Source organism: Haemaphysalis longicornis, unplaced genomic scaffold (assembly GCF_048455015.1).
Source record: "Haemaphysalis longicornis isolate Haplotype H1 unplaced genomic scaffold, Haemaphysalis longicornis Haplotype H1 scaffold_9, whole genome shotgun sequence".
Taxonomy (NCBI): Eukaryota; Metazoa; Arthropoda; class Arachnida; order Ixodida; family Ixodidae; genus Haemaphysalis; species Haemaphysalis longicornis.
The window spans coordinates 127,742,624-127,886,802 of record NW_027526460.1 but is presented as its reverse complement, the minus strand read 5'-3'; the positions used below and the strand labels follow the sequence as shown (position 1 = coordinate 127,886,802).

Sequence of the window (144,179 nt, the reverse complement as noted above, 5' to 3'; positions counted from 1 at the left end):
ACTTTGCCGAGGTATGCTCCAATGTGCCTCCACATCTACGTGCCAATGCGCCGCGGGCAGCAACTGGAGCGAAACAAAGGAAAGATCGAGAGGACTTGATGTTTTGCCGCGATAGAAAGTATGGTCACCGGTGTTAATTACCGCCAGTCCATTCTGATTACAAAGGTCAAAAAGGCGCCTTCCTCTCACTGATATTTTAAAGCTTCCCCAAGATGGATGGTGCGCGTTGAAATCCCCAGTCAGGATATGGGGAGGGGGGGCGGAGTAGCCTGGACCATGTCGTGGAGGCGGTAAGTGTCGAAGCCTGCTCGAGGGGGAACGTATGCAGCAATTACGGTGAATGAAAGGCAAGCGGTGTTCACAGTCACTGCCACGTACTCATTTGAGGCATCTGGAGGCAGATTATGCTGTAAGAAGGTCAGGTCGTTTCTTACAGCGAGTAGAACTCTTGTGAGTGCCGCACCAGTTGATGATCGAAATACCGTGTAGCCGGAAAGCCGAATGTCGTCAAGCAGCCGTGATTCAGAAATTGCAATCACTGGGAAGCGGTGCTTATATACAAAGTGACGGAAGTCTGGAAGGCGCTGGCGGAGTCCGCAAGCGTTCCACTGGAGAATGGTGGCCTTGTTTCGTATATCTTGCATTCTACCGCCACTGGGACATAAGTGGAGCGGCAAAGTCCAGGATTCTCAAGATGGCCTGAGCGATAGGGAAGAACGAAAAGGGGGTTAGAAAGGCACGCAGTGTGTCCACAAGTGAGGATAGAACTGAACAGAGATTTCCGGAGTTTGTTGCTGGCGGCCGTTCACGCTGTCGTTTCGCTGATGCCTGGGAACGTGAGGTGGCGGCTGCAGGTGTGGTTGCAGACAGAGGAACAGGTGTCGACGCTGATTCTTGCGTATGTACTGCCGTTACCAGCGGTGGGAATTCCTTGTCCGTATTCACACCGGGAGAAGACTTGATAGGTGTTTTGTCCTGTCCGCTAGGAGGCTCTTTTTTACGATCAGGTGCCCTAGCAGCAATGGACTTGTTCTCGCGCTGTTCTTCAAAAGCAGCTTTCGCAGATTTGTAATCGGTGTTATTCATGCTCTTCATCTTGTAAATAGCCTTTTCCTTCTGAAGAACCTTACAGTGCGTGAACGTGGACTCGTGCTTCTTGCCGCAATTGGGACATTGGAGGTTTTCTGCTGTACAAGCTGAACGGTCATGACGACCACCACAACGAGGGCACCGCTCGGGTAGGTTACATGTGCTGGCCACATGTCCATATCGCTGGCACCTTGTGCACTGTCGCGGTTTTTCAACGTATGGAAAGACGCGGTATCTCAACCCACAGTGACGTGCTCAGGTGCCGTTTCCGTGGCGAAAACAACTCTCACATTTTCAGATTTTTCCCCTAGCCGCCGGGCAGATTTCACAGGTATTCTCTGGAGTAGGGCATCCGAAATATCGGCATCAGTGATACCGACCGCTATTCCTTTTATGACGCCCACACCACAATTGACAGGACGAGGCTCGTACGCCTTCACCGGGATGCCGGCAATGCTGGTCACTTTCAGCAGACACTTGGTGGAGCCAATATTCCGCGTGTCCACGGCTAAGAGGTTGAGACGATGATTCGGGCGTACCTGGAGAACTCCTTCGGGGGCCATGGACTCCAGACCATCTTTCATTGCAAGCAGATTGAATTTAGTTATTATTTGAGCTTCTTTGATTGGCTTGAAGATAACTGTAAGACCGTGCTCCGGAGGTTGTATCGCGGAGTGGCCATATCCAGTCAACTGTAGCTTCTTAGATTCACGGCGGCGCTTGCGCGGAAGCACGAGCTGGTAGCCCGAGGAGGCCTCCGCAGTACCGTGGGCTTCTTCAGTAGACATGACTGTGGCAGCAGACGTATCCGATATGTCAGAGAATGCATCGTCGCCATCCGGCAGATGGAGGCTAGCTGGGGAATCGGCGGATACATGAGACGCCTGTCCAGCAGGTATCGGCACTGACGCCGAGAAATGCACTAATTTAACGAACTTCGCTTCGCCAACACCGCAAATTACGCGCATTTCCTGTGTCAGTGCGGTGTCCGTTAGGTGCTAGGCCTGCCTGTCGGCGTGTAGTCGCGAGCCTTCACTGATACCTGTGGTGTCGGTTCATCTCTGATAAGTTCTGTTGCGAGAAAACGAAAAGTTTAGTCATTTCAAGGCAAGCCCGCAATTTTTATTATTACTATTATTTGTACAATACTGCGGACCTTGAGAGGTCCAAGCAGGCGAGGGATGTACACATCCAGAAGACATGCGTACGGATACAAGATCAATACATGAACACGGGGATACATAATCAACAGGTAAATATGCAATCATTATACATTGGATGACAGCAAGGGTGAACACTCTGGCAAAACCAGTACTGGGAAAAAATGAATTTTTGTATTGGTCTGTACGGGCAAAGAACGGTTTAATACTTCGGCCATGTTTGTGACGAGACGCTCGACTAGGGTTGTTAGCTTTGTAATCTTGTGACTGGATTCCCAGTTTATTAAAATACAGCTGGTGTAGAAAGTTTAGACGGGCACTTTTACGTCGGTTGGCCAATGCCTCTAGGTGTGCGAGCTACAACATAGCTGAAGGAGAGTCGCGACGTCTAAAACGTTTATAAATAAAACGAGCTGCCAATCTCTGAATTTTTTTCAATTTAAATGCCGTCTCCGCCCGCGAGAAAGAAGAACGTCGCCGTAGGGTACATTAACCTAGCTGGCCCCCTCTCAACAATTTTAAGTGTGGAAAAGAGTATCAAGTTCGCTAAAAGGCGCCCTTTTAACGTAAGCGTATTCCGTGCAACGGGTAAAGGTAGGAAGAAAGTGTCAAAAGGCATAAGTGATACTTAAGTTACGCTTGTGAACACGGGGAAGTTACCTTGCTTATTTGGAATGCCGGGAAAGCAGTAGGCTTAAATCGCGCAGTTTTCTACCGTGAAATCAACCCTTTAGGGTAAGTTCACCATCACTGATGGATAGCATTCTGGCTTCGTTTCTCATTCATTCACGCGAGCTTTTTTTTTAACTCGAAACCTACATGTAACGGAAACCTCGATGTAACGAAAAATTGCCAGTTTTTGTCAACTTCGCTATATCCAGGTTTGACTGTATTTGGCTGTCCAGAACTTACGCTGCAGACCAACTGAAAAAGAATTCCACGCATTACTGGACAATTCCCTGAATTTCTGCAGTTTCTTTTTCGTTTCAGCTTCGTTAAAGTGGTGGCTGGGTTCCTCCGGTGAGGCGAAAATCCAGGAAATAGTATTTCGCGACTTACACATGTGGTCAACGCTGTCCGCGTCTTTTTGACTTTTCTTCGCAAAGCTTTAGTTTGGTGAAATAAGACTAAAGTGATACATGTTGCGCTGCTGAATGCTTCTCCGTCAAGAGGCAAAGCTTCATTTCCAACCCGACTATCAACGCCTTCGAAGACGAATGTCAGGTCCCTCGTAAGTGAAAACAAGTGGCAGTTGACACGTCCACAAGAAGGTCGCCGATTGCCCTAATGCACAACAAAGCATTTCGATGGACCTGTCCAGCAAGACAATCCTTTAAACTAGCAAGGGGCTGCCTAGGGGCGCGTACCACTGGCATGGTACCCAGGTGACAAGTCACGAAGAGGTCAAATAGCAAGCACGTAGACGGGGGAGCATACACTAAAACACTAGGTTTGGTCGAGAGCATGTGTCGTGTGAAATGTCACATTATTCAAACAAATTGACCCTTTAGTTAAGCATTTCTGGGCTGCTGTTCGAGTTGTTGCTAGTTAAATGCTTTGCAGCCGCGATGAAGCTTGATCGAAGACGTGTGGCATATCGGAGTATGTGGGTATGAGTCCACGGAGATGTTGCAAAATTAGGGAATTCCTTCTTCGATCAATATTTCATGCCGATATGTCCAATGTGTGGGCATGGGTCTGGTGCAACAGCAATCACCTTCGAGCATTTAGGACGGTGGTCCCAATTCACTGTCAATATTTTAAGGCGAAACCATTCAATGGCCCATTTAGCGGGAAAACGGCACCTGGCGTCGTCATCTGTATACGAGAAATGGCTGCTAGAATGACCGACAGCCTAAAAGTATTAACAGTAAAGAAATCGAGTCGAAAATAAAATTAGTTACACTGGCGTCTGGGTGGGAATCCAACCCAGGCTTCCCGAATGCCTCACAACAGTTCTACGGTACTGCTGCAGCTCGCAGAAATGTACCTAATGCATGCGTTGTTGAACTCGACTTAGAAGTCGTTAGCTGGTACCCGGAGTCGGACGTAAAACGAGTTTGACGCTGTCTGTCACATCGCTCGGCTAGACATTTGGGTAACCACGGCTCAAAAGGTGAATGCAGGCATAACAACATACCCGCTCACGTGGATTGGCCAGTGACGGTGACTGCGCGGTCTGAAGCTAACGGTCGTTCGATCAATTTTAGGCTGCAATACGAAAAGCTTTTCGCCGGTTCATCAACTCCCATTTCGCTGCGACATCAACATAACCAAACGGAAATGACACATACCTAAACAATCCATAACCTTCCAGGCGTAGCACATGACTGCAGAGGGCTAGGAGGACGAAGCCCTTCGACATCCCGTAGCCGAAGCGACGCTTCTCAAATGGCAAGAGAAAGGATCCATCCGCTGTGCACCGCTAAGCTCCAACGTGAACTCGCCGGTGTAGTATTGAGCGTAATGATTTCGCCTAAATGTCCTCAAGGTCTTTAATTTCCCACATATGCTAGCGCATGTACTAATGGCCACAGCGACGTGGAAGCGTGTGTAGAAATGCATGCAAGGTTCACATATGTCACATCCAACACTGTGTTAGTGTAAAACGAACCGGTGTGGTATTCTTAGTAAGGCATTCGCTTTGCAAGCGAAATGACCCACGTTCGACATCGGCCTCGGCATTTTCTTATTTTCACCTACTCCGCAGAGGCATCATACAAAGCGAAAATTTAGTTTGCTGGGGTATCATTACTTTAACACTGAAAAGTGACTTCTGCAGGCGAGCACATCAAGAATTGCTGGTCATAACTGTCTTTAGCAGTGCACTAACACACAGCTTCCACCATCATCTCTGCAGGACGTATTGGATTCCTATGGTGCGAAAAGGCGACTTTGGTCGACGTGTGGGGCCCAACACTCATGTATTTGGTGAGTCAAAAGGAAGCGCAGACACCTTTCATGCCCACGAGCCCAGATCCGGTGGTGCTTTGAATGTCATTGCCTTCCTTTCCGCTGATAAATAATCCCGCTCGCACATCGGTCAATCACATCCTACTCTTGAGACATCTTGCTGCGAATAGCCTCATCTAGCCTGCAAGCAGTGTTGTAGGCATTACCGAAAAAAAGTAACTAAATACGTTACTCGTTACTTGCAAATAAAAGTAACGCGTTACCGACCTACGTTACCTCAAAATAAAAGGAACCCCCTACCGTTACCGTTACAGATAAAAAGTAACGCACGTTACTGTTGCGTTACTTTTCATTCACGAACTAAAACATTTGCCGTTTCCTGTTTCGACGTTTTCTATGTGCGTAAGCGCCATAGCTAAAATATGTCCATGCGGAAACTTAATTACCCTCTCTTTTTTAGGGTTTCATCCGAATAGTTACAAGAAAAAACGCGGAAGTACATATGAAGCTGATTTATAACTTGTTGGCATGGAACTTAACAGAAGAACCGGCCTCCCTCATTAGCACAGAAATTAAGATCAGCCGAGATTGAAACTTTTAATATATTTTATTCACAACATGTCGAAGTACAGATAGTTGCTGTGAACAAGTTCCTTCGTTACCCGAAGCACACTCCGCTGTTGTACTTCAGCAACAGCTGAATTTCGAAGTTGGCATCTGACATTCTACCTCGCTTCTTGGTAAACACGTCCGCGCCTACGCTAAATAGGCGTTCAACGGATGCGCTCGATGGTACTGCCGTGTTTATTTTGAGAAACAGCTTGTGCACCAGAGGGAAGCTGTTTTTTAGCTCCGTCAGTGCAAATCTGTGCGGCACCAGAAAGTACCGCGAAAGCTCATCATCCCCGGACACGGAGGTGCATTCATTTCCAAACGGGTTTGCAAAGAAATCTTCTGCTGCGTTCGTTTTTGGGGAAGAGGGGCTCTCGACAAGCCGCGAAGAGACTGTCAGCTCGCTCTTGACGGCCGCGAGGGCCGCATTTCGCTTGACTTCATCCGAAATCCTTCCGGACTCGCTCTGCTTCCGGCCGTATTGTTTTTTCTTTTTTTGCCGGGGGAAAGTTCTCCTCGTCAAATCTCGCCCGTGCCTTCCACGGCGGCCTTGATCTGCGCATCACGTGGTTCCGGAGCACTTAAAAACTCACAAAAAAATAAAATCTATTTTTGTTAAGCTCTAGGAAATAAAATAACGTAACGGAACTTCGTTACAAGTTACTCAAAATAAGTAACGTAAGTACGTTACCCGTTATTTGTTTGGAAAAGTAACGAGTACGTTACCATGTTACCAAAAAAACTAACGCGTTACCGGTAACGCCGTTACTCGTAACGCGTTACCGCCAACACTGCTTGCAAGCCAGACACTTTCCCTCGGCTGACATCGCCAGTGCCATAAAAGATCATCACTCAATACGCTTCCTTCGGCCTCAGGCGCTGCGGTACTGTGTACACGCGAAGAGAACGCGTGGACAGCGCCCCATACAGATTAAGTTGTTGCGTTTGCAGCAATTTCTAGGAAACAAGAACACCAATAAAATTGCGTCTGTTTATTTATGTACCCAAGAAAACATCGATCGTCTTCACGTGACTCCTATTCAAACCAGCCATAATGCAGTGGCAGTGCCTCTGACAACCCTCCGAAAGAAAGAGTGCCCACGACACGAGGCTTAGTTGAATGCACTGTTTGAGCACGTGGCGAAGCAAGCTTTTCGGCTGCTGAACCGATTGGCGCCGGTCAGGCACCGATGGTCGCGAAGCAAATCTGTCGATGTCTCCAGGCACCGCATGCGACCGTCCTCCGACGAGAAATGGGCGAAGAAGGGGTACTTGAGGTGCCGGCGCGTGCAAGACACGGCGATGGGGCGCTGGCATGGGGGCTCCCGACTGCCGCGTTCAGCGCAGCGCCTCGTGCACTCGTGTCGCGTGCGGAAGACGGCGCTGCCATTGGCCGGACATCCGCCCGCAGGGAAGTTCCAGGGAACGCACGCGTGGCCTTCGAAGAACCACCAGCTGGACAAGACGTCTTGCCTGCGTGGGGAAGAGCGGAGCACGCCTGACGAACTGCCGTGATACGCGAACTACTGGGAACTACAAGGGCACCTGGTTTGATTAAAAAATTCATGGTTGGTTCCTCGTTTGAATGTAGACTGTTGTATAATGACAGGTGATTGGTTGGTGTAGGAACCGAAAAACACCTGAACATGCACACACGCGCGCGCGCACAAACACGCACACACACACACACACACACACACACACACACACACACACACACACACACACACACACACACACACACACACACACACACACACACACACACGCACACACACGCGCGCGCGCGCGCGCGCGCACGCGCACATACATGCATACCAAATATTTATGTAGAGAGGGAAATTAACACAGACATCCAGAACTCCCAGGAACGCGTGCAAGAGGTGTTTTGCATCTTTCTCCAGTAAAAATGGGTTCTTTGACACGTTACAACGGAATCGGAACACGCTTGTAACACTTCGTGTGTCCTTGTTCCGCCCTGTCGTCTGCTACTGTCATCTGTGGGTGTGAATACTGTCTTCTAGCTGACGGTGCGTTGTGCCCAGTCCGTGACGACACCGTACCGGACCCCGAAACATGTGACTGTGATATCGGGACTCGGTGCTAACGGATACATCTTCACGGCAGGTACATTGCATCCCCGAATATCTCGTGGAATGCGGTCCCTTCGTATACCTTGCACAGCTGGTGAACAGCGGTTTGTCGAAGCAGGCGTCGTCTGGGCGCTCTACGCCAATGCAGCTCTCGTGGCAGTGCCTCAGCGAGGCAAACCGATTGGCGCCCCGGTTGCAGGTGTGCACGGCGTCCACTGCCGTCTCGACGCAGGCGTTAAATGTGCGCCGATAGTGGAACTCCCGTACCGCAGCGCGACAGAAGGTGTAGAACACGGCACCACAGACCGGCCGCGTCTGTGTATAGGACAACAGAAAGGCATGAATTAAGAGGAGGTGTATACGGCCATAAAATAGAGAAGAAGCGAAGGAACTCGATCCACTGATAAAATTAGCATTGACTATAAAGTGACAATAAAGGTGCGATGGAAACAGGATGCCTCATCTTTTATGGTGGGGTGTGATACTATACATGCCGTGGTATGACCCGAGACAAGATTGGTGCTAATGGACAGATTTTACTAGGCTTGCTGTGAGTGCTCCACCTGATTTCTCGAGCAAAGGGTTCCAGGGATGCCAAGCTAGGATTAAAGAGGGACAGCTAAACCGGTAAATATACGTTACACAGAATGTTTAAAATGTGGCACACGACACTAGTGTTGTTGCGTTTCTGAAACTTCACCCGTAATATTGATGTTTAAGACACAAAGTGGATTAGACTCACTGGGCGTCGAAATGGGAACAGCGGGCGGTCTTCCACGGCCTCCCCCACGTCCAAGTCCTCCTGGTCAGCTACCTTTGCCCGCGAAGTGGTCAGCTGATCATGTCGCTTGGTCAGTCCCGGGTCCCTCGGCAAGTTAACGATGCCCGCAAGCGACGTTGTGTTTGTGACCACTTTCCTCGCGACGGAAGGCGTGCCAACAGTGCGGAAAGTCATAAGGCTATTACCGCTCATTCTGCCTGAGGACGAGTTATTGGACTCCACCGGGGCTTGGCTAACCAGTTTGGCAGCAGGAGGAGGTCCCCTCCGCTGGATGTTCTCACCGACGCCGCCGGCGCTCAGCCTCTCGCGGTTCCGTTGCACCATCGACGTGAAAGTGGATACGAGGAACGCTGCCCCAACGACAGCTATGAAACAGATTGACGCACAGGTCGCCCATGAAGCTCGGTGCTGCGGTCCTATCGTCGATGACTTGAGACCGCGAGGCTGCCTCCGCGGAACGAGGGTGGATTCGCTGCGGACACTGTAAGTGGCGGTAGTTGCGGTCGGGCTCTTCGTCAAGTCGCGGGTCAAGGCTTCGTCTTCCGCGTAGAAGCGGCTCTCCCGGCTTGGCGAGGAAGAGGGCGGGCTCCACTGGGACTCGCTTGGCCGCCACCACTTATACCGCGCCTGACAAGGCACCAAGGGTTTCCGGTCGTCGCCAAGGTGTTGCGGAGTCGACCGGATGCCCTGTAGTTGAGTTGGGACTTGACCGAAGAACCCTTGGGGTGTTGGTTGGGGAATGTGACCTGCATCGAACGGCTGGTATCCTTGGTAGTCGTGGTAATATGGCCATCGATCAACATACTCGTCCCCATCCTGTAAGTACATGGGATTCTCGAAGACTTCTGGCTGCCGCAAGACGCCTCGATTGGCCAGATTCATGATACCTGCTTTCGGGATCCTATGCAGGTACGCAGAGCGGTGTTCTGCCGACACCTCGCTACAGCCCCGTAGAATCACGAGAGAAAAAAGGGTTATGGCGATGATGATGATGACCACCACGACGATGATGAGGAGAAAGCGGTTACAGTCTTTACAATGAGCGGGTGGCAGTTATCTACCCTAATCGCAATAAAATAAAGAGATGCATACAAAAAGATGCATACAAACCTTAGAACGATATAGTTCAAGAAACCTGGCCGCGAAAATTACGTTACAAAAAGGAACACAAGAAAAAATTATTTAATGCCTTCCGCCAGAAACAAGGATGTACGCGAAGCTTGGCCTCCCTGAAAACGAAAACGACCAAAATCGGGACGCAATGACCCAAGTGAAAGCGCTCACGATGGATCGCCCAAAAGGAAACCCTTTCATTTCGCTGTGCTTTTCCAGAACGCAAATCTGTGGTAGGCGTAATTGTAGATAATCCTCATCGAATAATGGCTAACGTTTCGTTGTTTCATGGCTGCCCGCTCTCCCGCTGAGCGAACCCCGCGCGGCCTTGCTATCCCACACAAGCATCTTCGTGAACTCCCTGAGGAGAGTGACCTACCGCACCTGCCATGTAGCGCCATCCGAGCGACAACGACGACGTCGACGAGCGAGCCTTGGGCGCGTGCATCTGGACGAGCTGGGAACGCCGAGCGGGAGCTCTTGTCATTAGATGCAGAGCATCTGATTCACTCGCATTGTCCCTCCGGCGTCGTCATCGTCGGCGTTGTCCGCCCCTCCCCCATTCTCCTTGCCGCGCCAGCTGCGCTCTCCGCCGCTCACCCCCTCTCCTCTCCGATAGCGGACACTCTCTCGCGAGGGGCATTGGATTGAATTCGATTGGATTGGCTTGGATTGGATTGGCTTGGATTGGATTGGCTTGGCTTGGATTGGATTTGGATTGGGTTAGATTAAAGTGGATTGTGTTGGATTGTGTTGCGTCATAGTCGTGGCTCTCCTCTCCGATAGCGAACACTCTCTCGCGAGGGGCATTGGATTGGATTCGATTGGATTGGCTTGGATTGGATTGGATTGGATTTTGATTGGATTGGATTAAAGTGGATTGTGTTGGATTGTGTTGCGTCATAGCCGCGGCACGTTGCGTCATAGCCGCGGCAGGGGGTTCACGGCACGTTTTACGCGATGGGAGAATCAACCTAACGGAAACAACAACGGAACCCCCTATGCGTCGCATTTACACAGGGGTTCCCGCGAGGGGAGGTGGGCGTTTTTTGAATCTACAAGCAAGCCTCCTTTCAGTCCTGGTGATGCTGCGTTCAAATGCTTCCCTTGGGTTCTATTGTACATACATTTGTGGACTCGGGTGATGAATGCCGATGGCATCGAGCCGCCACAAAGCGGACGCGTCTAAGTCGACGTGCCCCGTCAGATGCATAACAGAAACATGGCACTTGGGGAAGTGCATGCCGGAGGCGCCACCATTCCTTCCAACCTACTACTGTTTCTACAGCAGTGAGCTTCGTGTTGATCATTTGCACCTTGCCTATTTCCACCTTCAAGTTGGCGTCGGATCCATCAGTAAACTGCTTCATCCGCTTGCCAGGTATCTGGCTGGGAAGGCATCGGTGAGGTCCTACAGCCTTTCACCCAGGACACATATTGACGTACTGTCTATTAGACAACAGTCTTTCTTGGGCTTGAACGTGAAAATGCAAACTTTTGGTCGGTCTGTTCCTCGATTCAGTCATTCGGACAAAAGATTTAAAAAATCTGAAGAAAAAAAGTATACGGTGATTTATTTATTTATTTTATTATTATTTATTGTGCCCTCCGGTCCAGAAGATAGAAAGCGCTGAACCCCTAAACTTTTCCAGAAGACTTAACCTGGTTCCACATGTCCTAGTTGTCAACATTGTGGAGCAAAAATAGGCATATTACCAATAAAGTAAGTGCTATACCAATACTGGCATTCCACGGCTGTACAATGGGGCACGTCAACGCCTCCCTTTCCAAATGCAAACTTCTGCCTACCGCAATGGCGTTCTACTCCGGTCAGGTTCGCATACGCACGTGTGAATCATCATCTCCATCGGAGTGGTGATAGCGAATCAGCCGAGCAGCTGAAACAGTACCGCGGAAAGGTATTGTAGCGAAGACTATGTGGTTACACTACCGCAACTGCTTACGGGTCACGCCATCGCGAACACGCTATTTTTTCACGGCCACGTGAAAGCGAGACCGTTCATGGTTGAAGATTTCAGGGATGAGGCCGCACTGACTGATTTGCTGTCTGAGGTTGTCACCGTGGGAGCCTAACAAATAAACCCCGTGTGGCCGATAACTTTTCACAGTGACGAAGCGACGAAGAGAATTTTAGCATTCAATGAGCCACAATTGAAGGGCCGGTGGTGCGTTATCATGAACCCAAGACTACCAGGTACGGCTTACCCTGCATTAGCTCTTGCACGGCGTCACCGGCGATGACATCCGTGCCGCCTTCGCGCCGTACGTAAAAGTGGTCGAAGTGAACCGCGAGCGCTGGAGTGTCCAATGCGTTGTGCACAAGGGGTAAACAACGAAAGCGGTGCTGTTGAAACTGGAAAGAAGACTCAAGGTGGACGACCTGCCACATCAGATGAGAGAAAGAGAGAGAGAAGAGGGATAGAGACGTTTCACTGAACTGAAAAAACAAAGAAAGAAAGGTAGGCCTGATGGTATTGGTTCTGGCAGGCTATTCGGTGTGCGGGAAGGGGAAGAAGTATTCAAAGCGGTGCTGACATTTCTGCGCAGCAGCGGCCTGGCAGCGATATTGTAGTTGAGGCCCGTCTGGATGAACTTCCACACGTGCACTGTATAAGGACAGGCATCCTTTCTACATAGCCATTTTTCATTTTCCCACCACCGTTCTCCCTGTCTTCCTCTATCCACGCTCTTTCTTCCGCTTCCCACATCAGATAAGAATTGCGGGATAGAGATCGGCCTCGTGGTGGTGCCGTCCTATGGTGTGCCTGCGCTACAAAGGGCGAGGGCACGTGCACCTGTAACGCAAGGTGCCTCACTGTTCCCAGTGCCAATGATTTCTACTCCTAACTGCGCAGTGCATGCCCTCGTATGCATCGGTGACTTCCCGAAGACAACGAGGAAACGTCGGAATGATACACCCTCCATTGATTACCGTGTGTTAACAACAGGCAGTAATTATGCAACGGTTACAACTTCTCAGTGAGCTAGCTAATTACGACAAATAAATGAAATTCGGCGTAATGGTAGAGTCGTATTAGCGGCTAATTGTCACATAGTTTGTTTTGGAATATCTTGAGGAACGCAAGAGCTACAGCCATTTTCTCAAATCGTACTCCCAGCGTATATATATCCAGGCTTCACTGCTGAATAGGTGATGTGGAAAAACCAGCTTACAAAAGCCAAGCTTACGACGATCTTCTGAAAGTCGGCTGCACATCAAAACGTAAATGCATTCTGGGAAGGCATCTCTGCAGGGGCATTATAAGCCGTCTTACATCAAAATGTAGGGCCACCGTGGCCTTTTAAGTGCGAATGCACTTTATAAGCGACCCCGAACCTTCCGCAGTCCGCATAGCAACAGCTGCGGGTGCGCGCGCTTTTCGTCTTCCTTAGCAACGGGGGGAGATGGGCGCGCGCTGCCTGGCCGCTGACATGGCACATACCCACGTGGGAGATTGGCCAGGAATAAGTGCGAATGCACTTCTTAAGCGAGCCTGAATCGTCGCGCTCGCATAGCGCCTCCTCTCCCCCCTCGCCTACTCTCCTAAAGCCCCTTTACTACTCTCCAGCTCGCAACACCCTCTCTCGGCGCGCCAGCCAGGCCACTACACTATATTTATTTATTTATTTATTTTTTATTTAAGAACATACTGCAGGCCATGTAGGCCCAAGCAGGAGGGGCATAATGTGGTAACAGTATCAACCAAATACAAACAGTAAACAGCAAATAGCAGAAACAAGAACTGAAGTAGAAAACAGTGAACGCTAGAGGCAACTACAAATACACAACTAAACATTTGCCTCAAATGAACCAAGAGAATTTAGACAATTTTCGGGTGTATTGTTCCAATCATTAATTGTGCGGGGAAAAAAGGAAAATTTAAACAGATTGGTGGAGGCGAACATTGGGGTTAAGGACAGAGAATGGGAATTGAGTACGGCGAGTGGCAAGGGGTTTCAAGAAAGAACTACAGTCTAAAGCAAGTTTGCGGTGATAAAGTGAATACAATAATTTAAGGCGGAAAAACTGTCTTCTGGACTGCAAGGTTGGAATTCCGTTGTCACGCATGAGCTCGGAAACAGAATCTGTGCGACGAAATTTTGAATAAACAAACCGAATAGCTCTCCTTTGGATCTTTTCTAATAAGTCAATATTCTTTGATGTATGAGGGTCCCAAACAGCGCAAGCATACTCTAGTTTAGGTCTAATTAGCGTTGTGTATGCAAGTAGTTTAACATTAGTTGGAGCTTCTCGAAGCTTATGCCGAAGTAAACATAATTTACGAAAGGAAGAGGAAGAGACGTTAGTAACATGCGAGTTCCAGCTTAAATTATTTGTTAAAGTTATGCCCAAATACTTGTATTCCTGAACTTGGTTTAAAGGATTTCCTGCAAGAGAGTACGAAAATTGGTGAGGAATCCGTTTATTGGTGATGCGGAGGAAGACGGTTTTATCCGGGTTTAGTACCATGCCACATTCAAGGCTCCAGGAGAGGATTGCAGCAAGAGAGGAGTTTAGAGCTTCCTGGTCACTAATAGAAAGAATATTATTAAAGATAACGCAATCGTCGGCGAAAAGTCGAATATGAACGGGTTCTTTGATTACTGAGACAATATCATTACAGTAAATTAGGAAAAGTAAGGGGCCAAGAACGCTACCCTGTGGGACTCCGGAGGTGACTGGAAGAGTACTAGAAACAGAACCATCAATGTCTACATACTGACTTCGATTAGATAAATAATCCGAAACCCATGCTACAAGAAAAGAAGGAAGCCCGATGAGATGCAGTTTGTGAATTAATTTATGATGCGGTACTAAATCAAACGCTTTGGTGAAGTCTAAAAAAATTACATCTACCTGCCCACCATCATCAAGACTTGAAGCAAAAGAATGAACAATTGAGCATAATTGGGTTGTGGTTGAAAAGCCCTTCCTAAAACCATGTTGCAGTGGAGATAGAATCTGGTGTTCGTCAAGAAAATTTAAGATAACAGTTGCTACTATATGCTCTAGAAGTTTCCATGAGGAAGACAGAATAGAAATTGGACGATAGTTAGCGAAAGAAAGAGGGTCACCTTTTTTAAAAAAAAACAGCATCCGGCGCCAGGTTTCGATCTGCGGACTTTGCGGCCGCAGCGCGACGCTCTACCGACTAAGCCACGGACGCTTTTTTTTTCTTTATTGCCTGCTTGGCGACAACACAACACGCACTGTTCAGTACACAAATTACTAGCTCCAGCCACCAATCAGCTGAAGGGAGTGGCTTAAAACATTTTGAATTGCGCTAGAACATCCAGAATGGGTAACCACTCAGGCTCTTCCGGCATCACTCGATAAACTTCTCTTATATAAGCAACGCTTTCAATGAAGTACTCTCGCACTGTGCGAGCATCCTCTTCGGCATTTTGAACCGCCATGCGAGTTTTCCACATAGAATGCAGACTAAGTGCCATGAACATATCATAGGGCACGCCTCCATCGTTGTTTACGGGCAAAAAGCGAATGCCATAAGGCGTTAATGGTAAGTCTTTTTTCAGGGTTCGTTGGAGGATGTCCCAGTGAAACACCGCATCCCAACAGTCCAGAAAGATGTGCTCAATTGTTTCCAGCTTTTGGCATAGTCTACAGTTAAGTGTCCATGGGTGTACATATAGTCCTTTTTCCTGCAGCCAGGGTTTTACTGGAAGCGTGCCGCTATGAAGTTTAAAGAAGAAAGATTTAACAGATGAACGTACTGGCATTCGTTTCACTCTTTTTAGAACATCTTTTCCTGAACCCACTGCATATAATTGACGATAAACCGGAACAGGCAGACACACATCAATCATATCTTTGTACAAACGTTTTCGCGGTACACTACTCAAATACTCCGAGGAAAACCTAACCCTTAAAATCCTAAAAGCATCCACAACTTCCCGCAAGAACCCACGCACACGTACACATCGCATTTCAGAAGTTGAAACTACATAGTCTGGAATGACATCACGTAGTCGGGCTTGTACCACAGTACGTAGAAAGCAATCTCTCTGATCTCTCAGAAACATAAACCTAGAAACTATTTGTCGGATAAACAAATGTGCCAGTCCCAATCCACCACTTTTCACTGAGCGAAACAAATTATTTCGACTCATGCGCTCCCAACTTGAGCCCCACAAAAACACCGCAAACACTCTGTGCAGCTTTTGTATGTTCCTTCTTGACATACAAATCGCCTGTAGGACGTACCATACCTTGGCAACAGCAAACACATTACATACTGATGCACGGGCAAACATTGACAGATCCCTTCCCCCCCATTGTGTTAATTTCTCTCTAACTCTATCAGTTTCTCCGTCCCAGTACTCTCTAGCATCCTGGTAGTTTTCAAGGGGGATGCCCAGATACCTGGCCGGAGTTGTCGTCCAAGGCATGTTCTCGAAAAACACTGGCTTACTTTGCCAGTCACCATGCCAAAATCCTATGCACTTGTTCCAGTTAACTGCACTGGCAGACAACTCGCAAAATCGCTTTAGATCGTTCACCACCTCCCTCACACTTTTCCTATCACTACAAAAACAGCGATGTCATCGGCATATGACAAAATTTTAACTTCACTGCAGTGCAAACGGAATCCGTGTATATTTTCATTTTGAAGAATCTTTAAACAAAAGGGTTCAAGATAAATCGCAAACAACAAGGGACTCAAGGGGCACCCCTGCTTCACCGACGACAGTATATCAAAACTTCGTCCCACTTTTTTGTTTACAATAACACGAGCTGAGCACTGAGTGTACGACATCTTTACACCTTCGACGATGACGGATCCTACGTTAACGTGTGCTAACACTGAGAAAAGAATGTTATGCGCAACACGGTCAAAGGCCTTCTGCAAATCAATTTGGATCATCGCCACGTGGCCCCCTAGAGCGTCGCAACACTCTAATACACTTCTTGCGACATGAATATTGGTAAAAATAGATCGTCCCTGAATTCCACATGTTTGATGGGTTCCAACAATTGTTTTTATTACTCCTTGCAATCTTCTAGCCAAAACCTTCATGAAAATGTTGTAATCAACATTCGTTAAGCTGATTGGCCGATACGACTCTACCGCCAACAGCTTTGCAGGATCATCAGTTTTAGGAATTAACACAATATGACTATTCCGGAACGAAGGCGGTGTTCTCTTGGATTCATACGCTTCCGTTATGACCCTGTACAAAATTAATGCTATATCTTCTTTGAAGAACTTGTAAAACTCAGTTCCCAATCCATCTGGCCCCGGTGACTTCCCTATGGATAATTCGTCGATGGCGTTATTTATCTCCTGCAAACTGATCGGCGCCTCCATGCTTGCTCTGTCATCATCACTTAACTTTGGCATTGACGGCAAGAAAGTTAGCTCGTAATCTTTACTGCCTTGCTTTTCAGTTCCCAGCAGTTCCTTATAATGTTCAAAAAACGCGCGCTCCACGACTTCAGGGTCCCTAGAAACCACATTATTGTATTGAATAGCTTTAATCTCATTCTTTAGCGCATAACCCTTTTCGTCACTCAGGGAACGTTTGGTTGGCGTTTCGCCCAACCAGAGTCGCTCTGCGCGTGCGCGCACTATGGCACCCCTGTACTTCTCGATGTCAATGACCTCCAACTTATTTTTAACTTCTCTTATTTCTTTTGTAAAAGTTCCAGGCTGTTGAGCCTCAATGCCTAGCAAGAAGTGCAATTGGCTTTGTAGTTGTGTTTCCTCCTCCTTTTCTTTATGGCGTATGACGGACGATCTTTCTATTGCACTTATCTTAACGTCACTTTTTAGCTGTTCCCAGACGGTGATAAGTGACCCACTTTCTGTTCCGATTGCCTCCTCTAATCTTTTCTTTACACCAGTTGTGAATGGTTCATCATTCAGTAGTTTTACATTGAATTTCCAGGTATCCCAGCTAAAGCGAGTTTTCCTTTGCTTCTGACCTATTGTAAACGTCACCATGCTGTGGTCGCTGAAGGACAGCGGTTTCACGTTGTAGGCCTCGCACAGAGGCACAAGACCCAGTGATACGTAAACTCTGTCCAATCTTGCGTGACTTTCACGTTGAAAATGTGTGTACTGTGGTGCATTCATGTTCGACAGAACACATGCGACGTCCTCCAGGCCAAACTCATGCACTAGGCTATTTAAAACCATCGCACTCAAATCATGTGTCGGCGGTTTTTTTGCTCTATCAGCGCTCGAACAGACGCAGTTGAAATCGCCAAGAAATATTACGTGCCTATCGCAGTTTAAATACACTTTCAAACTTTCAAAAAAAAGGCGGCGATCCACTTCCTTATTTGGCGCATATACACAAATCACTCTCCATGCCATGTCCGAGTACAAAAAATCGCACACAATAAAGCGACCGCGTTCGCCAACACTGACACTTTCTTCAAAAATTCCCACAGAATTACGCAGAAAAAGCGCACAATCCAGCTGACGCGCCTACCGAGTGGGACACGCAAACGTTATATCGTGCTCTGAAAGTTTGCACCATCCGGTCCGTTTGCTCCTGACTTTCAATTTTCGTCTCTTGAACGGCGATTATGTCGATATCGTCTTCCAGAAAAAGGCGGTTAAGCTGGTACTGTCTCCTTTTTGACGACAGGCCCCTGACGTTGATTGTTGCCACCTTAAGTGCTGAAAGGAGATTCGTTGCCATTCACATTAATGAGCGTGTGGACAGGATGGTGCTTTCATTAATGCCAGGAAGAGGAGTGAACCGCTGTAGTCAGCCAAATGCGCCGTCGAAATGACATAGAAGCTGTCATGTGCCCCATACCAATTTATGGCACCTGTTCCGACCTCGACAATATCTTTACGTTGTCCTGCCCCCCCCCATACACTACAGACAGCACCACGGGTACGGGGCGTGGATTCAAAAGCAGCGCAGAATACACTACTCAATTACGGGCCAGGAGTCTCAGACACAAGGATGACCGACGCTGGCTCACTCGCCCACCGGCGCACACCACTCGCGCGACTACGTCGGCGTCTTCGCCGGCGTAGACGCTGTCTCCCTCCTGTCCGGGGGGACGCTACGCTTGGGCTTCTGTGTGGAACGCCGCCCCAGCACCGCCTTCCAAGGCGGCTCGTCGGAAGCCGCGTTGTCGCCTTCTGTCATTTCGGCGTTGCTCTCGCGTCCACGCTTTCCGCAGGTGCTGCTAGCGAGGTCCTTGCTCGTGTCCATATCGATGGTGTCATCGTCAGACTCCTTCCCACCGTCCGCTTGGTCGGTTTCCAGGATAGCTCCTCCTTGGGCAGCTTGGTTCACTGATGGCAGTGATAAGTCGTCTGTGTTGAGGCCCGGCCGGTCATTATCTTTTCCCTGGCCCATGCCAGCTTGTACGGCGGGTGACTTGCACGTCGGTAGGTCCTTGAGCTCATGCGTCGGCGCTGGCGCGTCTCCCCCTCCTCCAGCGGGCGACTTCTTCCGCTTCAGCTTCATCCATGAGGTGCTCAGATTTGTCGTCACACCCCACTGGCCCGGCGACAGTGGCGTAAGTTTGCACGCACTGTGAGGCCTCGTGGCCAAAACGACGACAACGAGTGCAGCGCGGAACACGACACTCCCGTCGAACGTGCCCAGAACGCTGACACCGCCGACAAAGCGGCAGACGCCCCGGAACGACTACGAGTGCGTTGTCCCCGGCGATTCGGAGGTGGTGGGGCACGTCGTCGGGGGAGACGCCTGCTTTGAGTTTCAGCGACACAAGGCGCGTTGTCGAGCCCTTGTCGCCGCACCCAGACACACGCCATCCGTCTCTTGCGACGTCAGTCACTACGCCGTACGGCGCAAACGCGGCTCGCACCATGTCGTCGGGCACGCCATAAAGAACCCAGTGCACTTTCACTCGCAGCACCTGGTTGTTCGGGTCGATGACCATACAGCGAAGATCTTTTACTTTTACGTCGCGAAAATCAACCAACTTTTTGGCACTTTCGGCGTCCTTGAATGTTACTGCCCACACGTGATTCATTTGGAACGCTCCCAACGCTATCACGTCGGGGAGCAGTTCCAAGCGTGCGAGCGCGTCTCGAAAATCTTCCACTCGATAAGGCCTCGCTTTGACGTCAGCGTGCAAGAATACTGTGTTCAAAACGAACCGACCTGATGGCAGTTGAGGCAGAATTATCTGGTAGTCCTGTGCTTCGTTTTCCGTTGTCCTGTTTCCGCGGCCCGAAGCCGCAACGACCGCTCCAACTGAGGAGCTCGACATCTTGCGTCCGCTCGCTAAGCCACGGACGCGACGTTGATATCAGTGTTAGTAACGCGCCTTATATCTTTAACGCATTCAAACTACGTCGTCAGGGGCGTGCGTTGGCGACTCAGCGGCGTTATAGCGGCTTAATAACTGCGTGGTGTACACGTGATACTACAAACCCGCTAGTTCTGCATTCTCTCACGTGACTGCGCCTCCTCTCCCTTCACTCCGGTCGGCGCTTCGCAGCTGCGGTGCGCTGCGGTGCGGTGCGCTCCTCCTCTCGAACATACACGTTAATTCACCAAGATTTCCGCAGAGGGACAAACGAGGCGTGTTAAGCCGAACGTGATCACGAGGGGGTGTTAATGTAACTAACGGGCAAAATGCCACCAAACTTCAACAAATTCCCACTCATAGCATCACCCCGTGCTTCGCACTTCCTCATACTCCCCTTCGGGGAAATGCGGGGGAATTTTTGTTTTTAAATGGTAGTGATTTTAACGCAACGTACAGACCTGCTCAAGCGAAAGGGTTATACGATATCGGCAGAGGCTGTCGTCAAGGCCAGCGATGTTGCCGCGGACCCATGCCTTGGGTTTGTTTATTTATGATTTATTTTTAATGCCACCCGGCGCAAACTTGATGATCACGGTCTACTGTGAAGATGCTGCTCCGGACGTAGACGCTATCGTAGAGAGTGAGCAAAGGTTGCTTCTCGACCGCGGTGTCGCCGTCGGAAGAGGCATTGCACGCTTTAAGCATCGTCAATCCCACGTTTTGGTCACTAATTTCACCGATGAGTACTAGCATTTTAACAAGGGATCTCAAATTGCGTTCCTCGGAGAAACGCAAGAAGCAAGTGACGTGATCCCGGTGGCCGACTTTCAACTCGCATCCGAAGATACCTTCCAGCTTCCGCATCTCTTCGAGGTGAACCCGGCGGTATCCCAAGAAAAACGGAACAAATTATTGACTTTGATACGTCGCTATACCGAGTGTTTTTCGTCGAACTCAAAATTGCGTCAGAAATAATTAGCGAAGCATCGAATAATAACCGAAGATGGAGCCCGAGCTACCCGAAGACATCCGGACACAAGTGGAAGACATGCTCAGCGACGACATTATACAGCCATCGAAAAGCCCGTGGGCTGCGGTGGTCGTACTGGTGAAGAAAAAAGACCGCACATTAAGGTTTTGCGTGGACTACCGGTGACTGAACAAAATCACAAAAAAAAAAAATTACGCCCACCACCACTCGCGGGAACCGTGGTGTGATGCGACGCTGAGGGGGGTTCAGGCGCAAGCGGAGAGCAACCGTCGACCGAAGGCCGCCGGAGAGCGGTGTGTAGCCCCTGCCCCGTATCGACGACGCCCTATACCACCTCTGCCACGCGAGGTACTTCTCATCGATGAATCTAAAGACAGGCTACTGGCAAATACAAGTGGATGAGAGAGACCGAGAGAAGATTGCCGTCATAACCGCGGACGGCCTTTACGAGTTCAAGGTGATATCGCTCGGCCTGTGCACGGCACCAGCAACCTTTCAAAGAGTCATGGACCTTCTGGTTCCGTTCCCTACGTCACGATCCCAGAACAAGTGGATTGTAGTAGCGATAGACTACATGACGCGCTACGCAGAGACGGCCGCTCTTCCGAGGGGGACTGCACAAGAAGTCGTGAAGTTCTTCATAAACCAAGTTGTGCTGCGACATGGAGCCCCTGTAGTCCTAATCAGGGACTGCGGAACGGCCTTCACTGCCGAGCTGATGCAAGGAATCTTACGCTACAGCAACAGGGATCCGCGAAGAACGACAGCGTACCACCCCCATACGAACGGACTTACGGAACGTCCGAACAAGACGATCGCAGATATGCTGTCTATGTACGTCGACGTCGATTGGGACGAAGTTTTCCCGCATGTCACGTTTGCGTACAACACAGCGACCCAGGAAACTACACAGATGACACCGTTCAAGCTTGTCTACGGAAGGCGGCCGACTACGATGCTCGACGCCATGCTTCCGCACGTAGAAGACGACGACCTCAACGCCGACGTCCAAGGATACCTTCAACGGGCGGAGGAGGCCCACCAGTTCGCTCGAGATCGTATAACAGACCACCAGCTGGTGGATGACGGACGCTACAACCGCCGACGCCGAGACGCCGAGTACCACCCTGGAGATCGTTTGTGGGTTTGGACTCCCATCCGACGACGCGGACTGAGTGAGAAGCTTCTTCGACGGTATTTCGGACCCTGCCGGATTGTACGACATGTTGGCCATCTTACCTACGAGGTAGTCCCCGATGGTGATTCCGGCACATCACTACGACGCACGCGGCCCGGAGTCGTCCGCGTGGTGCGCCTCTAACGTTACAGCGCAAGGTGATGGAAGTTTTTGTTGTTGTTGTTGTTTGTTCGGACTGTCATTTTATTTTAGCATGGGGTCGATGCACTCTTAGAGGGTAAGTAATGGTGCGAACCATGCCTTGGTTTTGTTTATTTATGGTTTGTTTTTAATGCCCGGCGGCGACCGCCTGTGTTATCTGCGTCCCAAGGGAAGCGAATGTTCAATTTTTTTATTTTTATGCCACACGCGTTATCTCATTCAGATAAGGAGAGCGTTTCGCCCTAACGTCACTGGCCTGGGATAATCTTTTTTTTATCTACAATGTTCGGGATGTAAATCGATGGTTCGAGAAACACTCGCGCCGAAAGATAAGAGCCTGCAGAGCAGACCCCGCGGTGTTCTATTTGCCGAGACTCGCCCACGCAGGTCACTGAGTTGAGTGCTGCTTCGACGCCTGTGTATTCTTTGAGTTGTTAGGGCAGCACAAGTTCGCTCCAACAAACTTGTTTTCCTTGAAGACAACTGCGCCGTCTTTGGCTACGTGACAGTATAACAGCCCCGCTGTTGAAATACCTGCGTCATCCAGTGGCATTCGAACCCGGGTCTGCAGAGTAGCAGTGCAGTGCTCTACCAACAGGGATATCTGTGCATGTTGCCAGCGCAAAACACCAAGGCTGTTCTCGGTGTGGTTGTTCCTTTTAAATGCATAGCATTTCGGTAACTCACAATGTCACGCGGCGTTGGCGCGCCTTGTCGCAGTCCGCAGCCAGGCCCTTGTCGTAGTCCGCAGGCGCGCCTTGTCGTAGTCCGCAGCCAGGCCACTACACTATAAAAGAAATAACAGTTTCCAGTGCCCGGTTTCGAACCCATGACGCCGCGGGCGGAACGCAAGGTGCCCGGCGCACTACCGACTGAGCCACGAAACCGACGCAGGTGTCGATGCACCGAACGCGCCTTATATCCTTCACTCATTTCTGGTTTGTTTCGAAAGCGCCACAAGTTGTCCCGCGCCTCCGAAAGATGGCGACACGGGTCCCGCGATCGAGAGATACGACTTGCCGGCGCACCCCCTCGGAAATGCTGTGCATTTGATCGTGCCCCTCGCGAGGGGGATGTCTTTTTAATTGCAATAACTGTGTGAAAGGAGATTGATTATTTTATTGGCGAGCAACAATGCTTATGCCGTCGGTCGCAGTGATGACTAGTGGCGTTCGTGGCACATTTCATTTTCGTAGCAGTGAAACATTAGGAAGCGGCTTAGCTGTGAAAACAAAAAAATTGGCCGCGTATCTGCTCCTTTCGTTGCAAATGTCCTCAAAAGACGATAGTCTTTATCGGCTATTGCGAAGTAAATGCCTCCCTTCGCTTTGCCGCTCACCTCTCATGTTGTTCCTCTTGCGTCGCGCTCCTCCCAAGGTAAAGACGCCAAAGGTTGGCTTAAATCATTTTAAATTTCCCGCGTTCCACTGCTCCAAACCGGGTGTCTCGATGCGAACGCTGCGAACGCTCCAAACCGCTGTGTCTCGATGCGAACGAGCCCTACTTCAACGTTTATAGAACCGCGTTTCCCTACTCCACGTGCGTTGCAAGCAGAACGTGGAACCTATCTAGTGGAACCTTGCGTAACTGTTGCCGGTTGATTTCTTAAAATGGCGCAAGAAGCTATAGTGGCGCGGGCGACAGTAGGCGACGGCGAAGTGAATTCTTTTTCTGCAGTTGATGAAGTATTTAATTTCGCAAAAGCAAGCATGTTTGATTTTTTAATAAAGGAACACTGCAAATATCACTTCTGTATTGATTTGCTGTCTCATATTTGCGTAATGTCTTGTTGTTCTTCAACAATGTTGACAAGTATGAACCTTACACCGGACATAGACGGGTAGATTTAGCTGTGACTATATAAGACTAATGGGCAGGCATTGTTTTGCTTTGGCCGGGTGGCTGAATCGAGTCACAGACAGACAGACGGACAGACATACAGACATACAGACAGACCAAAATTTCTGGGTTTAAGGAGCCCAAGAAAGACTATCGTCTTTAATAAAATGGCATTCTAGACGTCTGGGAGCGGCGGGAGAGGGACGTGAAAACTATTGCGGCTGGTCAGCAATGTGGTGCAGGAGCTGTCGTGTTATTTTCATGGCACATACACAATGGGGAGCTGACCTGGAATAGGGATCGTTGTGGGGGAATGCGACGACCGCTTCAAGAAATTGCCAAAACAATGGATTTGAAGCATAAACGTTGCTAAAAGTGTGTGTCGCGTGACAGCTGAACGTGATTGCACGTAAGTAGAACAGGTTAAAAGAAGCCGCACAAAACGCTGATTCTTGGGAGTCTGTGACGTTTGTTAGTCTGCTTGCTTACGTAATCTGGGCTGTAAGACGGAGAAACGAAACTAATGAAGGAGACGCATACACGGTATAGCAGAAAAGAAGGTCGATGAAGTAACTCGCTCCAAAATGCGAAGAAACAAGAACGAAGAAAGCGATGCAAATAGGACCACTGATGTTTGGGCAGTCCCCTGAGAGGGAATCTGCCATATTCTAAGGAACAAAACAAAAACAATGCGATGTTGAAGCAAAGAGGTTGCCAATAAGTGTCGCCAGGGTTTCGCCTTCAAAGCGCGTTAGAGACTTTGGTGCACAGAAATTTTTGGTCGGTGACTCCGTCCTTCTTTTAATGGCCGTTGGTGTTGTACGTCAATTACGTTATCGATTACTTTTATTAGGTAAATATACTGCGCTAGATCTTGGCGAGACAAGGAACCAAGCTTTATCATTGGGTAATCCCAAAACTGTACATGCCACCTCCATAAACGGCACCATTAGATTTCCTGTAGTAATCACCACCGAATTTTCATATCACGGTCTCGTTTTTTTTTCCTCGAAATGAATTAGCCGTTCAGGGTCCTATCGCAGTTCTATCAGTGAATCAGCCCTGCTAATCCCCCCCCCCCCCCCCCCGTGGATACTTGCGAGAAGGATTCAGGGTATCATCATCAGCATCATCCAATTCCCAAATTCGCCCACCACGAACACAGCTCAAGCCTCGTCCTCGGTTCCTACCTGCCCGAAAAGAAGTCAATCCATGACGCGAAGTAATTCGGTGCCCCTATTTATCGCCCCTGCGACAGCTGTGGAGGGAGCCTTCGCGATGGCCCTTTTCTGGTTCCGCAAGCGGCTGGCCGGGGAAGTCCTCCTGGCCGACCCGGCCGCTGTGTACACCGTCTCACTCAAGCGCCGCGAAGCAATTCACCACAGCGTCTGACTGCTCAGTTTCGCGTTGCCGGATTCTAATCACGAAAGCTTTTCGGTGACAGCAGACAGAGGTGTGAAGAAGCAGTCTTGAGAAGCCGTAGTGTGTCCGCACGCATAGTGTCCAAGGCGGCTGACCTTGAGTCGTCGAACGGGGCGATGCAGCGTGGATGCAGGGGAAATTACCACGTGATTAGGTTCTTGTGCTCATTTCCATCTTCGATCATACACCATCCCCACTTTGAGCTTATGGCTCTCACTATATGAAGAATTGATCAGCAACTCATTCAGCTGTGCGGCAGCGTACACATGGTGTGATGAGGTAGAGGACGGGGGTTTTGTGTGCGTTGGAGAAGGCGCCGATGACGAGGAAGTTAAGATCAGATAGCAGACCGTGGACAATCGGCACCTGTGGGCATAGCTTGGCAAAACTGGACGCCACTCACTCACACTCACTAAAAGAATATTTATCCTAACGCACTCACTCGCACTCGCCACTCCGCCCTCACCATTCGCACTTACTCGCACTCATGATCGCCACTCCGCCTTTACTACTCACTCGCGCTCACGCTCACCACTCGTACCCACCACTCGACTCACTCAAGTTCACGCTCCCCACTCCGCTCTCACCACTCGCACTCGGTCTCACGCTCACCACTCCGCCCTCACCACTCGCACTCGCCCTCACGCTCGCCACTCGGGCCTCACCACTCGCACCAACTCGCGCTCATGCTCGCCAATCGTCCGCAACACTCGCACTCACTCGCGGTAACGCTCACCACACGTTGTCACAACTCGCACTCAACCGTGCTCACGCTCACCACTCGCATTCACCGCTTACACTCCCTCGCACTCGCACTGACCACTTGCAATGGCCATTCACACTAGCAATCACCACTCGCTTCCTACACCTACAAGCACTCGCCACCGCCATCCCTCGCTCACACTCACTCACAACCACCGCTAATTCTCATTCCAACTGACTGTTTTAACTTCGCCTTTTTTTGTAAACCACATAAATCGTTCCTTTTTGTGGAGACATTCAATGCGGCCCTAATGACACCAACACCGCTATGTTACGTAACGAGAGAAAAAAATTTGGGTGTTTTAAGAGATAAGTTTCACATTGGCTGTGAGGAATGCCCCAAAACAATAATCAACTCCTAACAACTTGATCCAATTGAAAAAAAAAACCTGTATTACGAGAATTAAAACGCTAAGCTTTCGCCCGTGCAACCTGAGTCAAAGTCGCAGTTTAAAATCGCAACTAATTCAACAGTGTCGGAATGGCACAATCGGATAGACGTCGACTTGATATCGCGGGAAACCCAGTTGCAATTCTGACCACGGGAGGGTTTTTAGATGCAGAGCATCTGATTCACTCGCCTTGTCCCTCCGGCGTCGTCGTCGTCGTTGTCGTCGGCGTTGTCCACCCCTCCCCCATTCTCCTCGCCGCGCCAGCTGCGCTCTCCGCCGCTCACCCCCTCTCCTCTCCGATAGCGAACACTCTCTCGCGAGGGGCATTGGATTGGATTCGATTGGCTTGGCTTGGATTGAATTGGCTTGGCTTGGCTTGGATTAGATTGGATTAAAGTGGATTGTGCTGGATTGTGTTGCGTCATAGCCGCGTCACGTTGCGTCATAGCCGCGGCAGACGCGCTGGGGCCGGCGCTTGTGCAGTACTCTCTCTTCCGTGATTTCCTCTCCTTCGGGCGCGCTGCGCATATAACCGGTGTGCCGTTCTCCGGCGAAGCAACATCCACGCTTGGCTCAAACACCTAGAGTCCACGCCGCTTTACAAGTACGCCAACGTCGTCATCGATTGGGACCGGCTTACGCAGTCCCCTCAGCGTTATGCGCGCTATAAAACGCGGTCCCTTTGGCGCTCCGTCTATGCGTCGCATCTACACAGGGGTTCCCGCGAGGGGAGGTGGGAGTTTTTTTTTTTCTTAAGGAGTTTGGTGTGCCTTCGCTTATCATCATCATCGCTTTTTGAAACCCACTGTGTAAAATTGGCTTTCCTACAGTGCTTTTTACTCAGGCGCCGAAGCCATCAATGAGAAATAGAAAGCGTGACAATTCCTATGAGGCGGATTTGTATTGAAACGCGATAATGGACGCTGTTTAGCGTTCTGAATGTCATGCATACGCCATTGCGCTTTTTTCGATGCAATTTTTTTCTTTTGGGAAAACTTTAGTGCTATTGTCATGAAGTGAAATTGTGAGAGTGTAGTTTTGTGGTATATTGCCTGGGAGTTCGAGACAGTTTCGGTTTCGGTTCCGCCGTGCAACACGACCATGGTTTCTGACGTTATCTATAATCGCGAATTCTTCATACTTCAGAAAGCTACATGATCTGCTATTCATGTGTTGTTGACTGCAGAAATGGGCCGCATAAACCTCCTTGCACCGCTTTAAGCTAACAAGTATCGTTTCATGCAGTAAGGAAGGCCGAGCCGAGTTGGATGCCGTGGATGAACTCGGTGCTCCAGTTCATCGGAGGTGGTGAACCGCGGCACGTCTCTCCCGCACCTACGGATCTCACCTACATGTATTTTCTCCGTATTATCCGCCGCGTCGTGGGCGAATCGGCCAAGTAAACACATTCGGAACATAAAAATGGCCTCTACCCCTAGATATGAACCCACACAGTGGATACCAACGCATTGTGCTTCATCAAATTAGGTTTCCGTGACATGCAACGAAGCTTAAAAAAAAACAAGTACGTATGTTGAGGCCCACCACCGTCAGTTCGGGCATTTGCGACATAGTTCTAACTCTAAAAATAGACGACCACAAGAAAGAGCACAGAACAGGCGCTTCCAACATTGCATCGGACATTGCTGCTTGTATGTTGGATTGGAGTACTTTGAGCTGCTAAGCTGAGCATTGCTTGAATAACGTTTGTGCAGTAGGTTCCACCCTAGCCCCCGCAAATATCTGATGAGCAGCTACTACGTTTCTTATAGCAGTATTATCGAAGGGAAATGTGGGGTCGTGCTGAAGACCGGTCTGCTATTCCACCCTGCGAAATGGTTTTACGGTTCACAATAAAAAAATCGGTTGGTTTCATTTCCTTATTACGTCGATTACTACGCTTTTATTTACTCTAGATTTTCTACAGGTGTACTTTTCGTACAGGCATGTGTAGCTTACGGCAAAACGTTGAACGTCAATTATATGAAACACAGGCTTTTATCTTTCGGCGCGAGTGTTTCTCGAACCGTCAATTTACATCCAGAAAAAATGAAGATGGTTCTAGGCTGTTCACGTTAGTTCGGAATGCTCTCCCTATCAGAAGAGATAACACAGGCGGCATAGAAAGAAAGAATGGAACACGCGCTTCCCTTGGCACACAGAAAACACAGATAACACAGACCGGCGCAGCCGGGCGGTAAAAGCAAAGCATAAATAAACAAACCAAATGCATGGTTTGCGGCAAGCTTCTCGCTAGAAACAGTCATCATCATCATCATCATCATCATCATCATAAACCCACTCAGCTCCACTTCAGGACGAAGGCCTCTCCCACTGACCTACAACTGTTCCTGTCCTGAGCTGCTCGAGTCCACAGTTTACCCCAGAATTTCTTTATTTCATCCGGTTTATCCGGTTCGTCTCTGAAGTCAAAAACATGTGAAAATGGGGTCATGGTGACTTCTGAAGTATGGCTAATGCACGATCACAGATATCGTTGGAAACTATGGGAGTATAGCACGGCGAAACCAAAACCCAAACTAGTTCGAACTTTCCGAAAATAAACCACAATATCTTTATTCCGACACATACTTGTTGCGAATTGCACTAAAGTATTTCCTAAAACCATCCTTTAAACAAATGCAGGTGCGCGCCATGCATGCGCGCGCATGCATGAACTCTAAAAGCTTGGTCATCGTCCATTACATCGCAAGATGAGTTTGCGTCATTTCGCGTTACTGCTGCAGTTGTTGCGGCCGCCGCAGACCTGTCATGGCATTTGTTCTTCATTCGGGTTTTAAAACCTAAATACGGTATTAGCGACTGCATGAACAAAGAAACCCATGTTTATTTGCGTCCGTCTATGCAATGCGAACACCAACACAAGTTAGAGAGAAATAGAGAGAGAAATAAACGTTTATTGGCTGAAAAGGCTACCTAGGACGTGATCCTTGCCTGTCCGAGGAGGTAGGTCTCCTCACTTAAGGAAACCTCTGGCGGTGGCTGCCGTCTCCGCCCGGTTAACCAGATTCTTTTAATTCTCCGGATCCTCGGAGACGAGCAGTGCTTCCCAATTTTAAGCGATGTTGTGGTCACCGGTTGTATGGGCGCTTGCAATGTCTTGTGGTGCGGAAGTCAGTGTTGCTGATCCTCAGCAACACTGGCTATCCACAGGTGGTCTGGACGGCTGTCTTCGCAAGGCCACTCCAGGATGATGTGTGCCAAGGTGTCGAGAATGTCGCAGTAAGGGGAGAGATATGAAAATTGCGTGGGGCATATGCGGTTCATGATTATTCCGTGTTTATACGTGTTAATTTGGAGCCGACGAAAGATTACGTTCTCTTCCTTGGTGAAGTAGGGGTGTGGTGGGGGGTATCTTCTCCGCTCAAGTCGGTAGTGTTGAAGTATGGCCCTGTAGGTGATGGGTACGTATGCTGTGCCCGTTGCAGCACGGATGTTGGGTGGCAGAAAGGCCCGGCTGGTGTGCTCTGGGACTACAGCGTGCGCCACTTCGTTTCCCGCCATCCCCTTATGCCCCGGGATCCATTTGACGTAGGTGTCAGGAAGTTGGTGACGCGTGTGTAAGATTTTGAGTGTCGTCGCGGACACGCGTCCTTCTTGAAGTTCCGACATGCCGCTTAGGAGTCGGTGAATATTAGTGCTCGGTCGCTGAAGGTCGTCATTGCCAAGGCGATGGCTGCTTCATCTGCAGTTTCGGGGTTACGAGCCGGTATTGTTGCCTACGTCAATACCCTCCCTCGTTGCTCTGTGACGCTTATTGCGAAAGCAGTGTCGTCTGAGTATCGAACAGCGTCTGTGTATCTGGTGTTAGGATCTTTTTTCATATTTCCGGAGGAGTGCCTTCGAACTTGTCTGTCTTCTTTCTCTGTGTTAAGTGGGGTGCAGGTTACGTGGTATGCTTGCTATACAGATTGAACAAATAAAAAAGGTGGTTAGTTGCGACTTATAAACCGGTTGACTAAGGTGTGTAGTATTCTTAAAATTCCAACTCCATTTTTTTTCTTGGAGTGTGCAATGTTCACAGTACTCTTCGTGGGCTACACTTTCACAAAGAAGCTTAATGATTGGCAAAAAATGGCGAAAGTCACAGATTGGTATGACGATTCCGCGAGGAGCTCAGAATAGTGCAACGGTATTGCTGCCTTTGCAAACATTGATAACAAAAATGCATTTATATAACCATCTCATGTTAAACCATTTTATCTCTAGAGTATGGCAGCTCAGTGCATGAATAATATCCACGGCTGTCCGCAAAGCCTCACGGTATCTTTTGCTTAGACATTTTCAGTTTAAAATGAATATTAACACGTCGAAAATGTTCGTCATCTTCGGATTAATTTTCGCCCTCCGCCGATGTAATGAACTACAGCTGCGAAATAATGAATGGCTTTTTTTGAAACAACGTAGAGAAAGAGTGAAAGGGCTGGTTACCGATGCAGCACCGATTCAATTATGTATTCCGCTATTTCTCCAGCTGCTTTTTCCTGCTCTTTGATTACCGTCAAGCTGAACTTCAACGAAGTGTTAGCAGTGCAGCGGCCTACTCACTAGGACAGATCATAGGTAGATTTCAAGGAAAAAAGCAAGTGCAAGAAGTTTGTTTCCCTAGCCTACGGGTAATTATCGAAATTTGATTTTCTGACGACAATCTTCACGTGTATTTAATGTTGCGATCACACTGTGTGTGAGGAACCCAACGGATTAGACACTGACGAATTGCACTACTAAAAACTAAGCTTTATTGTTCCTTTTATTGACTGACGATATTGCTGAAATTGACCAGAACATCGCGAGACAATACGCTCACGTCTGTGCTGCTGAGCCCAAGGTCGCAGGTTCGATTCCCGGCCGGGGCATCCGCTGTTCAAATGGCGGTGAAAAACGAAAATGTCCGTGTGTGCGAGATTTTTGCGCACTTTAAAGATCACCGGGTGGTCAGAGCGACACACAAGTTTTGCTGACATTGCCTCATTCCTTACTGTAATACTAAGCTGTATAGAATGCCCGCGATGCCGCGTCTGCCTCAAGGTGAAATAACGGGGCAGAAGATCGGTCATTCTGTGCCCCTTCTCCTCTGCACTGTCCCCCCCACCCCCCCAATTCTCCCTTTCTGGGACCTTGTTACAATTCCTAGGCGACGGCACAAGATAGTTTGCCGAGGTTGAGTGTAGCTCCGGTCCCTGTGACAGTACACGGCGAGGGCTTTTCGATGCGTGGGAAAATATATATGCCCTTAAATGAACTTAAAACTAGAGATAATCTCACCGAAAACGCAACACTCACGGAGAATTCAAGCACGAAAGCAGAAACTGAATGCGATGCTCCGCCATGCTACACGGCGCAACAAGATGTTGCCATGGCGCCACACGGCGCCATTCTACACGGCGCCCCTCGGTGGAACATGTTGAGGAATTCTACGCACTGCGGCTCAATGTGCTGCCGAGAGGTTGAATGCCGACGTCCCGAATATAGGTCCACAGATTATAGGTCCACAGATTATAGGTCCACAGAATATAGGTCCACAGTAATAAATTCGCGTGGTGCTGAGACGCGGCAATAAATCTCGAGGAGAAAAAAGAAACAACGACTTTATTTTTCTTCCTTCTTCAGACCAAGTACTTCATGACAACTCTGTAAACTAACGTCAGAACTCTTCTTCAGTCTTGTTTGGTTTTGTTATGTCATTCCGATTAAGTACAGGTACATTCACGTCTCACGTTCAGGGCTGCAAACTAGCTGCTTGCAGTGCTATATCCAGGTGCCCCTGGGCGCACCCAGCTGGGAAAAACAATAGCGTAGTAGTGAGCAGGTCAGTTCGTTATGTTCTTAGCAGCTATGACAAGGCTGCGCCTTTGTCCATTTTTCTGTACGATTAGTCCTCCGTCAACGTGGCGAGTATGAAGTGGTGGGGGAGAGCAGCATGTCGTCCGAGGCATTGATGCGTCGCTTATTCTGCAGGTGTACTCCTCGCATGCCAGCTCACGAGCGGACGAGTCGACTTGCATCTTGCTGTGCTGCCCTGCGAGCTGCTCGCTGTCCTGGCGGCGGGCGGGCGACCGCTGAGCGCCTCCACGCTCGGGGTTTGCGGGCGGCTCCAGGAGGCCTCCAATCGAATGGGACTGGGGCTCCAATGAGACTCAGGCTCCAATGGGCCAACGGGAGTTGAATGCTGAGGCCCATCGCTAGCCGGGGCACTCTCCATGGTGGCGTTCGACGGGAGGCTGCACTCTATCTTGCTCCTCTCGGGGGTCTGCACCCTCTCCACGGCGACGTTGCTGCCGACGAGCTGGCCCGATGCGGAAAGACGCCAAGCGCTTGGAGCGGCAGCGGTCGCCTGCTTGCCATGGGCCACGCTGGACGCGTTGTACTTCAGGAGTACAAGGAACGAATCGCTATCCGGAGGCGCAAATATTGAAGTTTGGGTGCCCAGGGTGGCAGTTGGGGTGTGTCCCGGACCACCGTTGTTACCGCCTGCTGCCAGGAAACTCGACTCAACTGACCCCTGTGGAGACGGCACGATCTCGTTCCGGGAAAAGAACACGTCGACGGCCTCCTCGCGCCGCTGTTCGTACAACGTGTCACTCCCGTCCGCTTGCTGGTGGCTCAGTTCGTGTTCGTCGATGTCGACTGACCAAAGAGGAGACATATATTCGATGGACCAACCTAACGACCGGTCCAACTCAGGCGTCCCTGGGCTTCTTGACAGGAACATCGATGGCGAAGAGCACGTTTGCGTTAGATCCCCGGGGTCCACTTCAAACGGGTTTGCCGTATCGCCGCTCACGGCGCTGCTGTCGCTGGCTGTAACAGGTAACGCCTCTGCACTACTACGTTCGCTCACTGGGGAGCCCTGGTCACCCTTCTCGCCGAAGTACTCGCTGGAATCCGCCATCGGAACAATTCAGTGTCGGAGGGACACGCGCAGGCAATGACGGTGGTGCTATCCAGTGGGTTCCAGGGACCAAACGTTGCAGCAACTGAGGTTTGCGAAGCACGTAGCTCACAAGGGGTCACAATGTCACAGCCACCGAAGCAGGCACGTCCGCAGATACTTGCACTAGGTTAGGTTAGTGTTGCGTCTGCACAGCCGTGGATGGCTGCCTACAATTTATGAAAACCCAAGAAATAGAAACTTGTGCAGTAGCTTGGGCGTCGGAGAGAGCAGTGGCCAGCGTTCGACGCGTGACGTGCGCTCGTGCCCCAGAATCCAGTGCCTTTCTCACGCGCACATCGTCGTCGTCTTCTGGCCACACATCAATTAGACAAGCCATTTATAAATCCGGCCAAAATTACCTCGTAAATAATCACGACCGTTCAAACAATAGCAGCTAACGTTAAAAGCGTCCGATCTCAGCTGGTTCTGCATTCAGCATAACACTCGCCACTTTTGCATCAGGACTTAAACCTGACAGAGCAGTTCAGTTCCGAACACTGGCGCGTGGGCAGTGCGAGTGGCACGGGCGGAAATGGTGCATACCCGCTGGAGATAATTGGACAGGACCCTAGCCCTTCGTGACAAAATTCAATTTAATTAAGTTTATTTCTGACAGTTTTTACCTGTCATAGTACATTCAAAATACAACACGAAAATGCACACTGGTTCCAAGCTAAGCAAAAATGCATCGTTTTTTTTTAATTGCGATAGTATATGCTTTAAGGCATGAAGCCTACATTACGGGTATACGCTGGAACAATATGTTGGCTTCCGTTTCGCGGAAAAACGAAAGAAGGAAGCGATGGTGCAGTTCCCGTAGTCACCGACGGAAGTGAGGTGGTCGGCCAGGTTGGAGGCCCGTACCTCGAGGTGCCGAGTTCTCGCCTCATTCAATGAGGCGTCCCCAAATGGTCTTCTGGCTCAGCCTCCTCGGCAGGAGCCGTCGAGAAGGGGCAGTTGTTGGTAAACGGGACATGGTATCGTTGTGACCACGCCCGGTCCACAGCCCGAGAGAGGGCCCCTCCATCGCGAAATCTCCGCAGAAAGACCTCCTCCCAGCAAGCCAGTCTGGTAGGAGGTCTCAAGTCTTAATCTTACAAAAATTTCGCAATGAATAATTACCGCTTTTTAAACGATATACAAGCGCCGGAGCTTAACTGGCTCTGTATTCAGCGCAACGCCAACTGTTGTGCGATGAATTAAACATGAGAGAACAGTTCTGCACACTGGCACGCGGGTAGGGCATGTGAGACAGAACGGAAACGGTGCATGCCCACTCAATTGATTTAGCCAGTATCCTAGCCCTTCGTGACAAAATGCATTTTTTATGAACGTTTATTTTGCCACAGGGCATCTATATTGGGGTATGAGTTGATGGGGATTAGATGAAAATGAAAATGTCCGCTTCGCGGTTGAAGTGAAGGAGTGAACGACGATGGCGCCCATGTATCCATGCCGCGTATGCGGAGGCGTCGTCTACGCGGAGGCCCGTCGCCGCAAGGTGCTGCAGTCTCGTCGGCCCCAAAATGCATTCGTTCTCCTTTTTTTGCGTGGCGCGTACCAGTGTTGGGGGACTGGTGAAGGCTTCAGAGCTGCCACTTTTCAAGGTGTAATGTTAAAGTATATATTACATAAATAAAAGAAAACGGGAGTATAATCTCTACGTGCGGGCCTGCGGCTGCGAAATGTGGCCTACTATATCTCCACAAAGAAGTTTTTCAATCGTGTGCACAAAACAACGTCAGCACACCTAGCCTTGTGTGTTTATGAAACAAGGGCTATTGGCGCCAAACCAAAAAGGATAGAACAGGAGTCGTACGGTCGAAACCGAGGCGAGGTCGAATGGGATCGGCAGTAGAGGCTTTACTGGCCGCAATAAAACTAGAGGGCAGAAAGAAAGTTATGGGATAATTTATACCCAAGGAATGCTTATAAGTACAGAACTTGCGAGAGTTGATGTGCGTGTGTGAATGAGAGAGAGAGAGAGAGAGAGAGAGAGAGAGAGAGAGAGAGAGAGAGAGAGAGAGAGAGAGAGAGAGAGAGAGAGAGAGAAGGCGTATTGTGCCCTATACCCTAACGGCAGCTATTAACGCGCATTTTAGTGTACATACAGGGTGTTGCGACGATAATTGGAACACTTTAAAAAAATTTCCTGAGCGAACTGCCGCACTGATCGCGCTCAAACTTTCCACGAAGGTCGCAATTTGTGGTGTATTTTGTGCGATACCGGGAGCAACGATGGTACTTACCTGTGTATTCTGAAAATAAATAAAAACGATTTTCGCCTGTGGGAAAATGGCGGCTGATTTGGACGTGCGAGCCAGAGCAAGTTGATGTTTGAACGACGGAACCACCTGCAGAGTGAAACGCATGTTTGGGATTCCCGTACGGAGCCAAATGGTGCAGCAGCCGATCAGAAAATGCACCTAGAAATGAGCTAACAGACGATCAGTGAACCCGGTTTTCGGGCTCGCACGTCCAAATTGCCGCCATTTTCCCATAGGCGAAAATCGTTTTTATGTATGTTATAGATAAACAGGTAAGTACCGTCGTTGTTACCGGTTTCAAACAAAATAGACCACAAAATGCGACCTTCGTGTAAAGTTTGAACGCGAACAGAGCGGCGGTGCGCTCAGGAAAATTTTTTAAAGTGTTCCAATTACCGTCGCAGCACACTGTATGGTATGGGAGAAAAGAAACAAAATATTGCGTGACCTTCCATGCCTTTGTCAATGTAATAAAGCTGACCTAAATATCCACAGCATCATATTTAGACCAGCTCGACGCGCTGCAATTTAGACCAGCTTGATGCGCTGGTCTAAATGTTATGCGCATCCTATTTAGATTAGCTTGATTAGGCTGACAAAGGCAGGGAAGCAGGTAGTGTGTTGACCAATGCTAACCATTCCTGAAGGCGTTAAGATTGGTGGCGTAATTAACAAAAAAAAATTCCCTCGCACTTCCCCGAGGGGGAGAGTGTGTAAGTGCGAATGCACGGTTGTTGATTGCGCGATTACGGTGGATATCGTGATCTTGGAGTGGAGAGGAGGCGCCCAACACCCGCAGTCACTGAGCGGAGAGGGGAGGAGGAGAGTAGCGCCCGCCGTTACGGCGAGGGCTACACGAGCGCCCTCACGCGTCGGAATGCGGAGCGCCCGCTACGCGAGCGAGAGCTCTCCCGCCCGAAGTGGAGAGGATGCGCCCAACACCCGCTGTCACTGAGCGGAGAGAGGAGGAGGAGAGTAGCGCGCGCCCATCTCCCCCGTTGCTAGGGAAGACGAGGAGGAAGACGAGGAGCGCGCGCACCCGCAGCTGTTGCTATGCGGACGACGGCGGCGGACGATTCAGGCTCGCTTAAGCAGTGCATTCGCACTTAAAAAACAGCGCAGCTGAGACGTGGGCACGGGTAAGGCGTGAATTCTACTAGCGATCGTGTGTTACTTCTGTCCGCGTCTCAGCTACGCTGTTTCTTTGTGATATGCCATAGCAACGCAGCCACACAGCCACTCCAGTACCATCTGTCGCGTAGTCATTTGCCATACGACCGTTGGTCACTTTTCCCCGCGGGATACCAGCTGTGCGGCTCGTCAGAGGCGCGACGAAGCCCCTCTTGGTTTTCGTTTCACTTTCACGTTATTTTAGGGGCCTTAGGTGGGCCACGCTAGCAGCGCCACTCCTGCCTGCGCCATTCATTTATTCGCCTCTTTTCTACGCATGCAGAGTTCACCTCGAAAGTGCCACTAAACTCGGTTGGGGGTTCAAAAAAGCCGTTTCCGGAAGTCTCTTTGGCTGCGGCGCCTTCCCTAGCACCTGCATTAGGGGGAAGAGGAACAGACTTTATTGAAGCCATAAGATGACTTCGGTTGGTCATCCCAGGCTGGTCCCAACGTCTGGGGTCACGCTGGCCATACACGCCTCTCCCGGTAACGGTGTCATCAGCTGGCGTGGACCCTTCTTGTCCGAGGCCTTGATGGCTGTATCCCAGGATTGGGGTGCCCTCGAAGTCGTGCAGGGTCTTGAGATCCTGCATGCTTGGGACTGACCAGGACCATGTGGTCGATTGTGCCGCGGAGCCTGTTGGCAGTTGCGCGTGTGGGTGAGGGGCGGAGCAGGTGCAGTCTGGATGGTGCTGGGTAGGAGTTGCTCTGGTGCAGGCCCCACATGGCTTGTTCCCCCTTGTCAAGCAAATGGTGAGGCGGTGGTAGAGTGCACCGTTGCTCACAAAAGCATCTGGAAATGCTCTTGAAGGTGGAGAGCTGGGTGGCTGGGTCCACTCGTTCTTATGGACCATCATCCCTCGAAACCAAGGCATGGGCGTCAGCTTCTTCGCCTGCGAAATGATAGGCTCACGAATGACACTCCAATTTGGAATCAGTATGGGACGGAGTCCAGATGATGCTAATGGTCTGCTCGGTCCCTGATAGTGTAGCTGGGTGTCGATGATGGGATGGCTGAGCCTCCCAGCAAATACGACCGGCAGGTGCCTTGGCCGGGAGGCGTATTTCCAAACGCTTCGCTGGACAGAGCACCCACGTGACATGTCTGTTCGCGCGATAAAGAACGGTAATTCAACGGGGTCATTGGCTGCGCCCCAAACCTAAAGCGACATAAACCATACCAAATTACCATTATTAACACAAACAATCCGTATACTTGAGTTTTAAAAAATAAATTCCAGAAGCAAATTGGGCCATGAAAAAAACCGAGAGAAACCTGGTGGGACTCGAACCCAATCTGTCAGTGCGACTACTCAATACTCTCTATACAGGCTACAGAGCCCGAAAGTTGGGCGTTGTTTTAGCAGGAGCAGAAAAGAATAGCGCGCGCACTGACATCACAAATGTCACATGGGTGCCCTGTGCAGCGAAGCGTCTGGAAGAAAGCGGCCGGGATTCGGTGTATATATGCAACGAGGGTGCCGGATAATGGCCAGGGCAGTGGCCCCCTGCTCCCCAATCAGGGTTTCTTTTTTTGTAGTGGTGCTGAAGAGAAGCGCCTTTAGAGTTGTCGCCTTCAGTACATGCCACGGCTACAACTTCACGTGTAGGGACTAGGGCTGCGTCCGTGTAGGTTACTCTGTTAGGGATGATGTACTGAACTTATGTATTGAGTGCTTTTGCACGTGTTCTTCGCCTGCTCTTGACCTTCGCGGGGTGAATGTTTTGGGTATTGGGCGGACGTGGGTAAAGGGAACTCCAGGCAGGTGGTGTTTTCCTGGGTGCTTCTCCAACCTGGATGGGGGTGAGCTTGAATTGAGCTATGGGGTGGTCATTCTTGCTCGTGTTTTTACCGCTTCCAACCGGTAGGTTGATGCGGTAGGCCTCAACCGATGCAATAGAAATAAAGAACAACACATGGCCACGGACGTAGTGTCCCGATTGCGGTCTTCAGCTTGTGTGGAGGCAGTGCCGCAACAGCATGGATAGTCCCTGTGCGGCAAGTAGCTGCGGCGAGTTCGATGTCAAGGTTTCAGGATTACCGTCGACATAGGAAGAGGACTCGTTCACGAACCTTGCCGAAAAAAAAGCTTTCGCGTTCTCTTGTCGCAAGAATCTGTACAGGGACCCCCTGCAAGATTTTTGGCGTAGATGAGGTGTTTTATTTGTTTGCATAGCAACCAATACAATCTCTATTTTCAATTAAAAGAACACTGTTGGCATAGGTTATGTATTTGTGTTTAGCTTCCTTCCTTTTTAAACCGTGCCATTAGTGCCAGTGATAAAGATACTTCAGTAAAATGTGCTGTTGGGCTAGTTGGTGCATTATGAATTACGAAAATTGCGCTGAATAGACAAACAGAGGATGCATTGTCTGTCTTTCTTCCTCTGTTTGTATATTCAGCGCAATTTTCGTAATTTGTGGTAAAGATGTTTGCCTATACACACGTGTGTTTCTTATTTCAACGAGTTCGGAAATATCATTGCTCTCGTTTTTAGAGGCACCGGTCACAGTCCAGAGGGCGACACGAAGCCTGCGATACCGAGCGCCGCCGTCAGCAGGTATACGCCTCGAGCTTCGCGATCGCTGCGCCGCCTGACGCCGCTTCTCCGCGGCCTTGACGGGACTTGCGCTGCGTGGCTGGTTGGGGCTCGTGCAGTGTTTTGGTTCTGTTTTGCTTCTGTTCGCCTTTCCGCGCCCTAAAAAAAACATGTTATGGTGACGTCTATAGCAAAGACTACGTTTAGGTCACTTAAAAAGCAGCTGCGTCTTCGTAGAGTACGCGAGCGCCTGCAAGAGCTACCCGAGGACGCGGTTCTGCGCGCTTCGTCGCCGCTCTTCTCGGCGTCGGCGACGGCAGCAACATATCACCCATGTCACCTCCAAAACATCAGGCACAAATGAGTTCTACTGTCGCCTCGTTTAGACCTGATACTGGCACAGTGAGAGGTTGGCTTCATTTTGCAGCGTGGACAACGAATGCGGCTTCGTTTTGAATATATACGTCGCAGAAAAATATGTTTCGGGGGTGTGATTACCCAATCCCGGACAATAACTTGTGCCTTTTAGAAGAATATAAAACATGCGAAATTTTTAAGTATATTCCAAGCCTGTGCGTCGTTAAATATGTGCCCACACACGCCTTATAGCACGAACCAAGGCAAGTTAATGAAACCACGGGAAAATAAATGCCGTGCAAGTGCGCAAGAAACATAATAGCTCTAACAGAAATAAAAAAAAAAACAGTGCAGCTTCTGACATGCTAAAGACGTTCGTCGAAAATTAAAGGGGCCATGAAGACAAAATACAAGTTTGGTTCATAAGAAAGACTGCTCTGTCGTGATAACAATGATACCGATTTCATCGCAAACTTCGGAAAAATAACGGAGATATTAAAGAAAACGCGTGGAAGAGTGGCGACTCGCTAGGCAGTTCTCGGCAACTTTTCTATGACGTCACAGAATCTTGTTTGGGCGATTGACGGCGGCCGAACTGATCAATCGCCAGGACACATGACTGTACGATTGTAGTGGGCCACTAGTTCCGTTTGATCTAATCACATGAGTGCTAACCTGCAGTTAAGACACTGAAAATTATGTTTTTAGTGATGGCCCATATGACGTCACTCGTGCCGATAACACGTCACTGTGGCGCAAAATTTGAAAGTTCTTAAGTATTTCTTGCGTTTTTATCGGTTAAAAAACGTCTTTCGTGGCCGGAATGGAGCTGAGTGAGGTACTGAAGCCTAACTCTTTAAAGTTAAACAAAGTTGTGTTTTGTCTTCATGGACCCTTTAAGCCAGGTAGGGTTCACCAGACCAACTATACGCGAAATGCACTGCCATTTCGCGAGACATCGAGGAGGGAGGGGGGGGAGGAGGGGGGGGGGGGAACGTGTGTACAAATGCGGAGCGTAATCAAGCAATTAATGTTTTAGTAATCACACACACAAATCTCGCGTTCACTTTCCATTTGTTATTCGACTTCAGCGAACAGCTGACCGTACGGCGGACGCAGAGTGTGGCATGTGATAGGCCCTCTGATTTCAGTTTCTGCTTTATTCTGCAGGCTCCCTGTGCCATATGACGATATTTCGAAGAAGCATTTATCGCGGACGCGGATTATATTCGAAGCCCGTCTCCGCGCTGCTCGCAGAGGATATATGTAGCAGATGAATGTTTGCGGGCGCTCACCGCACGACAAGACGACTCTGCGTGTGCTGATCCCCGAGTATAATTATGCATTGTCCATCGTACTTTTGTTGAATATTCCCCAAATTAACACAGACTGGCTTGTAAATGGTGGTGATCAACATCTGAGGTATAATATTGGGAAACGTAACCGGCGTGCTGTCAGGTATGAGTGCTCCGCTGATTGTGTAAGCGCACAAAACTGATATACATCGTAGTGTATAGCCGTAGCATGAACATCTGAGGAAGCGGTGGTTACGGAGACACTACTAGTAAATTCAGGGCAGTGTAACTACAATCGGCTCCATGATACTCCGGTTCCGCGACGCTGGCCTGTCACACATACTTGGCGCTTATACAGACCAAATATACCACACTACGATCGCGTCAGAAACATTTGCACTCACGTAAACACACCCCATTTGCGAACAGAGTGTCTTCTCCACATAAACATGGATTTCAAACGCCCGCAAACGGTAAATCTCGGTCGTGAACGTGCCGCAAAAGCAGCGGTGACAGTGGGGAGGGGGACGCGGACTCCCGCGGCTGCTTTCGAAACGGGCCGCTAGGGGGATTTCAGTGGCGCCCCTACAGGCCGCGCTCGAGGCGTATACGTGCAACATTGGGTCGGTCACCACGTTCCAACACGTTCGTGACTGGGGCCCGCGCTCCTTTTCATCCACACCAGGTGAAAAGGAGTAGCCCCTTTTTTGTATAAAATAAATTGCACTAGTCTACATTAACTCTGCCTCACAGTGCAGGGGGGTTTGCTGCAAAAGAAACAGTACTTTGTTGTTTTAGAGTCTCCCAAATAGGATGTTTCGTTTGCAAATACGGTGTCAGACTATCCGCGATGTTTCCCCGCGTTATCCCATCCTTGTGAATACACTCGTCGAAGTACGTTTCTGACTGTCCAGCTACCAACTGAGCAACATGGGCGTTACAGGGGGAAAGGGAATTTTGCTTTTTCAGGTAATTCGTTTGCCTTTTCGCAACCCCCGAAGACAACTGCTTCCGTGATGCTGTGTGTTCATTATGATGTTTACTTCTGTAACATCTCCCTTGTAATTTTTTTCGGTTGTCTGATATAAACATTCATTTGAATTCACTTAACACAGTGGTCTGATCTGAATGGTACTTGGCGTATGCAACAGTATGAAATCCACACTTGTTTGTGTGTATAGCAGGTGTTTACGGTAATGACTGAAACGCACCATGTAATACGGCGCCTCGATAGCTAAAAATGTAATGCTGATTTTGAATTCATGACTTCAACTATTGCAATCGAAATATTACAAAGGTACGTATCAGGCACACCATGTCATCTTCTCTCCATGTCTTTGTTCGCTTTGCCCGGAGCACCGCCCGGCCGATATAACGCTCTCCAGCCCTACGGATCGACAAAAATACATTACTTCGTGTCTGTGTTGGCCTCTCCATCAATAAACTTTGGGGGTGTCTAAGTGCAACCAAGCACGCCAGCTGTATAAAAACCCGCTGCGAAAAAAAGAACGTCTTTGCGATGGGGCTCTCAAAGAACTTTCATTTGGATGACGAGGTCGCAAAGGGGAGCGAGGAGAGGTGAGCGGGAGACGCAATAGGCATACTGGAATTATTTTAGAATATTCTTATTTGGCGATATTTTTTGCTCTACACTAACCGCTTTGGCGTGAGAGCTGTATTAAACAGTATTTGTATCGCTTTTATTACCTTAAATTTGCAGCAAAAAATTTAATCTGAACAAAACAGAAAGTTGGAACGCAAAGATTTGGTCCTGCGTTTTGCATATTTCCAATTTTATTGATGCCAATGTTATCTGTATCGCTTTTACCCGTTCAGTGGATTAGACAAGTCTTGCATAGTTTGTATTGCAAGAAAAGCCAATGATATGTTATGATATCCAATAGTTGAAGAAGCATTAACGTCAACGCCTAAAGAGTCTGCACAACATATGGTTGTCTGTATTAAATACGGCGATAGCCACGTGAAATAATAGATGCACCGTAGAGTGAAACCACTGGGTGGTAACCTACGCTGTTATAAATGCGGTTGAGCGTACTCATTGACAATAAATGTACTGCGCACTTATGAGTACTTACAGCCTGCTAACCAACCTTACAACCGCCTGCACATATTTCACACGAGTTCATAATTCGCTCACGCACTCTGTTTTTAAAATGCAGTAACCAATGCGGTAACCATGGCTGCGTACCCGCGAAAAAGGAAAAGAGTATGCGGGAAATGTAAAGCATTGAAAGCAACATTCAAAGTGTGTCGGCCTACGGCTCGGCAGGAATGCGATATTATTCCGTCAGCGCCGTCTTATTTGGGGCTTCATTGTATACAACATTTCTTTCTGCCATTGTTGCAGTATTTGGTAGTTATACGAGGCGAGGAAGCAAGGAGGCGAGGAATGTCGAGGCGAGGAAGGAAGGAGGAAATAGCCTGCACCGTAGGCTTAGCAGTGCTATAAAGAAGGTCGGGCTGCTGGGAGGATGCTATTTTAGCCTGCTCTTTGTCACGATAGGCAGATCGAAAATAAAGCTCAGCATGGTACTGGCGAATAACTGCAGGCTGGGGGAAGGAAGGGGGAAGGATTAGTTCGGTGGTTACCATCGAGCATGTCGAGGTGAGGAAGGAAGGGGGGGGGGTGGCCGGAACCGTAGGCTTAGCAGTGATATAAAGCCGGTCGGTCTTCTGGGAGGATGCTGATATTTTGGTCTGCTCTTTGTCACGAGAAGCAGATAGAAAATAAAGCTCAGCATGGTAGTGGGGAATCACTGCAGGCTCTGCGCACGTGTATGAATGACAGGGCCAGGTCTTCTGCCAACCCTTATTTTCTGTCTAACGCGACGCCGTGTACAAAGGGAGGCGTAGGCGGGGAAGGGGACGCCTCAAATGGGCTCCCCCATTGGCTTTTGTGGGACCCTCCAAAGTCGCGGAGGCTGCCTGCGCTTCAGATACAGTAATGGGCCCCGCTTGCATTCTTGACCATGCCGCTGAAGACGGTCGGTAGTTAATCATTGTTACCGGTGACGCGCATGTAAACTCACTGCTCGTGGCGGCGTGTGCTTTGTAGTTTTTCCCTCTCGGAGACACCGGATGTTTTTGGGCCTTTCGCCACCCGTGAATTCGTCGCATTTCCTGTTATCCCCATACTCGCGTTCATGGAGTGTGTTCCTCCTTGCCTCTTTCTTGCCTCCTCCTTGCCACCTTGTTCCTCCCTCTTCCTTTCCTCCTTTTTTTTTCAGGCTCTTTTTTTGCCTGCCTATGGCAGAATAAGCTCTGTATTGTGTGTGTGGTCGTTTGTGTGTTTGTTTCCCATGTGGCTTGTGTTTCGGGGCGCCGCCCCCACTCTGAGTCCGTACGATTTTACCCAAAGCTTTCATTCCTGAGGAAGACCTGTCTCAGGTCGAAACGTTGGAAATAAAGTCTCCGAAGAGCGTACTTCTACTTTGTGCGTATATATATATATATATATATATATATATATATATATATATATATATATATATATATATATATATATATATATATATATATATATATATATATATATATATATATCTATATATATATGTATATATAGATATATAGATATATAACTCTCCCTGAAACGTCAGTAAACTTATTTTTATTTTCTAAGTCTTTCTCGTTTGTCTCTGCCTCTACTAACCTTATATTTTTTTCGCGCTCTGTGTGAGTTTTTATCTTTTCAGTCTATATATATATATATATATATATATATATATATATATATATATATATTTATATATATATATATATATATATATATATATATATATATATATATATATATATATATATATATATATATATATATATATATATATATATATAGCGAATCAGAATAGGAAATGAGGGGCTCGTTGAAAATAAGACATAAATAAGAATTGGCAGTCAAGAAGACCTCGGAAAGCAAAGGGGAGGATGTAGTAGCTCAAGATAAAGAATTTGGAAACTAAGAAAGTGGAGAAAAAATGCCCGCCAGGTGGGATCCGAACCCACGACCTCCAGAATACCGGTCTAGTGCGATAACCACTACGCTACCGGCGGGGCTATTTTAGCCTCCACTTTATGGGGTATTTATGTTCAGGTGTTTTTGTTTCCTGCGCTTGGAGGTGGTAGCCAGCGCCACTCGGATTGGCACCACTTGACTGCCAATTCTTATTTATATATATATATATATAAATATATAAATATATATATATATATATATATATATATATATATATATATATATATATATATATATATATATATATATATATATATTGTCGCGTCCTGTCAAACAGGGTTGCAGAGAAGTTGTCTTGGCGAAGACGCAGGGGCAAAGTATTTATTAGGCGAGGTGCCTAACTTGCCAGAGGAAACACACAAAGAGCACCGGTTGGTGGCTAGCAAAATGGCGACCAAGAACCGTGCACACGAGCCGCTAGCTAACGCGCTCCTTCGTCGTCCTCTGCTGTGCCCATCACACGGCACGTACCCACGCGGGGGATTAGCATGTCTGTCCTGCTTAATGCTCTCATCCCACAGACTGGCACGTGACAATATATATATATATGTGTGTGTGTGTGTGTGTGTGTGTGTATACATATTCCTTTACCACCAACATCAGTGAGTGACATCACTTGATTATTGATTGATTTTTTGGGGTCCAGTGCGCCGAAGCTTACTTGGGCTATGAGGCACGCCGTAGTGGAGGGCTCCGGCTTAATTGTGACTGCCTGGGGATCTGGAACTTTCGGCGAAACCTGGCGACACACGGGCGTTTTCGCTTTTCGCCTTCGTCTGGAAAGCGGACACCAAGGCCGATATCGAACCTGCATCGTTGGCTCAACAGCGCGACGCCATACCCACTGAGGCAGCACGGTGGGTAACACTTGATCAAAAATGCTTAATCATGCTGGGCAAGTTTCGCTGGATTATGTCTGTCTGCGTAGAGCTGAGTCGCTTCGAGATATTGCACCGGAAGCATGCGGGTACGCCCAGCGTCCACAGGACCAAAGCCACGCGTAAGCAGGACTGCTGAGCGTGCTCCTTTACAGGTGAGGTCTAACAGGAATTATATTATTCGTTTTTTCACTCGATAAAACTTGCACCCCATGGGATTGATTTCGTCAATATGCACATTTGCTGTCATAACGTACATGTCACCCTGTTTTTTTTTCTTTTTGATCGCTAAATAAGCAACCTTGCGTAGTTTATTTCGCCCACACGACCCTCAACCATAGTTGTGGATAGGCTAAACACCAAGACGAAGGAAATGTTGCTACATATGGCCCATTGTTTTTTCTTGCAGCCAGATCGCTTGCTTCCTCCGGCACTGCATCTTCGGTCAACTTTCTTAGTTGCTGCAGCTCGCGGTACGTAGCGTGTATTGTGCCGTGGCTGACAGAGATGCTTGAGCTGGCCTGTTTGAGAGAGAGGAGGAGGGAGACGCAGAACAAGCAATTTACAATCTTATATTAACGGCGACATAAACTCATGGCGTCCCAAACAGCTCGATCAGATACGTGCCTGAAACCAGGCAGTGACGGGAAACGTTTGTTTCCGTACGACTCGCGGTAGCCGAAAATCGGCACTGCGAGACAGCTCAGGACCAACACTACTTGTGCGCACGCGCCATGCACCAGATCATTTCCAGAGCGCTGTCTTGGTTTTGTTGATTGATTGTAGGGTTTAACGCGCTGACACAATGCAGGCGACGAGGCGCCCCGTAGTGGAGGGCTCCGGATTAATTTTGACCACCTCGGGATGTTTAACGTGCGCCGGAATCACGTATACGCGGGCGTTTTTGCTTTTTGCCTCCATCAGAAAAGCGGCCGCCGCAGCCGGGTCTTGGTTTTAAAGCAAAGCTTTTTACCTATACCCCCCAAGGGCTCTTTCGCGACCGCTGGTGTCAACAGAAAACTCCTGCGAACAAATAAAATAATTTACTGGCGCCGCCAGGAATCGAACCTGGAACCAACAGAGCAACTAAGCGAGAGCCCGTTGTCTTACGGACTTAGTAGCTAAGGCAGGTGGTGCACTCTCCAAGCACACCAACTGGTCTGGTTTACCCCCTGCATTCTTGCTGAATGCCACGTGATAGCGTCACGTGACCTCTCGCGCCACCGCGCGCTCCGCCCACGGCACGTCTTACGGCCCTGTGCACGCCTTGAGCATGAGCTAGGAGTTCGAAAAATTAAAGGACGCTCACACCAACGCATGAAATCTCACTTCCAGCACGCCATTGTGCTAAACCCTGAGGCCTCCAGTGTTCACGCAAAAAATCACGGCTCCTTGTCGTCTGCCCTCACGCCAAATGGCACATCAAGTAACACATTCAAATACTCCCTGATGGCCAGGCCATCACTCCGAGCCCCAGAATCAAGATCATGGGCCTTCAGCTACAGGCCAACACCAAGTGCGACTTATCGATGCAGTGCCTCAAACACAGCATCAATCAAATCATACACATGATCAGGTGAGTTGCCACCAAGAATCGAGGCCTCAATAAATCCGGCACCTTTCGATTAATTCAAGTTTTTGTCCACACGAGAATCACTTATGTCAACCCCCCGGTCTTCCGAGAAAGGAGAACATAAAGATGCATTATATAATGATTAGAAAGGCGGTTCAGGAGGCCATTGTTCTTCCGATGAGTGCGTCCACAGAGAGGCTGCTTAGCACGGGGCTTCACAACACGGTGGAAGAGCTGATAGAGGGAAATATTTCTAACCAGAATTTCTGATTGAGCAGAACTACGACGGGTCGCCGCATCCTTCACCAAAGTGGCTGGGCAGCACAGAATTTCACTCCGCTTGATGTACTCCCTGGACTCTTGGGGACAAGAACTAAAGATGCTCCCTTTGCTTAGAAATATGAACCCCATGTACGACGAGGGTCACCGACAAGCGCGGGCTCACGCACTCAACACCACCCTCGGTGGGTCATCATCATCATCATCATCATCACCAGCCTATCTACGCCCACTGCAGGGCAAAGGCCTCTCCCATTATTCTCCAATTACCTCGATCCTGTGCCAACTGTGACCAATTTATCGCCGCAAACTTCTTGATCTCATCTGTCCATCTAAGTTTCTGCCGCCCCCTGCTGCGCTTGCCTTCTCTAGGGATCCACTCTGTTGCCCTTAATGACCAGCGCTTATCTTGCCTTCGCATTACATGCCCTGCCCACGTCCATTTCTTCTTCTTAAAGGAGCCATGAAGAGAAAACAAAAGTTTGTTTTATTCGAAAGATTAGGTGTTTCATAGTACCCCAAGCGCTTTCCCAGAAGCAAATGATGCTTTATTCACTGAGAAAGAAGGCAATTTAAGCCAAAATTTTAAATCTCCCGCTAAAATTGCACATTTCGTCACGTGAACAATGGCGTCATACGAGCCGGTCCATGAAACAGATACTTAGTATGTCGACTCCATATAGCACCCACACGCGGGAGTCGACCGAGACAGCGGCCATTTTAACACCCAGTGCACCCGCAGCCCTAGTCATGGAATCGCCTGAACCGGAGAACAAAACTCTCGCCGAGGAACTCGGGCTTGCATTTAACAACCTCACACCGCTTGAACGCTCAATGCTTCTAAGTGCACGAGCGGCAAGAGTTGTGGGATACGCGGTGGACGGGAAAGCGACCATTCCGCGATAGCCACAACAGACGAACGCCCAGCCCGGCCAGCCGTCGGCACCGCTGCCTCGCCAGCCCCGTCGCGACGGACGAATACAGACTGGTACGTATGTGCCGTATTTTCAATTTCAGTAGCAGTATCGCTTATGCCAGTTGGCCGGTGTCGTGTATGGAAAGCCGTTCGCTCGAGCTCTCTGCTCCGACCAGAAAGATTCGAGCGTCAATGCGCGGTGTGTACGGCAATTTTTTTTCCCAAGGTCAGAGCGCTTTTACGGCGATTTGACGAAGTCGGCGACGAGCGCCAGCATGTCCGGGTCCCTGCCGTAATCACTTCCTCAGAAATGAAGCGAGCACACTCGTACTTCCTTTAGCTCTCTGTCTCCTCCGTTTGCAAAGTTCACAAAACGTAGCCACTTGCTTCGCCGAGGTTCGTCGTTGGGCACCACATGAAAGGAGATCTCACCGGCGGGGATGTCGCACTCCCTCGACGATTTGCCCGTACTACATGGGCATTTCCAAACACAGCAACGAAATTTCATTGTAAAGTACTCGAACAAACTGAAGTTTTCAGTGGTTGTAAACTGGAAACGAGCTGCTAACAATAGCAGCAAGCCAACACCATTCCGAAACTGCGACGACTGTCACTATCTCGTCGCTGCTTGCTGTTCCTTACTCCCCCGTTTCTATTTTTACCTTTGCTGGTTGGCGATATGACGACCAACCTCCTGTGAAGGGATTACGATACCAAGCAAGGTCGCGGCTGTGCGTGCTGGGACGGTTCGTTGGCCCCTAACAGCCTCGAACCCGAAAATTCGTCTGCGCGACGGCGAGATGTCGAGCTCGGCCGGCAGTAGTTTCGTACGCATTGGCGCACACGCTTGCGTGTTCGTTCGAAACTTCAACCGTTTACTCCACCGTTCTTTGTCATAAAAAGAATGTGCAGGATGTTTCACGGGCATTTAGCTCGCTATGCAAACTGTAAGCCCTGCCTAACATGCGTTTGCTTTTGCCGGCCTCCGTCAATCGCAGAGCATTCTCGAGTGACATCATAGGTTCTGTTGCGGAAAATGAGCTGGTGGGTCGCATGGTCATTTCCTTTTTTCCTAATTATGTGGCTTATTTGAGCGAAGTTTGCGTTATAAGTGGTGTTGTTATGGTTCTAACGAGGCAATCTTTCGAATAAACCAAACTTGTGTTTTCTCTTCATGGCTCCTTTAATTTCTACTAATATGTCTTTAACACCAGTTTGCTCCCTGACCCACTCCGCTCTCTTCTTGTCCCTTAATGTTACACCTATCATTTTCCGCTCCATTGCCCTCTGAGTCGTTCTCAATTTAAGTTGAACCCTCTTAGTGAGCCTCCAAGTTTCTGCCCCGTAGGTGAGTACCGGTAAGATGCAGCTGTCATACACTTTCTTCTTCAGCGACAATGGTAGGCTGCTATTCGTTATCTGAGAATGTCTGCCATATGCACCCCACCCCATTCTGATCCTTCTAATTATCTCTGCCTCATGGTTGGGATCTGGGGTCACAACTTGGCCTAAGTAGATATATTCGCTTACCACATCCACTGCCTCGCCACCTATCTCAAACTGTTGTGCTGTCCCGAGGTTATTGATCATTACTTTAGTTTTCTGCATATTAATTTTCAGGCCCACGGTTCTACTCTGTTCGCCCAGTGCGGAAAGCATGCTTTGCGATTCGTCCCCCGAGTTACTTAGCAAGGCAACGTCAACAGCAAATCTGAGGTTACTGAGGTATTCTCCATTAACCCTTACTCCCACCTGTTCCCAATCCAACGTTCTGAATACTTCTTGTAAGCATGCTGTGAATAACATTGGAGAGATTGTGTCTCCCTGTCTGACACCCTTCCTTATAGGTATTTTACTGCTCTCCCTATGGAGGATGATGGTAGCTGTAGACCAATTGTAGATATCCTCTAGTATTCTTACATAATGCTCATTAATGCCTGAATGACTGCTAGGGTTTCGACCGAGTCAAATGCTTTCTCATAATCTATGAAGGCTATATATAGGGGTTCAGTATACTCAGCGCACTTCTCTATCACCTGGTTGATCGTGTGAATATGGTCCATTCCCCGCACGGGGCACCTTGAGTATTCATGGTGACGGTGAGGAGCGACACCGCGGACCCCGAGCTCCCAAACATAAGCCGTGTCCAACCGTGGCGAGGTGTGGAAAGGTGAAGGGTAGAAGCCGTGAACGGTGGCCGTTGGAGCCTTGGTCAAGCTCCTGCCGATGGGCTCCCTGCCTGGTAGACAGGCAGGGAGCTCCAAGACCTCTTTGACTACCAGGGTAAGGTCAAAGGAGAAAGTACCCCCGTCTCCCTGTTTTCCAATGTATCATATGGCATTTTCAACCCCCCCCCCCCAAACGTGATCGGTCCCTGAAAAGGGGCCGCACCGAAGTATCTTTTCCTCCTTTGTCTTCGATCTCCATTCCAAAACCCGATAATTTCTCGCGCTTCCTGGTAATGGAATCCGTGGATAAATCAAAACCCATCACTTCTCAGTCTGTCTTTCTCATTTCCAAGTTTCTTGAAAGCCTTGTAGGCAAATCGTACAAGGCTAAAAAGCTCACAACCGGAGAAGTCCTAATTGAAGTCCAAAACAAACAACAATCCTGTAACCTCTTGAAGCAAACGCGCATGGTCGATGTTGACATCAAGATCACGCCCCATCGCAGTCTAAATAGCTGCCAGGGCATCATCTCTGATAGAGATCTAATAAATGAGACTGAAGCAGATCTGCTCGACGACCTTAGCGATCAGGGCGTGACAGCAGTGCGGCGAATCACCATACGCCGAAACGACCAAATAATAGCTACTAAACACATAATCTTGACATTTGACCGCTCAACACTTCCTGAGTCGGTCAACGCAGGCTTCATGAGATGTCCGGTCCGTCCCTACGTGCCAAACCCACGCCGCTGATTCAAGTGTCAGCGGTTTGGGCACGGCACAACCTCTTGCCGTGGTAAACCGACGTGCGCAGAATGTGCAGCACACGATCACCTAACCGACAAATGCGAATCCGAGAGCTTCACCTGTGCGAACTGCCAGGGACCGCACGCTGCCTATTCCAGGAGCTGCGAAAAATTCAAACAAGAAAAACAGATCATTGCCTTGAAAGTAAACGAGAACATCACCTTCCCAGAGGCGCGAAAGAGGTTCGCCTCTCCCCCCTGGGGAGGTACGCCGACGCAGCTCGCCAGGGGGCGGAGCGGCGTCTTGTTTCGGCGGGGACCCAGTACCGCGAGTCGGACCTGGTCCCGCCTCTGCCGCCCCCCCCCCCCCCCACTGGGTTGCCTCCGGCGGCCCAACTCGCCTCCGCACCGCTCGCTGAGCCAGCAGCGGCCGTGGTGGCAACCACGTCTGGTGGGGATGCTGCTGCACCCACTGTCTCCTTCCCTCCACCGGCCCGAAGCACATGCGAGGGCCAGGAGGAGATGGAGCTGGAGGAAACCGCAGCAGTTCCCACCTCCACCGCACCGCCTGTGCCACCCGGGGCGCTCCTGACGCCCTCGGCGGTCGCGGCCAGAACGAAGGGCACTGCAAAGGGTGCCCAGTCTAAGTCTTGGGGGCCCAGTCCGCTGGGCACCCCCTTGCCGTCAGATGACGACCTAGACGTCGAGCCGTTCCGGCATGCACCACAGCGGAAGGAACGGGCTCCGGCGTCCAGGTCAGTAGAGAGAATCAAAAAGCCCCTTCCAAGAGTACAAGCCCCGAAAGCCGACACATAAACACACACATACTCCAGTAGCTCTAAACTTCAATAATGGGAAGAGAAAATATCATCCAATGGAACTGCAGAGGCCTTCTTAAAAATCTTGATCATGTCTATAAGTTACTGCATTACAACCATCCAAGTGTGATGTGTCTCCAAGAGACCCATTTAAACTCCATGCACACAAATTTCTTGAATGGTTACATGTTATTTAGGAGGGATAGAGATGGTGGTGGCACATCCTCAGGCGGTGGGGCCAATATTGCCCGGAAAACCTTGGCGTGCAACCAGTGCCGGATTAGGAAACTTGGGGGCCCGGGGCTACTGTGTCCTTGGGGCCCCAATGATGATGATGACGACGACGATGACGCTGCTGATGATGATGATGATTTTTTTCGGGGCCCTTGTTATGGTGTGCGATCAGTGACAAATTATACACAATTTTACAGTTTCTGGAAAGAAATTTCTTGGCTTGATGTCTAGTATTATATAACAAGTTTTATCAGGCGGAAAATTAAGTATTGTTCGATAAATGGTCCATTACAAATTCCCGATTAATCCATATGCCTCGTCGGCCTGCAAATGTCATTGAGCAGAAGAGTACTCTCTTATAAGAGGCACATTTTATTAAAGATTTAAGGTTGTAGCTTTATACGTACAAAAATCAACAGGACAAATGTATTGTCGCGAGTTGTAATGAGCAAAGTATTTTTCGGATGTGCGGCGCCGGTTTGGAACCAAATCACCGGTCTGTGGCTGATTTGGCAGGGGGCCCAGCATGGAGATGGTGTTGAAAGTTTCGGAGATTGTGACCAGTGTGACGAATTCGAGATGTTGTTGATATGATGAACGGAAGTGAATAATATATAAATAACTATATATATTAACAAAGCGGAGTACATGAGTAATAAAATAGGAACTTCAAAACTCCAGTTAGACTCCAGCTGCAAATGAGTGAACACCCCTTGAGCGCCCCAAACTCAAACTCTTCTCTCTCGCATGACCCTAGAGTACACAAACCGTGGTGTCAGAAATAACTATTCTCACACCATCACATAAACCGTTCAAGCGACAACGACCGGGACTCGATTCCTGCAGCAAGATCCGTCAAATCAACCATAACACAGCTGTATCCATAAATGAAGCCATAAAGAGAAAACACAAGTTTACTTATTTCAAAGGATTGGCTCGTTAGAATTGTACTGACGCCACTTTTAAAGTAAACGTCGCTCAAATAAGCTACATAACGACGAAGTAAGGGAATGGCCATGCGACGCACTAGCTCATTTTCCGCAACAAAACCTATGATGCCATACCGGCCGGCTCTGCGTTCGGCGGAGGGCGGCAAAAGAAAACGCAAAGTAGGCAGAGCTTATAAGCTTTCCGAACGAGCTATTTGCGCCTAAATGTGTGGCACATTACTTTAAAGCCGTAATAATGGTGGGGCAAACAGCGGAAGTTACGAAATCACATGTAAACATAAAAGCCTCATTATTGTACTGTACCAAAGGGCGCTGCGGCCTCTGTCAGGCTTTGTAGCCTTTAGTCCCAGCATGCCTCCTCGTACTTCTGAGGAAATAAAATCTTTGAATCTTTGAATCTTTAAGTACCGATACGTACTGGTGTTCGTACTGCGCGCACTGTGCTTAGCTACACTGAACTACGGGAGTTTGGGGTTGTCTGAGATGATACTGGCCGATTGACGCAAGCAACGGTGTCTTACGTGACCATATTTGTCTAGTGAGCACAATATTTCACGAAACGATTATTTTCTCTCTGAACGCGAACAAGCCAGATTTAAATACGGTAAAAACAATCTAAAGCCGAAAGCGGCTTGCCACGGTATGGGGGCGTCATCTATGTTCACTAATGGTCAACAACTTTTCCCAATCGGCTGCAGAGTGGTAGGTTCCGGTGATGTCATTGCAGACCACGAAAGCTCACTATTACGGAGAAAATCAAAATTTTGTCTTAATTAATTTCTCAGTGAATGAAGCATTGTTTGCGTTGGGACAAGCGCTGGGGGCATTATAAAACACAAAATCTTGCAAATAACACAAAATGGTATTTTTCTTCATAGCTGCTTTACCTTCCGATGCCACCCTCAATCTGCCTAGCATCAACGGTCGGGACCCCAGGTCTCACGAGACACTGTCTAGCTTGAATGAGCAGCCAAGAACCTTCTTCATGGTAAAACCTCGGCATGTCTACAATGTTCCTCTAGTTCTCCACCTGCATATCTGAGAGGGCTCAAAGTCCGCGCAGGCAGCTGTCACTCACAGCTATCTGCCAAACAGTTGGCCGCCATGGCTTACTGGCAAATATCCTGTAGCTTACCCGCGCAGACGAGAAAGCACGCGGCGGTTAGAACACGCGGCGCCTGTGAAGGAGGTTGGGGGTGGCGCAGAGGTGTAGCGCAACTCAACCTTCCTATCGCAGCACGATTAACACAAATACGGTAAGCAGAAAAATGTAGCTTTTTGGGCTGGACAGCGGTCCGTTTCGTGCATGGGTTTGCGGATGGCCGTCGAGCGTTCAGTGGCAATGAACTTATGTTGCGTTGCTGTGATGGTCTAGATATTTGGCAAGCCGCTGCACATTAACGGGTCCCCTTTGGGTTGAAGAGTGTCAGGTGAGTGCGAGAGATGGCATCAGACAACAGTTTAGTAGGGGTAGAATATCTCTGCTCACCCCCGCGCTGCTGCTCCCGTTGGTGCCGCAAAACAGTTACAGCAGCCAGTAGTTCGTTGTCGGATGGTCGGGTCATCGTTTGGTCGTCAGTGACAGTGAAAACACGATGAAGTTTTTTGTCTAGATCCGGGATCTATGGGGTCGACCTCTCGCTTTCGAGTCCTCAGCACGTCTGCCTCGTTCACTGTTTTTCCCGCGCTCCTTCGGGAGTTCCTCTCCTCCTGCCGCCGTGCCCAAGCGGGACCAGATCTGCGGGCCGCCCTTTGTTCCGAGCCCTCCGCCGGCTTATGCCAAAGCGAAAAGCCACCAAGGGGACAAACAGCTTACCGTCTCCGAGTCGTGGTGCAGGTCCGTTTCCAAGACGGCATCGAAGGGGTTGCAAGCAGGATGGGTTTTTAAGTGGACGCGGCTTTCATGGTACCGAAAGGAAACAGACGTTGCTATTTGTCTGGCGACCACGCCTGAGCTCTTCACACCGCCTAGGCCTTCTGATTCCCCGGCTCTAAGAAAGCTGCTGGGGTGGAGCTGGCCCGACGGCCTCGGCGTCTACACGGAGTGGCGCCTCGAGAAATACGCTACAAATGGAGCCGCGCGGACACGTAGCTTCCGCAACGCTTGTCCCTCGGACAGCCTGCACCGGTTACACCACAGAAGCGCGGGTTCAAGCGGAACGACCACGCGAGTGGCCTACTGAACCTTTGAACATTTAAAAATCCATTCGCTCACCATTGGCGCAGGTGCAAGTGCATTCCATCATACAAAAATACACAGGTTGTGCGCAGATCAAGCAGCAAATGACAATGGGAAATCCTCGAGGCATTTTGCATTGGCGAATAAGGTGACGGCTGTGTCAGCGTCTCTTTCGAGGCATTGTCCAAAATAGAAGTACAGCTCCTGAATCGCAGATTAACGAGCACGAGTGTAAAATGAATGAGGCTTCTCCTTTTTTCTGTTATGCTTCAGGTTTTTTTTCTTTGCGTCCAATCGATCATCGAACCCCCAAAGACCCAAATCGCGAACGAAGCACGAAGCCATGCGACGAATTTTCGCGCACTACGTGAACGTTTCTAGGAAAGATCTGAATGTATACATACGCGTGGTTTATGGGATAAAGGCATACTATTGTACTCCTGCCGGCCCATCTCACAAGGTTAGGTCTGCCCGCTTGCTAACTCACTCACTCACTCACTCACTCACTCACTCACTCACTCACTCACTCACTCACTCACTCACTCACTCACTCACTCACTCACTCACTCACTCACTCACTCAGTGTTCAGTCTGCTAGTTCAGTACAGAAAGAGTTAGGTATAAACATAATAGCAATGGGAACAATATATTCTGCTTTATCATTTTGAGAAGATCACTCGCGATTCTGTCTTAGAAAGTGCAACAGTTCAGGTAGCGCTAACAAACTGAATCGCTTGAGTGAGAAATATCGAGTCCATATCAATCGCCCTTATGCTATTTAAATTTCAAAACTTTATAGAACGGGTCATCACTAGGTTTATGAAACGGGTAGTCACGCAAATAACTGTCACGCGCTATAAATTGAAAATTTTTACAAACTGTGTACGAAGATATCTGACCTTCTAGGGCAATTCTTAAGTTGTCAACAATCACTTTTGAAGTTCCTCGGTTTAAACAATTTACAATGTTTTTCAGGCATTGTTTTATTATTCGCATGCCTGATCCTTCCTTATACCGAAACGTCCGCGCATTAAAACGTTCGCGTACTTAGAGGTCCGTTTACCAAAAAGACTACTGAAACGACCTGTGCCGAAAAAGACAGGAGCCGATCTCGGGGCCTTTTTATGCGGCTTCTTAGGCACCGTCAAGCTGTGTACCCGCGACTTTTGGTCCAAGACGTTTTCTGACAAACCTCGAGAAAACGAGGAGTTGGATTAACTAAATCGAATTGAAGTGAACTCGAAGGTTGTCAACCATAGCGTCAGGGGCCCCCACACCTGCCCAGCTGTCACGAGTTAGTCAGCTTCGGTGTGAAAGTGAGGTTGAAGCTCCTGTCTTCAACTTTCGATGCGGACACCAAGCACACTCAAGAACGTTTTTTTTCATGTGGTCGAGTGAGGCCCCTGACAAGTGTGGGGCCCGGGGCTGCAGCCCCCGTAGCCCCCCCCCCCCCCTTAATCCGGCCCTGCGTGCCACACTGTCCAACTACAGACCATCCTAGAGGCTGTTGCCATTCGAACGATAATTTTTAATAGGTTTATAACACTATGTTCTCTTTAGATCCCTCCTGACTTCCAACTATCGAGCACAGATTTCGAGGGTCTGGAAGATCAGTTACCCGAACCTTTCATTCTTTTAGGCGACCTCAACGCACATAACTCTCTTTGGGGCTCTGCTCGCATGGATGCCCGAGGTCGCCTAATTGAGAAATTCTTCGGGAGCATGTCTTTTCAGCCGAAAAAAGTCAACATATTACAATATAGGACACAACACTTATTCACAATTTGACTTGGCTATTGGATCTGCAGTTCTCTTTCCATGTCTTGAGTGGGGTGTGGGCACTGATCCATATGGTAGTGACCACTTCCCCACCTCACTAACATATATAGGTAAGGGCCCGAGCAGTCCATCTTCCCAAAACAGGTTTAATGAAGCAAGAGCAAACTGTAATATATTTACAGATTCATCTAAACTACACTACACGTCCATAACACAACTACACGTTGAGCAGGCAACCCAATTACTCACGGCGCACATCCTCGACGCCACCGAAAAGTCCATTCCCCACGCCTCTGTTGCCCCGCGCAACCAGCGGAGGCCGTGGTGGAATGAGGACTGTAGGCGGGCGCGAGAGGCCCAGAACAAGGCGTGGGGTATCCTTCGTCGGTACCCCACGTCGAGTAACCTCCTCTAGTTTAAACGGGCCAAGGCGTTTGGAAAACGTGTGCGCCGTGATGCAAAACTTGATAGTTGGCGTACATTCATAACATAAATTAACTCCTACACCGACACACGGAAAGTATGGACACGAATACGCAAACTCAAGGGACAACAAACACACAGCCTGCCTCTGGTCAGCACAACAGGGGATACACTCGAAGACCAGGCTGAAACACTCGCACAACACTTCCAACACGTTTCCAGTTCAGCACACTACACAAACACTTTCATTAAACACAAACTCGTGGCCGAAAAGAAGCCTTTACATGACAATGACAGGACAGCCACTTCTTATAACTCTGAGTTCACACTTAATGAGCTGAGGGGTGCTCTGAGCACGTGTAAACCCTCAGCTGCAGGCCCAGACAACATTACATATACAATGATACAGAACTTACACACAGACACTCTTGTAAAACTTCTTCAACTTTTCAACAAGATATGGCTTTTGGGGCACATTCCAAGGTCTTGGAGGGATGCCATAGTTGTAGCATTCTTGAAAGAAGGGAAGGACCCTTCTTCTCCCGCTAGCTATCGACCCATTGCCCTGACCAGCTGCCTGTGCAAGCTTCTCGAGAAGATGATAAACCGGAGGCTTGTGTACTTTTTGGAGTACAACGGTCTTCTCGAGAGCTGCCAGGCAGGCTTCAGGGCGGGGAGATCCACAAACGATCAAGTTGTGGCACTATAGTCATATATTAAGGATGCCTTCATTCAAAAAAATTCTGTTTAGCTGTGTTTTTCGACCTAGAAAAGGCCTATGACACCGCTTGGCGTTATGGGATCCTTACTGATCTGAAGTCATTCGGTGTTTCTGGTAATATGTTTAACACCCTTGCTAGTTATTTGTCGGAGAGAACCTTTCGCGTCAGAGTTGGTTCTGCACTGCCAAAGGTACACGTGCAAGAAAATGGCGTGCCGCAAGGCGGAGTTCTAAGCTGCACTCTCTTCATAGTAAAAATGAACTCCCTTGGGAAGGCACTGCCGCCTACAATTTCTTATTCCATGTATGTAGATGACGTGCACATATCTTTTAAATCATGTAATATGTCAATATGCGAACGCCAAGTCCAGCTCGGCGTCAAGAAACTTGCCAGCTGGGCAGACAAGAATGGTTTTAAATTGAATCCTGTAAAAAGCTCCTGCGTTGTGTTCTCTAGGAAGCGCGGGGTCCATCCGGACCCAGACATTACTCTTAATGGCGTGTCGCTTCCTGTGACCAAGGAGCACAAGTTTTTAGGTGTTGTGTTTGACCACAAACTCACATTCATTCCACACATCAAGGAACTTAAACATAAATGTCTCAAAACAATGAATATACTTAAGGTTCTCTCCCACCAATCGTATGGTTCCGACAAAGAACTGCTACTACGGCTCTATACTGCTTTGGTTGGGTCTCGTTTAGACTATGGCAGTGTGGTATATGGGTCGGTGACTAAAACAGCGTTGCGAATCCTTGAACCAGTGCTACACTTGGGGCTACGGCTTGCGTCGGGTGCTTTTCGCACTAGCCCTGTCGAGAGTCTGTATGCCGAGTGTAATAAGTGGAGCCTTGAGAACCAACGGACGTTATTGGACTTACTTTATGCTTTTAAAATTTCGTCGCTGAATAATCATCCTTTTTATCTGTCTTTAACGATACATCAACATCTCTGCTCTTTGTAAATCGCCCATCCGTTCCTCTGCCCTTTTCACTTAGAGTGAGAGAGCGAGCCTCTGATCTCAGTGCTTCGTTTTTAGATGTGTACAGGTCGTCCTTTTCTAACAGTTTACCGCCTTGGCAAGTTCCCTGTGTCGTGCGACCTTTCTTTTATGAGACTTGACAAAAATCGTGTACCACGAGCTGCAATACTGCAGCACTTTCTGTCTTCGCAGTTTAAATACACATGTGCAGAATTTTATAGTGACGCTTCTAAAACCTCCACTATGGTGTCGTGTGCTGCTCATGGTCCAAATTTCAATGCAGCCAGAACCATGAGCGTCCACACAACAATTTTTTCAGCAGAAGCGTGTGGAATTTTACTGATTGTACGACACATTCTTGAAAATCAAATTCCCAATTCCATCATCTATACAGATTCTTTGAGTGTTGTTCGCGCACTGTCATCGCACAAGCCCCCCAAAAACCACATAGTTAATCTTGTATTCAACAGTATCATGTCCGTGTATGCACAAAAGCATGAGCTGGTCCTCTGCTGGGTCCCAGGACACGCTGGGATCGCTGGGAACGAGTTGGCAGACGAGAGGGCCGCTGCTGCTTTACTCAGGAACACTGTAGACATTACAACGATACCCTACACAGACCTCAAGCCACACATAAGACAACACTTGCGCCGAACATGGCAAACACACTGGGACGAACAGACAGACAACAAACTACATGTAATAAAGCCACACTTGGGACGGTACACATCTGACTCACACAACAGACACACGGAAGTCGCCTTGGGTAGGCTACGGATAGGGCACACGCATGCAACTCACTCGTATCTGCTGACGGGATCTCATAGACCCCAGTGCAGCAGGTGCGGAGAGGCCCTATCCGTAGTGCACATACTAATAACATGCAAGGCACTTCACACAACACGACACAAACACTTCAGAGAACTCTACAGACAACATAGCCCCCTACATCCATCGCTGTTTCTTCGTGACGATGCCACGGTTTCTGTGAAACGTTTCTTTGAGTATTTGTCAGACATTAAGTTTTTAAACCTCATTTCTTATCACGCATAATCAAAACTGGCCCTATACACCAGCCATGCTCATTCTCGTTTTGTGATTTTACTTTTGTTTTTGCTGACTTTACTTAGTTTTTAAGGTTTCACCCCTCATATATGACTATTGTTTTGGCGCTCTTTGCCCCAGTTGGCCTTGCGCCATAAACATCCTACCATCATCAATATGGTCCATTGTTGAATAACCTTTACGGAACCCTGCTTGTTCTTTAGGTTGATACCTCGGTTGATAACTGCATGATACCTCGGTGGGTATCATGCAGTTATCTACACAGACGCCTCCCAACATCGAGGGCAGCAGTATGCCATCATCGTGGCTGCCTCCAGAACAAACCCCCGCACGTGTGCCTCACTCAAGACGCAAGATATGACGGCAGCAGAAGAGGCAGCCATCGCCTTGGCTGTCAGTAAACCAGGTGTTCGGAAGGTAGTAACCGATTCCCAACAAGCCTACCGGAACTAACAGTCGGGTTGGGTGTCCCGACCTGCACTGCGTGTGCTAAAAAACCACTCCCCAAACGGTTCCATTCAGCTCATCTGGACACTCGCCCACGCTTCCATGGAGGGTATTGGGAAGCCAGGGGCTGACTCCACTGTTGGGAATTTCACCGCTGTCTCCACTGTTGCGAACCATGGTAGCGTGGTCGATGTGGGCCGAGGTGGGTTAAGTGCCGGGGCAGTCATGACGGGCGAGTTGACGAAGAAGAAAACTTTATATACAAGTATTTACATCTTGGTATGAGAGCGGGCAGTGCGCTCCTGCGCGCGCGAGATTAAATAGGGCACGTTGGGTCCATTCCCCTTCACCCCTTTTCTCCGGTTGACGTCAGGATGCACCAATCACAGAACATGGCACTGATGGCAGCGCCACCACGCAAAACCCAAAACACGCGCGCGCACACGCACGAGAGACCCCTCCTCTTCTGGGTAGGTGAGCGCCAGGTTGCTCCCACCGTGGCAATCCGCCGTGGTCAGAGCCTTCCCTTGTCCTGGCGATGTTGCCCCACCACAAAGACTCCTTGCATCCCTCCGCGGGAATATTCTTCGAATGGCTTATTGAAGACAACACGCCACAAAAGGCCAAGACAATGAGGCGCGGGCCCGCCACCGAGGATTGCAGTGGAGGGCGCCAAGCAATGCTTTTGTTAGCACCGCCGCTGGCCGGTTGGCGCTTTGAGAAGCCACGAGGTCGCTGAAAGGCGCATAGTTGAAGTAGCCGGCAGCAAAGTTCGCTCCTGTGAATACGCCGGTTCGTGGAAAGTTGATAACGAAGGGTCTAAGGCAGGTTTTCGGTGATTCACCCCAGCACTGAAGCCGGGTTGCGTAACAGCTGCACAACAAGGGCAACAAATACGCCCACCAACAAGCCTGCTCTTTCACCCCCCCCCCCCGTCCAATGGAGCTGCAAGAGGACAGTCTACCAATCCGGCTCCTTCTTACACCCGACGCGTCTTCACCTACTGCACCTGAATTGCATGACGCTTAATGTAAATTTTGCTCATAAGTAGGAACATTCCGCCATTAATCGGGGTGTTCGGGGTGTGCAATTTTACCCCTGAGCACCCTCCTCTCTTTCCGTTAACTAACCAACAAGAGCAATGGGACATGCTGCTGTCCTGCCCCTGTCTGCCTACCCAGCTTTAGCTGGTGGAAAGAGCACACGCGGCGCGGATTGCATATGGGCTCCAGTGAAGAAGGAACCACTCCCCTGGGCCACACTATAGGCCGTTCAGAAATCTGAATAGAAGTATATCCTCCTCCTCCTCCTCCTCGTCCTCCTCCTCCCGTATAGAGCCGTATACTCCCAGATTCGCTTGCTAGGAGGAGGTCTTGCTGCGTAGACATCACCTGGGTGTGGCCCTCTCTCGGGCTGTGGAACGGGAGTGGCCGCCACGATACCATGCCCAGTTTACCAACAACTGCCCCTTCTGTGCGGCTCCTGCCGCACAGAAGGGGCTGACCCAGAACACGATTTGTGGACGCTGTCTTCATTGGATGAGGCGAGAACTCGACACCTTAGAGGCACAGGCCTCCAACATGGCAGACCACCCGACCTCCATAGGTGACTTCCTTCTTTCGTTCCGCTGCGAAACGGGAGCCGACATATATACCCGTAATGTAGGCTTCATGCCATAAAGTATTCTACCAGAATTAAAAAAAAGTGAGTACATTATTGCTTAACTTGGCAGTAGTGTGTTTTTTTTCTGTTGTATTTTGAATGTACTTTGACAGGTAAACACTCAGAAATAAACTGAATTGCATTGAATTTTGTCACGAAGGGCTAGGGCACTGTCCCATTCTCTCGAGTGGGTATACACCTTTTCCGCCCGTGTCACCCGCACTTCCCACGCGCCAGTGTTCGGAACTGAACTGCTCTTTCAGGATTAAGTCCTGACGCAAAAGGGCTGAGTGTTATACCGAATGCAGAACCAGCTGAGATCGGGCGCCTTTAACGCTAGCTGCTATTGTTTACACGGTCGTGATTATTTACGAGGTAATTTTCGCCCGCTAGGTAAGTGGCCTGTCCAATTGATAAGTCGCAAGAAGACGACGATGATGTGCGCGCGAGAAAGGCACTGGGTTCGGTGGCACGAGCGCGCCTCACGCGTCGAACGCTGGCCACTGCTCCCTCCGACGCCCGAGCTACTGCCCATGGTCGTACCTCTTGAGTTTTGATAAATTGTACGCAGCCATCCACGGCTGTGCAGGCGAGCAACTAACCTAACCTAGTCCAAGTATCTACGGACGTGCCTGTTTCGGTGGCTCTGACATAACGACCTCTTGTTAGCTACGTGCTTCGCCAACCGTAGTTGCTGCAACGTTGGGTCCATGGAGCCCACTGGATAGCACGACCGACATTGTCTCAGTGTGTCCGTGCAACACTGAATTGTTCCAGTGGCGGATTCCAGGGAGTACTTCGACGAGAAGGGTGACCCGGGCTCCCCAGTGAGCTTACGTAGTAGTGCAGACGCGTTACCGGTTACACCCAGCGACAACAGCGGCGTGAGCGGCGATACGGCAAACCCGTTTGAAGTGGAGCCCGGGGATCTTACGCACACGTGCTCTTCGCCCTCGATGTTTCTGTCAAGAAGACCAGGGACCCCTGAGTTCGACCGGTCGTTCCGTTGATCTATCGAACAAATGTCCGCTCCTTGGCTAGTCGACATCGACGATCACGAACTGATCCATCAGCAAGCGGACAGGAGTGACACGCTGTACGAACAGCGGTGACTGGAGGCGGTCGACGTGTTCTCCCAGAACGAGATCGTGCTGTCTCAAAAGGGGTCAGTTGAGTCGAGTTTCCTGGCAGCAGGCACGAGCAACGGCGGTCCGGGGCAGACCACAGCTGCCACCATGGGCACCCAAACTTTAATATCTGCGCCTCCGGATAGCGATTTGTTCTTAGTGCTCCTGAAGTACAACGCGTCCCGCGTCTCCCATGGCAAGCAGGGGACCGCTGCCGCTTCAAGCGCTTGGCGTCTTTCCGCACCAAGCCAGCTCGTCTGCAGAAACGTCGGCGTGGTGAGGGCGCAGACCGCCGACAGCAGCAAGACAGAGTGCAGCTTCCCGTCGGATGCCGCCATGGAGAGTTCGCCTGCTAGCGACGGGCCTCAGCATTCAACTCCCATTGGCCCATTGGAGCCAGAGACCCATCGGAGCCTGCGGCCTATTGGATTGCAGGCCCCTTGGAGCCGCCCGCAAACCCCGAGCGTGGAGGCGCTCAGCGGTCGCCCGCCCGCCGCCAGGATAGGCTACTCGAAAGGCAGCACAGCAAGATGCAAGTCGACTCGTCCGCTGGTGACCTGGAATGCGAGGAGTCCACCTGAAGAATCAGCGACACATCAATGCCTACGGCTCCCGGAAGCTCGGACGACGTGGTGCTCTCCCCCACCACTTCATACTCGCCACGTTGACGGGGGACGAGGCGAACAGAAGAATGGACAAAGCCGCACCGTTGTTGTAGCTGCTAAGAAAATAATGAACTGACTCGCTCACTCCTACACTATTTTCTTGCCTACTGGGTGCCCCAGAGGCAGCTAGATCTAGCTCTGCAAAAAGATAGTTTGCAGCCCTGAACGTGAAACGTGAATGCCCCTCGACTTAATCGGATGGACATAACAAAGCCCAACGAGACTGAAGAAGAGTTCTGACGTCAGTTTACAGAGTTGTCATGAAGTACTTGGTCTGAAGAAGGAAGTGAAAGAAACTCTTTGTGTTCCTTTTTTTTTCTTTCGAGACTGAAAAAGAGTTCTGACGTCAGTTTACAGTGGTGTCATGAAGTACTTGGTCTGAAGAAGGAAGCAAAAAAAATTCCCTCGCACTTCCCCGAGGGGGAGAGTGTGTAAGTGCGAATGCACGGTTGTTGATTGCGCGATTACGGTGGATATCGTGATCTTGGAGTGGAGAGGAGGCGCCCAACACCCGCAGTCACTGAGCGGAGAGAGGAGGAGGAGAGTAGCGCCCGCCGTTACGGCGAGGGCTACACGAGCGCCCTCACGCGTCGGAATGCGGAGCGCCCGCTACGCGAGCGAGAGCTCTCCCGCCCGAAGTGGAGAGGAGGCGCCCAACACCCGCAGTCACTGAGCGGAGAGAGAAGGAGGAGAGTAGCGCGCGCCCATCTCCCCCCCCCCCCGTTGCTAGGGAAGACGAGGAGGAAGACGAGGAGCGCGCGCAACCGCTGCTGTTGCTATGCGGACGACGGCGGCGGACGATTCAGGCTCGCTTAAGAAGTGCATTCGCACTTAATAAACTCTTTGCGGTACGGCTTTGTATCTGCTTTATCGACGGTTGTTTTGGGCCTGTTTTGGAGCAGCTTCCCGTTTATTGCGCGGTGCCTTCGCACGGCTTGATTAACGCGCAAGACAGCACCTCCAGGGTAACCCCCACCCGACGGAATTAAGTGGTCGTACGGCAAACATACGTTAAGCGTTGGTTTGCAGGGCGGGAAAAAAATGTCACCACATACAGATGTCTGGCCGGTAGAGAAACACTACCTTTTGCGCACTGCTTTCCACGAATGGGTCTCCGTTTTCTTAATTGGTGAATACCAATTCGGTTGTGTTTTAGGAGGTATTACAAAAGGCGAAAGTAGCAACTGGTTCTCATATACAGCGATTATAAAAGTTCCTCAGCTTTCTCGTAATTCTCAAACTTACTAAGCTAACTAGTTTAAATCGGTATAAATGGGAATCACAAAGCTCACATGTCGAATTGTTTTGGTGCCTGCACTTCTGTCGTGCGGTGGTGTAGCCCTAAGCTAGCACATTAGGATGGTTAGGTTCCGCTGTCTCACCCTTCGAAAGCCGCTCCTCTCCGTTTTGAAAAGAGCCAGGTGGACACAGTAATACGCAAGGCAGTGAAACAAGCCATCGGAGTTCCCATAAGTGCGTCGACGAACAAGCTCCTCCAGATGGCTCTACACAATACAGTGGACGAGCTGGTGGAGGGCCACCTATCCAGCCAAAAACAGAGGCAGAGTCACACTAAGGCGGGCCGCCGTATCCTGGGTAGAATCGGCTGGAGCGTGGCAGAGCTGACCGATCGCGAACAGCTTGCGGACAAATGGCTAGACGCCATCAAGACCAAGCCTCTCCCAAAGAACATGAATCCGGCTCACCATTGCGGCAGGCGTGAGGCTAGGGCTTGTGCCCTCAACAGGCTACTGGAGAGCGAAAACGGTGTCGTCTTCACGGACGCCTTGAAAAACAAGGGGACGACCAGAGCAGTGGCGGTGGTGACAACTAGGGGCGAGCTGCTTACAAGCCCATCGTTTCAAGTCAGGGATGTGGAAGAAACGGAAGAGTTGGCAATTGCCCTAGCCCTGACCCTTCCGGGAATTTCCAAGGTTGTCACCGACTCACAGCAGGCGTACAGGGACTTCCAGTCAGGCTGGGTGTCCCGGCGGGTACTTCGGATCCTGAGGGACAAAAGACCTCCAGAGAGCCATGTTGAATTAGTATGGGTTCCAGCCCACTCCTTGGTGGAGGGCAATGAGTTTGCCCACCGACAGGCCCGCGCGTTAACGTACCGGGCAACGGCTGAGGAGGAGGTCAGAGGTGAACCTATGGTGACCTACAGAGAGATAGTGCGGCACTATCGAGAGGATAGGCAGAAACTTCCTGCCCCGCACCCAGAACTCACGCGGGAGCAGCAAGTACTGTATCGACAGATTCAGTCAGGATCTTTCCCTCACCCTCGCTTACTGAATAGCATGTTCCCAAATGAGTACGACAAGACCTGCCCGTTATGCAAGCAGCTCGGTACTCTTCGCCACATGATAGGAGAGTGCGACGTCAGCCCAAAACACTCACCCCTCATCAGCAACTCCTCCACTAAGAACCCCTTACCCCTAGCGAGCGATGGGAGATCTTGCTGTCCAGTGTTGCGACCGGGCGGGGGCACCCGATCCGTTCTCCGTGGCCTCCAACATACGATGGGTAGCGTGTAGGAAGCGAGCGGCCAGCCGGTGTTGCAGCCGTGAAGAAGTCCAGAGCAGTAGGGTAACGTAACTGTTTACTTCATAGCGAGAGGTGAGCCGAAGCCAAAAAAACATACAATGCCCCGACGGGCGAGGTTACAATACAGGACACGAGCAGAGCGACCGCATGGATTCGCTGCTCAGACAGGAATGAATTTCAACGTTTGTGCTGCTTCTATTTATACCCAAAAAACGCCCCCAAGAGTAACACGCCACGAAATCATAGACACACACACGCACAGTCTTTCCAAGATCGCGAGTCATCTTCGCCCCTTGTGGCGTCCGAGAGAGGGGGGAGAGTGTCCTTGAAAGGTGCCGGGGTCGCGCTATCAACTCTGATCGCGCTGATAGCGAAACGTCTTAGCCGGGAAGGTCAGGCAGGTGCCTGAAGGGTGTGGCGCTGGCAGCTGCCGGAAGCACGTTGCAAAGCCAGGGGATTGACCCGGCATGGCGAGACACGAAAGTACGATTCACCGACACGCGGTCGCACATGGTCGATTCCCACGTGGTCGCGGATGCGGGAAAACACGTGGCGCTGGCCGATTCGTAACACCAGCCCCGCCTTGGAGGATCAGCTACGGCTAGTTACCAGGGGCCAGGTAGCGAAGGCAGCATATGGAATCCTGTGAAGAGGGATCCACTCTCATGCAGCGCGTTTTGCGCTAACATGCTGTGCAATTAAAGTTGTTTCTCCTCCTCCTCCGTTTTCTTTCGCCCGACTCACGGCCGAGCTACAGCGGCGGCGTCCGTCGCTATCGCCCGGCCGTGGCTGACGCTCCTTCTGCGTTCGGGACGCCGCCCCCGCGAATTCCAGGCAACGGCTGGCGGAATTTCTGGTTTCCCTCTTTGTAGAGCCCCGTGTGTGAATTCAAGTGACATCGCATGGGCAATTATTGTGGGTATCGTTTAAAGCTTTGCTTTGCAACCACCTTCGCAGTGTGAATTGAAGCCAATTTTATTATTGGCCAGATGTGTTTACTTGGCCGATTCGCCGACGACGCGGCGGATACTGCGGAGAAAACACATGTAGTGGAGAACCGTGAGTGCGGAAGACACGTCTCGCGGTTCACAATGTCCGATGCACTTGAGCGCCGGAGATCAGCCACTGCATCCACCTCGGCTCGGCCTTCCTTACTGCATGAAACGATACTTATTAGCTTTGAAGGAGGTTTATGTGGCCCATTTCTGCAGGCAACAACATATGGATAGCGGATCATGACGATTTCTGAAGTTTGACCAATGCACGATTACAGATAACGTCAGAAACCATGGACGTATTGCACAGCGGAACCGAAACCGCAACTGTCTAGAACTCCCCCCAAATATACCACAAAACAACATTCTCTCAATTTCTGTTCATGCCAATAGCACTAATGCTTTTCTTTAAAAAATAGCACTGACAAAAGCGCAAAGGCGTAGGCATGAAATTTAGAATGCTAAACATAATCCAATTGTATTTCAAGACAAGTTCGCCTCACAGGAAACGTCCCATGTGCTTATACGATGCCCAAGATTTTAAACTTAATGCATGCGCAGTTGATTGTTTGTCAGTGTTATTATTTTAGAAGAAACTTTATCACCATTGGCAACAAGCACAAGTATCAAAATGTAGTTGTTGTCGTTTATTTTTGAAGGGTTGTTCAAACCAATTTAGGTTTCCGGTGCGGCGATAAAACACTGTCACGCAGCGGGCGCTCCGCCCTGGTAGCGGAGCTAACCTCACCTCATTGGTCCGTTTGAACGATGCCCGAACCCGACTCTCGCCGAGACGCGAACGCGCGCCCTGCGCGGGGGTCCGTTCGGGGAGACGCTTCCAGGACGCCGAAGGCGTTGGCCGAAGGTATGTGACGCTTTCTTTACCAGCCGGCTGCAACTCTGTTGCGCCGGCGAAAGCCCACCAGCCCTTCCGGCTGCGGCCCGTGCCTAAGGCTGCTCCTATTGCCCTACGCTTGCATATAGTGAGGCCGTACCTACCACTCGACGATCACGCCGTGCGGTACGCGCCTGTGAGCGAATGGGACCCGTCTCCCTCGCTGCTGCGAGCCGATCCGGCCAGCACAGCGAGGCGCGCGCGCACAACGTGCGCGCACCCCGGAATTTGCCCTGACTCTTCCGAAGAGCCCACTGGCTTTGCGCCGACGACGCGCACACTTGCGCGTGGCGCCACATCGCCCCTTTCACCTAACGGGAAGTACGTACCTGTACTGTAAATTATGTAATTGGGACTGTAAAATATGTGACTAGAACGTTAGTATAAATTAAACGTCTTCCCTCCGTACCCTGAGCATATTCCTTTGTCGCCCCTTTCTCCACCTGCCCAACAGAGGCGGTGTTAAGTTGGCGCGACGGCGTTTCAGTATCGTGAGCGTGCTGAACTAGCTCGAACCCACGGTGGTTCCTCGCAGTGTGCATGAATGCCTGCCTTGTGCAATGCTAGGATTATGCATATTGCGAGGTAGAGACGCCGTCGCGCCAAAGGGCGACAAAGAAATATGCCCAGGATACGGAGGGAAGACGTTTATTTTATACTAACGTTCTAGTCACATATTTTACAGACCCAATTACATAATTTACAGTTCAGGTATACATACTTCCCGTTAGGTGAAAAGGGCGATGGGGCGCCACGCGCAAGTGTACGCGTCGTCGGCGCAAAGCCAGTGGGCTCTTAGGTCAGGGCAAATTCCGGGGTGCGCGCGCGCATCGCCGTGCTGGCCGGATCGGCTCGCAGCAGCGAGGGAGACGGGTCCCATTCGCTCACAGGCGCGTACCGCACGGCGTGATCGTCGAGTGTTAGGTACGGCCTTACTATATGCAAGCGTAGGGGCAACAGGAGCAGCCTTAGGCACGGGCCGCAGCCGGAAGGGCTGGTGGGCTTTCGCCGGCGCAACAGAGTTGCAGCCGGCTGGTAAAGAAAGCGTCACATACCTTCGGCCAACGCCTTCGGCGTCCTGGAAGCGTCTCCCCGAACGGACCCCCGCGCAGGGCGCGCGTTCGCGTCTCGGCGAGAGTCGGGTTCGGGCATCGTTCAAACGGACCAATGAGGTGAGGTTAGCTCGACTACCAGGGCGGAGCGCCCGCTGCGTGACAGTGTTTTATCGCCGCAACGGTCTCTGCAGGCTTCACCTCAGGCAGGAGTTTGAGACGACGGCTCGGCTGTGCACAGTGGTGCCCAGACGAGCCGGCATTTTGGAGGAGAGGGGGGAAGAGCGCCGCGTAATGACACAAACCCAGGGATCGCACAATGGCTAGGGCGTCAGGATCCCCACAAATCCTAACGTTCACTAGTTGAGGCGTTCGCAGTGGCTGCACGTCCTCCGTACCATCGGAAACGCTCGACTGCGAGGCGCTTCTCCCTCAACTTAAGAGCTTTCTCCGAAACCGAAACTGCGACTGGCCGCATTTTAAATGCCTCTAATTAAACAACCGTCGCACGCTGAAGCAAATGAGGTTTCTACAGGTTATAAGTAGGTCACCAGCTACTTATCGCAACAAAAAAAAACAAGATGCAAATTTTTTGTGTCAGTGCCCCTTTAAGTCGGAGGCCCCCCTCCAGGGGGAGCAACAGCAACGTTGCGGGAGCAAAGGGCGCTGTTAGTCTTTCCGTTGGTCCCATTCGCGTCGAGGTACCAACGTTTGGTCCCTTCATTTTGCACACGGCCCTAATCTTGCCGCGTTTGGTCTTTTGGGGACTAAATGTTCCTCGCGAGGCGTGATTGCTGCAGTTAGTCTTATTTTCTCCCATTTTGGCTAAGAGTGTACAAGCTATACAATCCCATCACAAAATCTATACTATAGGGCACTCCAGTAGTATCTCGAAAAGGCATGAACCACATTGTGTCCATGTCCCTTTTAACAGTTTGTCATAAAACATCCCAAAAACACCGCATCCCGGTAGAAAACAAAGCAATGATTGTTGATATAAGCGGTCAATTATCCGAGCAAGAGATAGACAATCCTTTGTCCGGCAAGCATGTTTTTACTAAAAGGCTTGATGTAAGCAGCGTAAAGGAAAATATTTTTGCGTCCCCAAATCCACACAAATATGTTATCACTATTTCAGGCGGGAAATACTTTCCGGCGGGAAAAAAAAAGAGATCGCAAATTTGCGATCGTGCTGCTGACCTCGGTGCTAGATCACCCTGCGCAAAACGTGTTTCCCGTACCTTGGATTTACGATTTACAAAAATAGCATTGGTTGTTTTTTTTTGGCTTACTACCTACATTAAATTCACTGAATCTTCTGACCAATGAAAATGATGATGATTGTGACGCTCCAAATAAATGTAGGAAGCCGCATCAATCACACCAACCGAGTGCGCTTCCTCCAGGTGCTAGGTTTTGCCCAGACCAATAACCATTGCGTGTTGGTTTATTCTGGTTCGAAATTTGTTTGCTGAAAACAACGGTCGGTATTCCGGTTCCGTCCAAATAACATACCTGTTGATAACCTGTGCGACACCCCGCTCTCGTTGTGCAAGTTTTGTTTAATTTGGTTCGCCTGCTGTACTAATGTCTGACACCCCTAAGCCTTTTCGACGCTGCTGTTTTTTTTATTGCGATAGTATGCCCGCTCGCAGCCCCCTACTGTGCCACGTGCTCAACACCGGGCTCCATCCAGAGGGAGCCACCGGTGCCGGCGGAAACCGTGCTGTAGTGTACGCCCAAGGCATAGAGTTCGCATCCAAGGCCCCTCGACAAGGACATCATGGCGGCGCCCCTTCCACTGCCGGACCCCACCACGCTGGTGCTCTGCTGCGGTCAAAGAAAGCTGCTCGGCGATGGGTGTTGTGGGGGCTGAATAAAATCAGTCACACACCTGTAAGCTCACGAGACAGGAGGCGGTGACGCTGCGGCAGCTACAGACGCGAGCGGTGTGGACACCGGTGGTGGCGAAACATGTGTGCCCAGAGGTGTACGCCAGTGACGTGTGTGCGGTGTGTGGCGAGGACCGAGCCACCATGGCGCACATGCTGTGGAATGCAAAGTAGAGGACGGTGTCACAGACGCGTTGCCGCCGCGCCTCGCGAGTGCGGTGGCGAGTGTGGACTACGACGCCCAGCGCGAGGCCGTCCAGCAAGCGCTGGAGGCTCTCGAGCGCCAGCGGCCGACAGCACGTTCTCCTCGGAGGCTGGGTGCGAGTAGGTAGCGAGCGCCGGGTGGCCGTCCAGCGTGACGTTCAGGCCACGTCTTTTTGCCGGACAATAAAAAACGTTGTTTCTCTCTCTCTCTCTCTGGCCGGGTTTTCTTGTTTTAGCCGGCATAAACACCTACCTCTTGGCCAGTAGCTAGAGTACGTAGAAATTAAAGAAATGGCTGTATGACGACGACTATGATGCTGGTGTTGATTTATTGCGCATTACTAATTACTCACTATTGTTGATTTTTGCTTTTGGTAAGGGCATTTACGAAGGCACGCTACTGCTTCGTACACGAGCCTTGCGCAAACATATCGGTACCAACGCTCTTTTTTCAGGGCGACAGCCTTACAAGGGTCGTTCTGCAAAAGTCAGTGGTGGCATTGCGTGACTGTGATTCTACGGAAATGTTTTTTGGTAGGTGTCAGCATACCCTCCCAGAATTCCCATCACAATGGTTACAAACAGGGGTTGTGCCGGTATAAAATCCTCATCGTTTTTGTCGCGCCATATGGCCGCGAACGCAGGCGAGATGATGCTGCGGAATGCTTTTGAGGAAGCGCGATGAATAATATTGTTATGTGGCGGCAGATCAGATGACACGAACCACGGTTGATGATGAAACGATGTATTTACAATATGAGAGGGTCTATTTACAGGCGGCCATAACAGAGCCCCCTCTTGCTGTGACGACGACGACGCTGATGATGATGGGGATGATGATGATGCCTTCAAGGTTGTTGGCTGGCACGCAGAATGCTGGACTGGCGAGGGCTAAATCAATTATTGTTATTCGTAAGGAATTTAAAATACTGATTGGTTTGCGGAAAGAAAGACGCCTTGAAATGAAATTTTGCTACCAGTACAACCCCAATTACAAGTTCATCACGTATCTTTCACCTGCGCCAAGGACACAGCTTCTTCCTCGTCGTCATTTTCGCTGATGGTCGCTAGTAGGGCGCTATGGGAATTGTCCGCCACGTCCCGTAACATCACCCCCCCCCCCCCCCCGGTCAACGACGACCGTCCTTGCCGAGGCCGAGGCAAGCTGAGGACTTGTTGCGGAAGAGCAATGGTATGAAAATATGCAGTTACGAATGAATTGTTGCCACGGAATACAATGACGACGTTGAAGACGCCTTGTCCTGCAACAACAATGTATTCAGTCGCGACGAAGCGTTGAAGGTCCTGCAGCCACGTACGATGAGAGAGCGGGGGAACACTGCGTCTTCAGCTTGTCTCGGAACACCTCATCTTCACTGGTCTTCATTGTCCTCATTCGGAATGGCGACATGGGGCGGGGGACGTCGTCGAGTTTTGGAGTCGGCTGGGCTGGGGCTGCCTGGTGCGGCTTCCTTGTCCTTGACGGCTGCGTCCAGGCTGATGCGATGCGAAGCCGGGGCCAAGATGGGTATGAAACCGCACACTCCTTCATATGTTGCGTGGGGGCAGACTAGATGGCATGAACCACGGTTAATTATAAAGCGATGTATTTGCAAGAAGAGACCATCTATGCACAGGCGGCGAGTCACCTTCGAAGACATTGAAGATTGGCTGGACTATTTCGATCGCATAGCCACATTCGACGGATGGGACGACAAGCGCAAGCTCCGCAACATCTACTTCTCGCTTGTAGACTCGGCTTGGACGTGGTTCGAGAAACACGAGCACAACCTGAAAAACGCAAGAGTTCCGCCGTCAATTGCTTGAGACCTACGGCTACAACGAGAGGAATGAGAAGAGAAGAGAAAAAAATATTACGCGTACAAAACGGTCAGTTTGCAAATCGCTGCCAAAGACGCAAAAAACCAGCAGCGCTCTCTTCAATAACACTCATTATGCAGCACTGTAATTACGTCATTACAGGGGTGGCTGCGCTATAGGCTGTTGCTGGTCGGCGTAGCAGCGGCTAAGCGGAGGCTTTAAGAGGGACAGACTTACCATGGGATCCACACAGAGCACTGTCAGCCATTTAGCGATGGCTAATCCCCTTCTCGATGCGTGTCACATCCATCGAGAGTACCATCATCGTCATCATAATCGATTCCGTTTCCTTGATCGTACATCACCGTCGTTCCTCGGTTCCTACCTGTCAAAGGAGAACCTCCTCGATGGCGAGGCGCCATTCCCCTCTTCTGCTGATCGCCACTGCGGCAGCTGCGGTGGGGGCCTTAGCGATGGTCGTCTACTTGTACCGCAAGCTGCGCGTGCTGCTGGCCAGCGACGTCCTGCTGGCAGACCCGGTCGCTGTGTACACCGTCTCATTCCAGCGCCGCACGTACATCAACCACAACGTCCGACTGCTTACCTTCGCTTTGCCGGATTCTGACCAGGCAAGTTTTTCAGTGACAGCAGTCAGAAGTGGCGTGTGGGTGTGCGTCAGAAGTACTCAAAATAGACAGCTGCGAAATTCCGCTTCAGAATCCGGGCGGCGCTAGCCCCCCTGCTCCATAGGCGCTGTTGGGCAAATCGACGCGCGCGGCACCTAGAATACAAAAACTCAACTACACTAAACTATTATCATTCAAGTTTTTTGTAAAATATAGATGGCTTTTTTAAATTAGAATACATTAATTAGGTGGAATTTAGTTGTGTTTTTGCGGCTTTTCTTTTTATAACATAAGGCAGCACCCACAAGCACTTGAGTGCTATTTCAACGTTCTGCCGACAGACGACAGGCTAGTCAACATTCCCCGTTCTTGACCCGCCTCAGGGCGGCAACCAAAGACCGGCTTTTGATACACGAGGCCTATGGGGATTTTCGCAACCAGTAACTTTGGGCCTGCGTAGTGCCCAAGACAGTTGGCCTTGATAGCACGAACGACGCGTAGCAGTGTGGTGGCGGGCTGTGTTCCCACGTGAAACATTACCTTTACGAGCCGTTTGCAACCTACAGCCATTCCCCGCGACCGTTCATAGGTAATGGCTTTCACTTCCTAGTGAACTGGCAGTAACACATCCAGACCACTAACAACATACACGGAGTTTGGCTTCCGAAGGCGTGTGCGGGTCACCGCTGCTGCAGACGGAGGACTTGCTTTCCCGAGTCCTGGTCCATCCTATGGTGCTTCACCTCAGCCCTAGGCCCCGGATAGAGTGCCTTCCGACATCTGAACAATTAGGACAGAGCTGGCACAGGGCAGGAATTGTATTGTCTTTGTGGAGTAGTGGTTCCGTCTTAGATTCCTGATACTACGGACGGTGATTCGATTCCTACGCTATATTAGTCTTTACTTTCAATTATAATTTTCATGTCTTAAGTTAGTTTTGACTGTTTTAGATGATTTCTTTCAGCTGTTAGGCTATGTTAGTTCAGGATAGGGTATGTTACGCTACGTTAGGCAGTGCGAAGTAGGGCTAACGGCATTTTTTTTAGTAACGCCGGTAGACGTCGCTTTATTGGAGTGCTTAAGTACCGTCAGACGGTAATCTAGTCGCAGCCTTACCAAAAATGACCGCGATGTCTCGTGAGACTGCACCCTGACGCTTTGTCGATTAGCTTAGTGCATGGAGGGTCAACTCCAATAAATTCTGCCCCCGTAGGGCCCCACTTAATAAAACACGCCCGGTGTGAGCTAGTGCCGCCTGTATGGTTTAATTATATAGGGTCCTATTAGCTCAACTGGTGTTGAGAATGGTCAGCTGACCCCGTGAGCGGCGCCAGCTGCACCACTAGTTGTTCGAAACACTTGGCGCAGCCTTTCGGGTTTCTCATGTTGAATTCCAATGGCAGACCCAGAGCACTTTGGGAGCGAATTATTTGTTCCGTCTGGATCTAACACGTTCCACTGGCAGATAGGGAGCCACCAAATCCTGTTCCAATGGAACACTGAGAGCGCCGTGCGAGCTTGCCGTGAGGCCGAGCATTAACGGATGCGGAAATTAAGCGCGTCGTGCACCTTCAGGAATACGGTGTCCATAGTCATGGAACAAGTTCCCGAAAATTCTGCAGCCCCTATTTAAATCTTCACTCATCCGCTAACCATGCGGAATTTCCTCCGTTTTCTGCAGTATTTACGTGATGATGCAACTGACAGCAGACCTGAGGTCCATATTGGCAGACGGCAACGATCCACGGCGATCGGAGAACAGCCCGAAATGATAGCGGACTATGGAGGATGGAGAGGACACAGGGAAGCGTACAATTTACGGAAGGCCCGACGCAAACAATGCCGGGTAATTCCTGTTCCGGTCAAGTTTCGGCAGTACGCTCCGACGGGAGTGTGTTCGTTCTGAAGGCCGCTGAGCCTGCCTGCTCTTCAAGGGAACAGCATCCCCTCCAGCGGAACTCGGTGACCGCTTCGGTTCTGCCATTGCAATTCAACGTTAGTCAAGGCACTTTTAGTGATTTTAACCAGTCGGCTTGAATTGCAAAGTACCTTGGTAACGATGCTGTGGCCAAGCCAGGATAACTTACAAAATACTAGTCAATGCATCGCGCACGTATAAAAGAGGGCTACGAAAGTCTGTAGTTGACGAACAATCGATATCACTGGTATCATCCACTACGCTAACTACTGAAAGTAACTCCCAAGACAGAAAATCTGGCCCCCGGCCTCCTCCTGCATTGTTACGGAGGAATGAAAGAGTGCAAAATCCAGATTGATACTTTGTTTAGAAAGAAGTTTATATCATCCTCCATATCCTGTCTCTTCGTTCGCCTAGCCAGGTACCCATGATTATCAGCCTATTGATGTCATTGCAAGACGAACAGCGCCCCCTCCTGCAGACATTGAACTGCTCCTATCCCACGCGGTCCGAACCCAATCCTAGCAAAGAAATGTCTGCCCATCGAGTACCCAATTGCCTCCTACTACAAGTCCCGTCTTTAAGTAGCCCCTGCTTTACTCTGGTGGCCCACCTTTTGTCAATTCCCCCCAACCAACATTAACCAAACTCCCCTCTTTTCTCTTAATAAGGGGTAGGGCGTTTTCTACCCGAATTTTGCTCCCCAGTTAAAGACGCTAAATTTCCATCCTCAAGCGTCACCCTATTACACCTATGACGGCTCGTGTCGCTTAAGAGCTCATTTCTTGACGTGCTTAATAAGTCCAGGTTTCTCCGACATAAGTCATCACTGGGAATAAGTATTTGCTTTATAGCCTGCATTTATAGTTACCGGTATTACTTTGTAATGGTTCCCTAACTGTGTCCAACCCATGACAACTGCGCACTCTAACGCACATGCTGATATCACAAGCCAACGCTTCCCCACTATCTTCCCTTTTCCGCTCAGAAGCTCGGTTTTCGCACCGGTCAGCACGTGCTTCTTCAAGCGAGGATCGACGGAAGCCAAGTGGTGCGTCCGTACACGCCCGTGACGCTCAGCGACCAGAGAGGCAGCTTCGACCTCATGGTTAAGGTCTACCCGGCCGGCGGAAACGAGTTCCGCTATGGCGGCCTCATGTCGCAGTTCCTGGATCGAATGAACCGTGGAGACACAGTACAGGTGCGTACGCTTGTAACCAAGGGTGACTGCCGGAGTTTAAGCTCCAAGGAACACTGAACTTAATTTCTCTAACTGAATTTTTGTTCGCATTGCCTAGACTGGTTCAAACAAACGCACATTTAGTAGTTTTTCTGGTGTTTAAAGCCGTGTTTAACTTAAAAATTGCGAAATAAGAAAAAACACCATGCGATATTTCCGGCGGCTGCAACAACTAACAGCAGCGACGCTTATTCGTATTGCGATGTAATTGGACGATGTACAAGATTGTAGTTCAGATGTTTCGGTTTCGGTTTCGTTCAACAATATGCATGGCATCCTGAGTTATCGTTGGTCGGTCATTCCGGATATCTCAGGATTCGGCTTACCACGCTTCTGCCTTATTGTCGGCTGGAGAATCGGTAATATAAGCCTGCTAGCACCACTTAGAATCGTAGAATCACCGGCCGAGACTTACGAAGAGGCTGAACACCCCGCCCGTCATGGGAAATGCTCAACTGCGAGGAGCTTCGCCGCCGCCCCCTCTTTTGAGCTATCCTGGCTCGTCCGTGGGTCGTAATAGACGTGTTCGCACTGGGCCGAGAGTAGGCTGATTCGGCACTCCACCCGCAAGCTGTCTGTGCTTATGTCAACACCACGCCAACGAGAACTCGCCAGCGCGTCAGTGTCAGTCTGCACACAGCCTGCCAACTCGCTCGTGGAGCAATGACGGTTTCAGCGCAAAAGGGTGAATGCAGTATGGAAAACCTTACATAAATAAAAATAAATCAGTTACAAAAAATGCGTGTGATCGGAGAACCGAACCTGCCCATTGCGACGCGCCACCCCCTGTTCTTCTGGTCACTCTGTCATAACCCAAGCAGTTTCGGAAGGGCATTTATGATATCTCGTTTAAGCTGGTTATATTGTTTAGTTTCCGCGTTACCAGCACCATAGATAAGTATTTGTGAATAATGCTTGTCCAGAACGAGTCCTCCAAACCACCACGCTTTTGATACTCAACCAATTCACCATCTTATGACTAGCAGCTGCGTCCCTTAGGCAGGAAAATCGGTCGCACACGTGCGATCGTGCTGCTATCTGCGGTACTTGTTCTTAGGCCAAGGCACTTAAGGGACCTCCCGTTTTGTACAAAGGACAAACCGGAAGATGCCTTAGTATGCATTGAAAGATCATGCATCGTGGCTAAGTGTGGGTGCGCACCACCTCTTCCTGAGGACACAGTTGTTTTGTTTCCGCATCTAAATCAGACTTCGAGGAAGGTTGTGACAGCGTTTTGTATTTGTAGGTGCAAAAACACGTGTGTTGATCACCCATCCGAGGCTTTGTTGGATAAAGAAATGTCCCTGCTATTAACTTGTCTCTGATGTCCGGAGTACTACACGGAGCTATACTGAGTGCGGTGTAAAGTGTCTTTCGGGACGATGTTGCGCAGTTTTCTAGGTGTATAGGTCTTTCTTCGAAACAATGAAATTCAGTTGTTAGATTGCGTTCACCAATGTGGTTTCTTCCTAGTCCTCGTGTGTTTTTGCGAAATCGCAACCATGAATCGATCACTTCCAGCTAGGCCGGCTTGCTGTGTTGTTTTGGACTGCTTCCCGAGATTCCCGTAGCGGCGTTTTTGCACATTTTACAAATTTGACACGTTTTTACACGCTGTTTATAAAATCTTCAGTGCTGAACTCTGATACATCACGACAATGATTTCATATTAGCCTGGTGTTCATTTTCTGTATGCGCTGCAGGGTTAAAACAACGCAAGCGAGATCTATAAAACTGTTCAACCATTTCCTCTGGTTAACAAACGGATGCATATGTTTTACCGTCGTCACCCCTGAGATAATCCTCGTTGGATGAGCAGTACAGTCAAACCCGGGTATAGTGAACTGCAATATGCGCTATGATTAGTTCGATATATCCAATAGTTCAATATTGCCGAACCCGCCTATAACGGGTTTATTTTTGCGAGTTCGCAATGCGCGGGATTCCCCACCGCCATCCCCGCATGCAGAAACGAACAAAATAAAGCATGCCGTTACCATACACAAAACAATCGATTTATTGCAAATAATAAAGCTACTTTCCTCCTTAACGCCTTAACTGCCTACTTCCAAAAAAAAAAGCGATGATTTTTGTTTTTCCTTCCGCTTTGGCAGCGTCAACTAGCACAGCATTCTTTACACGAGACATTGTATGCACCAGTTCGAATCCGTGTCCTTCAATATCCCAGAAATATTGGCGGAGGACATTAACTGCCGAAAGTACTGCATTAAGCGTCGGACGGCTTTCACTCGCGACATCCTCTGCCTCCTCGGTGCTTTTCATCAGCATTACGACGGTGCTGGTGGCGGTGCCCGCGTTCGAGAGGCTTACAGGGACGGCAACGCCGTCGTCGAATCAGGAAATCTTCGAAGGACACTCCTTTCGGCACAGCATCGGGAAAGTTGGCGAGCTGCCGTCTTGGTCCTGGACGGGTTCCGTCGTGAGTTCGGCGCGTCGGAAACAGTTACGGAAAGTGTCGGGCGTCTTGTCACTCCATACGAGAAGCAATCTCTCTGTCGCGGCCTTTACTCAGTGGTCGCGGCCAATCCACATCTCAATCGCCGCTCCGAGACCATGCATTTTGGCGGCCATTCTACTCACGCCGAGTTCGATATATCAAATGTTAACTTCGTTATAAGGAATGTGTTTCGCGTGTATTTCCGTAACTGATTTATTTTTGTTCGATATATAGCAGAATTCGCTCTATCCGGGTTCGGTATAGTCGGGTTTGACTATACGTACAAATAAACAAATATGTAACTAAAAGCGTCGCAAACAATACAGCCTAAATTTGAAAAATTGGCCTCGCATCTGTTTCTATGGAAGCAAATGCCGTCGAAGGGGTATTGTCTTCGGCTGCCCCTTCAAGAAAACATCCCCTCTTCTCCCCGCCATCACTTCACCCTCTAACCGGCAGAAAATCCCCCCCTCTCTGTTATTACAAGAAAACAAACAGTTTTTCTCCTCCAAGAGATACTAATACCTTGCTGACGCTTGCAAGCGCTCATCTCCTGAATTCTCACCCGTCAGAACCAACTTTCACTTGAATTCACTTTACAGGCGTTCCGAACGAGATTCGTGTACTGTGCTAATGTACTCCCCCTGACTGATTTGCGTATTCCTCTCGTCCCGGCCAAGCTGACTCAAGTGGCTACCTTGCTAGATCACCTTGCTCTACTGGCTCACATCCAGTGGGCACTTGAACTGAGTCACAACTGCGACAGCGTCCTGGACTAAGGATGCTCAATCCTCCGGGATAATATAATTTTTCCATCTATCTATCCTCTTCTCCCTTCTGTCCTTGCACGATTAATGTAGGTTGCTCAATTCAATTTTCCCGCCTTCCCATTGCTAGCGCGGCACAGGCTGGGTCTTTTTTACTTGTTTTGGAATTGAAGTAGTTCAAGCCGATTAGGATTGTTTTTGTGTTTCCTCCTATGTCGCCTTCATCAGCGCCATTTGAACGCGATGACTTTTATTTCATTTGCTATCATAAAAATTCGCCCACGTGTATTCTTGACCCTGTAAAATGAGAACAAAGACAAGATTAGATAAAATTCTAATGCTCTATTACATTAAAATGTCTGACTCAAGCAATAAAGAAATGCCAAAAAAATTCTATAGAGGGTATAAAATAAATACAAAATTCATATATGTACAGTGGGCGTTAGGGAAAGGTAGCAGTGAAAACTGAAGAGGCAACCACGGTCTTTGTTGACACATAAAAAGAAGTACCAGGAGCCCTCCCCGACTAAAACATGCTTTGAAAGGCTGGGCAAATCTTGCAGCATTACCTCCTCTCAAATAGTATGAGTAAGTAACCAACACCCTGTATTTCCCACTTGCACCTGTTGGATTTCATTTTTCACGCATGGGTAGCAGCATATGTTTTGTAGGAATGGCCACTAGCGCCACTCATGCTTACTTTGGAAGTGGTCACTCATAGCAGCACAGTGCGCCCCCTCACTGTGTTCTCTCTCGCGTGCGCGAAACTGTGCATCGGAGCCCATGTAATGTAAAGAGAAAACAGCGGGCGCTGTGTCCAGCCTCTGTACCTTCCTGTTTTTCAAAACCTGTTCTTAATGCCGGAAATGAAAAATTCAAGCTCTGTTGGTTCCAGGAAAAGATGTCTAATGTACTACGGCATTCCCCACTGTACCATATATAATAAACCCAAAGATACTTTCAATGCTCACTGTATCATGTAATATGATACCGAGAATTTCTATTAGTGAAAAGCGTCACCTCTGAGAGGCTGGCCTCATCGAAATTAGTCACGTACCTTCCATGAACCACATAGAGTCACGCCGAAATATTGCATTCACCGAGTTGCCTTAACGTTCTAAGTTGTGCACCCATAAAAACCAGGTGTAGACCCGTCGGGCGCGATTACGATGGAGGAAGCCATCTTGCGAACTGTATATGGAACTCCATGCGGCCAGTTATGGAAGTATAGTTCTTTGAAAATCTCTAGGGCAGTATCAGGAATGATACAGTGGGCATTTCTTGGCGGTCGAAAGGCCGAGGTGCGAGCCTGCACAGACGAAGGTCCAGATTGCTCTCAACGTGTTTTTTACACAAGTGGGTCGATCCACTCTTCATGGCATTGAACTACGCTGGGCAATGTTGACCGTGAAGTACGGCAAGGCCCAGGCACGACCAGACGATGTGCAGGAGGTCTGGTTTACATGTTCCATGGCATGCGTAACAGATCACACGGGAGTTCAATAGCGAAGTGGAGGAACTCGGTGCAGATCCGGTCACTTGAATTCTTTCGTCACCTACAGAAGGGGAGTTTCCCGCCGAGGATGTCGTCTTAGAACCCCCAAGCGATAGGTTGTTTCGTTGCTGGGAGTCACTGCCCGGGGTCCCAAAGTGAACGCGGCACCATTGCCACATCGCCACGACTACGGCGGTTATGGCAACGCCGAAAGGGGCTCTGTTCAGAAACCCCTGCGCTTGGCGGGATAAGCCAGAAGGCAGGGGACCTGGATTCTCGGGCATTGATGATTCGAGGTCAAGGCGCCGAGAAGTTCTGCGACGCTGGCGCTCCTCGTCAGGATTGAAGTGGGCTCCGCTGGCAATGCTCTCCTCCGGCTGACGGCGGTACGATGAAGATGCCACACTGGCCAGCCTGTAGGCGTTTTCCTTACCAGAATGCACTCCATGGCCAGGGATCCACCATGCTGTAACCGCAGTTACAGCAGAGTGGATCCTGTAACTACAGCTGCACGTGGATGGCCGCCTACAGCTAAGCGATTTTCATTACTGACACCTATAGGTCATCGAGCATCAGGATGGCCGTAATTGTGTTCAGCAGATGTTGCAAGCCGTGTACCACGACATCATTCGTAGAGGGACCGTTGGCTTCCATCAAGATATTCACGTATGGACGGAAACCCCTTGATGGCAGCAACGCCCTTGACTAGCTGGGTCATTACGATATCAAATAGGATCGCGGACAATATGGTGCCCAGGGGTACACCGTAGCTGCTCCTGAAATGCTGCGTATTCACACGCCCGATGGTATTTAAAATTTTCTATCTTCCAGGAGGGCTCGTACGAAATTTCTCATTCTTTAGAGAGATTTCGCTTAGCGGCGAACCTACGCTGCGCTAGCTTTCATCTTAAGCGCACAAAAAAATATGGACACAGGAGACAAGGACAAGCGCTTGCTTTTTGAGCGCTTAAGATGAACGTAATGGAATACCAACTAGCCCGAACGCAATGCCCTGCTCCGCTAGCCGCGGCGGGTACTGGGACCAGAATGCGCATGCGAGCGGGCACAGCGAGGAGGGCTGCCCGGAACCGAAACAAATTGTGAACGTGCCCAGACGGGTCTGGTACACGCCGCTGCTAGATTAGCGTAGGCTAGTCGGTGTGCTAAAACTAACAAGTTTTAAGTGCGAATGCACTTTATAAGCGACCCCAAACCTTCCACCGCCGGCGGCGGCGGTGGCGGCGGCGTCCGCAGTCCTCCTCTCCCTAGCAACGGCGTGGAGCGGAGAGGAGCGTCGGTAGCAACGGCGCAGTGACGTCACTCACCACGTGACGACACGCCCCTCACCACTCCTCGCGTCGCGACGGCGTGCGCGCGCGCGTCCCTCTCCCTTCCCCGCGCCGTGACGTCACACACTCCACCCCTCTCCCCGGCAGCTGCCGTGCGCCGCTGCGTGTCACTTTCCCTCCCCGCGCCGTGACGTCACGCACCCGCACCTCCTCTCCCCTCGCTCGGCTGCAGCTGCCGTGCGCCGCTGCGCGCGTTCCTCTCCCCTTGCGCTCGCCTCCTCTCTCAGCCACCTGGCTCGGTGCGCTCGGCGCGGCGTGCCCCCCTATATATACATGCAGCGATAAACTGCCAGACCTCCGTGGGTCGGCTCGCGCGCGCTCTCTCGCTAGTCTCCTGGCTCGCTCTGCTCCAGTTTAGACCGTTCGCTGGCTGGGCGCCTCTCAAGGCGATGCCAGAATTACTACGCCGTGTACTCTCGGCGCAAGAAATGCATTCGCACTTCCTCACGATTCCCTTCAGGGAGGTGGGGGCAATTTTTAGTATATCATTTGTTGCCTTTGCGTGCACTAAGCGTTATATTTTTGCGTCCCGCTACGTCAGCACCGCGAGGGGAGAGCGTCTCATCAATTTTGCGCAGCAATTCGCTGAAGCTTACGGCGTCGTCTCTAAATGGACCGCAAATGGACTAGCCCATCGGCCGACCCACCGATCTGCTAGCAAAGTGCCGGAGTGCCTGAACTTTTTACAACTACCCAAAGATAACAAACCCTTTCCGTTTCGTACTGAATTGAAAACAACCATGACATATCAGTAGTCTCTTGCCTGTAGAGTGCGCCCCCCCAAAAGAAGCGTTCAAGTCCCCTGGCACTTCTGTTACGCACACGGAACTAGAAGTCCGGATTTAACGCATATATTTTATGCAACTTCAAGAAAATCAAAAGATGCGTTTCCAACGAACACAATATCATGACATGCGTTGCAAATCTGAAGCGTGATTTACAGGTACTCCATTACCTCCTGCCCGTATATTATTATCAGCTTTCGCTTCCCGCGGTTTTCAGAACGAATAGGCTTATAGCCAGGTATACGGCACATACCGGATGCGAGGTTGAGTCGTGCATCGCCAGAGAAATATAACCCCGCGCATGGTAGGCACAGTCCACCCGCAGAGGCACAACGTCGCATTTAATAGCGAAGCGAACACGTCTACAATACACAGACAGCTTCGGTCGCTGGCCTGGCTGCAAAGCCTAATGTAAACAGTCACCAATGTCAAGGCGATAAAGCGCTGCGCGAGGCGGCGTGCAAACGACCCGACGTATTTAAAACACAGGTGCAAGAAAGTTGGTGTACACAAGCAAATTATAGCGGAACCGAGGAAAGTCGTCGCGCAACTCGCCGCCAAGTGGTAAACAAAGATACCCAAGCCACCTCGCGTACGCGCGCTGTTTCGCTGAAATAGCGTACGCTCGCCTTATGGGCGCCAACACAAAACCAGCGTAGGGTACCGCGCATGCGCAGTGCGGACCACGCAAAGAAATAGCGTACGCAAACTCCTCGCGTACGGCGGCGTACGATATTCTAGAACTGTACTTAAATTCGGCCAGAGTTTTCCGTTGCGACGGGGGTAGAGGGCCATGGTGAAAGTATCAGGCTTAGCGTGATTGGTCCAGTATTGTGAGACATTTCATCTTCTGCTGTGCTGAAATAGCGTACGCTCACCTTATGTGCGCCCAATATACAACCACCGTAGGGTACTGCACATACGCAGTGCGGACGACGCAAAGAAATAGCGTACGCAAACTCCTCGCGAACGGCGGCATACGGTATTCTAGAACGTTACTATAATTCGGTCAGAGCTTTCCGTTGCGAGTGAGGGAGAGGGCCATGATGAAAGTATCAGGCGTAGCGTAAATGGTCCACGGTTGTGAGATATTCCATCTTCTGCTGTGGTGAAATAGCGTACGCTCGCCTTACGTGCGACCAACACAAAACCACCGTAGGTTACTGCACATGTGCAGTGCGGATGACGCAAAGAAGTAGCGTACGCAAACTCCTCGCGTACGGCGGCATACGCTATTCTAGAACTCTACTGTAATTCGGCCAGAGCTTTCTGTTGCGACGGAGGGAGAGGGCCAGGGTAAAAATATCGGGCGTAGCGTAATTGGTCCAGCATTGTGACACATTCCATCTTCTGCTATGCTGAAATAGCGTACGTTCGCCTTACGTGCGCCCAACATACAACCACCGTAGGGTACTGCACATGCGCAGTGCGGACGACGCAAAGAAATAGCGTACGCAAACTCCTCGCGTATGGCGGCATACGATATTCTAGAACTTTACTATAATTCGGCCAGAGCTTTACGTTGCAAGTGAGGGAGAGGGCCATTATGAAAGTATCAGGCGTAGCGTAAATGGTCCACGATTGTGAGACATTCCATCTTCTGCTGTGCTGAAATAGCGTACGCTCGCCTTACGTGCGACCAACACAAAACCACCGTAGGTTACTGCACATGTGCAGTGCGGATGACGCAAAGAAATAGCGTACGCAAACTCCTCGCGTACGGCGGCATACGCTATTCTGGAACTCTACTGTAATTCGGCCAGAGCTTTCTGCTGCGACGGAGGGAGAGGGCCAGGGTAAAAATATCGGGCTTAGCGTAATTGGTCCAGGATTGTGAGACGTTCCATCTTCTGCTGTGCTGAAATAACGTACGCTCGCCTTACGTGCGCCCAACATACAACCACCGTAGGGTACTGCACATGCGCAGTGCGGACGACGCAAAGAAATAGCGTACGCAAACTCCTCGCGTACGGCGGCATACGCTATTCTAGAACTTTACTATAATTCGGCCAGAGCTTTCCGTTGCGAGTGAGGGAGAGTGCCATGATGAACGTATCAGGCGTAGCGTAAATGGTCCAGGATTGTGAGACATTCCATCTTCTGCTGTGCTGAAATAGCGTACGCTCGCCTTACGTACGACCAACACAAAACCACAGTAGGTTACTGCACATGCGCAGTGTGGACGACGCAAAGAAATAGCATACGCAAACTCCTCTCGTACGGCAGCATACGCTATTCTAGAACTGTACTGTAATTCGGCCAGAGCTTTCTGTTGTGACGGGGGGAGAGGACCAGGGTGAAAGTATCGGGCTTAGCGTAATCGGTCCAGGATTATGAGACATTCCATCTTCTGCTGTGCTGAAATAGCTTAGGCTCGCCTTACGTGCGCTCAACATACAACCACCGTGGGGTGCTGCACATGCGCAGTGCGGACGACGCAAAGAAATAGCGTACGCAAACTCCTCGCGTACGGCGGCATACGGTATTCTAGAACGTTACTATAATTCGGTCAGAGCTTTCCGTTCCGAGTGAGGGAGAGGGCCATGATGAAAGTATCAGGCGTAGCGTAAATGGTCCACGGTTGTGAGACATTCCATCTTCTGCTGTGCTGAAATAGCGTACGCTCGCCTTACGTGCGACCAACACAAAACCACCGTAGGTTACTGCACATGTGCAGTGCGGATGACGCAAAGAAATAGCGTACGCAAACTCCTCTCGTACGGCAGCATACGCTATTCTAGAACTGTACTGTAATTCGGCCAGAGCTTTCTGCTGCGACGGAGGGAGAGGGCCAGGGTAAAAATATCGGGCTTAGCGTAATTGGTCCAGGATTGTGAGACATTCCATCTTCTGCTGTGCTGAAATAACGTACGCTCGCCTTACGTGCGCCCAACATACAACCACCGTAGGGTACTGCACATGCGCAGTGCGGACGACGCAAAGAAATAGCGTACGCAAACTCCTCGCGTACGGCGGCATACGCTATTCTAGAACTTTACTATAATTCGGCCAGAGCTTTCCGTTGCGAGTGAGGGAGAGTGCCATGATGAACGTATCAGGCGTAGCGTGAATGGTCCAGGATTGTGAGACATTCCATCTTCTGCTGTGCTGAAATAGCGTACGCTCGCCTTACGTACGACCAACACAAAACCACAGTAGGTTACTGCACATGCGCAGTGTGGACGACGCAAAGAAATAGCATACGCAAACTCCTCTCGTACGGCAGCATACGCTATTCTAGAACTGTACTGTAATTCGGCCAGAGCTTTCTGTTGTGACGGGGGGAGAGGACCAGGGTGAAAGTATCGGGCTTAGCGTAATCGGTCCAGGATTATGAGACATTCCATCTTCTGCTGTGCTGAAATAGCTTAGGCTCGCCTTACGTGCGCTCAACATACAACCACCGTGGGGTGCTGCACATGCGCAGTGCGGACGACGCAAAGAAATAGCGTACGCAAACTCCTCGCGTACGGCGGCATACGGTATTCTAGAACGTTACTATAATTCGGTCAGAGCTTTCCGTTCCGAGTGAGGGAGAGGGCCATGATGAAAGTATCAGGCGTAGCGTAAATGGTCCACGGTTGTGAGAGATTCCATCTTCTGCTGTGCTGAAATAGCGTACGCTCGCCTTACGTGCGACCAACACAAAACCACCGTAGGTTACTGCACATGTGCAGTGCGGATGACGCAAAGAAATAGCGTACGCAAACTCCTCGCGTACGGCGGCATACGCTATTCTAGAACTCTACTGTAATTCGGCCAGAGCTTTCCGTTGCATGTGAGGGAGAGGGCCATTATGAAAGTATCAGGCGTAGCGTAAATGGTCCAGGATTGTGAGACATTCCATCTTCTGATGTGCTGAAATAGCGTACGCTCGCCTTACGTGCGACCAACACCGTAGGTTACTGCACATGCGCAGTGCGGATGACGCAAAGAAATAGCGTACGCAAACTCCTCGCGTACGGTGGCATACGCTATTGTAGAACTTTACTATAATTCGGTGAGAGCTTTCCGTTGCGAGTGAGGGAGAGGGCAATGATGAAAGTATCAGGCGTAGCGTAAATGATCCAGGATTGTGAGACATTCCATCTTCTGGTGTGCTGAAATAGCTTACGCTCGCCTTACGTGCGACCAACACAAAACCACCGTAGGTTACTGCACATGCGCAGTGCGGACGACGCAAAGAAATAGCGTACGCAAAGTCCTCGCGTACGGCGGCATACGCTATTCCAGAACTTTACTATAATTCGGCCAGACCTTTCCGTTGCGAGTGAGGGAGAAGGCCATGATGAAAGTATCAGGCGTAGCGTAAATGGTCCAGGATTGTGAGACATTCCATCTTCTGCTGTGCTGAAATAGCGTACGCTCGCCTTACGTGCGACCAACACAAAACCACAGTAGGTTACTGCACATGCGCAGTGCGGACGACGCAAAGAAATAACATACGCAAACTCCTCGCGTACGGCGGCATACGCTATTCTAGAACTGTACTGTAATTCGGAAAGAGCTTTCTGTTGCGACGGGGGGACAGGGCCAGGGTGAAAGTATCGGGCTTAGCGTAATCGGTCCAGGATTATGAGACATTCCATCTTCTGCTGTGCTGAAATAGCGTACGCTCGCCTTACGAGCGCCCAACATACAACCACCGTAGGGTACTGCACATGCGCAGTGCGGACGACGCAAAGAAATAGCATACGCAAACTCCTCGCGTACGGCGGCATACGCTATTCTAGAACTGTACTGTAATTCGGTCAGAGCTTTCCGTTGCGAGTGAGGGAGAGGGCCATGATGAAAGTATCAGGCGTAGCGTAAATGGTCCACGGTTGTGAGACATTCCATCTTCTGCTGTGCTGAAATGGCGTACGCTCGCCTTACGTGCGACCAACACAAAACCACCGTAGGTTACTGCACATGTGCAGTGCGGATGACGCAAAGAAATAGCGTACGCAAACTCCTCGCGTACGGCGGCATACGCTATTCTAGAACTCTACTGTAATTCGGCCAGACCTTTCTGTTGCGACGGAGGGAGAGGCCCAGGGTAAAAATATCGGGCTTAGCGTAATTGGTCCAGGATTGTGAGACATTCCATCTTCTGCTGTGCTGAAATAACGTACGCTCGCCTTACGTGCGCCCAACATACAACCACCGTAGGGTACTGCACATGCGCAGTGCGGACGACGCAAAGAAATAGCGTATGCAAACTCCTCGCGTACGGCGGCATACGCTATTCTATAACTGTACTGTAGTTAGGCCAGAGCTTTCCGTAGAGCGGGGGGGAGACTGCCATGGTGAAAGTATCAGGCGTAGCGTAATTTGTCCAGGGTTGTAAGACATTCCATCTTCTGCTGTGCTGAAACATCGTACGATCACCTTACGTGCGACCAACACAAAACCACCGTAGGTTACTGCACATGTGCAGTGCGGATGACGCAAAGAAATAGCGTACGCAAACTCCTCGCGTACGGCGGCATACGCTATTCTAGAACTCTACTGTAATTCGGCCAGAGCTTTCTGCTGCGACGGAGGGAGAGGGCCAGGGTAAAAATATCGGGCTTAGCGTAATTGGTCCAGGATTGTGAGACATTCCATCTTCTGCTGTGCTGAAATAACGTACGCTCGCCTTACGTGCGCCCAACATACAACCACCGTAGGGTACTGCACATGCGCAGTGCGGACGACGCAAAGAAATAGCGTACGCAAACTCCTCGCGTACGGCGGCATACGCTATTCTAGAACTTTACTATAATTCGGCCAGAGCTTTCCGTTGCGAGTGAGGGAGAGTGCCATGATGAACGTATCAGGCGTAGCGTAAATGGTCCAGGATTGTGAGACATTCCATCTTCTGCTGTGCTGAAATAGCGTACGCTCGCCTTACGTACGACCAACACAAAACCACAGTAGGTTACTGCACATGCGCAGTGTGGACGACGCAAAGAAATAGCATACGCAAACTCCTCTCGTACGGCAGCATACGCTATTCTAGAACTGTACTGTAATTCGGCCAGAGCTTTCTGTTGTGACGGGGGGAGAGGACCAGGGTGAAAGTATCGGGCTTAGCGTAATCGGTCCAGGATTATGAGACATTCCATCTTCTGCTGTGCTGAAATAGCTTAGGCTCGCCTTACGTGCGCTCAACATACAACCACCGTGGGGTGCTGCACATGCGCAGTGCGGACGACGCAAAGAAATAGCGTACGCAAACTCCTCGCGTACGGCGGCATACGGTATTCTAGAACGTTACTATAATTCGGTCAGAGCTTTCCGTTCCGAGTGAGGGAGAGGGCCATGATGAAAGTATCAGGCGTAGCGTAAATGGTCCACGGTTGTGAGAGATTCCATCTTCTGCTGTGCTGAAATAGCGTACGCTCGCCTTACGTGCGACCAACACAAAACCACCGTAGGTTACTGCACATGTGCAGTGCGGATGACGCAAAGAAATAGCGTACGCAAACTCCTCGCGTACGGCGGCATACGCTATTCTAGAACTCTACTGTAATTCGGCCAGAGCTTTCCGTTGCATGTGAGGGAGAGGGCCATTATGAAAGTATCAGGCGTAGCGTAAATGGTCCAGGATTGTGAGACATTCCATCTTCTGATGTGCTGAAATAGCGTACGCTCGCCTTACGTGCGACCAACACCGTAGGTTACTGCACATGCGCAGTGCGGATGACGCAAAGAAATAGCGTACGCAAACTCCTCGCGTACGGTGGCATACGCTATTGTAGAACTTTACTATAATTCGGTGAGAGCTTTCCGTTGCGAGTGAGGGAGAGGGCAATGATGAAAGTATCAGGCGTAGCGTAAATGATCCAGGATTGTGAGACATTCCATCTTCTGGTGTGCTGAAATAGCTTACGCTCGCCTTACGTGCGACCAACACAAAACCACCGTAGGTTACTGCACATGCGCAGTGCGGACGACGCAAAGAAATAGCGTACGCAAAGTCCTCGCGTACGGCGGCATACGCTATTCCAGAACTTTACTATAATTCGGCCAGACCTTTCCGTTGCGAGTGAGGGAGAAGGCCATGATGAAAGTATCAGGCGTAGCGTAAATGGTCCAGGATTGTGAGACATTCCATCTTCTGCTGTGCTGAAATAGCGTACGCTCGCCTTACGTGCGACCAACACAAAACCACAGTAGGTTACTGCACATGCGCAGTGCGGACGACGCAAAGAAATAACATACGCAAACTCCTCGCGTACGGCGGCATACGCTATTCTAGAACTGTACTGTAATTCGGAAAGAGCTTTCTGTTGCGACGGGGGGACAGGGCCAGGGTGAAAGTATCGGGCTTAGCGTAATCGGTCCAGGATTATGAGACATTCCATCTTCTGCTGTGCTGAAATAGCGTACGCTCGCCTTACGAGCGCCCAACATACAACCACCGTAGGGTACTGCACATGCGCAGTGCGGACGACGCAAAGAAATAGCATACGCAAACTCCTCGCGTACGGCGGCATACGCTATTCTAGAACTGTACTGTAATTCGGTCAGAGCTTTCCGTTGCGAGTGAGGGAGAGGGCCATGATGAAAGTATCAGGCGTAGCGTAAATGGTCCACGGTTGTGAGACATTCCATCTTCTGCTGTGCTGAAATGGCGTACGCTCGCCTTACGTGCGACCAACACAAAACCACCGTAGGTTACTGCACATGTGCAGTGCGGATGACGCAAAGAAATAGCGTACGCAAACTCCTCGCGTACGGCGGCATACGCTATTCTAGAACTCTACTGTAATTCGGCCAGACCTTTCTGTTGCGACGGAGGGAGAGGCCCAGGGTAAAAATATCGGGCTTAGCGTAATTGGTCCAGGATTGTGAGACATTCCATCTTCTGCTGTGCTGAAATAACGTACGCTCGCCTTACGTGCGCCCAACATACAACCACCGTAGGGTACTGCACATGCGCAGTGCGGACGACGCAAAGAAATAGCGTATGCAAACTCCTCGCGTACGGCGGCATACGCTATTCTATAACTGTACTGTAGTTAGGCCAGAGCTTTCCGTAGAGCGGGGGGGAGACTGCCATGGTGAAAGTATCAGGCGTAGCGTAATTTGTCCAGGGTTGTAAGACATTCCATCTTCTGCTGTGCTGAAACATCGTACGATCACCTTACGTGCGCCCAACACAAAACCAGCGTGGGGTACTGCGCATGCCATTGCGGACGGCGCAAAGAAATAGCGTACGCAAACTCCTCGCGTATGGCGGCATACGCTATTCTAGAACTGTACCGTAATTCGGCCAGAGCTTTCAGTTGCGACGGTGGGATAGTGCCATGGTGAAGTATCAGGCTTAGCATAATTGGTCCAGGATTGTGAGACATTCCATCTTCTGTTATGCTGAAATAGCGTACGCTCGCCTTACGTGCGCCCAACACAAAACCAGCGCAGGGTACTGCGCCTGCGCAGTGCGGACGACGCAAAGAAATAGCGTACCCAAACTCCTCGCGTACGGCGACATACGCTATTCTGGAACTGTACTGTAATTCGGCCAGAACTTTTTGTTGAGACGGGGGGAAAGTGCCATGGTGAAAGTATCAGGCTTAGCGTAATTGGTCCAGGGTTATGAGACATTCCATCGTCTGCTGTAAACGACACCTTGGGTCGGTGTAATCATAGCACTCTAGTAGCATATGTTCGACGGTTTCTGGGAAGCCACAGTTGCCGCAGTGTGGGGTCGAAGTCTTGCCTACACGATCTAAGCAGGAATTTGTGAACGCCGCGTTGAGCCGCTGTCTATAAAACAACTTCCCAGTCGGTGGGGTGGTCGTTCTGGCAGTCCCAATCTCATGGATGTGCCAATGAAGTGCAGAAAATTGTGATGACACTCCGGAAGAGATCATAAGCGAATTTCTCTGCCTGGTCTAGTGCCTTGGTGGACTTGTACAGTTTATGGGAGCATTTTGAGCAGTTTCCAAGCATTCCGTTTCCTGTTCTTTGATCGTGGTTCAGTTCCTACCTTTATCGCCTGGCAAATGACAAAGAGCAGATCGCATCACCTCTTCTATCTTTGTGCCTTCTGAGGACAATATGCTTCTTTAAAAAGAAGCACAGTGAAAGAAGTAGCGCACTGCAAGACGGTGGAAGGAGCAATCGCTCACTCGTGCCTGGAATGGGCTCTCTCCAAGTCGTGTCCCCACTCCATGCAGGCTAACTTTGATAGGCAAATTGAAAGGCTGCTTTCAGCCGGCTTCCCGGGCACGGTTTTGTACTCAGTCGCTGAGGCACGCCTCAATAAGGTTAGAGGAGGCCTGATGTGACGAGGAGCATGCTAGGCCCTTTGTGGACTGCGCTATAGGCGTCGTGTATCAGATTCCACTTAAATGCGGAAAAGTCTATGTTGGCCATACCGGTCGATGTACCAACGACCGTGCACCGGAACATGAATTGTCGGTAAAAAACAAAGGAAATGCGCATTTGCTCGCGCAATGCCATGCCTGCAAGTGTGAGCCACTTCTGGGGGAGATTAAGATTCTGGGTAGGAGCAGAGATACGACAGTTTTAACTCATAGAAATCTTTTTTCGACCATTCCGGTGATTGACACATTTGCGTACTTGTGATACCCTATTGAGGCGCATGCTGCGCACGCTCCAGTTGTTTCTATATTTAGCAGCTCCGACGGTGAATAAATTTCAGTTGAAATGTAGCGCTTGTCCTGTCTCGTTTCTTGTGTACCGTCTTTGGTTTTTTGCGCAAACATTTTTAATAATCATGAACCAACAGGTCCCCCAACAAGTTTGGTAAATTAGAATGTGCTTGCTTCCCGCAGGTTGCGGGTCCGCTCGGAAACTTCGTGTATGAGGGTCGCGGCTATTTCGTCACGTCGACCGGTCGTCAGGTGCCTCACGCCACGCGGCTGGGACTCATCGCAGCCGGCTCGGGCGTGACGCCGATTCTGCAGCTACTGCGGCACATCGCAGCGGACAAGGGCGACCAGACGCTCGTGAGGATGATCGACGTCAATGTGGGCGAGCAGGACATCATCGCCCACGAGGAGCTAGATGACTACGCCAAGCGCTTCACGACCACCTTCAGGTGGGGCTGCTATTGTCGACCATTGGCTTGGTTCCGAAGATGCTTGAATTATTACGTCGAGACCCGAGTTTTGTTATGAAATCTAGACGTCTTGGACGGTCTTCCCTCCCTCTCAGCCATTAGCCAGGACTCCATGGATCATAGCAAAGGCTTTTTCATTCGGACTGCTTTGAGTTGTGGCTCCAGTTGAGCAGAACAGCCTCCCATAATATTCTTTAGTCTTAATATAGTATTCTCTCAGTAAATTGAGATCGGACCTGCTGTTATAATCGATTGTATTTTATGGGGCTTATGACAGGACCCTACCATATGCTGTAGGTCTGTTCTGGTGTTGCACAAAATGCGCGTTTGAATAAATGTCTGGCTAGCAACGGTAGAGAAAAACATGACTTGGAAAAGCGTTTGAACCGTCACCGCGTGACTGCCTATTTTCTACTAAGGGGGTGGTTAGACAGTGGGTATTTTCAACACGCTAACCTGTAATTATTTATAATATCCCCGCATGTTACTAGTTTGTCTTCGTGGGATCAAATAATGTGTGCTTGTTCTTGACTTTCCTGTGCTGTTTGCTATGGGGATAATGGAGGTTGTGGTTGCGTAATCGGTAACACAGCTCGGTTGGTAAGATATACAGCAGTTACGCGGGCCAGTTCATTCCCCAGTAGACCGGGGTGAGACGGAGTACATATGAAAGGATTTTCTTTTGGTTGAGGGTCTTCTCTAGCAGAGAGGCCGCTGTAGGGGAGGTCATGCCTTTCGCAAAAGTTAGCATGGCGGTCTTCGAGACGCTTATGTTTGTGGTCGCTCGTGTAGAATTTATAGCAAGGGCTCTGGCCATCTCCTAGCCCTCAGTGGGATTTTTGGCCGGCGTGCGCGCTCACGTCAGTGTGGCTCTGTCATTGCTGACACACTGCTATTGCCATTTCGTTAACAATAACAATTGCTAATAATGTAACAGATCCCATTGCTAGCATTTTTTAAGGTCCACCGCTATCAATATATTCATGGCACTGTTCCTCTATCAAGGACAGTGATCCAGATTAACACGTAGTGTAAGCGGGTCATCAGTCGGTTTATGGGGAGTTCTAGCTAAGATCATTACTTCGATGAACATACATACGCATACAACTTACGTACAGCTTCACATACGTATATGCATACGAGAAAGTTCAGATAGGTGTAACGCGTATGCTCCTCCTTCTGTAAAAAATATATGGAATAAGAATACTGGATGTGTCTGCAAGTATCAAAACTTTATTTTACAGCGGCCATGAAGTCTAAATGCCGGTTTGGTCCATTCGGAACACTATCATAACGTGGACACCCCTTTAATGCATGTTATTCTTTTAGGCATGTAATTCAAAAGCTACTTTCCAGAACTGTAGTTTTATTTTTTGTGACTCAGTAACAGGCACACAATTTCAGTTTCATTTCTTCTTTCTGTCACAGACGTGTTGCATGCGGATTCTTTTTAAAGGCACTTTTTGTTTTTCTGGGTCTTTGCTTTACCCCACGAATCAGCATGCAACACCTACAGATGTTTAAGGAGTAATTTCAGTATTTTCCGCCTTCCGCCTATTCCGCCTTCAATTCTTCAGTTAGACGATGTCGGATTACTCGTAAACCTTTTGAGTGGATTGGTCGATGTACTTTCACACAAACTCGGCACGTGTTGTTCTGCTTTTCTTTCGCAGCATTCGCCACGTCCTGGACATGCTGCCGCCATTCGAAGGCACGGACTACATCCAAGGGCCACTGAACCAAGACATCATGGCGGCCCATCTTCCCATGCCGGACCAGAGCACGCTGGTTCTGTGCTGCGGTCCCCCTCGGCTCATGAGCGACGTGTGCGCGCCGGCGCTCAGGAGCATCGGCCACAAGAGCAGCCACGTCCTCTTCTACTGAAGTCTGTCCAATGCAGCGGGAAAACATGCGCGTCACAGCTTGTCTACGACCCTGGCTTTAAGATTAAAATATACCCAGTCGCATGAGTGATTGTGAAATTCCTTATTTTTGGCTGGATTACTTTGTTCGGTGGCTAGTACATCACAAGGTATTGCTATTTTAACAGGCAGTGCACAACCGGCACCCTGTAAACGAACTGGTAGTCCACAAGCAGAAAATACTGATAAACACGGGTCATATCCTAAACGGAGATGGCCAGGATTTTTGAGTTACTGTTTTATTTTAAGGCTCGGCAAATAGCTCGCAGAAATTTTTAAGCAGTAGCTTCAAAATTTCGACGCATTTGTCTTAATGAAACTCGGATCATTGGTGAACCTTCAGGTGTACAAGGGCATAAAAATGCTTCACATTTTTGATCTCGAGGAGCACCCCTTAAAAGATTGCCGAATTCATATTCCGGTCACAGAGCAAATCTTTGCAAAGAACAATTAAGTTAAGGACAACACAGTGCTTTGAAAACGTGGAACGGGTTAATCCAGCGTAAACTATCGCAAACCGGCGCTGGCGCACCAAAAAGGAAACAAGGTAAGGACAGGGTACTACTGAGTGCAGACTGACGGGTATGAAATACAAGTTAATTCGTAATCATAGGTCGTAACTATCATCATCAGCGACCGATAGTCAAAACGAAACTTATCCCGCGTGCATAAACCATTCCTGTCGGCATTTTCACCTCTTCGAACTACTCTTGCGCCGTTCAACCAACCTACAAGGGAAACTGTAGGCACTTGGCGCAAAATGTACAACCAAGTAACCAGAACTTATTTTCCTCGATATACTCCCATGTGCGGTAGCCGTGTCCTCTCTTGTGGCTTCTGTTCCACAATTTTGTTTCATATTCATGTCCGTCGGGAGAAACTCGCAGCGCTATTTATACATATAAAAACAAGTGCCAGACTGACCGACAGAATCATCGACGCCAAGCCAAAACCACCCGAAACTATATACTTGGAACTTTGGAAGTGAAAGAGCTGACTAATGCGAGATTTTCGGAAATGATACCCCTAACGGAGGAAAATGGGACATTGTGTTTTCGTAAATTCGTGACTATCGCGCTTACCTGTTCAGTTATCGAAGTGCCTCTTGCTGATATATGTCGCCCAAGAGAATCTCTAAAAAGCAGTTTTATGTTTTTACCCTGACTAACAGTACTGGTGCGAATCTACGTTTCGGAGTAAATAAAGTGTTATATGTTTCACTGATTGATATATCCGATTGTTTCCTGCTGATAAATGTTATTTATACAAGTGCACAAAACCAATTTTAAGGATTTCTTCCCTCGACGCCGTTATCATGACAATACATTTTTCATGAAACTGTTTACACCGCTACGCGTCGAAAAGGTAAAACGTGATGTAAACTCCTAGCAAAACTGCTGTTTTTAGAGGCTTCAAATTTCAGGAGTACAAAAACTCCTAACACGCTGTAGGAGCTCAATACTGCTGGAAAAGCGCTAAAATAGTTTTTAAGAAGTACTTTTTATTACAGGCCCGTTGGGGTACCGAACAGTGTTTTGGTTGATATCGGTAACGCATAGAAATGTGCGAAAACTGTTTTACAAAATTTTTTCATAGCAGCCACCTAGGGTCCGGATTTTCGAAAATCTACGCGTTTTCTAAGGATTTTTGACTACATTTTCAGCGTGTTCGTACATCCAGCCTATTTTGATCACAAATACTGCTCATAAAAATGCAAACAACACCAGAATTTTGTCCCAACAAATATATAAAGAGCGGAGCAGAATTTTTATAATTACACCCCTCAGGAAATCTAATTCACTTAAATTTTCACGTGTTCGAAAAGCACGTCATCTAATGCGTCTTTTTGCGTCATCTTTTAGTGCGTCATCTTTTGGGAGGCGTAACGACATGCCTCCCGTAGGAGCATTAAAACCTCACTTCCTCCGGACGTAGAATAACTTTTAACCGGCGTGTACAGAAGTAATTATTCCTTACTAACGATTTTAATGGCTCCCACCATTTAGAGGTAACCTGACCTGCCACCTTGGAGCCAGAAACTTTCTAAAGAAATGTTCAAAAGAGCAACAAGGTTAAGCATCCAGTGCACAATGCTAACCTTAGCTGCCCCCTCCATTCTTCCCTGCTGTGCCAACTGGATCCCCTGAGCACTTATATTCAAGAGTTATAAGCATTCGGTAAGCACAATTTTTACACATTTGCACAGTGCATGGGACCTAGAACTTTCACACTGAACAGGGGTCCGAGAACGGATGACAAACAAGGGCTCGCCGCCTCCTACCGAAGCAAGAAGGAAGAGAGACATCAGTTCAGGTAACACAGTGCACTGGATGCTATGTTTCAAAGCCCGCACATGATTGCTGTTTCTTGACTGCTGGTGGAGGTTTCGTGGCTTGGTCTACCGTACATCACAGCTGTATTGCTGCACAGACAAGTACAAATACAAGAGCGGAACACAGATGCGATGCTTTTTATGCCTTTGTCTGTCCAATTTTTGTAGCCGTCCCTGTAAATGAAGCACTGTAGCAGTTCACAGCATTGTATCTTTTTACGTGGGATCTATCTGCACATTGCTCAGATCCCAAGATCTTTCGGGACAGTGGCCAGAAACCCTGTAGCGTTTGCGCAGAAAGAACGCGCTCCGAAACAGGTATAGTGTAATTTTTTGGGAAAGAGGGCATCGCAAAGGGGACACATGATTTCAGCAAGTGCAGCGCGTGTTGTGAATCATGCGTACGTATTATACCGCAGTGTGCCTTTCAGTAAAGAATAAGTGCAAAAACACGTCTCACGCCTATTTCACGACTACAAAGAACTAACAAGAAATGATGCACCTCTCCGTCTAACTGTGACGATGGACGAACACGAAGCTCTCTCGTGATGAATTTTTTGGTTGCGACTATGTGCTACTCTGGAGGTACGCATCTCTTATCTAAATTACCCACAGCAACTCTCGGGTGTGCGCTCCTTAGCCCTAACATTAGGGTCTACGGCCTAACGTTTGAGTCTAACGTTTGGGGTGTAGGGCGCGAATCGGTACCTGCTGTTTGGCGTCCACTGAGCAATTTTTTTTGGGGTGCCCGTTTGAGGTGTTAAACCCCATGATGTGACGTTAGGCCTAACGCCAAAACCTCAAAATGGGAAGTTAGGCCTAAAGTATTGAGGCTTACAGCCGCACGGCACGCTGAGCAATCTTGCGCTTCTCGTGACGGATTCTTTGGTTGTCCTTGAGTTTCCCGAACCCATTGCATCATATAGAAATTGCAAAATTTCTATATGATGCAATGCGGTCATATGCATTGCATATGATGCATTGCATTGCATATGATGCAATGCAATGCAACATCTGCGGTCGCGCTGCGCGCGGCTGCGAACTGTGCGCATTTGCAGTACTCTATGTCTCCGCGGTCTCCTCTCCTTCGGGCGCGCTGCGCATAGAAGCGGAGTGCCGCGCTCCGGCCGGTCTCTCAGTCGACGGTCGTCCGCGCTTGTGCTTGCGCTTGCTCTCTTGCCGTACCCGACGATTGCTTGATGCGACGCCAATGGAACCCCCTTCATCGCCGCATCACACCACGGTTCCCGCGAGGGGAGCTGGGCGTAATTTTTCCATATCTTTTTATCGTGTACCGTACCTCTAGTGTCCGTACCAGGATGTCCTGAATAGAGTGTGTAAAATGTGTGTTCCGCCAGGTGTTAAAACATTTTCTTAAAATTACACGCTGACACGGAAGGAGGAATTTTATTGAAATGAAATAAACACAGAAAGGTCGGCCTGACGGTGGTATATCTGGCCAGCTCAGGTTCCTCCGCATGCGCATTAATTTTTCACGCTGACACGCTCCCTGTTAAAACTTGGGTGAAAGACCGAAGTCTGTTTATAGCTTGGTCGACAGGCTGCCGGCTCTCTTCTCGACCAGAGCCAATTGATCGCTGTTTTGTAGATCGCAGAGATGCTGTCTTTTTCTGGGACATTTTACAGCGAACGCTCAGAAAAGACATGGATATTACGCTTTTCTCTATCCGATTTTTGTCATTCGACTATCCTGGTCAGCCGCCTTAGGACATGTTTGTGTTGATTGGTTTGTGGAGTCTGTGGTGATGCCGCTAATGTGATAGGCATGCTGAGCCACCAAGATCAACTAAGTCATATTTTCGAGAATCTGTGGCATTTCTAGATAGCGTGTATAGTTCCCTTGACCAACCACCTGACTGGTTCCCTCTTTTGAACACTTGTGTGTGTTTCCCTCACTTTAGATGTATATGTGCTTCTCATAACTTCTGTCTATTCTTTGGTTTGCTTGACTATGTATTTCTTTACTGCCACGTCTGAGCGTATCCTCCCATGTAATAAAGAAAAAAAAAAGAAATGGAGTAATCGGATAGACGCCGGCTTCACAATGCGAGGGACCTAGCTTCGATTCCGGCGAGGGGAGACGTCTTTTTCTTTCACTTCAACCACGATCATTCATCATCATCATCATCATCATCAAAGAAAGTTGGCTTTCCTGCAGAGCGTATTTGCGTACAACGGCATCAGTGAGGACACTAAAGCTTTGCTTTAAAAAGGGGAGAACGTAAGGATTGCATGAGTTGCGAAAGAGAAGCGACCACAATACCTGTGAATGTATTAAATACATCTATAAACTGTGTTTCAATACACATATACACTGTGTTTCAATACACATATACAACATACGTACATATAATATGTAACAAAATTGCATAATACAGTGGTGCAGTATACAAAGAAAGTGACGTCAGTGCGCTTTAAATTTCAAAAGCCGGCTAACGTTACTAGTAAAGGGTTCCATTTGCATTGATATTGTAATGGGAAGGAGTCGCATAGTCAAAACCTCTCAAGAGCAACGTCATTCTATGAGCAACAAGGGGTTCTGAAAGGGCAATATGCAAATCAAGTTTTCGTAGACCGGATATACTTCTATTTGGCATACCACATTGGTCTATCGTTGCTGGCGACACCAACAGATGTGTCCAACCGCGTTCATACCTTCAACAGGAGCCCAATATTTTAAATTTTTTGCTGTGAGTGTGTTAGCGCATTCATTGCACTTGCGTAGCCTTGACTTGTGCGCCAAGTGTTGTCGTGCAGAATACGCCTTAATGTGAGCACGCACAACTATTGGCGGGTGTTGCATTGTCTTCTTCCATGCCCCTTGCCTCAGGACCCCAGTAAAACGCGGCGTGCATGGCTATGCCAACCCAAGTTCTTTCCTGATAGCATTCCTCACAACTGATGAAACAGGTATTGGAGTCCCGTCTTGCGTCGTATCTGAAAATCAAAGAAAGGTAAAAATTGAAGTCTTTTGTACAAAACTAAAGAGACACACTCTCAAACTCCTAACATCAATGTTATTTTAACTACTAGAGTGATGGAAGGTTAACGAACACATTTGCTATAAAAAAGAATTGTTCAGTGATCGCGGGTCACAGTTTGCACTCGTGCGGAATATATGCGGTGAGACGTGTGCCCTCCCAGTATTGAACAGAAAAAGGCATGGTTTTCACAAAATTCCTGCACTTCAAGTAGCCTGACCTTTATACCAGTTACATGTGATTTTGTTTACAGGATGGCGTATCTCGAATAGCAATTTGTTCTGGGTCTCCGCTTCCGTGGTTGTGTACATTACCGTGGTGTCACTTATATTATCACGCTGTAAAGAAAAAGCAAGGTTCATACAGAAATTAACTTCTATTAGAGCAAACTTGTGCTCCACGATAAACTAAACGAAAACACAAACGCCCAAGAAACTGTCAACAAAGTGACGTGCCCATTTGAGTATCGGTGAATCCACTGCTGTGGCTTTTCTCTGTATCCACTTGTAACACTCTCCTTCCCAGAGGCATCGCATTGAATTTAGAACATTGTCAATCGAACAAGAACACTCTAGTTAAAGGGGTCCTGAAATACCTTCCGCCGATGCGTGGATGTACATGTAACCAAATAAAGCAATGTATTAGCAATCTCCTCCCGCAAGAATTTTGTTGAAGCGATGAGTATTAGCTGAGAAATCGTAAATCAAAAACCGCGCATTATCGTCGCGCCGCGTTTCCTCCTCCTTTCAACTTACTCTCCGCTGTTGACGGCGAGAGAGCCTTCCCTCCCATGATGCTGCGCTCCTCGGCGGTGACGTACTTCCGCTATTTCGCTGCTCACACAGCCGTCTGCTACGGGCAAGCTTTGTTGACACCATGAATTCCGCACTCCGCTCAAGGCTGGAAAAGCGAACGAAAAATCTGGCCCCATGTGTGCGGCGGCCTGGCCTTGCCCTTTCGCGGTGTACGTTGCTGCAGAACTTTGCTATCGGCGGCACGCGACTTTTTATCGGCGGCGAACTCGCAGCCGCACGGGGAGGATCCTGCGCTCGCTCCCTTGGATGCACAGCGCACTGTTTATCCAAAAAGCGCCGTATCAGATGTGGCCCCGCTGGTGCCGGGTCTTATTTTGTGGCGGTGGTAATTCCTGCCGGCGGCATGTGAAAAAGACATTTTAAACCGATACAGAACCCGTGCACAAAACGCCAGTTCAGCTTGGGGCGACGCGTGGTGGAGAGGGGCAACGTTGGAAAAACATGCTCCGCCGCGGCTCTGAGCTTTCTAGCGCTGGAGCGAGCACCATTTCTTTGACAATATCAAACATCGGTTGCCCTGGCAACAAGGCACAAACCGCTCTAGAAGTCAGTTACGGTTGCGTGATCCCGGTTCAGCTTGGGGCCCCACCTCGCGGCATATGGGCACTGCAGGCATACTACTCACTCCCATTTGGAAGTGAGAGATGCGTTTGGCATTACAGGAGGCGATGGTGTGTGTGTTATGGACGCCTTTGTTTCGCGATGAAATGCGACGTTGTGCTTCTGCGGGTGGATAGTGCTTCCCATGGTCCAGATTATCTTTCTCGAGCGGCGTACGACTCAACCTCGCATGGGGTATGTGCAGTGTGCGTGGCTAAAAGCCATCTCGGCTTGTGCGCCACAGTTAAGTGACTTGCTGTTCGTCCCCGCAAACCGCGCGCGAGGTGAGTGCCGAATTTACGAGGGGCAGCAGGAGGCAACCCATCGTCTGTCAATCGCGGTTCGGACTTGCAACGCATGTTGTGACGTTGTGTTCGTTCGAAACGCATCTCTGGTTTGTTTGGAAGTTGAATAAAATGTATGCCTCAAACCCAGGCATTCGGCTCAGGGCGTTCTCTGCGATTGCAAGAAAGAAGTGCCACGGGGCTTCAACGCTTTCTTTATGGATGATGATGATGATGATGGTTGGATGTTAATGGCGCAAGGCCAACTAGGGCAAAGAGCGCCAAAACAGTGGTTAAATATGAGAGGTGAGAACTTAGACACTGAAATCAGTAAGCAAGAACAAAAGTAAAATCAATAAAAGACAGTGAGGATGGCTGGTGTAAAGGGCCAGATTTCATGATGCGTGATAGGAAATGAGGTTTAAAAACTTGACTTCTGACAAATACTCAAACACACGTTTGACGGAAACAATGGCATCGTCACCTAGGAAAAACGATGGATGTAGGGGAATATGTTGTCTGTAGAGTTCTCTGAAGTGTTTATGTCGTGTTGTGTGAAGTGCCTTGCATGTGATTAGTATGTGCACTACGGATAGGGCCTCTCCGCACCTGCCGCACTGGGGTCTAGGAGATCCCGTCAGCAGATACGAGTGCGTTGCATGGGTGTGCCCTATCCGCAGCCTAACCAAGGCGACTTCCGTGTGTCTGTTGTGCGAGTCAGATGTGTACCGTCCCAAGTGTGGCTTTATTACATGTGATTTGTTGTCTGTCTGTTCATTCCAGTGTGTTTGCCATGTTCTGCGCAAGTGTTGTCTTATGTGTGGCTTGAGGTCTGTGTAAGGTAGTGTTGTTATGTCTACTGTGTTTCGGAGTGCAGCATTGGCGGCCATTTCATCCGCCAGTTCATTTCCGCCGATGGCCAGAGTGGCCTGGCACCCAACACACAGTCACCTCAAGGTTTGAAGAATATGCCAGCACAATTGATTTCAAGACAAGGTTAACTACATGGTTTTTCGAGGACTCTCCGGATGACAATGTATGGACGACACTCAGCGAATCTGTATAGATGATGGATTTAGGAATATGATGTTCAACTATGTGACTTACAACAAGAAAAATGCCATATGCTTCTGCCGTAAAAATAATTGTCTTTACATTCATTGTTCTATATGCTTCAAAATTCGGCCCATGCGCCGCACAAGACACTGCAGTGAATGTTTTCGATGCATCGCTGAAAAACTCTGCAGCCTTGTATTTATCCTGCACATACATGAAATGCTGCAGAATCCCACTTTTCGGTGTCCTGTTCTTATTGTATTTTAAGAAAGACAAGTCACATGCAACAGGACGAAGATGCCATGGTGCTACAAGATAAGTGATAGATGACTTGAATGTGTCTACAAAGGAGACCTCATGAATAGTGACCTCGTCCCTTACTCTGAGCGAGAAGGGAAGAGGAATGGACGGGCGATTTAAAAAGAGCTTTGATGTGGATGTATCATTAAAAACCGGTTTAAAAGGATGGTTGTCCATTGATGAAATTTTAGAGGCATATAACAAGTCAACATAGGTTCGCTGGTGTGATAAGCACCATTTGTCACACTCTGCGTAAAGACTCTGTACAGGGCTCGTACGGAATGCGCCACAAGAGAGGCGAAGCCCCAAGTGAAGCACTGGGTCGAGCATTTTAAGTGCTGTTTTAGTGGCTGACCCATACACAACACTCCCATATTCCAATCTAGACCCCACTAGACTTGTGAAAATACGTAACAGGAGTTGCTTATCCGTTCCATATGACTGGTGGGACAAGATTTTAAGAATGTTGAGAGCCTTTAGACATTTATGTTTCAATTGTTTAATGTGAGGGATGAACGTAAGCCTTTCATCCAGCACCACACCTAAAAACTTGTGTTCCTTCCTCACAGGAATCGATACGCCATTAAGGATAATGTCTGGGTCCAGATGGATCCCACGCCTCCTGGAAAAGACAACACAGGTGCTTTTTTCTGGGTTAACTTTAAAACCGTTCTTGTCTGCCCAGCTGGCAAGTTTTTTGACACCGAGCTGGACTTGACGCTCACAGATGGACATATTACACGATTTAAAAGATAGCTGGATGTCGTCTACATACATTGAATAAGAAATTGTAGGTGGCAATGCCTTCCCAAGGGAGTTCATTTTAACTATGAACAGAGTGCAGCTTAGCACTCCACCTTGCGGAACGCCGTTTTCTTGCACATGAACTCTTGAGAGTGCGCTACCTACTCTCACGCGAAACGTTCTTTCGGACAAATAACTAGCAAGGGTGTTGAGCATATGGCCCGAAACACCGAAAGACTTTAGGTCACTTAGGATCCCGTAACGCCAAGCGGTGTCATAGGCCTTCTCAAGGTCAAAAAATACCGTTGTGCAAAACTGTTTGTGAATGAAAGCGTCCTTTATGTATGATTCAAGGGCGACAAGTTGGTCATTTGTAGATCGCTCCGCCCTGAAGCCTGCCTGGCAGCCCTCGAGAAGACCATTGTACTCAAGGAAGTACACGAGTCTCCTGTTGATCATCTTCTCGAATAGCTTGCAAAGGCAGCTTGTAAGGGCGATGGGCCGATAGCTAGCAGGAGAGGAAGGGTCCTTTCCTTCCTTCAGGAAAGCCACTACTATGGCCTCCCTCCAAGAACGAGGAATGTGCCCCGAAAGCCATATGTTGTTGTATAGATGTAGGAGTGTTTCAAGAGTGTCTGGGTGTAGGTGTTGTATCATGGTGTATGTGATTTTGTCTGCACCTGGAGCTGAAGGCTTACATGTGCTCAGAGCAACCTTCAGCTCATGAATTGAAAAAGGAGAATTGTAAGAAGTGTGCGACTTCTTGCTATCACACTGGGACTTCTTTTCCGCAGACGTTTTGTGCTTCATGAAAGTGTTTGTGTAGTGTGATGAGCTGGACACATGTTCGAAGTGTTCTGCAAGTGTGTTGGCCTGGTCTTCGAGTGTGTCCCCTGTTGTGCTAACCAGGGGCAGGCTGTTTTTTTGTTGTCCTTTCAGCTTGCGTATATGTGTCCAGACTTTGTGTGTATCAGTGTATGAGTTGATGGAAGTGAGGAAGGTGCGCCAACTCTCCCTTTTCGCCTCGCGACGCACTCGCTTCCCAAAAGCCTTTGCCCGTTTAAAAGAAATGAGGTTATCTGACGTGGGGTACCGGCGAAGGACACCCCACGCCTTGTTCTGGGCCTCTCGCGCCCGCCTGCAGTCCTCGTTCCACCAGGGCCTCCTTGGGGTGCGGGACCCACTGGAGGCCTGGGGAATGGACTTTTCGGCGGCGTCGAGGATGTGCGCCGTGACGAGTTGGGCGGCTTCCTCCACGTGTAGGTGTTTTATGGATGTGTGGTGTAGTTGAGATATTTGTGTGAATGTGCTCCAGTTTGCTTTTGATTCATTAAACTTTTGATGGGAAGATGGACTGCTCGGGCCTATACCCACATACGTTAATGAAGTGGAGAAATGGTCACTACCATATGGGTCTGTGCCCACACCCCACTCAAGACACGGAAAGAGAACTGCGGAACCAATCGCCAAGTCAAGATGCGAGTATGTATTGTGTCCTAACTTATGGTATGTAGGCTGTTTTTTGTTGAAAAGGCATGCTCCGGAGGATGTAAGAAACTTCTCTATCAGGCGACCTCGGGCATCCGTTCTGGAGGAGCCCCAAAGAGAGTTGTGCGCATTAAGGTCGCCTGTTAGTATGTATGGTTCGGGCAGCTGGTCAACCAGTGCCTCGAAATCAGAGCTCAGAAGTGCAAAATCAGGAGAGATGTAAATGGAGCATACCGTTATCAACCTATTAAATATTATTGTACGGATCGCTACAGCCTCGAGGACAGTGTTTAAAGAGAGAGGGTGGCATGCTAATGATTTCCGGGCGATAATGGCCACACCTCCTGAAGAGTGGGTGCAGCCAACCCTGTCCTTTCTGAATACCATGTACCTATTTAAGAAATTTGTTTGTTTAGAATTGAGGTGGGTTTCCTGAAGACACATGATACTTGGCTGACTGGCATGCAGAATCTCATACACATCGTCAAGATTTTTAAGGAGGTCTCTGCAGTTCCATTGGATGATGTTTTCTGTTCCCATTATTTACGTTTAAGAATGACTGGAGTGTCTGTGTGTGTGTTCATGTGTCGTCTTTCGGGGCTGTTACTCGTGGATTAGGCTTTTTAGGCCTTTCTACTGGCTTGACCGTCGGAGGCCGCTCCTTGCGCTGCGTTGCAGGCAGGAACGGCGCGACGTCCATATCGTCGTCGGATGTCCGAGGGGTGCCCGTCGAACCGGGTCCCCCGGACTTGGCCCCACTTCGGGAGCCCTTCGTTTGAGCCGCCACCGCCGCCACCGTCGTGGGCGCCAGAGGTGGCACGGGCGGTGCGGTGACGGTGGGAGCCGGTGCGGTGCCCGTGGTGTCCATCACCTCGGTACCCTCCAACGTACTGGAGGACGGGGAGACAGAGGCGGGAGCGGCACCGGTCCCAACAGAAGTGGTTTGCACCACAACCGCTGCTGCCTCAGCAAGCGGCGTGGTGCCGGGTTGGGCTGCGTGAGGCAGCCCAGTGGGGGGCGGGGGCGGGACCAGGTCAGACTCGCTGAACTGGGTCCCTGTGGAAACCAGACGTCGCTCCGCCCCCCGGCGAGCTCCGTCGGCGTACCTCCCCAAGGGGAAAGAGGCGAACCTCTTCCGCGCCTCTGGGAAGGTGATGTTCTCAGTTACCTTGATGTTGATTATCTTTTTTTCGGTTTGAAATTTTTCGCACTTGCGGGAGTAGGCTGCATGCGCCCCCCCGCAGTTAACACAAGAGAGGGTGTCGGATGGACAGTTGTCAGTCGGATGATCGTGCGCCGCGCATTTTGCACACGTCGTTCGGCCACGGCAAGAGTTTGTACCATGCCCGAACCGCTGGCACTTAAAACAGCGCCGCGGATTCGGGATGTACGGACGGATGGAGCAACGGATAAAACCTGCATGTATGTGTTGTGGAAGAACTGCGCGGTCAAAAGTGAGGATAATGTGCTTGGTGGGAATCTCCTTGTCGTCTCTGCGGATAGTGATGCGTCTCACGGCAGTGACGCCCTGATCCTTCAAGCCGGCAAGGAGATCCGCATCCGTTTCATTCAAGAGATCTGTCTCGGATATCACACCCTGCGAGCTGTTGAGGCTCCGATGGGGTGTGACCCTGATGTCTAGATCAGCCAGTCTAGTCTGAGCTAGAAGCTTCGTGGACTGCTGCTTGTCAATTACCTCGATTAGTAGTTCACCAGACCTTTGTTTTTTGCACTTATATGATTTTCCTACTATGGCTTCAAGATATTTTGCAATCAAGAAGACTGACTGAGATGCTAGAGGGTGGGTTGGATTGAGCGATTCCATCACAAGAAATCGAGAGAAATTATCCGGTTCAGGAAATGTCAAAGATGGCAATGAAGGAAAAGATACTTCGGTGCGGCCCCTTTTCAGGGACCGATCACGTTTGGGGGGGGGGGGGGGTTTGTAAGTACCATAGGGCATACTATACTATAAAAGCAGGGAGACTGGGGTAATTTCTTCTTTGACCTTACCCTGGTAGTCAAAGAGGTCCCGGAGCTCCCTGCCTGGTAGACAGGCAGGGAGCCCATCGGCCGGAGCTTGACCAAGGCTCCGACGGCCACCGTTCACGGCTTCTAACCCTTCACCTTTCAACTTCTAGTCACGGTAGGTAACAACTTAAGTATGGGGGGCTCGGGGTACGCGGTGTCGCCACTCACCGTCACCAAGATTACTCAAGGTGCCCCGTGCGGGGGCTTTCTTTATGGAACGTACTCAGGTAAGAGAATATGCATGTCGTGTTATGGCCGTGTTGCATTCAATACAAACGGTTAAGCGTTTGTTTACACTTGTTTCGTTTGTCGTAAAATGTCCAAGCACTCCGGCCTCTGCTGGCCGATCAGCCGGCGAGCCGACGCTGAGCAGACGACTCATCTCTTTGCCGGAAGTGCGTGAAAAAGCCGCCCAATAGCAGGATGTCTAGCTCATGACGAACATCTGGGAATTGATGACGTAGACATGTGAAGATGGCGGCGTCCAAAAACACGAAGGGAAGGGTGAGAAAAAAGCGACAAACTTTGCAACAAAAGTGTGAGCTTTCCGCTGCGCGTAAAAGAGTAATACTTGGCACAGATGATGTTCACGACCCAATCTAACGATTGCGCTAGTCAATTTAGTGTGCTCAAAACGCCTTTCAGGGCATTTTAAGTGACAAAAGTTTGCCAAGCGGCATACCGCATGTACAGTCAACTAGCACTGTGCTTGAAACACAGGATAAGATAACCCGGCGTGGCCAAGCGCTGGTTAGAAAACATAAAAGAAATTCCAAAGGAAAGCTGATGGTGACATTCTCACGCAGTCGAAGACGACGCACCTGTCTTGAAAGAAAAACAGGTTTATTGGAGCGAACTTGTGCTCCCCTAACAACTCAAAGAATACACAGGCGGCGAAGGAGCAGTCAACAAAGTGACTTGCGCAGGCGAGTGTCGGCAAATCGAATAGCGCGGCGTCTACTTTGCGGAAATTTACCTGTTAGCGCGAGTGTTTCTCGAACCGTCGAATTACATCCAGACAACTGTAGATCAAAGATTATTCTAGGCTGGTGGCGTTAGTTCTAAACACTGTCGCTATCAAATCAGATAACACGTGTGGCAAAAAAATAAAGAATGGAGCGCTGAATAACGCTGAAAGAATGAATAAAGAATGGAACGAAGGCTCATGAATGCAAAGTCCTTTACTGTTGATTTATTGTAGGGTTTAGCGCGCCGATGCAACGCAGAAAATGAGGCGCGCCGTCGTGGAGGGCTCCGGATTAATTTTGACCACCTGTGGATCTTTAACGGGCGCCGAAATCTCAATACACAGGCGTTTTTGCTTTTCGCCTACATCAGAAAAACTGCCGCCGCGGCCGGGAATCGAATCCGCGTCCTCGTGCTCAGCAGCGCAACGCCTTAGCCACTGAGCCACCGCGGCGGGTAAGTCCTCTGCTGTAATTACGCGCCGATCGTCATGTACAGTCATGGACAAATGAAACGTGAGCACAAACATTATAATCAGAACCCGCAAAATTAAAAAATACTGCTCGTGTAGGCCGAATAACAAAGGCGCTTTTGATATATTTCGAAAGCGACATTCCCGTACTTTGTTTCTGTAATTAATCCAAGCTTCATTTTCCCTTGCGGGGAAAGAAATCGTGCTATTTGTGTGTTCTGGTTGACATCTTTGTGTTCTCGTTTCATTTATGAATCACTGTACCTGTACCAGAGAATTATGGAAGCTATTGTGTGCCCCGTTTTGTGCAGCTGAGAGACAACGAATGGTCGTCACTATCGACATCACACAGACCAGCTACGTAGCTGACCTTTAAGTTAGATGCCTAACGAAACACTTCACTAAGAACGGTACTGTACCAGCTAATTTACCTGCAAGAGGACTTCACAGTTTCTCAGAAGCGTAAGGTGGTGTGAACTTATTCTCAGGAACTGTAACAACGACCGGATTATACTTCAATTATTAGCAGCCCCATCATGTGTCCATTGCCCGGTCACCAGCACTCTCACAAGCAAGGAAAAGTCATCCCACACATTTTAAAGACTACATGACTTAGAGGATGAGGGATACAACAAAACCAAAAAGTGCGTACATGGGCCGAGCAAACCTGTGTATAAACACATATACGCCTCTGCATAACTGCCCTAAAAGTGTATACGCAAACAACCGCACTATCTCTCAGTCTTGTAGTACCTCTGCTACAAACAAATCGTGTACTGCCGATGATGTGGAACCATGACAGCCAGCCATACAGAGTTCCTCCTTGCAGAAAGGTGGTCACACCTCGGTACGGGACCAACAGAATGCTTGACCGGCAGGCTGCGTTGGCGTGGACCAGCTCGTGCATCTTGTCAAAGAAGTTGATCATCTGCTCTTGCAGCTGCTCGGCTGTCAGCTCCCCGCACTCGCGCATGTCGTTCAGCGTCAGAAGGGGGTTCGCGCCCTCAGCCACGACGTAGTACTGCACAGACAGAAGAAAAAGAAACTGAACAAAATGTCGACACCACTCACTCGTTACAGTTTATTGTACTGCAGATAAAACTCGTTGTACATACACTCCGTGAAAAAATAATTGATATGAAACGGCGCAGAATGCCCCATTTCAACGTGCCGGCGATAACTCACAAGCTACAAGTGCCAATCCAATCCTTAGGGTGAACAGCATTTCATGCCAATTCAGTAGCTGGCCAAAAGGCAACGCTCGCGGGAGGGAAAAGGTGGAACGTTTCCACGCTTACGTATTACCGTTCGGCGCTTATCTGCGTGCTTTCAAGAACACTGACGTTTTCCTTTTTATGCAAAACAAAGAGTTGAGTGACGTGGCACAGTGTTTAACGGAACGAATTACCCAACTGTTTCTAGTGGTATAGCCTGCTACACAAGGTAGAACAACTTCCAACATTCGGCACGCAGGTAAATTTCAACAACCACACAACGGATGAACTTGAAATATTTTAGCATGGCTGAAGTATATGCAGTCGCTGTATGGAAAGCAAAGCAGTGCAATAAAAGAATGTGTAGCAACCATTCTTGAAGTAAACTTTATTCTAACCTCCTAAAACAGCTCTACAACTCAAACAGCTGCTAGTAAATAGCAAACAAAGTGTTATAAAAACCTAATAAGCCCGATGTACGTAATAGAGCTCTGCACGGGCCGAAAATTGGGGCCCGAGCCCAGCCCGGGCCCGGTGCTTATCGCAATAGGCCTGGCCCGACCCGACAAGGAAGGCCGACGGGCCGGCCCGGGCCCCGCCCGGCCCGGCCCGGCTGCGTGTTTTCAACCCAAATACCATATGGGCCCGCGCCTGATTGGGGACGTTTGAAAGCGAAAACTACCTAAACGCGTTAAAATGCATCGTAAGGGAAATGATAACAGGCAAAACCAACAATAAACGGGCAAAACAACCCCAATTAAACATAAAAATCATGTACATATCCCTACCGCAGCTGGCCTTCGCTCAGCTACATACGGAACAATTGAAACCGACATAAAGGTGACAGAACCGCCCAACCCTTAAAAAAAGATGAACCAAAAACCCCCCAACTACGGATAAATTCATGGTAATATTGAAAAATATTCAACAAAAGTAGCCAAAACCGAAATGGCCCAAACCACTGAAAAGTAAATAAAGGAGCTGGAACTGACCTCAAGGGAACAAAACCACCCGGCATTTCGTGTAGAATTTCATAATGTGCCATAAATGAATTTAAAAAGGAATTAAAAATAGAATGGCACCCGGGGAACCTGATTCTTGCGATTGCTATCAAGAAATTGAACCTGTATGCCAGGGGACCAGCCGGTTCGTGTTTGTTTAAACAGGGTGTGTATTGTTTTGTTGTTTCGTCCGTATACGTTTCCTTTTCTCGAGAGTATATAGGGCTGTCGGACTCGGTCCCTTCTTTTTATCGAGACGCAAAGTACACACGTGCGTTCATGCACATTTTATGGGTGCCGCTTTACTACGTTCTATACCAACTCAAATCGCTTATCTATAAAGTTTCAATCATATTAACTGTTACTGTTTAGGTGGCTGTTGGCTCATTTAAACCACCCTACTCCCCTGTTGCGCGTTTCCTTTCGTCTTCGTCTGCCGGCCACGACGCGCGAGGGCACAGGCCACCTCCAACCACCAGCTACGCTCACCCCGATGTTTTCCCGCCGAAACAAATGGCAAAAATAAAGTTGAATTGTTACATCAGTCTTTGACAGCTTCACTTTTGTTGGCTCAGGGAAGGAAACGCAACTACGAATAGGGCACTGCTACAGAAAACAGGTGGAGACGCAGGTTTCTCTAGCAGTGTTTGCAGTTCGAAGTGTTCCATCTTGAAATTTTTTTTTCGCCCGAACTTAGAGGTGGAAACTAGTCACACTGAATGGTCATTCGTTGTACTTCCCTAGGCGGTGTGTCGCTGAGCCACATGTGTTGCTCAGTTCATCCTAAGACATACAGTTGCAAATCTTTTACACTTACCGCTTGCCATACGCCCACATGTGCCTCAGACACTAACGATAAGTCCCGTGGAATGTAAAAAGACACCTGATCCGTGCTTTTACCGCGTCAGCAACATGTAGTTTCTGTGACATCATAGAAAACCTAAGTATTGCTTCACTGTGCCGCGCCAGCCCGGGCTGTCAGGACGGCCCGGCCCGGCCCGTCTGAAGCATTTACATTTCGGCCCGAGTCCGGCCCGGGCCCGGGTGAAAAGTAAGTCAGGTGGCCCGAGCTCGGCCCGCGGGCCGGGCCGGGCTTAGGCATTCGGGTAACCCGAGCCCGTGCACACCTCTAGTACGTAATGTATGCTTCTGCGTTGAATTTGTTAGCTCAATTGCCACCCATTATCCAAGACTAGCAAACAACATGAAAAGGTTCATTTGCGAAAGCCTTGTTAATGCTTGGGCCCATTCCTACTCAAGCAACCAATATTCACTGGACATCAAGCGAACATCCCTTCTACATACTATAGGAGCTTTGTAAGGATTAGCTACCGTACTTACCCGATTCTAACGCGCCCCCCATTCTAACGCGCACCCGATTTTCCTGGCAAAAAAAAAACAGAAAAACTTGCACCTCCGATTGTAACGCGCACGGAACTTTATATCCCAGACAAACGAATGCGGGAGAAATGGACCATTTATTTCCCGAAGTAATCTCCTCATCTCACTCCTCGCCGCTTTCCGCTGACCACATCTCGTCCTCGGTGCCGCCAAGAGCGTTCGCGATGCCACACTTCTGAACGAACGTTCAACCATGGTCGACGGGATAGTGGCCCACGCCTCGCACGCCCATCCCGCGAGCTTCTCCCGAGCCGCACGCTTCAGCCGACCGCTCGTTTTGAACGCGTGAGAGCCGCTGCTGCCATGGCTGTTATCAAGCGCGCAAGTGGAACGATTTGCCGATTTGTGTGAACACCGATAGAAAACCATAGGCGCTTATACTTCCTCCGTTCAAAAAATTGTGGCTAAACATGGAGAAAGTCTTCCTTCATGTTGCTAAAGGCAGGGTGGTAAAGCGAGCTCCGAGACCGTACGAATCGTGGGCGCTGACATGATACAATTCCCATGGTTGCCAGATCAATTGTATTCAGTTTTGTAAAGAGTTGTTCGTTAATTATTGAACTAAAACAAAGAACTGAAGCAAAATAGTTGCAAATAATTGCCTCAGTAATTAAAACTAGCTCTACAAAAAACGTTTACTGTAATTAAGCTCTAATTTGCGAACAAAAAGTAAGTGCGTAGCTCAGTTTTGGTTTCGATTTCTTTAAGTGTGCTAGGAAGTGGCGAGGCCCTTACGCCTGACTTGCGCAGTGTGTGTGCGTGTGCAGTATCCAGCTTAGATCTGCGTGCGTGCAAAACGCGTACAACTGGTACAACTCGGATGCATGCGCTGAGCAAGTGCCTCCCCGTGCGCTTGCGAGGCTGTCATTCGTTTCTTCACGTTAAACACCCTGAACTGACGCCGGAACAGCGATTCCGATCTGACCTTGACGACCGCAAGTTCACTACAGGCTACGGAGTGGCAGCCAGCGATTGTTCCCGTTGGAAGAGAAATAAAAGGAACTTTTATAATAATTCGGTTCCAGTTGTTTTATTCATGCAACTTCTTAAAGCTCTCCATGCTTCGAACTTTCGCGAAAACGTTCGTGAAGGTAGAACGAAAAAATAGGTAACGAAATGCGGTTTCTTTTTTAATCAATCACAATAAGTCAACAAGTCAATGTTTTCTCCTCGCGCGCTCTGTACGGCAAATTACTGCACATTCAGTCCCGCAAGCTTTCCCTTTGAAGTGGTGGAAAGCAGCTAGAACTTGACGAATATAGACGGAAAGGAAAACGGGACACGCCGCTGACTGTATTTCGCATATTCCCTTGGCATGCATTCTACCACTCCGTTGGCCTGCGATCGACCGCGCTCTTTCGTTTCTCCTTGGCATGCATTCTACCACTCCGTTGGCCTGCGATCGACCGCGCTCTTTCGTTCCTGTGCTTCAAAGCGCCGCGACTCACCGGCAATATCAGCGTTGGCCCATGCGATAACGTTTTTCTTTTTTTGTGTGTGTCAACAAAGGTTTTACATTCAGCTACAAAGCCACAGTTCTTCACTTCACTTCGTTTGAAAAGCATTGAGCGACTCGCAAAATGTCACAGAATGGCAAACAAAGCAGCACAGCGCAAAAATGCACGGAGATCATGTCGGAGATGCATTTTTTCTGTGCGCCCCAGTACGGATCAGCCGATTCCTTGACGTCCTCGCGCATGCGATCAGTCGCATTCGAGCTTGCGCGCAAGAGTTGCGTGAGCGTTGCCACATCTTGCTGAAATAGCCTCAGTACATATAAGCCACACACTAAACCGAAAACACGTCGGTTACCTACCCACAGGAGATAAACTACGCAATGCTGTCGACGCCGCCTATACAAAATCCGCCTGGCCAGCGGTCCGCCATGTTACAATTAATCCCGGCATGCTTCGCTAGCCGGACGCGGAAACGCCACAGTAGCCCGTTGCCAGATTACAACCCATCGCTTTCGCCGTTTTTAGTAAGCAAAAACTCATCTGGCAACCTTCAAATCGTTGTATCATGTCTGCCACTGTGTGTCGTACGGTTACAATGCATTGGCTCAGCGGCGCGCTTTCCCTCTAGAGTCAGTATATTATCTCTATGGCTAAAGGCTTTGGCGCCATCTTGAGATAGCGATGGCGATGGGTGGGACGAAATTTCCGCTGTTTCGGCAGTTTCGGTTTTGTATCCGATTCTAACGCGCATGCGATTTTTCGGCCTATTTTTCCGGAAAAAAGGTGCGCGTTAGAATCGGGTAATTACTCATTTTAAGCCTGTACTGTAAATGTCTCTGCAGATACAAAGGCAACAAATGACGGGTATGGGCATTCCAAACGACGTATTATAAAAAGCACAACTATTCTTCGACATGCAATGAACACAGCACACGTACTACCTAAGCACAAAACACAATCATCTGTGAATGCACACAACGCACTGAGAAACGGTAAAGAAAGTTGCCAGCCCTGCTGGGGTAATACCTAAGTAACCCAACCTCCACTTCTTTTCATAAAACTCCAGGAAAAAATGATCGTTGCCAGCAACAGAATGGTACTTCAAAATAAGATGATTTTGGAGGTCATTTTAAAGCATAAGCCCTCATTCACACAGCCGTCACCTTCTCCGTCACGGCACCGTCACGCCAAACGACCGTGACGGAGACGTAAACGGAGTAGCGTTCGTACTGGAGCTCTTCGTCAGAGTACAGGGTCGTCTGCCTAGTGATCAGTTTAGCCTAGAATTGAGCTTGCCTAATCTTAAAAGTCAAGAAACTAGCTTAGATTTTTAGGTGTGCTCACTTTTCGCTAAATTTAGCCTTAAAAATTTGTTTTCTGGTTGGCCGGTTTACTACGGGTGTGGTCCCGTCGCGTTGACGGAACGGAAACGTAGAGCTAAGCTTCCCGTCACCATCGCATCGTTTTCGGCGAGAAATCGCCCCTGAAACCGTCACCCATGACGGAAGACGGGGACGTGACGGTGACGTGACGGGGCGAAAAACGCCTGTGTGAATGGGGGCTAAGTCTGCAACAAAATTTTACGTCACCACGTCACCTGACAAAGGTCTCCAACAAAAAGGAAAGGTTACATTGGGTGTGCATTACTGTGGTCCGTAATATTAACGCTATTACAGCACGTGCAACAACGACATTAAATATATAACTTTAGGGTAGCATTTATTCACACAATTATGTATGAATGCATACAACCCATTGAGAAACGGCGAAAAAAGTTGCCAGTTTGGCTGCGTTGATACCCAGGTAACCCAACCTCCACTTTTTGTCTTAACACTCCAGGAAAAATTATCGTTGCCAGCAACAGAATGGTGCTTATAATAAAGGTCGTTTTGGAGGTCATTTTAAAGAAAATGTTTGCAACAAAATTTCAACTCACCACGTCGCCAAAGGCCTTCAAACAAAAAAGGAAAGGCTAAATTGGTGTGCATTATTTTGGTCCGTAATAATAACGCCGTTGCAGCAAGTGCGGCAAAGACATTAACTATAACTTTAGGGTTGTATTTATTCACACAATCATGTGTTAATGCACACAACCCGTTGAGAAACGGTGAAGAAAGTTTCCAGCCTTGCTGAGTTGATACCCGGGTAACCCAACCTTTACTTTTTGTCTCAACACCCACGAAAAAATTTTCGCTGCCATGAACAGAATGTTCTTTATAATAAAGGTCATTTTGGAGTTCATTTTTAACGATAAGTCTGCAACAAATTTTCAACTCACCACGTCACCAAACAAATGGCTTCAACAAAAAAGGAGAGCTTAAATTTGGTGTGCATTACTGTGGTCCGTAATATTAACGCTGCTGCAGCAAGTGCAGCAGCAACACTAAATGTAACTTTAGGTTGCATTTATTCACGCAATCATGAATGAATGCATACAAACCATTTAGAAATCATGAAGTGGACATACTTGCTGTGTTGATACCCAAGTAACCCAACCTCCACTTCTTGTCTTCACACTCCAGGAAAGAGTATCGTTGCCAGCAACAGAATGGTGTTAGAATAAAGATTTTTTTGGACATCGTTTTTTAAGGTCAAGTATGCAACAAAATTTCAGCTCACCACTTCACCAAACAAAAGCCTCCAACATAAAACGAGCGCTTAAATTTCGTCTGCATCATTGTGGTCCGTAATATTAACGCTCTTGCAGCTTGTGAGCAACGACATTAAATTTAGCATTTCTATGCCTTTCTAAACTTCTATAACTTATTCAAAAACAAGACCTGTACAGTGCAGATCGAGATCAGATAGCCATTATTGTTTTGAAAAACCCAATTCTCCGAAACGAATAATTAGAATTAAGATAATGTGTGTGGAAACTTACATGTTAAACGTTTGTCTTTGTAACGATAACAGAGAAAATATAGAATTCCTTAAATATTAGCAAAAACTGCAAATGCGGTGATTCGCAGTATGGCTTCACTTTTTCGGTTACAACCTGGGATCAGTTTTTCCTAAACCGCCACAAGCAACTTCGCATATAGAGCAGTAAAAAGATAGCTGCTATTTTTTTTACGAAATAGCGCCCAGAAAGGCATAATGATAATGAAAATTGGAGAGCTACGCCAACCAGTTGTAGTACCTGAGTTACAGTGATGATAATGATGTTTGGATGTTAATAGCGCAAAGCCAACTTGGGCAAAGAGCGCCAAGAAAGTGTTCTGATGAGTTTTAGAAGTCACCTTCTATTTCAGAAGTTAATTTTAGTATTTAAACAAATTTAGAATTTAAATCAATTTTAGAAGTCACCTGACTTCTAAAATTGGTTGGAGGGAACACAAATAAAATTAAAGACCATGAGTATGCTGAGCCCTTCCACTCTTGGGCCAGTCCTCCTCCGTATCTTAAAGGGGACGAGTTACATTACTTCTATAGATCATTTCACAAGCTCTGTGCGGCGCAGTGTATGCTACATCGTCATCAGTAATCCACGCGCATCACCACATCTAACTTACCGTCGCATTCTTGGGTGACCGGATGAAGTAACAAAAAATAGGTGATGGTTTCTTAGAAGGGCTTTTTCCGCCGCCCCCTCATGTTCTTTGGCAGGTGTAACAGAAAGGCCCCAACACGTATTGGCGCTTTTCTTCAACCGGCAACCGCCAAATTTCACAATTAGCTGCTCCCGCTGATGCGGGTGGATTATTGATGACAATGTCGCACCCACTGTGCTGCGTGCAGCTTGTGAAGTGAACTAAGACACATAGTCAAGACGGCCCCCTTTTAGAGCAGGTCATGTTGCCAATGGTGTTATATCTGCTCCGAGGTGTTATAAAATATTCTTACACCGTGTCTACAACTCAGCTCCCTTCTGTCGTGATTCTTTCCACTCTTAATTATTAACGGCTGCCACCTTAATACAGAAAACACAAAATGAAGGGAAACAAAGTGCGACCTATCCTTATCTGGCCACGGTGGGCATTAGTTCTTAAGCAGTCCATGGTTTTAAACCACCTCTGAAAATTCCTAGCAAATTGCAGCTACGAGGTTTAGCAGCCTTTAAAACTTGAGAAATTGTACGCACGGGCCTGTCGTCGCCGTTCCTGATCTTGTAGACGGTGTTGTTGTAAGTCCGCGCCTGCGTGCCTCCCCGGGAGAGGACCAGGTCATCCATGGGGTTGGCCACCTCTATGTCCTCGTCGCCGCCGGACCCCAGCACGGGCTCGATGTAGCAGGACATGGGCATGAGGATGAGCAGCTTCCGCACGGCCAGCCGCACCCCGTTGTCCTGCTCGTACTGGACCATGCGTTCGCGCAACGCTGCACGCGGAAACCGCAGTGTCACAGGATATTGTGGCTTGAAGGACAAACTCATCTCAATGCTAACATTCCAGGGTCACTCGCAGGCTAGGGATACACCAAAAGCTCAAAACTACCGTGTTTTCTGGAATACAAGTCACACGTTCTTTTTCTCATATTTCCACGTGTGCGCTTTGGTTTTTAGCATGGTGTGACTTTATAAGCGCACAGAGGATAAACATGATTTCATGGCAAAAGGGTGGGGGGATGTCCCTGTCTAAACCCACACCCTCTTACCATGTGCAGGAGTGTGCCTAATCCTTTGCATATTGTCAAGTTTCTTGGCTGTGGTTTGTAAACGTGCTTTTGAGCAGTAGGGATACGGAAGAACTCTTCACTGGATTTGCCTCCATATCAATCTTTTCTCCCTAGTTCGTTTTTTCAGTAGGGGCGAGACACGACTGGCCATCCATGTGTTAAGCAACTATGTATCTTGAGGTGAATATCCGTTGACTTTTCACCTGGCCGGATAGGTGCGATAGGTAAGTGCTCGGACTTGCTGGCAGGCAAACGTATTGCTTTCCACCATGGAATGGGTTGGCCCCACACTAGTTCAGTATCTCCTTTTGGCGGCTTTTTTTTTTCATTGAGCATCCGGATCACCGACTGGGACACGCCGCTATTCAAAAAGCTTCTGCATATATGCCTGCTGGTAATCCGTGACCACATTGCTCTTGCCCGCTGGAGTGAGGATGAGGGCCATCACCAGCTTATCTAGCTCTTCAACGTTCTTGACGCCTGCCAGTGTACAATTCAGTAGCCTCTTCCTCCATGTCACCGTTGCGGTTCTCTGGTTTCTTCGCTTTTGAAGGCGTCCGTGAAAATGAGTACGTTCGTCTGTCGCTAGCTGCCTGTTGAGAGCCCGCTCTGTAGCCTTGCGTCTGACGTCGGGGTGCACTTGGTTGATGTTCTTTGGCATTGGCTGAGTTGTAATATCTTCCACACGTTTTTCCAATCGCCCAGCTGTTGTCTCGATACTTATTCCCACTGCTTTCGCGATGTCTCTGTGCAGGACGTGTATGCCCTCCTTTGTCTGAATAGGATTTTTACTAATTATTTACAAAACAAAGGGCGCAAAAAATGACGGCAACCGGGAGGAACTATGCAACAGGACGGTGCGCTCTGTCGTCTGATGGTTTCTTTGAAAGCACGAAAATGTATACGTTCGAGAAAGAGATAATACGAGCAAAATACGATACGGCAGGACTTATGCCTCCCACTAATGTTGCGATAACTATCTGTGTTGCAACTGTTCATCCCCGTTGTCGTCGTATCTTTCGCGCTTTGTTTCATCATTCACCATCAGTAGGGTTCCGTGATTTCGGATTTTATTTTTGGTAAAATTCGGAGGATGTCTTTCGGAGTTTATATTTAGTAAATATCCAATTCTCCGAAATTCGGATGTTATTCCGCTGTACTTCAAATACTCCAAATCATTGCTGCAATTGTATTTGAACACGAACACCTGAAAACGTTCGGACCAAATAACGCTGCAAAGGTGCGCCTGGTGGCCTCACTCCAACCGCATGCTCTCCGCGCTGCATGTTCACTGCCATGCTGCAACGGGAACAAAAAAAAATTACCAACCTTTCCTGAAGAAATTTGGGAGAAACTCCAAAGCTGCAAGTGTGTGTCTAATCGATCGCTAAGTCTTCCAAGACCCCAATCGCGAACAAAGACCGAACCATGGAATGATTTTTCGCGCACTAAATAAACGCATCTGCGGTCGATCCAAACGTATACTGATACGTGGTTTTTGAGATAGAGGTACTCTATTGTACTCCTTGATGACCGATGCGTGTATTATCTTATCTGTCACCGTTTCTTCATCGCGATTTCCAAATAACCGTTCTGACACAGTGGAAGCCCGGTTTCCCGCACGCGCCGTCTGTCCAGAGACTCTTACGATAGCTCTTCGGTAGGCCAACCGCTATATCGGAAAATGCGTTAGTGTTTTCACAGAACGCCATCGGTCCCACTAAAAAAGCTGTCGCTTCAAAAAACCAAAGTTGTATCGCAAAGGCCGACCACTTTTTGACTTCATCTGACACGTTGTGAATTCCTTTAGTATTGACTGATGTACTTAGCAAAGTACATTTACATGTTTTATTTCGTTTTTAATTGCTGTCATAAATTTGTAATGATGACGAGATAAGCATCTCTATCGTTTTATACGCGTCAACTTCATTATTTAAATCCCATGCATGGCTTTTTCTTACCTAGGAGATAAAACAGTTGTATGTTTTATATGTTTTTCCCTCAGGTTTAGATTGCTCAATTGGCTTTGTGTTAACCAGGAAAAAAAATTCTGTATGTTAGTTGAGTTGTTCTTCATGTGTACACAAAATTTCTGCCATTGCTGTATGACACGGGTACTGGGACCTCGTCAAGCTGTCGCATGACAAGCTTTTTGTCCCTGTTTCTCTGCATTTCTGTGTATTAGGAATGCTCAAATAAACAAACTACACCGGTCGTAAAAGAAGAGACACGGATCTTTAAAAGTTGCCAAGCTTTGCTCGAGAATAGCGCCAAAATATTATCTGCACAAACGCGTCACAAGAACCATCCCAAGCCCTTCGTTAAATGTAAACTACGCGTGGTCTACGGTACACTGTTGACTTTTGGTAAGGGTCATATCGGCCAAACCGACCGATATATTTATGGCCGCTTTCGAGAACATGGCGCTCAGATAAAGAGTGGGAACGTGCCACTTTTTCCTTCTTATTAAACATTGCCAATGTGCACCCGACCTGGGAAATGCAAAAATATTGAAAAAGCAGGCTTGTCGCGGCGCGTGCTGTTGCAGGAGCTTTTTGTGTCCAACCAAATCAGGGTAGATAACGCTTGTTTGGACAAGTTTACTGGATTTAAATGAGGGCAAACGCACCCCCGTCCGGTATTGGTGGCCATTCCTAGTAATCGCCGAAAAGTGCGAATGGCCAGCCAATTGATAACTGGATATCCTGAAGTACGAACTTTGATGGGAGTTTTTTTGCCACCGTTTGCTCTAAAATCGGTGTTTATCGGATAATTCCGAATTGTCCGAAATTGTACCTGCGAGTGTTTTTCGGATTTTTTCGGATTAATTCGAAAACCCGCAGCCCTCAACATTAGCAACTTGACCAGTTTTCCTCTTTAATAAAGAACGCGAGGACATTCGATCAATTAATCCGCCATGTTGTTCAGGCCCATTTCCAGGAGCTTGCTTATACACCAAAGTCATCAAAACCCCAACGGCTTTCTTCGTTGTATTGACATCGAGGTGCGGCGAGTCCACTTTTGTTCACAGTAACATATCGCATGGAGTATATGATTCGGATCACCACAAAGGCTTCACCAACCCTGAGATTGCCCTTCATTCCTCTCCTTGACGAAATCTGCATGAACACATGGAGAATTTATTCTGACGTACGCTTGAGTTTCTTCAAAAACATCCCTTCTGATGTCCGCCCAGATGACTCATCCAAGAAATTTTTGGCTGGGGACTGGTTACATGACTTCGACCACCAGGGTCCCGTTATCCTCATTTCTGTGTTTCCTGCGCGCTGGAGGCTGCATATTCACCAGTATTGTATTTGTGAAGACCATCCAAAGTCCAATCTTATACTGTATTTGTCCATTACGTCTTCCGGTGCCAGCGGCGTGTCTTGAATTCGTCCCGAAGAGCCTCCTTCTACCATCCAAAGTGAAATGTCGTTGGCGTAGAGCGTAGCTCGAAGCATTCTATTGCTCCTTGAGCGTATAGGCAAGCCCAGGAGTGCCACGTTGAAATAGAGCCAAAAGAGGACGGATCCCTGGCGGCTACATGTACTTCCCAGCTCCACAGGCGGACATATTTCTTCCCCCACATTGATTTGTGTCTTTCAGTCAGAGGGAAAGTCCCGTATATAATTGACAACTGCTCTTGCGGTCCAGTAGCCTGCAGCTTGATTAGGACTATGGCGTGAAAAATGTTTTCAAATGCTCCTCTGCGGCCAAGTGAGTTCAAGGCGAAAGTCCTGTGGCCTGCTTAACGACCTCTTCCTTTATTTGTGTCCACAAATTGTGCAGCTCTCGGGTCAAAGCACTTGTCGTTCACCCAGCTCGTTTATACAAGTGCACGCATGGCATTTCTCGCTCACTTCATTGTTTCGAAATAGTACTTTCCCCTGGGCATATACCCCGTGACGCCTACTATGCATTAAAATGCATTGCTGTATTTTTTCTGCATTCTTGTACATGAAAAGAGTGATCAGCTTCTGCACCGGTACGACGACATCCCTGTCTTTCACGCAAAGCCCCTGCTCCCACCCACTCAAAATAGGCACCAAATGATGCTGCGTTCCGCTAGCAGAAACACAAGCGTAGACTTAAGGGGACGTAAAATCTGTCGCACTCTTATTTGTGGCTGCAGTCCATACTTTAATCTGCAATTTACCCGGTAAAAATATATTTTTTACCCCAAGTTGATTCTTGACGACTATTTATGAAGACTTTTCAATGTTAAATTTATAAACGGGATTTTTATAACTGCAAACTCATTGAAAATCACGAAGTTCGTATATTGTATAGCTTAAAAACTGTTCTCTTTTCTCCCACTGAAAGCTTTTGGGTTAGGCCAAAGAGCGATGAAAAAAATATGTGAATTGCTGTACTTAAATTGGGGGAACAACATGTGAAAAAGTCTGCGTTGAACACAGTAGTTTAAATTGATGGACATGTTTCATTAATAAGCATTGAAGTAACACGCTTCTACAGCGTAAACATATTTGAGGTATTTAGGGCTCTCACTTATTTTAATGTGTGAATAATTAAATAAACCAGAGCTTAACCGGCATATCTACTGCACAGAACACACTGGATTGTGCTGCAGCTCCGCTCGACGAGCAAAACACATCGCAATAGAATCTGAGAAGCAAGAAAGCAGACGAAACAATCTGCGTCTATTTGTTACAACATTTTTTTGTCCCTCTGCGCAGAATTTTTACCAGTATGATCACCCAGTTATATTGAATCGAAAAGACGCGGTGCTAAGCACGTTCTTTTATATGTAGCTCCAGGCTGTGAGATGCGCTGTAATCGAGGCACTCTATACGCCTCGAGATTCGCGATCGCTGCGCCGCCTGCCGCCGCTTCTCCGCGGCGTTTGCGGGATTAGCGCTGCGTGGCTGATAGGTGGTCATGCAGTGTTTTGGTACTCTTTCGCTTCTCTTTGCCTTTCCGCGCACTAAACAACTTGTTATGGTGTCGTCTGTAAGCTAACTGCACGTTTAGGGAACTTAAAAAAAACAGCTGCGTCTTGGTAGAGCGCTCTAACGCCAACAAGAGCTACCCGGGGAGGCGGTTCTGCGCGCTTCTTGGCCGCTCTTGCGGGCGTCGGCGACGGCAGCAGCATATCACCGCTGTCACCTTCGAACACGTTAGCACAAGTGAATTCTATTTATTGTCGCCTCGTTTAGACCTGATATTAGCACTGTAAGAGGTTGGTTCGTTTTGCAGCGCAGACAACAAATGCGGCTTTGCTTCGAATATGTACGTCGTAGAAAAATATGTTTCGGGGATGTGATAACCCAATAGATGACAAAAACGTGTGCCTTTTATGGGAATATAAGCCACGCGAAAATGTTAAGTACACTCAAAGGCTGTGCATTGTCAGATATATGCCCACTCATGCCTTATAGTAAGAACCAAGGTATATGTTAATGAAACCACGGGAAAATGAATGGTCTGCAAGTCAGGAATAAATAGAATAGTCGTACGGGAATGAAAAAAAAAACGAGTGCAGCTTCTAAAATGCTAAAGACGTTTGTTTGAGCGAGGTAGTATTCACCAGACCAACTAGATGCGAAATGCACTATTTCGCTAGACAGGGGGGGGGGGGGGGGGTGAGGAGGAGGACGCTTAACTATCGTTTACAAATGCGGAGCGAAATCAACGAATGAACGTTTTAGTAATCACACACACAAGCTGTGTGCTCACTTTTCATTTGTTTTTCGCCTTCAACCAACGGCCGATCACTCGGCGGACGCATTTTTTGAAGAATACAGGGTAGGCAGTTCACAAGCGATACGAGGTGCCGTTGGAAGAGTTGATTGATTGATTTATTGATTGATTGATTGCAGGTTTTAACGCGCCGACGCAACGGAGACGATGAGGCACGCCGTAGTGGAGGGCTCCGGATTAATTTTGACCACCTGGAGATCCTTAACGTGCGCCGAAATCTCGTACACACGGGCTCGTTGGAAGAGTGTCGTATCTGATAAGGGTCTCTGATTTCGGATTATGCTAGATTCTGCAGTCTCCCTGTGTCATATGACGATGTTTCGAAGAAGAGTTTGGTCGCGGACGCGGATTACTCTATAAGCCCATCTTCGCGCTTCTCGTGGAGGATAAATGTAACAGATGAATCTTTGCGAGCGCGCACCTCGGCACAAGACGACACAGCATTAAATTTGTCGTCGTGTGCTGACTCCGGAGTGTAATTTTGCATTATCCATCGTACTTCTTTGGTACAATGTTTGTGAAATTTATGCTGCATTGGCTTGTTCATGGTACTGATCAATATCTGATATGTGACATTGGCAGGCGTAACTTGCGTGCTGTCAGATATGAGTGCTCCGCTGGATTTTGTAAGTGCACAAAGTCGATTTACATCATAGTGTGTATGGCCGCAACATGACCATCTGAGGAAACACTGCTTACGGAGACACTGCCACTAAATTTCAGGGCAGCGGAATTGCAATCAGCTGCATGCAAATGATGGCTTCGGGACGCCGGCCTGTGACACACCCCCGGCGCTCATATAGATCTCACTAAGATCGCGTCATAAACGTTTATACTCTCGTGAACACACCACGCTTGCAAACAGAGTGCCTTCTCCACGTTATTCGGTATTTCGAACGCGGACAAACGGTAAATCGCTGTCTTGAACGAGCCCCAAAAGCAACGGCGACAGGGGGGAGCGGGCCGGGGACTCCCGCGCCTGCTTTTGAAACGGGCCACTAGGGGGACTTCAGTGGCGCCCCTACAGGCCGCGCTCGAGGCGTATATAACCATGGCATTAATTTTTATTGCAGTTTGCGCTGTCCACTGCGTGTTAAACAAGGTAATATGCCGGATTATATCGTGAATACTACGGATACAACACTGCTCAAAGTTGTTAACTAAATGTATATGCACTTGTGGACTCTAAATGCCGAGACATCGAGGCACAATGGCCGGCTCCATCCACATTTCCCGCAAATAATGAGTCGGCTTGGCTTTGAGGAGAAGCTGAGCTGAACGCAGTAAGCCGGAGTGCACAGTGACTCACTGAGGCTCACTTGCTTGTGGTAAGTGTAGAAGAGATAGAGCGCCATGCCTTCTCCAGACACCGGCTCATTGCTGGTTGCCATGGCCCAGCCGTGCTGGGTTCGATTCTGCGCACACAAGCCAGCAAGCAGGGAATGTTGGAAGCATTGCGGTGGGCTGGTCGTGATGCACCACATTTGCTGTGCTCTCATAGAGAGGTGGACAATGAGAAATGAACACGTACACGTCGTGAGCATAAATTGTTCCCCACTAGAGCTTTAACATGACACCTCGCAGTGCAGCCTCCACAGTGAAATTGCAACAAGGGACAACTTCTTACTACACCTTTCTCTATCACGCAGCGGATGGGGTGGCGGCAATATTACTAACAAAATTTTACTTGCACAAAGAACGTACACTAGTGCAAGAGCACGCAAGGCTCGCTCCCAAATGCGTGTGTGCCAGCGAAGAATAGGAAAAACATTGACCCAAGATAGAGCACACAAATGGAATAGGTGAGCAGCAGACAAGACGAAGAAAATAGTGCAAAAAGGCACCACGCTACACAAATCAGAGATTTCCCCGCTAGAGTTTTTCAACCAGTAGTATAATCCCAAGAACAGATAAAAATGAGAGGCCTGGAGAATCGTCCAGTAGGCACCGCGTGAGAGGCAGTCGGGGATGAGCGCGCCAGGCACAAGCAGCAAGGATTCAGGACATGACGGTATGGTGCAAGGCTAGCAGGGATGTTTCAGGACTTGAAGACCAGGTGCAAGCCTACCCAGGGGTGCACCACCAGCACACTGACTGTGCTGCTCCGCGACGCACTGTTGCCAAGTGCTTCGACACCCTCAGTGAAGCGATAAATCAGAAAATATGGCAGTGTTAGAATTGTGTACTGCTTGCTTCCTATGTGAAATTGAAACTGCTTGCCAAGACCATCCACCTTCAGTAAAAAGCGACATGAAAGTGCCTTTACCTACAAACCTTTCAAGTGTACCTTATGAATGTACCTTGTCCAGTGTAGAGTAGCCCTCTGATCCAGCGCCTCTTACGCCTGATTGCCACGAAGCATGCAAAATCCCGCAGTCGCCTGTAAGGACTCCGTTACTCACTCCCAGAGGGCCCATTGCCCATGGTAAAGGTTTGGAGCTGCTGTCCCGTAGGAAGAAAGAGCGCAACAACACCGAGCAAGGAGGCCTCTTCAATGCAGAAACACTCACAGCATAGTTTTCGGCTGTGCAGGCGGCTGCAAGGGTCCACAAGCATATATAGGTAGTTCTGCACATAGGTCTGGGCAAGATTGCCGCCGGCGTGGATGAGCCCCCAGCTGTGGCGGTGGTATCGGAATTCCATTTCAGACGGCTCCTAAGGACAGGCCCAGAAAAAGAACCCCAGGGATGCTTCCGTGCAAAGCCAGCTTCGCGCCGTGAGAAGCATAAGATTGGCTAAGTATGAGCTATAATGTACAGGTGGCAACGTGTAGGGGCCAACGGCCACGCGGATAAAGGGGGCGTGATGGAGTTTTTAAAACGGAAATAATCGGGACATTTCAATAACCACTATCATCTTCCTGCACCTCCTGTTCGTTGGATTTCACAAGGGGTACTATCAAGATACATTCCAATACGCAGAACGGAGGGCATGGCTTTCAGTACATGCGGCGTACTTTGGCAACGGCATGGTATGTGCACTATGAACTAGTCACGAGAGCTCACTTCAAACCGTGGCATCGAAACTTCATGGCTCGGCGAGTGAGCATTTTGATTGGCCGCATTTGCGCCCGTTCAAGCTGCCGTTGTCTAATTTGGTTGGCGCATATGAGGAAAACAATGCAAGTCACTACAGTATTTTGTTAATTTCATGCCGACAGCCAGGAGAAAGGTCTCTCGGAACGTTGACAAATTTTTCTGCGCAAGCGATGCTCCTCGCTTGTCTTGCTGGCGAAGACAGATACCAACAACGTGAACGGGCGCGAAGCGCGGCTGTGGCTGAAATTAAAATGCTCACACGCTGAACGGTGTTTTTTTGCGTACCAAGGTTGGACCAGAATTCTCGTATCTTATTCTTACTGCGAATATGCGGTTGGTCACCAGTATGCGCAGTGCGCACTGAGAGCCCGCGCTCCGTTGCTCGTATCCGAATGTTTCTTCACAGTCCACTTCACAGAGTGGCCTTCCCTTGTATACTAACAGTAGCCTACAGTTGGCACACAATTTTTGCGCACTAGCGAACAGTACACATTTAATATTTCTCCCTGTGGCAGCAAAAATTTTTCTTTTAGTTTTTAAGCACACTGCTTATGACTATGAAGTCCAATGAGGAGGACTTCCAGCCACTTTTCGACTGCTTGTAGTACTGTGTCATTGTAAGCATGACCGTTCATTTGATGATGTCACATTGAAGGATAAAACAATGTTTGCTAGTAATTGCTTTATTGATTTATTATAAAGTTAGAGCTGAATGCGTATTGTATTTGCAATTATTAACTAGCCATTTCGTCTAGCAGAGGTGCCTCCAACACGACCAAAGAACGTGCCATAACTGACAGCAACAAAAAGAATGCCAACGTAGAAAAACGAAACATCACTAATGTAAGAAAAGTGGCAGGGCTGAATTCTGGCCTAAAAAAAGTTCCTAAATCAGAAAGAAAAAACTGTAAAACACTGTTTAAAGAGGGAGTCAGTGAACTAAGGAGGGGCAGACACATATTCCCAAAAAGCTGAACAAAAGCTAGCTGGAACACATTCGATGGTTGGCGCAATGTAAGGTAACCTTTGCCAGGCAGCAACGCCTACTTCAAAGAGGCTGACGCATTTACAATCAACAAGCTGTAAATGCTGTTGCTGTTATCCGTTTTTAAACACTTTGCTTTTTCATTGTTTACCATTTCCTTTTGCTGGCGTGTGTGGGCTGCAATGACTCAAAATCATCAGCACTGGCAAAGAAACCATTAACAGAAACACAATCAGACAATATACAATGACAAAATAAAATATTGCACAGGCGAAAAATTATAAAAGAAGATTCAGGACTCCCCGATACGATCGAATAATATTTGGCGGTCCGAGGACCACCCACCATCAGACTAAGGCGCTGTGTTGCTTACCTCGAGGACGCAGGTTCAATCCCAGCCACGGTGGCTGTTTTACTGACGGCGGTCAAAGACGAAAGCAACCGTCTTTTACGATTTTGGTGCAGCAAAAGGTCCCCTGGTGTTCAAATTTATTTCATAGCCCTCCTTGTTACGTACCTCACAGATCAGGTGTAGCTGTAGCATGTAAAAATCACCAAAATATTTTTACCTACTTGAAAATCAACTTGTGTTGAAACTAATGGCAAAGGTGATAGAAGAACTCTGCTGGTCATACCATTTCCATAGAAACAGTGCAGTTTGAAACTTTAAAAGCAGCACAAAGGAAGCGATGCGGAGAATTGATTTTATGCGGTCCCAATGGTTTTATCGCTACATTAAAAATGTGAATATGTAGTCAGTAGGCAAACAGCCCAGATCAAAGACTGCTGATGCTTTTGAACGTGAAGTGCATTGCTGCATTCCAGGCACTTCTTTTTCACATGTAGACCGCTAACAGTGGACGAAATCGCATGCGCTTTCATACTCCCAGTGGATACAACACTGCAACAGGAGTCCAAGGTGATGAGCGCTGAATCGGAAAAGATTTCGCAGTTAAGCTTCCCAGACATCTGGGATGGCCCGAAACTGCAGCCCTGCGTCCCCTTTTCATGAGATGTCTTCCCAGTGATGCGCCGCCTGCCAAAGTGGTCGTGTGCGTGCGGAAGCGGTCCCTCGGATAAGCAGTGGACTTCTTTCCGGCTGAACAGCGTTAACAATAAGAGATGCAACAGGGTCTGATGCTGGCATGAAATTTTTCAGTTGCCAACACACTACAGGGATTGTACGGATGGGGAGAAAACCAGCTCACTGAACAATGAACCTGATTATCAAAATGGGTGGGATAGCACCAAACAGGGCCTTCAGGGTGTATGTGACGGATGATGACCGTCCCAACCTCGCTTCACACTGCTCTAATCGACTTCACACTGCTCTAATCGAGTCACTCTATCACTGGAGCACAGAAAATAATTCCCGGAACAAGGCCGTGAACAGCTTCAAGGACTGTAGTACCGGCAACAGCATACACCAGACAGAAAGCACGAGAATGTCGTTTCCGGCACTGATAACGCTGAAAACAACGACAGGGAAAGCGGTAACCAACTGTAATCTGAACGACTGAAAGTGACTAAGGGATATATGTGTTTTAAATTAGAAAACCTAACTTTGCATGGTCAAATTCCAGTCAGCTCCTTTGTTGCCCTCATATATCCTGTAAAGATTTAGGTTGTTTGGTTAAGAAAACTGTAATGTTTGTTCAGCTGTGGAAACACTTCTCTTTGTAGCCCACGCGCACACACATTAAATAGATGAGCCGAGAGTCTGATGCTGCAGTGCTGAACAGTAGCCGATAAATAGCAGGTCATGTTTGTCACAAACAACCAAGCAGAGAACAGATTTTGAAGAAGAAACCTCTGAGCTTTTTCCAAAGTGATAAAAAACTGAGAAGCAAACAAAACATTGCTTGTTCGCTCAAAAACCGTCAATAAAAAATGAAGATGGAGCAGCATATCCTATTATGCCATTCAGTTGCTATGTAACAAAGAACTAAGCACTCACTATAGCAAGTTGGGAGATAAGCAAAACATTCTTTATGCGGTTAAAAAAATAGGCTTAATTCAGGAGCATTTTGGTGGTGCTCAAAGTATATCTAAACTTTTCATATTTATACTCAATACACACAAGCTTTTCTCGGTGCTTTGCGCATGGAACTTAACGATGGCAGAAGAGCGACTTCGGTAATGCATCCGTGCTGAAAGTGCTAAGGTTTGACTGTTCTTATTCTGTAAGCACTGCAGCATGAGCTATCCTGGCTCAGTCACCAAGTGCAAAACAGAGAGGAAAACATAAATGAATGTATTTTGAGGCAACGCACAATTTTTTCTCTCTCGACAAGAGTGAAAACTCATAAAATTTCTGTTTGCTCACTGTAAGGAGCACAAATTTTCGCTAATTTGCGCAATACATACAGCAATAGCGGTGGTTTGATGGAACAAGATGGCAGAAAAGCAGAACAATTAAACTACCTCGTCAGCTGGGAAATGTGAGGTCACCAAAGTATTTTCAGTCACCAGTTGGAGCCCCTAGAATGCATAAAAGATGTGCTTTCAAGCATTCTAGTGGCTGGGTATGAGCACTATTTTATTTTAAGTACCGCCAAATTAAAGTTCATTTCTCACTTGTGGCACTACTGATAAAAAAGGTACTTCCTTTCTGGTTTTTTTTTTTAAGTTTGCATGAAAATAGAGTTCCACTTTAGCTAGCCTACCCCACGGTAATTGGAATCGTGCCCCTTGGTTTTGAGCAAGGTTTAAAAGTTTCAGACCTTTTCCATACAACCACAGCTTTATGGTACAAAAACCAGACAAGCAAACACGTGTCACGCTGTAACTGTAAAAACAAAGCCACTAAGTTCATCATTAATTACTTGTAATTTCCAATTATTCTGAAGAAACAAGACACTTTGAACAACAAGACTTTGATTTTCAGAGTACTCTAAGTTTCTAATAAATGCACACCAATTTACAATGCAACTGAATCTGCAAGGCTTTTTATAAATACTAGGACATTCTAGTGTACATAATCTTGTGTCTGGTAATTCTATGCACTAATTCGAACTCACAATGCCACAGTTACACTTTGAGCAAAGAAAGCAATGTAGGGATATTTAGCGTCCTTCATTTTCATGATTTCCCATCTTCTGAAATTCCGAGAATAAAAAATACAGTTACTTTATTATAGAAAATAAGGTGGGGTTTTACTCACGTTTTTAATTTCTTTTTTATTAAAATCAGCTTTGGTTCTCGTGTGTAAAGAGCACACAGTAACGGATGAGGTAATGTAATTTGTGTAGAAAGCATACAATATGTAGGAAGTCTACGAAAGGCCACTTACCCACACGCACAGCGTGTTGATTAGAGCCACCAGGAAATGAACGTAGCCGGCCGTAGAAATGATGTCCCAGAGGAGACTCAGGTTTTCTATTACAATCTGAAATATTGCAGAACAATACACGCCGGTTGCCTTAAAGCAACGTCTCCGAGTAACAACTGCACACAGCGAAAGCCGGAAAAAAATGAAAGGCCCGGCAGCCACATCTTTCTTCAAATGGATAGATAAACGGTGGTGGCGCAGCATGTAGACACACATGTCGGAGGGAGACATTATCAAAGGGGCATCACAGGTAGGCACAAAGGCCCTTTTGATGCAGTCGACTTTTGCGCGAAGCCGATTAGGCATTGTGGGAAAAAAGACTGACTTATGGATGGGTGGTGTGCAGAAAAGCCATTCCGCCCATTGCAGTCTCGCAGCACGCCTGCGATATGACAGAAAACAATTGACGCAGCTTGCACTCGTCGTGCAAGACTGGAGAAATATGGGGGGGGGGGGGGGGGTCAACCTAGCTTGTTCCGGTTTGCCAAGTTTTCCTGGGTTGTTCTAGGCTTTGATAATATTTGTTAAGTTTTCCGACGTTCTTGCTGGGCTAGGTTAAGTGTTGAGGGGGTAAGGCCTTTCGCGCCGCCGATTTACAGTAACCCCTCGTTATAACGAAACCGCTTTACCCAAAATATCGCTTTTTTTTTACATTTCTTCTGGTACCAACCCAAACGCACGCATTTTTGGCCCCATTACTCGAAGCGCGCGAACAGGTTGACCCGCTTAGAGCGAAGTGGAGAGCGGAGGCGTCGCAGAGCGGCGGCGACCCAGCGGCGAGTCAGGCTGTCATCATGGCGGGTCAACGCAAGCTGGTGTCTCCCCGGTGATTTTCTCGATCCACTCTTGCTTGATTAGCGCTATCTGACCCAAATCCGCGGAATGGTAACTGAATTTTGTTCCTAGACATTGGCCAATGGCGTGGACGCGACGTTGTATGAACACTGACACTTGAACCATAGAAGTAGCAGTACCATCAACAACGCGACACCGAAAAACTTTTGTTTTGCAAGCTTCAAGGCTTCACACATCGGGAAAAAATTCCCAGTGACGCGAAGAATCGGCAAGTGCTTTTCTTACTTAACAATTGTCCCAGCCACGGGAAGATTGACAACCTCAAGGAGCTCGCTTAACTGCAACCTATGGATCAGGGTATCATTGAAACCACCCGGACGCTGCACCGCAAGGCTCTTATACAGCGCATGCGCACAGCGTATGACTCCAGTAAGAGGTAAAACATTGATTTACTCAGTGCAATCCATTTTGTCAACCTTTCATGGAAGGAAGCCGCACCTTCAAAGGTCGCCAACTGCTTTGCGCACGCCGGCTTTTTCCTCACCACTGTCAGCGACCCTGACGATCACCGGACTGGCAGCGATCTGCACGAGGCTTTTCATAAAATTGCTGGCCAAGAGGTAAAAGGTGACTTCGTGACGTTTGCGTTGGCGGTCGCTGCAGCTCCCGTTCTCGCACCAGCCACGTGAAGTGACAACTATGGTGCAGACGCGGGAGTTTCTAGGCGTGCTGTGAAATAAAGTTGAATGTATGAGCGGCGAACACAGCATCATGCAGTGCTTGGTCAAATTGGAGCAGGGGTTTCTCGCGCCCGGAAAGAACATTAAACAGCCAAAACTCACCGCCATTTTTCCCCTGAACAAAAATTGTGCTTCACTAGATGTATTGTGTTTTGGTTCCTCGCAGTTCTGGCGCAATTAAAGATCAACTTTTTATTTTTTCTCGATTGGTCGCTGATATCGAAATACCGCTTATAACGAAATTTTTGCCGTCTTGTTGACTTCGTTATAACGAGGGATTACTGTATTTGCGAGCTTGACGTTGGGACCACGTGAGGGTTCGAGCTAGTTGGTACTTCATTGTGAAAATTTAAAGCGCACCAAATTTAGACAAAAGACGAATGACACCGGGACAAGCGCTTGTCCCTGTGTCATTCGTCTTTTGTCTAATTTTGGTGCGCTTTAAATTTTCACTATGACGTTGGGAGTTCTCCATTACTCAAAGTCTGGAGTCATTTTGCCTTTTGCCGGCGATTGCGCTTGTGCGCGTACATCAGGAGCGCGGTACTCGGGATTCTCCGCTCTTCGCTGCCGTTTAGGCGCGGCGGCTTCGCTGCGATACTTAGCCGTCTCATATGTTCTCGAGCTGTGACACGACGGCGTTCGCGGTGCGCTTCTTCTCTCCAGGGGGTTAGATACGTCTTCGGCCGACCCATGCTTCCAAGGAGTGTAAACGATGTGCTCGGAACGGAGTCACAAAGCACTGTGTGTCGCCGACGCGGTGTTGAACGAAGTCGCCGCGTCGACACGGTGACGCCATAGCTAGGCGAGGCTTGGCCCTGCCTATTCAGCTTGGCGAAGTTATGAAAGCCTCGGCGCATCGTTCGTGATGGGCGGTTCGCCGCAGAGAGTTTTCTTTTTCTTGTTTTCTTTTTTTTATAACGCCACCAAACCAAGCTCAAGCGTAAACAGCTCCGCTGTTAAAAATTGAAAAGGGGCACATTTACTGAACATTTATGGTGAATTTAATTCGATGCATTTTCATCACGCAGCCTTGCTGGTCTACCAATCTATTATGATATTGCGGGGAAGATTTAGCTTTAATATCGGGCAGAAAATGCTTGAATTTTTCACCCAATTTAACGTGAGCTTAAGAAATTTTCCTTAAATCACAGCCTTCCTCCTAAACCTGCAAAGGGCCTCTTGTGTTCGCAGCGACCTGAGTAATCTCGTGCCTAGGTGCAAAACTCAGTTGAGAATGTGACATGAATAAAACATATCTATTTAAATATTATTGGGCCAGCTTGGGAGGCTTCAGATGCATTGCAGATTATAGTGCAAAGTACACCTACCTAAAAATGCTAGGCTTAGAATAATATGTTTTATACTTCGTACTGTACAGTTTAAGGAGGCTTCAGATGCATTGCAGATTATAAGGCAAAGTACGCCTAACTGAAAATTATACGCATATTTTGATATGTTTTATACTTCAAACTACAGACGGTGGTAATCGGTGCAGAGTCTCTGTCTCTGCAGCGTATGCTTCGATTGCAGAATCACCCGCCGCGGTGGCTCAGTGGCTAAGGCGTTGCGCTGCTGAGCACGAGGTCGCGGGTTCGATTCCCGGCCGCGGCGGCCGCTTTTCTGATGGATGCGAAAAGCAAAAACGCCCGTGTTTACGAGATTTCGGCGCACGATAAAGATCCCCAGATGGTCAAAATTAATCCGGAGCCCTCCACTACGGCGCGCCTCATCGCCTGCGTTGCGTCGGCGCGTTAAACCCTACAATCATCATCGATTGCAGAATCTCTGTGTATTATCATCGTTGTTGCACCGACATCATCATCATCATCAAGAGGGACAGCCCACATGTGCCCCACCTCCAGAGAGTGGCATTCCATTCGAGAGAATCGGCGCTCACCCGCACGCACGCACGCACACACACACGCCCACCCACACGCACCCACACAAACGAACGCACGTACGAACACGCACAGTGGTAACACAGAGATCCACCGAGGGACTGTTCCATCCCAGACTTCCTTGCATATATTACTTCCCATGAGTCTCAATGATGTGTATGAATACAGTGCTAAATTACATACAGGCACAGACAAAACACGAACACTCTCTTGCCTTCCACGGGGATGCCCTGATTTTTTCAAGGCTTGCATCCTTGAAAGCTAGGGCCGCAATGGAGGAAGAGGAAAAGGAGGAAAAAGTACCGTGCACAGTCATTTCAGTGCACACATATTAGGGAGTGCACACATATTAGGTGTGGGCTCATCTTAGGAAGCTGTGTCTGTAGCAAATCTTGTGCAACAAGCACTTTGTCAATATGTTTACCCATGCCTTTAGACGACTAGCTTCTTTCAGTCATTCTCCAGGTATCCTCTTCCAAGCTATTGATCTTAGTCGGAATTCCTGTCCAACATATGGCACAGGGCAGATGGATCAGAAAGGTACACTCATTTCTGATATGTACTGATTTTGAGGAAATCCGCAGCAACATAGTTCACTTCCCCTGGGCCACACCACTTAAAATATAACTTGGCTACAGTGGGAAATATTTAAAAAACAGGGTAAATCAAGTAAGTCCAAATACGAATGTGCGCTTTTCGTTTTGTGTTCGTGCAATCACAGCTCGCCTTGTTTTGCGCACTCAAAGCTTTCCCGTGCTACGAAGTCAGCAAACTGCGTAAAGAAAAAAAAGCAAGCCGATGGGACTACGAAACACCAAAAAATGTTGCCGGCAAAGTTTCCTGTAAGGAAAAGAGGCACGAAAATTCCTTACCTCTCCGTGCCCAAGCAAAGGTATACATCTCTGAGATTTGCATGCACCCAGTTCGACAAGCACTCACCAGAAAGGACATGATGATGCACGCTCCGAACACAGTGAGCGTGCTATAAGGCAGCTTCGAGCACTGCTTCAACATCTTCGAAGCGCTTCCCACCGACTTCACTGGGAGCCAGTACAGCTCGCATGCCATGTAGCAGCTCTGGCGGGCTACCACCACAACTGCAACGCTCACTGCAGCCACTGCTACATGGACTCCTGAGAAGGAAAACAGCACGTAGCGCCAACTTTGGACAAAAAAAAGCGTCGGCTTGCTGGTGTACAACGATCTTCCACTTCACTAGCCTTTTTTATATTTTCTCGCAAAAAACTGCAAACGTTTTCCCCCAAAAATTATGTTTATATTGCCGCGAACCATGCATTGGGTTTGTTTATTTGTTTGTTGGGTTAGTTTTGTTTTCTCAACCGGCTGCGCCGTGCTGTGTTATCTGTGTTATCCGTGGGCCGTGTTATCTGTGTTTATCCGTACGCGTGATGAGACTAATATTACAAATTTTCGCACATCAAAGCTTGCGCTGCTTCGCACCAATTGTTCGTTTTAGCCTCCGTAAAGATAGGGCATAAATATGAGAATTTATTTTAAAATTTTCTTTTTTAAGCAAAATGGTCCTCCCTCCCCCCCAGAAGCGTGCGCTCCCCCTAAAAATTGTATTTCCCGCCTACGCTTCCAGCATGAATAGTGCTTTTGTGGAAGTACGGCGCACGGGAAACAACTGCGATCATAAAAACTGGCTGCCATTTGCCTGGCCTTACAGGTTCAGATCCCATTGTGGAAAACTTTGCACGAACAAAGTCAACAAACAGGCGCCCATGGATGCTCCACTTCTCTTATCCACAGGGCAACTATCTTATGTGCAACGTCCATGTAACGTTCGTTCCAGCGCCCAGACAAAAGACCATTTACCAACCAAAGGTGCAAATATAGCACAAATGTACGTCAAGTTTAAGCAAAAGACAATGCCAGTTCGCTCATCATTGCCTCCCTTCCTCCGCCCTTGTGCGATTTTGCGTTATATTCGCACTAAAAAGTTTCAACAGTCAACACTTCTGAATGCAAAATAGACGTTAACAAAATCTACAGCAGGATCCAAAGGTGGTTCTATCAGAATATGGCATGCTAAATACATGATCCAGCAAAATAAAATATGTTGCGATAAGGAGTAGGTGGTGCGAATGGATTCCTCGCTAAAAAGGAGAAGAGGGTGCTGAACAAACACAGAGGGTTGGACTATTCCTAGTCCAACACTCTCATATTTGCCTTTGGAATAGTACAGGAATGCTCGTATTCCAGCAACATGCTCCAGCAAGACAGCTTCACTGACAAGTCATGGTAATGTGGTGCTACGCCAGAAATTTACATAAAACTTTCCATGTGTTCTAAGTTCTAACAGACACGTTTTCAGCAATAGAGATATTTCTGGTGGGACATAGCACATATAACTTACAACGAAACTGCTAATTGAAGTCGGTATTTACCAGCCACTTCCTATGGCATTCCGGGCCCGCAAAGCATCATGGGAAGCAGTAACAGGCATGCATCCACCAACACTTACCGACTTCTTTCACTGGCTTGCACAAAAGTAGCACCACTAAAAAACCGATGAACTGTGCAGTGAAAAGCCACAAAGGCCAGCGGTTCTTCCGCCGAGCAGGAACAATTCCAAGGTCAAGGCAATCACCGACCCTTCTATCAACATCCGAAGCCATGTCCACACTGCAAGCGTTTGAGAATGAAGAGTCAGTTTGATTTCTGAGGCTGGATAAGAAATGTCCACATAATCCTTGCTCCGCCGCAAACAGAGTCCCTCAATGCTTTACTGGTCACGAAACTGCTCCGTTACTCTATGGGCGAGCCCCATAGGCTGCCCCTGGAAGCCGCGCGGTGGCGTCAACGTCTGTTTGAGGGCACTCCTTGGACGGGCGTCAATCGTTGACGCTTCAATCGTAGACGCTGCTTCAAGCGTTGACGCTTTACCTTTGATTGCCGCGGCTCTGGTTTTGGCATTTCGCCATTCGGGCTTCGCACGAAAGACAGCTTCGCGTTTCAACCATCGCCGTCGTTAGATGGAGAGGATTTGATTTTAATTAAATACATCCGTAACACGCTATGTGTCGCTATGAAACACTGAATGCCGAGCCCTTTTAAAATTATCTTCACTATGATACAGGGGCGCATTGCGGAAAAGACATTTTTATGGCGATACAAATTGATGTCGTCTGTGAAAACATCAAGCCCCTGGGGATTTTTATTTATCATGTTCGTACGCGACGGAAGTGTGACGCATCAGGCGTCACAGACTGCCACACGGATTTCCTGGTTGAGTGTACATAGAAATGCTCAAGCATTTGTGCAAAAAGGAAAAACGCCTGCGTTCTAATCGTGGACGTTGCCCCGGCTGTATCGACCGCGCTTCTGCCGGAGTGGCATCCGCCCTCCTTAACGATAAGGAACTGAAAACGCGCTTCTTCACAACAGAGAAATGAAGTCGGAGCCGCGTCCGCGATTTAGAAAACCGCGCAGCAGCGACCGATGTAAAAAAGGGACGACATAAACATGTACCGTGAGTAGTTTTTGTGCGGCGCTCGTTTGAGTGATGGTGAGCACAGAACGTTTAACTAAAGTCATGGAAGAATGAAACGCCATCACGAAAATTCCAACTCGAACACCCAAATAGCACGATTTCTCCCGGGCAACTTAAATTGACGCGTGGCTTAATTAGTAACAGTGTTGGGAAACGTGGCTTTCCAAATACATGAATAGCTTGCAATTATTGGACCTCCACGAACCGTACCTTTTAATTTTGCACTTTTCTTCATATTTTCGTGTTCGGATTCGATTTGTCCGGGACTGCTCATTACAGATTGTTTTTTTTTATCCATGTTTCTATTATAATGCGGCACAGCGATACGAGCCAGAAAGTCAATCGCGCTATTTTTATTTATAATCTACAAGTTACAGAGAAAATATAGTTGCACAATATGTTATACGCCTTATTCCTCTAAACGACCAGTATCACCTGTATTTCTAAACTCGTCTCCTTGCTTTTTCAAATTTAAACAATATAACATTTCTACCATGGGATTTCCAGAGTATCTTGATCGTGCGCCAGATCGCGTCCCGGTCAGTATGCAGACAGTCCGTGACCGATAATTGACGAGTTTCGCAACCGAAATAGACCGCAGTACCGCCGGCAGACGGCACCGGCTAACGTAATCGAGCGTAGACCACTACCATCCAAGAATTAGCAGAAGACATTGCCATGCCGCTTTTTGAATGTCGCTCCGCGTTCTACTTTCAGTTCTTACCATGGAAATTCTTACAATATACGTACAAAGGAACTTTGTGCTTCTTGCATGCGTTTAAATGAGAGCAATATTGTTCTCCTTATAGTTTAGTAATGCTTACGCATAACTACGCATTACTAAACTGTAAGAAAATAGCAGTGGCTTAGGTCGGCTATGCCACAATATACGTAGCCTGATCTAAGGTTCAGCTGGTTATTCTTAGCTTTCCCGGTTGTCTAGGATTAGTACCCGCCGCGGTGGCTCAGTGGCTAAGGCGTTGCGCTGCTGAGCACGAGGTCGCGGGTTCGATTCCCGGCCGCGACGGCCGCTTTTCTGATGGAGGCGAAAAGCAAAAATGCCCGTGTGTTCGAGATTTCGGCGCACGTTAAAGATCCCCAGGTGGTCAAAATTAATTCACCAAGCCCTCCACTACGGCGCGCCTCATCGCCTGCGTTGCGTCGGCGCGTTAAACCCTACAATCAATCAATCAATCAATCAATCAGTCTAGGATTAGCTTGATTATCATGCTTACTGCTGTTTCAATGACACACACAAGGTATACACATTATGTGACACATGTGTATTTATCAAGCGGCTCCGGCGAAGCGTCACCAATCGGCCCAGAGCTAAGCTGGTTCAACAGGTGCACGCCAATGTTGCTGAGACGCACGAGCCATCGGTTCCACACCCGGCCACCCCTAGCATGATCATTAAGTGGACCGGGCCGCCATGTGCGGAAGCGAGGTCGGCGAAGACTCTGAACGCGTGGGGGAACGCGAGAGACGCCGGGCAGCAAGCAACGTTCTGTGCGCCGTGTGACGTCACTGTTTCTCGCGCATGCGCAGCCCGGCTCTCCAGGAGCCACGCGAAACTGCTCAACCTCGGCCAGTGTAGCTCACGCTACAAAAATGGCCGCGTATCTGCTTCTTTCGCTGCAAATGTCAGGCGAAAGACGATAGTCGACTGGTGTCCCTGCCAAGTAAATGCCTCATTTCTCTTTCCCTCTCACCTCTCGTGCTGTTCCCTTCCCGTCTCGTCCCTTCCAAGATAACACGCTAGAGATTCGCTCAAGTCAATTGAATGAATGAATGACATTTATTAAGGTGGGGGAGGCCACATGGCCGTAGTTGGGGAAGGGGAAGAAGGCAGGAGGGGGAGGTGATCACTCAATCGTTAGAGATGACTTGTTGGAGATCGATGATCAGTGATTTCTTTGGGAGGGGGATTGTAGACTCCATCTCACACTACCCTTGCCAGGCCACTCTTAATGGAAAACACACCTAGAGCATGCAGAAAATTTGGGTCTTCGTACGGGGGATCATCAGGGGAGGAGTTAAATTGACTTCTCCAAGTCGGGTGCCGCGATGCCAGCGTTGCCGTACGGCGGAGACGCGCGTGAATTGAGGCACCCTACTACAACGTTTTTTATAACCACGTTGCCCTACTTCACGAGCGTTCCGAGCGGAACGCGGAACCTATCTAGTGGAACTTTTCGTTGCTGTTGCCGTCTGATTTTTTTTTAATGCCGCCAGGTAGCGCGGGAAACAGCAGGCCACGGTTTTATGCAGTTTATGTAGTATTTCATTTGCTATCGCAAAAACCAAGCATGTTTTAACAAAGGAGCACTGCAAATATCACTCATGTATTGATTTTCTGCCTTATATCTGCGTAAAGTACCGTCCTCGCTCAACAATGTTGTCAAGTATGAACATTGACACCGGAATTAGACGTTTATGTTTGGATATGGGTATATAAAACTACCGCACAGTTTCTGTTTCACTTTGGCCAGGTGGCTTAATCTAGTCACAGAGAGACAGACAGACCAAAATTTCTGCGTTTAAATAGCCAAAAAACACTATCGTCTTTAAAAGAACAATATCGTTTGGTACAAATGCAATACACGCACAGCATAACGCAAGTATTTGAAAGTTAATTGACTTACGTACACTTTCCGTAACCCAGCGGAAAAGTTTCAAACCTCGCGTACTTCACGGGAGAGCCGGAGCGATCACGTCAAAGCACTTCTGGGTGCCATCCTCGAAGTGGGTTTGCTTCTCTGAGCGGGGCGCCTCGTTTTTGATATGCGTTTGTTTTCATGAATATCGGTACGCGGACGTGCTGCTTCCGTTGCTTTCGTTTCGATCAGGCGCCTGCAGTATACCCACAGACCTTGGCAGATATCCGTCTTTTGAGCGTTCGATTGGTTAAACCATTCGCCACGCCGCGGCGCGACCGGCAAAACCTGCATACGGTGACTTATCGCACCAAAATTATCGTTGCGAACGCAAAACTAAACCTAACAAGAAGATTCGTACCGAATATTATAAGAAAGACACCAAGAAAACTCTTTTTCGAAGTCTAAAATATATAGTGTCAAACACCTGTAGAAGCCCTGTCTGTATCGACGCTACCCTGTACTCAGTTGTACTGGTTCAATTTTTTTTTGTATCGGCGATGGAGGAGGAGAGAAAAAAGCTGTGCGAACGGCTTGACGAGTCCGCTCCCCCCTCCTGGCTACAGCGACTGGCATAGCACTCGCAACCGGAGATGTGATAAAGAGCCATTTGAATATGCCGTATACAATGAGAAATTATAGCGAATAATAGTATAACATA

General features: G+C 48.7%; 3 protein-coding genes across 7 annotated transcripts; 1 reads left to right on the top strand and 2 right to left on the bottom strand.

The window, feature by feature from the left end:
* Positions 1–19,176: 19,176 nt before the first annotated feature.
* Positions 19,177–20,013, bottom strand: LOC144153421 (uncharacterized). Its single transcript, XM_077685069.1, has one exon. It carries the CDS (start codon positions 20,011–20,013, stop codon positions 19,177–19,179), a length of 837 nt encoding a protein of 278 aa, XP_077541195.1.
* Positions 20,014–74,843: 54,830 nt separating this feature from the next.
* On the top strand, positions 74,844–98,880 carry LOC144153420 (NADH-cytochrome b5 reductase 3-like). Its single transcript, XM_077685068.1, has 4 exons — positions 74,844–75,065; positions 77,969–78,181; positions 94,845–95,110; positions 96,805–98,880. The coding sequence occupies exons 1-4, from the start codon at positions 74,844–74,846 to the stop codon at positions 97,013–97,015; spliced, it is 912 nt and encodes a 303-aa protein (XP_077541194.1). The 3' UTR covers positions 97,016–98,880.
* A 2,835-nt stretch (positions 98,881–101,715) lies between these two features.
* Positions 101,716–143,684, bottom strand: LOC144151574 (stimulator of interferon genes protein homolog). Of its 5 annotated transcripts, none has more exons than XM_077682680.1 (8): positions 143,507–143,684; positions 139,833–139,993; positions 138,284–138,477; positions 133,870–133,965; positions 127,864–127,969; positions 120,298–120,533; positions 111,987–112,164; positions 101,716–102,343 (listed from the first exon to the last, which is right to left on the bottom strand). In XM_077682680.1, exons 2-8 carry the CDS (start codon positions 139,984–139,986, stop codon positions 102,264–102,266), a joined length of 1,044 nt encoding a protein of 347 aa, XP_077538806.1. In that variant the 5' UTR covers positions 139,987–139,993; positions 143,507–143,684; the 3' UTR covers positions 101,716–102,263. The 5 variants fall into 5 exon arrangements, with proteins under 5 accessions (XP_077538806.1, XP_077538805.1, XP_077538804.1 ...); XM_077682679.1 differs by lacking the exon at positions 127,864–127,969 and adding an exon at positions 129,065–129,209 and having other exon boundaries at positions 143,511–143,670; XM_077682678.1 differs by lacking the exon at positions 127,864–127,969 and adding an exon at positions 129,065–129,209 and having other exon boundaries at positions 143,507–143,669.
* Positions 143,685–144,179: the final 495 nt, after the last annotated feature.

Bases quoted from the DNA above. Each gene is read 5' to 3' on its own strand.
- LOC144153421 (XM_077685069.1), bottom strand. From the start codon at position 20,013: ATGTCGAGCTCCTCAGTTGGAGCGGTCGTTGCGGCTTCGGGCCGCGGA.
- LOC144153420 (XM_077685068.1), top strand. From the start codon at position 74,844: ATGGCGAGGCGCCATTCCCCTCTTCTGCTGATCGCCACTGCGGCAGCT. The intron at 75,066-77,968 runs GCAAGTTTTTCA...TTTTCCGCTCAG, and splicing joins CTTTGCCGGATTCTGACCAG to AAGCTCGGTTTTCGCACCGG. The intron at 95,111-96,804 runs GTGGGGCTGCTA...TTTCTTTCGCAG, and splicing joins CGCTTCACGACCACCTTCAG to CATTCGCCACGTCCTGGACA.
- LOC144151574 (XM_077682679.1), bottom strand. From the start codon at position 139,986: ATGGCTTCGGATGTTGATAGAAGGGTCGGTGATTGCCTTGACCTTGGA. The intron at 129,210-133,869 runs GTAAGTGGCCTT...GCCTGTCCTTAG, and splicing joins TCAACACGCTGTGCGTGTGG to GAGCCGTCTGAAATGGAATT. The intron at 120,534-129,064 runs GTGAGTGTTTCT...TTCCGCGTGCAG, and splicing joins GCACAGCCGAAAACTATGCT to CGTTGCGCGAACGCATGGTC.